This window comes from Dendropsophus ebraccatus, chromosome 10 (assembly GCF_027789765.1).
Source record: "Dendropsophus ebraccatus isolate aDenEbr1 chromosome 10, aDenEbr1.pat, whole genome shotgun sequence".
Lineage (NCBI taxonomy): Eukaryota > Metazoa > Chordata > Amphibia > Anura > Hylidae > Dendropsophus > Dendropsophus ebraccatus.
This window is the reverse complement of record NC_091463.1, coordinates 74,744,166-74,888,344: the sequence shown is the minus strand read 5'-3', so window position 1 is coordinate 74,888,344 and position 144,179 is coordinate 74,744,166. Positions and strand designations below refer to the sequence as shown.

General features: G+C 44.6%; 1 protein-coding gene and 1 long non-coding RNA gene across 2 annotated transcripts; one reads left to right on the top strand and one right to left on the bottom strand.

Moving 5' to 3' along the window:
* Positions 1 to 999: 999 nt before the first annotated feature.
* LOC138802644 (uncharacterized) lies at positions 1,000 to 47,284 on the bottom strand. Its single transcript, XR_011364795.1, has 3 exons — positions 47,214 to 47,284; positions 2,269 to 2,454; positions 1,000 to 1,125 (listed from the first exon to the last, which is right to left on the bottom strand). It is a non-coding gene; the product is annotated as an uncharacterized lncRNA (long non-coding RNA).
* A 35,021-nt stretch (positions 47,285 to 82,305) lies between these two features.
* On the top strand, positions 82,306 to 136,634 carry TMEM91 (transmembrane protein 91). The gene is made up of 4 exons (XM_069986717.1): positions 82,306 to 82,364; positions 122,556 to 123,214; positions 133,198 to 133,341; positions 136,082 to 136,634. The coding sequence occupies exons 2-4, from the start codon at positions 122,822 to 122,824 to the stop codon at positions 136,238 to 136,240; spliced, it is 696 nt and encodes a 231-aa protein (XP_069842818.1). The 5' UTR covers positions 82,306 to 82,364; positions 122,556 to 122,821; the 3' UTR covers positions 136,241 to 136,634.
* The last annotated feature ends 7,545 nt before the right edge of the window (positions 136,635 to 144,179 follow it).

Genomic DNA, 144,179 nt, shown 5'->3' with positions numbered 1-144,179 from the left:
CCCGTTTAACCCCTTATGTACTGCAGTGTGTAAGTGTAGTTGTCTTCAGCTTATTAACCCTTTTTCGTGTTGCAGCATGTAAGAGAAAACTGGGTCACTTACACACTTACACATATATAGTATAGTGTGTAGGGGAGGGGGGCCCCATATAGTTTTTTGCTATGGGGCCCCATGAATCCCAGCTACGCCCCTGCTAAGAGGATTATATGTGCTTCAATACAGTATTTGTGTGACGCTACTGTGGCAGTAATACAGATGCGGCATTGTAGTGTTTCCCCACCGGAGACGCCCCAACATCACCTAAGATTGGCTACGAAGCCGTAATGTAAGGTGTATTGGAGCAACACAATAGTTTGGTCTGATTTTGGCGATCAGGACATAGAATTAAATACAAATGGGCTAAGGTGAACATGATACACTATCTTATTAACCTCTCCTTTGGTGCATAAGCTGGATACCAGGATAGGTTGAAGATCTTCCCAAACGTGAATATATCAGGTAATATACTTGTTAGACTGTACGGGCAACCTTTAGGTGGTCAGACATGGTAAGCCATATTACTGTTTTAAGTGGGTACCATGTAATGCCTTATTTCCCCTGTGGTGGCGCTGCAGAGCAGTTGAAAAATTATTACCAGTTTCTCTGCATGTTAGAGCCGATCTCTGGGGATTCTAGCAGCCTATAGTTCTATTATATTCTGGGAAACCCTTAAACAAAAGGAGACAAGATGATAAATGCCCTCAACCCCTTTAAATATTGCATTGTGTAAGGTTTAACCTCAGCTAATGCAACATTGATATCATCACTTCCCTAAACATGGTCTGTAAAGAAAGAACAAAATGATGAGCGTTCTATTTCTGACATCTTCATTAGTCCCAAGATCCTGATTCTGGCTACAAAGATATAGCTGAGAATTAGGATATATTATACAAGGTTTAGTGAGATGGATAAAATAAACAGTATAAATAGCTCCCGGTCGTCAGTCTTCCATTATGATTTTATTGCGGGTGTATTGCAGAAGCAGATGCATAGAAATGCTGCGAGTAACATGATGAGAAAGCTTGATCCCAGATCTCCAATAGGATAGATGTGGCACAATGTCTGCCTTTCTGGTCTAGTTTTTTCCTATATAACATAAAGTATGGATAACATTAATAAACCTACTCCATAGATCCATAAATTATAAAGTTCTAGCTGCCTGAAGACACCACTAGGGGGAGCTTAGAAGCATTCTGTATACTGTTTCAACATTGACCTTTAGTATAAAACAGTATACATTAACATCGCAAGCTCCCTCTAGTGGCAACTCCTGGCAGCTGAAATGTTTATTCTGATAACAGTGTATCTAGAAGTGGCTACCAGATTGTACTTCTGCATTCTGCTTCTGCAATTGTACTTTATAGTAAAATTGCTCAGTGTAAAGTATTAATAAGTCTACTCACTTCACTTTTGTCAGGTAGCCAGATACCGATATACCTAATAATGATCTGTTTAGTTTGTTAAAGGGGTTGGCCACTTTACAGTAAAATTGTTCAGTGTACAGTACTAACTCATAGAGCTAAAATCAGACTCCCCGCCTCAAGGCTGTGCTGTCCTGCTCTGTGGTCAGCCTGTCCATAAGATGGCCGACATAGAGGAGCATGTGGCCATGCCCCACCCCCAGTGTCCTCCATAGGCATATACTGGTTCAGTGGTGGACTCTGGGGAAGAGGCATGGTCACATGCTTCTCCATGTCAGCCATCTTATGGACAGAATCACCACAGAGCAGGACAGCCCAGCCTGGAGGAGAGGAGTCTGATTTTAGCTCTATGAGGTACACAGGCAGCTGCTGACAGTATATAAAGTGAGTACACTTACTTATACTGTATACTGAACAGTTTTACTGTAAAGTGGCCAACCCCTTTAAAAAACTGACAGATCATTATTAGGTATATCGGTATCTGGCTACCTGACAAAAGCCCATGACAGCATGGCAGACCCTCATAGCCGGTCATCTCTTTGGCCTCAGAAAGATCTACAATTCTGCAATCTGGGATGCCGGCTCAGAGGCAACAACAAACAGATCTTGGCCACTTTTGTACATAGGGTATAGACACACTCATTGCCTTGTTAGATCCTCAGCACAGCAATATGGCAGCCACCATCAGTTCTACATCTTAAGGAAACGATAAGCAAGCCTTATGGTCTGTGTTAAACGTATTTGCTAGCTTCAGCCCATCTATGATGAAAAGATGATTGAAGCTCGGGACATAAAACACGGAACCTACTTCAGTTGGGGAGTATGGAATTCTTCCAGACTTTGTGTCATCTAGAGGTGTCGGACATGAGATGCTGTTCTCCTATAATGCTCTTCTGGCAGATGAAATGGCTCCTGGAATATGATCTTCAAAGGCAGCCATTTGAGATCAGTCAATTCTTCTTTGACGATTGAATGCACTGAGCGAATTGAAGAGCTATATTTAGATCCAAGAAGAGAGATGGAGCGGTAGACATTAGGTGCGATAAAGGGGGTAACAGATAAGCATGACAATAATCCTATTACTACAATGTGACCGAGGTGTATACTAACCTCTTAATAGACGCCGTGCACACCATATTTCTATGATGGGAGAGCCAATAAAAGTAAACCTTGAAATGAGCAGATTTCTTTGTGACAATAACTTATATATTGAAAGGTATTCGGATCTCCAAAGGCTACTCTGCCATATAGGAAAACCCTAAGATTCTTATTAGAACATGGGGGAGGGGAGCTTCACGTTATGACGCACAATAAACAAGGGAAAGAGCCTAATATATTCCCAGGAGAATATATTGCTAAAAGTAGCCCTGTAATGTCCCCGTATTAGCATTAGAAGAATGTGACATATTTACAGCATTTAATGATCTAATATATCATACTGTAGTCATACAGGGAAGCATTATAAAAAATACCGGAGCAATGTAACATAATATAATCAGCATTGGATTTACCCATAAGCACGATAAATATTTGAGCGGCCATGATAGAAAAGAGCTGAAGATGCTGCTTTAGCCCAGATGGTGCTCACCTTCCCCAGAGTTACCTGGTGCTTCCATTCTGGAGATCTCACCATAGGGCTGCAGTATGGCAGGGGCAGAGGGTTAGTATCTGGGCAGGTACCTGAGCTGAGCAGCAAGAGACAAGTGACGAGTACAGTTAGTTCCTGTATAAGTCCTTGTCTGGCTCCTGAAAACCATTTCTAGGGTACTGAATACGTAGTTGTGGATCTCTGGAACAGCAGGGAACAAGGGGATGGAGAGATTGCCTTAACTCTGGGCAAAAACTCTTTTTTTAAGATCACTTTAAAGAAAATTTATCAGCTGCAATTCACGTTCCAAACTTTTGACATTTAGATGACTTTTACTACAAGGGGCACATGTTACCTTTCATATATTTGTCTGTGCTTCCAGAATGTGTAAAAATGCTTTTCTTCTCTGGTAAAAGGAGTCAAAGAGGTGTTCCCAAGCTCCTAAAAAGCTGCATGCTTCAATGCCTCCTCTATTCCTCCTTCATGGCTTCATTGACATGGAAGCTGAGTCTCAAGCAGGGTCAGGTATGGGAGGGGGGAGTAAGGAGGTGTTACAGTCTGCTGCACTTCAGGAGTAGAGATGATCGAACAGGGCAGAGGTTGAGGTTCCTACGAACCTGCACCATCAGCATTTGACTCCCGCTGCCTTCAGGTTCCGTGGGGAAGGTGGAGACAGGCTGAGTACCACCTGGAGAAGAGGGATACAGCCTATTACCTAGGCTGTATCCCTGTTTTCCAGGCAGTACTCGGGCTGTCTCCACCTTCCCTACAGAACGGAAAGGAACCTCGGCCCTGTTCGATCATCTCTATTCTGGAGCTCGAGAACGCCTCTTTGACTCTTTGTACTATAGAACAAAAGCATTTTTCTAAGCTATGGAAGCACAGACAGATATATGAAAGGTATCATGTTCCACCTTGTAGTAAAAGTCATCTAAGGGGGTCAGCAGCTTGGAACATGAATTGCAGCTGACAAAATCACTTTAAGGAAAAATGTAAATATAAATACACTAAACATTGAGCATTCCTAGTATATGTTTTATATTATCATGTTCATAAGGTGAGAAGAGCTGTAGATGTAATGGGCCTCATGCATATTACAGAGAAAGTTGGCCAAACTCACTGATTTGGGCAGGATCAACAGACTGGGGAAAAGAAGGGAAGATCATCTGTGTGTATGTGGGAGCTGGGACAACAGCTGTTGAAGGTGGATGGAGGACATCCAGGAGGAACAAGGGAAAGGCTCCAGAGAGCAGTAGATGTCATAAAGGGCATTCATACCAAGTAGTGGTTTTCTTTCTAGAAGGGAGATCTTTGCCAATAAAAAATATACCAATAATAGGTTGGATGCGACTAAGTGTGATAAACCCTTAAAGAAGAATTGGCCGCCTACTATGTAATTGTCCCAGCGAGCCCCATGCTGTCATGTTATTACAGTCACCTAATGGAGTCTTAGCTGCAGTTGTTTGTGTATTATTAAAAGGTAGCCATGTGGAGAGATGTGTTCCCGATAGTTTACAACCAATCCACTCAAAGGAATCTGAACAGTTTTGGAGCTATACAGCCTCCCAGCGACCATCACATTCGACAAGATGGCTCAGGAATGGCTGAAAGGAATGGACTCCAGCACTATTTCCAAGTCCCTCTTATTTCACGGTGAATGCTCTTTAATATCCGCCTATCTTCTGGTTTAAGGCTAAACACTGATATTTATGACTTTCTCTGCCGGTTTTGTTGAGAGCTGCAATACGTCTACAATTAAAGAACAAAACTTAACAAGACTCTAGGGTGACAGCCAACTGCGGTGATCGAGAAGGCAGGAGACACGGGAGGCCAATCCACCATTATCTAACCAAATTTACATATTTCAGCTAAAGACGTTACAGACTAATTATACTATACTCAAAGACTGGCAATGATGTGTGATTAACATTAACTCCAGCCCTCCCAATTAACATTTAAAAGGTTCCAAGAAGCTGAGATATGGGGTGTTGTTCGGTCGGGGTGTCTCTGTGACATGATCGGTGACAGGGATGGCTTTCTTCTCTTGAAAGTAAATGCCTCGTGAGAAGAATACAAGAAAAGGGGAAATTGTAGTAGAAAATGCCTTAAAGTATATTAGTTACTATATATATTGGTGGTTATAGTGTGGTAACCCAGGGGCTGAAGGTGTTATGGCAGGAGCTAGATGTTGCAGTAGCGATGCTGCACTTGTCAAGGGGCTTGGTGGGGTAGTTAGCTCTCACTGGGACCCAACACATGCCCATTTAGGTTTTCCTATTACCCTCTCATGCGGTGCACTGAAAGACTTAAGCCCAAGGAGTCAGAGAAAGTTGCAGAACAGATAAGTTTTATTAATTAAATCTCTTAAAGGTATATTACAGGCAATACAAAGACCGCGTTCACAAGGTGTGGTTTAGTTTGAGAGATTGGTTTGTCAGTTGTTACCTTTTGTGGTACTTGAAATCACTGCTTTAGCAGGTATACTGCTTTTTAGAGGTTCTTGGCTTTCAAAGAATAACCCGTACTCACTGTCTGAAGAAAGTCCTTCAATGCCAAGTGGCACATCTAGTAGCACGAGTCCCAGAAGGAGCACTGGGGAAACCAGCCGTCGGTGTTAGCCGCAGGACTTTGCAGCAGGGCATGCTGGCAAAAAGAGCAAGCTTTTCCAACCACTGTATGCTGACTAAAGCTCAATGTGGATTGCAAGGCTTGGAACTTTCTTCACTAACTCTCTGAACTGAACACAAGGTGCAAATTTACCTCTTCTCCCTGACGTACGCCTGCCATATCACCCGCTCACCCAATGGGTGGGCAGGGAGTGCAGCAAGGTGGGGAGGAGGTGGGCATCCTCCCACACCTCATTTATCATGATTTACGCCTGCATAGTGGAAATCTACACCAGTCTTCATAAATCTCCCCCATCGCCTTCTCCACCTTAACTTATAAACTTTGGGGCTGCCATAAGCTAATATAAAAGTCCATCTTCTGCTGTGAGGACAGAGTGGGGAAAAATGCACTTAACGGGTACTGTCACAGTTAAAGTAGCAGTGCCTATTTAAGGCTAGTCTTAAATTTTTCAGCATTTTTGGCATTGCTTTTTGTAGTATTTTAGCATTTTTTATGAAGCCTGATGTTACTTTGATGTCTATAGTCTTACGGGGCTCCTCTTTTTGCTCCATCTGCCATACCATAAAACCAACCCTGGCCACATATGGCTATAATCTGGTTTTGATATTATCTGAAGGATATCTGATGGGTAATCTGATGCCAATCAGACCATAAAGTCAACTTTAATAGTGACAAGTCAAAGTGGTAATGATGGCCATTGTCTAGCCATAAAGTGCTTTGCCAGCAGTTGACTATGACCTAGACATACGGCTATGACCTGGCATTCAGTGTCCAGACTGTGTTCACAAAATCAGCTTATCATTTTTCCTTGTTTGCCAACAAAAGCTCTTGACGGTTCCTCCAGAGGGGCTGTCGGGCCGAATACCTCTGATGTCATTAAACAAAAGAACTATTTAACGGGATTTTCTTGCAGAGCTGGATAATTGCCTTTCACAGCAGACAATGGTAATCTAGCAGCCGCTTCACTGTGAACTACTGGAACATCCGTTTTGCTGCTTCCCTCTGAGAGTCTTCGCCGGCTATAAATATAGTGTGAGCTCTGGCAGACGGCAGCTCATGAATCCACTTCCATGTGTTAGAAGTGACCTTAAATTAATGGAATGATACGGGAATAAGGGATTTATATTCCGCTTCACAGATATTCTGGGTCAGATTTGTTCGTGATACATTAATAACAGTGGCCGGGATCACTCCCTGCCCCTGTTTATCTACGCTCAGCACATTTTTTTATCCATTTCTTTTGCTTTGGGAATTTGGGAATTAATGGGCAGATTATTTTTTTCGTACGCTTTGCTTGGATTGGTATGAAATATCTAGATATCTAGTATCTAGTATCTCTAGATATGTTGGTGCCCACAATGGGTACCCCTTGATCTTGTCAATGTCCAGGAATTTATGAGTGTTTGATAACCTCTGTTTTTCTGATATTGAGCTCTAAATTCCTTCATGTAAAAATTATTTCTGCTTGAAGCCACCTCTAGGGGGAGCTCTTTTCTTCGGGAATTGCACAGTTCCCAGTGAATGCCTCCTAGTGGCAGTATGAGCAATGGTATTATTTAACTTGTTTGAAAGTGATGACAGGTCCCCTTTAAAGAAGAAGTCTGGGGAAATAAAAAAATATATTAATTACAGGCAGGGGATGGTGAAAGATAATAAAGAACCCATACTTACCGTTCTTCTTGCCCTCATAGTGCCGCGTCCCGCTCCCCCTGCTGACATTCTCCATCTCTCCCTCCTGCTGCGTCACGACTCGGCTGATGAATGCCCCGCTAAACCAGTCAGTGACTGGAACCGGACACCTTATTTACACTTATCCTGATTTCTACATGGACTCCTGGCTTTGGCTCTAAAATTTGCACAAAAACTCACATGTGTGACTGACATGAGGCGGTGACAGTACTTATTGTCCAGTGCAACAATTTTTCATAAAACCAGTTCTCAGTGTGACCCTAGGCAGATCTCATTACAATTTGTTCCCAATCTACTGGTGTTACCCATATATCGTATTCTGGTGTTACCATAATGACAGAACCTCCTGCTATTTACATTTACTGTGTACCTTCCTGCTATTAACATTTAAATGGCTTTAGGACTGCAGAGCACTGCAGCGTAACCATCCCCAGGCGACGGCCCATGCCAAGTTCTAAGTCACTGCCTTGTCATGTGTAGAATCCAAGAATTCAAACTGAAAGCACCACACATCGTGTAATGTACACCCCTAGCTTAACTGACATATATTAGGGGACGAGGTAAACAACATGCATTGCCACATCTCATACAGGTCCATTGTGTGCTCGGCATTGCCAGGTTCTGAGACTCATAGCTTATTTTTTCACCCATAGACTTGTGTGAGAGCAAGCTGTAATTTTTAATGGTGCCATTTAGGGTAGATGTTATTTTTGGGAAACTTCATTTGAACAACATACAGAGTTGCTTTAAGCACTGACAGAGTAATCGCACCATCCTTGGGTCATCTCACCTTTCTGTGGGTGGCAGTACCAATAGTCCGGGTGGGTCACAACTCCACTCCAGAACACCATGATAAGTACCCAAGGGACCCCCTCACAGCCCAGCAGGTCACCAACCACAGGGGAAAGGGTATAACCAGCCTTCCTAAAATAAAAGCAGGTGTGCCACCATACGTGTGTGCCCAACCGGCACTGGCGTCACAACAACCTAACATCTGGCTGAGCTATATCCCGATCAACCACTACTTTAGTGGAGTCACACAGCACCATCTAGCAAGTGACCGGTCGAGCCTCACACTAGGGCCGGTTGAGCCTCACACCAAGAGGCTACCATTGCCTTTCTGCCTCGTTGCTACCATCACTATTGACCTGGGTTACCACCAGGATTGGAGTTATCCTAGCTGTATAACATAGCCGACAGCTGCTGTATATGGAGTGGCTCCTAAGCTTCCTTTAAACAGAAAAAAGGTACCTGTATATTGGAAAATTGCATATTCCCAAAAATTTATATTGACAATGCTTTCCTATCCTTTATATTGCTGAGCCTGGTGGAACCATGAGGGGTCGCAGTACCATTTTTTCTGCTAAATTTATCTTCCTTGGCAACTATAATTGGGAGTTAGGGATTATTTCTTCTATACGTGGTTTGTTCCATCTAACGTATGGATTTGTCGCTCTCAGTGGTGTCTGTTGCAGAAGTCACACTACACTTCTTGCATCTGCCGTAGTGTTGCCATCTTTTCTAGTACGGTACCAGTTGCTGGTTCTCTTTTCCTATCTCTATGAGGCACTGTGGGGGAATGTATAAAACCTATGGCCCTTTCATAGCCAGTAACATATTAATCCTGATTATGAATGCGGTATAAAGCTGGGTTCACACTATGTATATTTGAGGCTGTATTTGTGAGGCTGTATAGCAACCAAAACCAGGAGTGGATTGAAAACACAGAAAGGCTATGTTCACATAATGTTGTAATTGAGTGGATGGCCGTCATTTAATGGCAAATTTTTGCTGTTATTTTAAAACAACGGCTGTTATATTGAAATAATGGCAGTTATTTACCGTTATATGACGGCCATCCACTCAATTTCAACATTGTGTGAACAGAGCCTTTCTGTGTTTTCAATCCACTCCTGGTTTTGGTTGCTATGAGGACCTGACTTGAGGACCAAATACTGCCTGAAGTATACAGTGTGTGAACCCAGCTTAACAATGGATTAAAATGGCGCCTAGACGTGCACCCCGTGTGACCTCCTGAAAGTATTTCAAATTAATTCACCTTATTCCGTCTCATCATTAAGAGACAGGATCTTCCCTTCCTCAGACGCTATAAATGTCTTCATTAATATCAGATACGCAGATACTTCAGTTTCCCGGGAATTGACGGCTAAATTTCTTTTTAAAAGAACTTTTTGAAGAACGATGTGATGTGAATAATTTGATGCCTTGAATAGATCCAAATTACCAGTCGTGTTAGAAAAGTGTGCGAAATAAAGGGTACCTGTCACCAAGAAAGAGCCTTTTAGATTATGGCATCGGTATAATGCCCTTGCAAAACGGAACTGATGGGCGCAAAATTGTCCGCAAGGGTCTAATTTGGGTAACACAGCGACTGAATCATCTTGTAGTCTCTAAGGTGTTACAGGACACAGATCATCCCATGAATAAATGGGTCTCTATGAATGTCTGTAGTTATCCAAATCCTAAAAGCCAAGCCTCATCCGCCTCTCTAATAGCAGAATAAAGGAAAGCATTGGGGAATGATAGTGTTTTGAACATACCTGCTGATGCCTCCACTGCTCTCTCAGCACACCAGCTGGAAAGGGGGGAGGCGTCTGGACTGTCTGACAGGCATGCTGTTCAGCCTGTCAGAGTACAGAGACGACGGTCCAATCAGAGCCTCCCTGCTCTGATTTAAACAGGTGGAGGCTTCCATGCCTCGCCCGTGATCAAGTCTTTTGGCTGGCTCGTGCGTTTATTGTGTGCTCCTTTCTGTGTTTGACCTCTTCATCTATATTGTGGACTTGCCTTTTGGATTCTGATTTGGATTTGACGTGACCTCCTGGTTCTGACTCGGCTTGTTTGGTTTGTTCTTTGTTTTCCCTGGACTGCTTTCTCTGTTTGACTTCTGGCTTGGACTTGTGGTACTTCTGGATTGTGATTCTGTGTATGACGTGACTTCCTGGTTTGACCTGGCTTGTTGGTATTTGTTTTATCTTTCTCCTTTGTCTAGCCTTAACGGTTAGGTCTGCTGGGACTTGTAGTTCTCCTGTTGTTGTTGTTGCCCTTGCTTCCTCCAGACTTGTAACTGTTTCATCTCCCCTCCTTCACTTAGCCAGTGTAGGGAACGCCGCCCAGTTGGGGACTGCTGTTTAGGGCAGGTCGTCCAAGCAGGTAGGGATAGGGGTCTGGGTTCAGAATAGGGCTCACTCTTCCCTGCCCCGGACGTGACAGATAGCTAACATATCTAGAACTTTTTTATGCACTTTTCAAGATGCTTTTTTAGGATTAGAGGGAATTGATCACAATGGGGGGGATTTATGAAGACGCCGGTCTTATATTAGGCCACGCCCCCTTTCCCTTTCAGGATTCACTAAGAGGCGCACATACTAAATCTACACCTGCTTTTAGATTTGGATCATGATTTACGCCTGCAGGCATGCGCCTCCTCCCTGCCTTGTGTATATACATATAGGTGTAGAATAAAACAAAGAGCATAAGAAACAAAAATTCTCCTCTGGTGTGCAATTAATATTATACAACATTGCTGTAATTCTAATGAGCCAGGAACCTCTGCCATTATCACAACTGGGTGTGGGTAGCCACTCAAGATTTCCTGAGATGACCGAGCAGACATCAATGGAGTACTTCAGCGTAACTGCACTTTGTTCCACTGCAGTCAAACCTCTTTGTACTGGAACGTCCTGACTTGATAAGGAGGGATAGTCACCCCAGGCGTAGGTGAAGGTTTTTCCCTGCATTGGTAGTTACCCCACCTTTGGCTTTTGGCACTGCATAAAAGCTTTAGTAGTACTGTGGAAGAAGACTTGATCTGACATAGAGTGCCTGATAGTGGACCTGTCCTCAAGCCAGGCCCTGGAATAAGCTTCAGCAGGAACAGGTGTTTTACACACTCTCTCTGACATAAGAACTGACTATAACTCCTACCTACAGACCTTCAGGGAGCTTTATAAGAGTGGACAGGACCAATCTCCCATTGGTGAGGAACTTTCTGGAATAGCAGTATGGCATACATAACATAGCTTAAGAGCAAAGTTTACCCTTTACACTTCCTTTAGCTGTACAACGTACATAGAAAACAGTAAGACACCTAGTGACTGGCAGTAAAGTGCAAACCTTCAGCCCAGAGCATACACATACATGGTACCTGATGATAGGTGTACTCAAACAGTAGGGTCACACTCTCTCTGGGACACAACACTTGTTGTTAAGGTAAATTTGCCTCTAGTAAGGATCAGTTAAACACAGCGATCGGCCGATGACAACGATCCTCAGCTGATCTGTGACAGGTTTGGACCTATAATCGTAGGGCGCCGACCGTGCATCGCTACATGTAATAGCAATGCTGACGATTTGCTGACTGTGTACATTACCCATCCATGCTGCAGGACTCTTGAGGTCCGCTTCTCCCCTGGTCCTGCAGCTTCAGAGGGGCCTGTCTGAGCTGACAGGCCGCTAAGCCAATTAATGGCCAGGACTGCCATAGCTAGTGATTGGCTAAGCGGCCTGTCAGCTGAGACAGGCCGCTCTGAAGCTGCAGTGTGCAAGACCAAGGGAGAAGCACAGAATAAGAGCAGCCCTGCAGCATGGATAGGTAATGTATACAATTTAAGCAAGGGCTGCAAGGGCATCGGTAACAATGTCCATGCAGCACTTATTAAACGATTATTGGGCCGTGTAATAGGCCCAGTAAACGAGCGTTGATCTAGCAGATCGGCTCTCGTTTACAGTTATTATCGGGCCCACATCGGCCCGTGTAATACCACCCTAACACAGGGAACAGGACAAATTACGGGAAGTGGGGGCAGGGCTTAGCATGTGCTATGTGCAGAAGAGAGAGAGCCTGAAAAATCCTTTTAAAAAAATTATATATATATATGTATATATATATATATATGTGTGTGTGTGTGTGTGTGAAAGCTGTGTGCCTCAGGCTTTATATTCATCTACAAAAAGCTAAAACTTTTATGTCAAAATTCAGTTCAATATCAGGAAGCAGTCCTGGAACACCTTGTATCCAGGCACTGATACCAGGGATCAAGTGCAGGACAAACAAATCTGTTTCATCTCCTGACACAACAAAGCTTCTATATCAACCTGGAGACGGGATCTGGTGGTAGCTGGGATTAATTGTCTTGAACCTTGAACCCTGAGTCCTGCTAGTTAGGGCCTAGGGACTTGTTAAAAGAAAAATTCTGTTTTTGTGTTTTCTTAATGAATATCTGATATTGATAAAAAATAGAGTTAAATCCATTGATGTCAGTATCACAGCGGCCCTTTCAGATGTAGAGACCCAGCAGTGTCTTGTAACTCAGTCCGCTCATCCCTTCTGGATGCTATATATAATTCATACAAATATAATTCATCATTTTTGCAAAGCATGATGACTTGGACAATATCCATTTGGTTCCTGGCAAACCATGAATCCATGATCTGAAAAATGCTCATTTAAATTTTCATTAAAGAGCAGAGATCTAACATCAAATTCCTGGTATCGTTAGTACACCAGGAAAGAGAATGGAGAATTAGGATCGTTTTTATGCTGTTTTGTGTTTTTCTATATTTCTGTATTTCAACAATAAGTTTGTGTGACCCCCAAATTTAAACAGTATTCCCCATTTGTGGTGACCCAGGGATTATTTGTGCAGTGGCGAGAGCTCCAGAGGGGAGTATAGGGATAATAGACTTGTCACTGTGACAGAGGTGACTCTGCTGGTTCTCAAGGTCATCACAATGTAGGGAGGGAGTGGGGGGTTGCTAGATAGTAGTTGTTTTCTCCCCCAGGGCACATATACGGTATGTACAAAACCAGGAAAGTTAGTGTCCTTGATGTTGGAAGTACAATAAAGGAAAAAACTTAACAATCCTTATACTGGATGAGCTTGGCAAACAATTATCCTCATTGACTGGGAGTAAAGTGTCTTAAGATAATCCAGTATGCAAAAGAACACTGCAGAGACACCATCACATGTCACGACGTCAGTGAACTAGCCAGATCTTCCTCCAGGAAGGAACAACCAAGCCAAGGAATGTCTCCAATCAAGGAAACCAAAAGCAAGATATCCATCCACAGACAGCTGTTTCGGGGTATTTGCCTCTCATCAGTGTGGAGTAGTATTCTGACTAGTGGGAGCAGTGCCAATAAGTGCATGCAAAAACACAGCAGAGACACCATCACGTGTCTCGACATCAGTGTATTCTAGAACATTGCCCCCTGGGAAATGAAATATGCAAAAGAACACTGCAGAGACACCATCACGTCTCGACGTCAGTGAACTAGCCAGACCTTCCGATAACCATTTTGCCAAAATGCATCAGCATATATGTGGAGACTTCAGAAAGGTAATCTTCTCTGAATGGGTATATAGTAACATGAAGGTACTCACAATAGTCTTGTACTAAATGTGTGATATGATAGTCAAGACTAGTCTAGTCCTAGGCCTAGACTAAGCCCTTTAGGTCCTAGACATGCAATGAGGACCATGCATACTTTATGTCAAAATCTTTGGGAATCTCCAGTATTTGCTTAGATAGGACTAGTTGCAGGACTCTCAGTAGAGCAGCCCCACATGATAAGGGTGCGGAGGCCAGGGTGATAACACTTAGCTAAAAGAAAGAGATGAGACCAGACTCTACTCACATTTCCTCACTCTACCACTAAGCCAAATTGGTCTAAACTTTTAAACTTGCAGCCTTGTGACAAATTGGTGTGGCCTGAAGTGTCTGTGCCCTAGGCCTGAGATGCTCCTCCGTCCCTCCTCCCCGCCCTCTTCCCCATTAGGAATGCCCCTGGGCAGGATTTCTCCTAATTATCACTTGTCTGAACACTGCACAGTTGTTGGATTGTTAAGTCACATGTGCAGTGTTTAGACAAGTGATAAATAGGAGGAATCCTGCCCAGGGGCATTCCTAATGATGAGGAGAGACGGAGGAGGTCCTAATGAACAGACACTCTAGGCCACACCAATTTGACACAGGGCTGCAAGATTAAAAGTTGATTTTTAGGACAATAACTGCATCACCTGCCGAACGGACCCCAGGACTTATGGATTAAAAGCAGAAATCCAAAGGTACAAGTGGTTTGGGGGGGGGGGGGGGGGGGTTGCTTTAAGCTTCTGTTTACTCTGCGGTAAGTACAACCACTCACCTATTTATAAAACAGGGACAGATGAATGGTTAAATTAGTCTGTTGTAGTAAATACTTAGGACCCTGCTACATGCAATCATCGTGTAATGGAGGATATGCGGCCAACGCCTGATTGCAGCAAAGGGCCACACATACTATCCAGCAATTGTTCGTGCAACCCTCCCTGTATGATTATTAGGCTGTATAATAGGCTGTATAAATTATTGCTGATCTACGAGATCTGCAGTGGCTCCAGCTGTGTAATAGAGCCCGTACTCATGACTCATTTTTCCTCATTCCTCCTGGAAATGTTCGGATAAAGTGACATCTGGCTGTCAGCATTCCACCTGTCATAGGGCTGTGTCCCTAAGCTGCCTGACAATGTACTGTCATCACGGACAATACTTCACTGTCTTCACTTCACTGATTCCTATTGACAAGCGGAATGATAATACCAAGTTGTCAATTAGGCCTGGGGTGCACAGAGCCTCTCTGTAGCACTGCTGATTGATTGTGTCATGTAATAGCTGTAGTCCATAAGACTGCATGCACCTCCGCGCACCGCTTTCTAGCTCCATAGGTAAAATTAATTAGTTGAGTTACAAAAAGTCTTCATGTAGGTCAGGTTTTCTACATTACCAGAAGGGATAACAGAGGACCGGCACCACAGTTCTGGGAAAAAGATGCTCCAGAATTGTTATCTCCCAGGTTATTCAAGGATTTACTATAACAGATATGTCAGGAGCGGAAACAGGTCCCGTTTAAATCCAAATAAGCTGCAGTTTCCATTGTTTTGACCACTTCATCTAGTAATCGTTCATGCAGCTCCGGACACATAATCATCGAGCCGTGTAAGACTGTGGAAGCGAGCGCTGATCTACAGTCCTATGCCAAGTTCAAACTACATAGTTTTTCAATTACTGACGGGCGTTGTTGCAGATTGCATCACCAGCTGCTATTTATTGAAAAAATACATTGCATTGTTTCCTATGGAATCCATGGAATCCATGCGGCCGCACAGAAAACTTCATTGAATAGCAGCCACACAAAACTGACAGTGCAGACAATGTAAAGCCCGGCTGGACTTCACATTGTCTGCAATGGTTGATGGGAATGCCGGCACATGGTGTGAACTTAGCCTTAATGTGTCAGCTGTAATTGATGTTTCAAACTGCTGAGACTGTTAGATAGCTGTTAGGTCAAGGTGACACATGGTATCTTTTGTGTATCTGTCTGTGCTTCCAGAATGTAGAAACATGCTTTTATTGTATAGTACAAAGTGCTGTGAGCTGTAACATCTCTTTACACCCCTTTTATACCTTATCCTGCTTGGGACTCAGCTTCCAGGTGACAGTCAAGTGGGAGGGGGGAAGCATTCTAGCTTGCAGCTATTCAGGAGCTCCAGGAAGCCTCTTTGAATCTTTGTGACATAGAATAAAAGCATTTTTCTACATTCTGGAAGCACAGGTGGATGTATGAAAAGTATAATGTGCCCCCTTGACCTAATGGCATCTAACAGTATCAGCAGTTTAGAACTTGAATTACAGCTAACAGATTTGCTCTAAAATGGGATTAACTGGTGTCAGAAAGTTATACAGATTGTAAAAGAAAAATCTCAAGTCTTATAGTACTTATCAGGTGCTGCATATCCTTCAGGAAGTGTTGTATTATTTCCAATCTGACACAGTGCTCTCTGCTGCCACCTCTGTCTATGTCAGGAACTGTCCAGAGCAGTAGCATATCCCAACAGAAAACCTCTACTGCTCTGGACAGTTCCTGACATAGACAGAGGTGGCAGCAGAGAGAACTGAGTCAGGCTGCAAAGAATACACCACTTCGTGTAGAACATACGGCAGCTAATAAGTACTGGAAGGCTTAAAGGGAATTTGTCACCGGGGCAGAACCCATCTTACCTCTGGTTAAAGGATCATATACTTACCCCCTCCTGCTGATCTTCCCCTGATGATGGTCCTGTATCAGAGAAATCGACGCCCACTTGTCTGCGCATTCAATATTCTGCGGCAGTGGTGGGCCAGAGCTTGGGAAAAGTCCAACACAAGAGTCAGATTTAAGAAAATGCTTTGTGTTCTTCAAGCTTCGTCATTCCTTTATTCTACAAACAGAGACTCCCAGTTGTCTTCATGATCTTAAATGTAATGTCTTTGCCCATCAGTATCTGAGTACCAGACACACCACCTTTTTGATAACTTCACATGTGGCAGAAATGCTGCAGACTTAAAGGAGTATTCCACTCAAATTAAACTTTTAATATGTTGCTGCCCTGGCAGAAAACATAACAAGCATGCAATGTCTCAGAACACTTGTGCCATTGCTGTTATGTATGTATGAAGGTCGGCACTGAAGGGATAAGTATTGTTGGGTATTCTGGGGATGTTAAAGTGTCTTCTGTATTTCGACCACTAGGGGCCTCACTGTATTTCCCTCTTAGGTAAAAGCACAGCTGAAGGTAATAGTGTAATAGTTTAATAATGTACTTTTCTGGGCTCATGGTTTTTCTTTTGTCTGCTACCAGTTGAGAGTTGGCTAGCTGGCCTATCCCTGTCTAGGTTACCTCACAGAAGTCCCTCCTCTCTATAGCAGCCTATCAGAGGCCAGTCTCACTGTCTCCTCATATCCTCTCCACCTATAGGAAAGCTTCCTATAGCTTATATGTAATAGGGGAGCAGGCCATTTGAGTGATTTCTTTTTCTAGTCAATAGTCTACTCATTACAAGCACAATGTGATCACAGCTGAAAAACTTTCCAAGGCCTGGCCCACCAGCCAAAGCCCCATGCTGGGCACCACACAGATTCAGGGGGTGCATTTAGACCCTGATTTTGCCAGTATGCTCTTCTTCGAGTATTCTTGCGTGCTAGCCATGTTGGGCTAGTAAACCCACGGTGCTGAGAGCTATCCTAAACTTTCTCTCTTCTGCAGCATTCATCAGGAACTTCAGTCAGTAGTTTTGAAAGAGTAACTGAAGCTGACATACTGAGCTACAACTTATTAAAACCCAAAAGGGAACCCCAACGGCTAGCTCACCCTTAAGTAGGGCCTGTGTTCCTGGATCATGTCACTCAGTGCCCTTAACTAGCATTTGGCAGATCAGTCATGGCCATGCATACAGGTACTTCTCTTTATGTTCATCGGCATCGACGCCAAAGTGGTTAGAGCCCCTTACAGCTGAGTGCTTTAATGTTTGGATAGGTCCCCCTTAAGGTAGCCGGCCTGGTCCATAAGTCAAGTCAAATCTTATCATTTACTACCACTAAAGATACTTTGCTAAAACTTCCAAAACTTCAGATTCTTCTAAAACTCTATACCTGCTAAAGCAGCGATTCTAGTATATTCAATATTATCAGGGATATTGCCAGCCAGTTCTCAAGCTATTGTGATGTTTTTGCACTTTATGCACAAGGACTCTATTTAACATGTACTGCACATTTAAGAAAAACTTCAGTTTAATTATCCTGGACTCTGTGGTTCCTCTGCACCACACCAATACACCACAAGGACTACAACTACACCTACACCTTTAACAGGCATTTGTTGGGAATCAGGGTGGGCATATACCACTCTAAGCCCCATGACAAGTGCTGCAGCGGTACCACGACACCTTCCCTTGCAAGTAACATCTAGCACCCCTGGTTCCCCACAAACAGGCTTACCTCTCCGCACTACCCAAGCGTTCTCCTATGTCATCTTCGGGCCCTGGCTGAATGATCCCGCCTGTCTTGTCTCGGCAGTGACAGACTGCTCAGCCAATCATTGACGAGTCAGGACAGCCTCACAGCCAGTGATTGGCTGAGCGGGCCGTCACTGCCAAGATGTCTCTGTCTTGAAAGTGGAGGTGCAATTGTTCAGCCAGGACCTGAAGATGACAAAGGAGGGCCCCAAAAAGTTTCATTTTAGTGGAATTCCCCTTTAACCTGCAGATAAGTGAATCATGGCAGCAGGATAGTGAGTGATAGTTGTAAAGTCAGATTTTCAAATCTGCAGCTCATTGACTCGGTACCATTGTTAAAATAGCAGTGATCTCTCTTCCTTTACTAAGATCTTGTGTGACATTTCTGTGGTTCCAATCCCTTTAACCCTTTTCCTCCTGTATAACCCTATACCCTGTCCTCCCTGCCCCCGGGTCCAGTCAGTGACTCTCTTTGCTGTAGTTACAGAGTCTCATTAATCAGACTGCGATCCCAGCTGTGCCTTATGCAATTAGCTTTGTGGAAATGTTACACGTCCCTGCGGATCGTGGGCGGCATTTTTTATAATGGTATATTTTCAGGAAAGTGGGGGTCCAGCCTCATTAGTGAGGGAACTTTATGTTCACATTGTTACAGGGCAGCCTGGATTAGATACACAGTGTGACTTCCCTCTCCATAATCCTAATTAACCAAGAACAGAAGAGTTTATTTCTAGAAGTTTGGATCCGTCTAACTTGTTACACACTATATCTATCTAGCTGTCTATCTCTTGTAGGTAACTACTGTGTATATGTAATATCTTGGTACTCCATCTTCCTGCTGCAGAAGAATATAGTTTGTCGTGTAGCGGTAGATTCACCTGTTAGTATAATCCGGTCTGGAAACTGTAAATCTAAAGGTGTAACATACTGTGTCCCTTAAAACTACTTAACATGTGCTCCCAATGATGTATAAGACTCAGTGCTGCCACCTCTGTTGGATACTCTCATATATATATACACTCACCGGCCACTTTATTAGGTACACCATGCTAGTAACGGGTTGGACCCCCTTTTGCCTTCAGAACTGCCTCAATTCTTCGTGGCATAGATACAACAAGGTGCTGGAAGCATTCCTCAGAGATTTTGGTCCATGTTGACATGATGACATCACACAGTTGCCGCAGATTTGTCGACTACACATCGATGATGCGAATCTCCCGTTCCACCACATCCCAAAGATGCTCTATTGGATTGAGATCTGGTGACTGTGGAGGCCATTTGACTACAGTGAACTCATTGTCATGTTCAAGCAGAAATCGAGACTCATCAGACCAGGCAACGTTTTTCCAATCTTCTACTGTCCAATTTTGATGAGCTTGTGCAAATTTTAGCCTGTTTCCTGTTCTTAGCCGAAAGGAGTGGCACCCGGTGTGGTCTTCTGCTGCTGTAGCCCATCTGCCTCAAAGTTCGACGTACTGTGCGTTCAGAGATGCTCTTCTGCCTACCTTGGTTGTAACGGTTGGCTATTTGAGTCACTGTTGCCTTTCTATCAGCTCGAACCAGTCTGCCCATTCTCCTCTGACCTCTAGCATCAACAAGGCATTTCCGCCCACAGAACTGCCGCTCACTGGATGTTTTTTCTTTTTCGGACCATTCTCTGTAAACCCTAGAGATGGTTGTGCGTGAAAATCCCAGTAGATCAGCAGTTTCTGAAATACTCAGACCAGCCCTTCTGGCACCAACAACCATGCCACGTTCAAAGGCACATGCCTAAATGCACTGAGTTGCCGCCATGTGATTGGCTGATTAGAAATTAAGTGGTAACGTGCAGTTGGACAGGTGTACCTAATAAAGTGGCCGGTGAATGTATATATATATATATATATATATATATATATATATATATATATATATATATAAAGTAGGTCACATGATCCACATCCCCCACAGGTTGCTAAAAGTCTCTAGAAAGTTCTATGGAAGGAGTCAAAAAGTCCAACTCTCACCCCAGAGGGTTCGGACAGACCAGATAGTCCTGGCTAGTTCAGAGATGGAGAAGGAAGTGTGGTCAGTGTAGTTTAAGCCTGGTTCAGGCCAGTGCAGAAGCTCCCGTGGGCTTGTCTCTTCTGACACAGTGGGGGACGTAGAATGGTGTGAACATGACATTCTTCTCCATGCATGGCACCACCCTGGGCTATTCCCGCATGTGCGGACCCCTATTGACAAAGTTTGCTGAGATCACCAGGAAGGTGCTTGGGTCCAGGTAAAGGCCTCAAGCTATCGCAATATACTATAAACTCTTATTTAGAGTTCTGTGACTTCTAGCTGGCTCCACACTACATCTGCACATGGGATCATATACATAGATTTTTATAACTTAGGGGGTTTCTTCTCCTTTTGGGAGCCACAATGATGGATCACTGTTATTGGGCAGCCTCCATCATGATGGCATAGAATCAAATGCTTTAACTTCTCTTCACATTTATCCCCCATCCATAAAGTCATGGTTAATGGAGACTGATGTAGATGAAATTGACTGGTGACCTTAATAAGCATAGAACACCCTAGGGAGAACAGGACTACTGAAACCTGAGGAAAGGATTTTTTAGCTAAAAGTTATAAAAACTCCTGTGTTATGCTCCATCACCTCAGACCCTGTTCTAGTGGAATAGTTTTACCAAGACTACTCCATTATTATTATACTGCACCCCATGCACAGGAAATGGACATGTGCACAAGTGTCACATCTGGAAGCAGAATGACTCTTATGCTTAAAGGGGAAATCAGGCAAAAAAGAAACAAAAACATTTTTAAATTTTTTTCATGTCAACTGGTACTAGGTATATATATATATATATATATATATATATATATATATATATATATATATTTTATAAAAAATATATATATATATATTTGTAAGTTATTTTTATTGTAAAATCTCAACCCTTCTAGTACTCGTCAGCTGCTGTATGTCCTGCAGGAAGTGTAGTGTATTGTCAGGGTCGTTTCTATGACCGGGCGCGCTGGGCCACCACATGGGGAGCCAACAGCTAGGGAGTGCCTGCCCGGGTCCGACAGCACTCAGACTCACAGCATCATCCCCCCACGCCAGGCCCCTGCTCCAGCCCCCAGTTCCAGGCCCCCGCTCCAGCGCCAGCAGCAGCCCCCCCTCCTCGGCGCCGCCACATCAGCCTCTCCTGTTATCTCTTCAGCAGAGGGATCCCCCAGTAGGCACAGTGATGATGTCATCGCACCTGATGGGGGATCCCTCTGGTTGCTGACAGGCTGGAGGAGAGAAGAGGTCAGAAGAGAGGAAATCCCACTCCATGCCAGGATAAGGTGAGTATAATTTTTTTTTAATGTGTTGGGGCAATGCAGGAGGATATTATTACTATGGGGGCAATGCAGGGGGACAATATTACTATGGGGACACACCACAGGGGGACATTATTACTATAGGGGCACACCATAGGGGGGCATTATTACTATAGGGGCAATGCAGGGGGGCATTATTACTATGGGGGCACACAACAGGGGACATTAAAGGGAACCAATCACTTAAAAAACGGCTATAATGCTATGGGAATGTGCTGTAGCAGCACACAGCACACTTCCCAAACATGCTTCTACACCCCCTGTCCCTGGAGTGTATAGCTCAAAAACTTACTGTATAAACTTGGTGCCCTGTATGTAAATTGCCCCCAAGTAGTCACGGTGGGCGGTGAGCTGCGGCAAGTAGTCACGGTCCCTGGGCGTTCCGGAGTGGTAATCACGCCCCTCTGGGCGTGATTAGCCTGCATAATTGTGGCGACGTCACCCAGAGGCATGCTGTCCCTAACGTCAGCACGCCTACATTCTTTCTGTGCCACTCATGCGCAGTACAGCGGGTTCAGTCTGCGACGTACTGCACAGGAGCAAAATAGCCTCAAACTCATTGCCGGACCTCCAGCAATGAGTATGAGGCTTTCTGCACCTGCGCAGTACGGCGCGGACCGGACCCGCTGTACTGCGCATGAGCGGCACAGAAAGAATGTAGGCGTGCTGACTTTAGGGACAGCATGCCTCTGGGTGACGTTGCCCCAATTATGGAGGTTAATCACGCCCAGAGGGGCGTGATTACCACTCCGGAACGCCCAGGAACCGTGACTACTTGCCGCAAATCACCGCCCACCGTGACTACATTTACATACAGGGCGCCAAGTTTATAAAGTAAGTTTTCAGGCTGTACACTCCAGGGACGGGGGGTGTAGAAGCATATTTGGGAAGTGTGCTGGGCGCTGCTACAGCATATTCCCATAGCGTTATAGTCGTTTTTTAAGTGCCTGGTTCCCTTTAATACTAAGAGGGAAGTGCAGTGGGACATTATTACTATGGGGGAACGCCACAAGGGAAAATTAATACTAAGGGGGTAGTGCAGGGGGACATTATTACTATGGGGGCAATGCAGAGGACATTATTACTATATGAGGACACAGAGGACATTATTACTATATGGGGGCACAGCAGAGAGTATTATTACTATATGAGGGCACAGCAGGGAGTATTATTACTATATGGGATCACAGCAGGGGGTATTATTAGTATATGAGGGCACAGCAGGGGATATTATTACAATATGGGGCACAGCAGGGGGCATTATTACTATATGAGGGCACAGAGGACATTATTACTATATAGGGGTACAGCATGGGGGGTATTATTACTATATAGGGGAAAAGCAGGGGGTATTATTTCTATATAGGGGCACAGCAGGGGTTGTTATTATTACTGTATGTAGGCACATCAGGGGGCAATATTATATGAGGGCACAACAAGGGGCATTATTACTATATGGGGGCACAGCAGGGGGCATTATTACTATATGGGGACACAGCAGGGGGCATTATAACTATATGGGGGCCTACATACCTAATGACTTTAGTGCACCAAACAGCGCAATTACTACTGTTTGGGAGCCTATGGGAGGGGAAAAGGGAAGGAAGTTGCTGGGAATAGTGCAGAGCCTAAGATGTTTGTCTGGCAGGTTCTGATGAGTAAAATTGTAGCTGCAAGAAGTCGTCACGGTGGTCTGGGCCAGATTGAGAGGAAAAGGAAAATTTGGTCTTACACCCACAAAGGGCCAGCAGCCCAAACAAGGTGATAACTGATAAGGAGTATAAATATATTTATAATCCCCAACCCACGGTGGCGACGTTCTATGCGCTGCCTAAGGTGCATAAGAACGTCACACCGATTAGGGGTCGTCCTATAGTTTCCGGTAATGACTGTCTGACTCAGGGAGCTAGTGTCTATGTCGACAAGGTCCTCATGCAGTTTGTCACCTCTCTCCCTTCCTACTTACGTGACACAAAAGACACAGTCACTAAAATCACTAATCTTTCCGTTTCTGATACCACTTTTCTTGCAAGCTTGGATGTTGAATCCCTTTATACTAATATACGGCACCATTTAGGTTTAGAGGCGGTATCACATTTCTTAAACACCAGAAGTCGACACTTGACAACACATAACACTTTTGTTTTGTCACTTTTGGAATTTGTGTTAACACATAATTATTTCTTATTTGAAGACACTTATTATTTTCAAATCAAAGGGACCGCCATGGGAAGTACTTGTGCACCTACTTATGCAAATTTGTTTTTGGGGTGGTGGGAGTTTTTTCACGTATTTAATGAGGATTTGAGTTTTTTCACAAGTCACATACTTTTTTGGGGTCGTTTTATTGATGATGTTTTGATTTTGTGGGAGGGAGAGCGTGACCTGTTTGAGGCCTTTGTTGACATACTCAATCATAATGATCTGGGTATGCATTTTACCCATGAGATACATAAACACTCCATAAATTTTCTTGACATTACTATCAGTATAGACGAAAATCTCACGATTCAGACAGATATTTACCGTAAACCTACAGCGACTAATAATTTATTACACTGGACAAGTTGGCACCCTATTCCACTTAAAAGTGGGATCCCTACAGGCCAATATCTTCGTGCCAAGCGTAATTGCTCCAATGAACAAGATTTCCAACGAGAATGCAAAAATCTATACTCCCGTTTTACTACTCGTGGTTATCCCAAAAAGTCCCTTAAAAAAGCATACCATAGAGCGTGCTCGAGTGATCGCACGATCCTGCTGGCCAATTTGACCAGTGGTCAAGGGATGAGAAGGGAAACTAAGAAAGAAATTAGATGTATTGGCACATATGATGCGGATGCGGTGGAGGTTAAAAGGGTTCTTGAAAGGCATTGGAGAATCCTGACCTCGGATGAAGATGTTAGAGACGTAGTGGGGCAAAGGCCTAATATTACATATCGACGCGGTAAGAATCTTAGGGACTTACTTGTGCACAGTCATCTGTCAAGTGAACGCATCGTGAGGAATCCCTCCATAGTTGGTTCTTTTCCTTGTGGACATTGCACTTTTTGCCAGTATATGCCCAAGACAGTTGATTTTGTGAATCCAGTAGATGGCAGGATATATACTATTAGACAGTTCATTAACTGTAGCTCTAGAGGTGTAATATATGCAATTGAATGTGCTTGTAAAAAACTCTACATTGGGAAGACCATCCAGGAGCTGAGAAGACGGCTGTCTAAGCATCTCAGCTCCATTCGCACCACTCAGGATACACCATTGTCTAGACACATTCATGCGTTTCATAATGGTGATTATAATCATCTTAGGATGTGGGGCATATGTCAGTTGACACTGGGGCCCCGTAAGGGTAACTTAGACAAACAGCTTCTCCGTGAAGAAGCGAGATGGATTTTTCGTCTTTCGAGCCTGAGCCCAAAAGGTCTTAATGAAGGTTTCTCTTATGCCGCATTTTTATGATTCTAATAGCATTGATTTGTTTATATTTATTCACTGGAGTGAGTTTTTGTTTCTGTTTCTCTGGCATTTATTTGTTTATTAGTTTGCTTTAAGTAATGTATATGTGTGTCTGATCCCTATTATATATACTAATTGTGAGGAGGTTCATTCTAATTTTTATTAGTGTATATTTATTTTTGTGACATGGCACCCTATTGACTATAAGTCACTGCTTATTACTATGTCTGCCATAATTTGTTATCTCTATAATGTTAAGTAAATGTATATGAATTGTGAGTCTGTCAGTGTGTGTGATTTTTTTCTGTGGCTTGGCATTATATTGATTATTAGTTATTGTTTATTATCATGTTTGCCAGAATTTGTTATTCTATAAGCACTTGGTGTATTAATTGAATATGTATTTTTTATTAGATTTATTGGTTCCTAACGGCAGGTTGTAGTCCGTGCGCATGCGCGAGTTTCCAATGTATCTTGAGCTAGTAAGCTGATCTTATAAGTCCGCGCGCATGCGCGAGTTTTATTGGACATCGAGCTTCTGAGCTCTGTCTTCTGCGCATGCGTGGACTTTCGCTTCATTCAGTTGTGGAGTTGGTCCTAATGCGCAGGCGCGAGTGACGTGGACGGCCCGGTCATGCATTCTGCGTCCGTGGCCCTGTTAGATGACGTCCTTATCGAGCGGGTGAGCGTCATTGGATGTAAGTATGGACCTGCTGTATTGGCTGACTTATATTTGCCCTATGACTCTTAGCAGCATTTACTATGGGCGGACTTTGATGATGTAGCACGTGACGGTGAACGCAGGTGAGTGGTACCTGTGCGTGTCAATCATTATGAAGGGGAGTCCCCTTTACCACGACTATCATACGCCTTTATTGATAGGTGCTTTTATTACTCCTCCTTGTTTGGGTCATTGACACATTAGGGTATATAAGATCCTATGATGCTAGGGACACCGCCACTAGCCCTACACCTGAAGACGCTCCGTTTAGGAGTGAAACTAGTTGTGGAGGCGGTGATCAGATTTTAAGTGCTACTAACACAGTCACATTGTTCTTGTTGGACTGCAGCTAACACAGACATTAACTAGTACCACCGGTAGTGGACTTATATACATATAGTTGTTGACTGTGGAGTAGTGTTTTTAATTCACATTCTCACTTGTATTTTCTCATTATATTATTTAATAAAAGTTACGTTTTATTAGTTAGTCGGGGTTATCCCGGTTTGTTTGGGCTGCTGGCCCTTTGTGGGTGTAAGACCAAGTTTGGAATAGCCGGGTATCCCCGATTTGTTAAGGCACTAATTTAGTTTTGAGTTGTTTGAAAAGGAAAATGACATCTCAAAGCAAAGAAGACGTCACCTGTGAGCCACTGAATGATGTTTTTGTATTCAGTAGAACATTATTAGGTAGGGGTGCAGCACTGCTTTATGCCACAATACACACTGCTTCTTCCTAGTAACCCAAATCTTGATAAAAGCCCCCCTTCCTTTCCCGGGGCTGAACTGAGTGAGGTTGCTTTTATCAAAATTCACTGTGTTGCCTAAAAGATCTAGAAACTGCCCTGTGTATTGTTTCCAATCTGTCACAGACTGAGGTGGCAGCATAGAGCTCTGTGTCCGACTAGAAGGAATATACCACTGCTGCAGGGCATGCAACAGCTAATAAGTACTGGTAGACTTGAGAGTTTTAAATAGAAATAAATTACAAATTTGTATAACTTTCTGTTGATTTTAATATATATATATATATATATATATATATATATATATATATATGTATGTGTGTGTTCATATTCGCCGGAGTACCCATTTAACATTGATTACTGGGATATGTAGTTCCACTTAGCTTAGGCATGCATTATACTGATATCTCTTTTTTTTTTTTTTTATTAACTTCCCTTCTGCATCGTTCTTTTTCTTCCCTTTTATTTTTTTTTCCGGGGATAATTCCCGTGCGGGTGGAAGAATTGTTAAGATAACATTAGAGGTCTTCACCTCCAGGCTGAACCTGCTAATGACTGTGCCGCATCTCTCCCCAATACAATTAATGTCACAGGAGGTGAAGGTAGGAAGAGCACAGATCATCTCATATTGCTTCAAAACAGGAGCCTGCAATATTCGCAATATATAGACATAATACCGTGCAACTGATCTGTATGTAACTAGGTTATCTACCAATTTTACAGCTTGCTGCAGAGCACCCTGTGTCACAGTCTGTGCCCTTTCCTGAATGCAATACTAGATTCTATGAGCTACAATGTATAGTTCATATTTGTACTGCTAGTAAGACAATACAAAGCACGTCCAGAGTCAGGAGTCCATACTTTCTGCTTAAAGGGGTACTCCGGCAAAAATATTTTTCTTTCAAATCAACTGGTGTCAGAAAGTTATATAGATTTGTAATTTACTTTTATTTAAAAATCTCAAGTCTTTCCATAATTATCAGCTGCTGTATGTCCTGCTGAAAATGTTGTTTTCTTTCCAGTCTGACACAGTGCTCTCTGCTGACATCTCTGGCCAGGAACTGTCCAGAGCAGCAGCAAATCCCCATAGAAATCTCTCCTGCTCTGAAAAGTTCCTGTCTCTGACAGAGAGGTCAGCAGAGAGCACTGTGGAAAGAAAAGAACATTTTCTGCAGGACATACAGCAGCTGATAAGTATGGGAAGACTTCAGATTTTTTAATAGGAGTAAATTACAAATCTATATAACTTTCTGACACCAGTTGATTTGAAAGAAAAAGATTTTTTCTAGATAACTCCTTTAAGCTCCATTTACTTCAATTAAAGTGTTTCAAACCCGACTCAATCTGGAGGCAAGAGTGGGGCATGGTGGCCATGTTTTTGTAGCGCTGGATAACCACTTTAACCAAAGTGATTTCTTACAGGTTTTACAGGTATGCGCGGACCGAAGTAATAAGGCCTTGGTCTGCATTGCTTTCTAGCCTCTGAATAAGCCTTTGAATTTACTGACAGCAAGCCAAAAGCTCTTAAAAATGCTAAACTATAAAAACTATATATAAAAAAAAACAATAATGAATAAGCTTTGTTTGAAACAGGACAGACATTTAATCATTGCAGAGTCATAAAACATGTGCTGCCACAATCTGGCTGTATAAGGGCTGTGAATGGGGCACAGAACGTTTCCTCCATTAGATGCCGCCTCACTGCTTTATGGTCAATAAGGAAGTGCAAGTTACTTCAGCCATGCAATCAAAGGAGTCCCAATAACCTCCAGCTGCTGGGAAATCTACCAAGCAATAAAGCTGTTCTAGTCACATATGGAAATCTTTATACTGGGGTCCATTGATTTGACCATTGGGGGCAGTATTATAGTAACAGGGTTTTACTGCTGTAGAATGTTTTCTTTAGTGTCTCGGTGGCCCATTCACTACATGGGACACCGCTGCAGTCAGTGGTTGGCTGAGGGTGCCTTCATTGTTATCACGAGTCTGTCATGGAAGTATTGGGACCAGTGGGAGAGCAGATGACATCACCTCCCAAGTCATCCTCCTCCTGTCCCTTCATCGTCATACCTGTACCCCCTTCAGCATCCTCTTGTCCCTTCATCTGTATTTAAAAAAAAAAAAAAAAAAAAAAGCTATACTTACCTCACCAATATTGTTCCTCCAGTCCCCGAGGGACTCCTCTCCCTGCTCTGCATGAGTGACATCACTCACTCTGGAAGGGGGTGGGGTTTCCCGCGGCGGGGGGCACAGCTTCTTGGGACATACCCGGGACATGGTTTTGCCGGGGCTGTCTACTCAGATTCAGGACAGTCCTGGCAGAACCAGGACTGTTGGCAACTATGTACAGGTCACCCCCATTATGCAATGAACAGAGACCAACTTTGTAGTGTAGGTCCTGTCCCCTTTTCCCTGTCAGAATTCCCTAAGAGGCGCAAGCTGGGCACCCAAAACTGCGCCCGGCGTACCAAATCTATGCCAGTTTTTGTGTGTTTGCAACTTCAGCCATAACAACGTGCTCCTGCCTAGTGTGAATGGTGTTCTGGGAGAGCTGACCAAATTTGTCTTTTTTTCTGTGTACCAAATCTACACCTGTTTCCAGCAGGTGTAAATTTGGATCATGATTTACACCTGCAAGCGAGGCCATGCCTCCTCCCCGTCTTGCTGCGCCCATCAAGCGGGTGTACGCCAGGGAGAAGGGCTGAATCTGGGCCTTCTCCCTGGCATACGCCCCTGCCTGACCTTTCATAAATATCCCCCTATATTATCTCAGAATAAATAGGGTATATAACAATGATGTTTCTGAGGTGGCCAGTACATAACATAATATAATTATGAATGACTATAAACTGGAACGGGGTTAAGTTGAAGGGTAACTGAAGATGATCTGCAATCCTTATGATATATTTTACTTAATTACTGGGATTGGTTATATCATCTTAATCAAGGAAACTATTGAACCCTGCCATGGCCTTCTCATGAGGGGGGCTTTACAATAGATATATAAAATCCATACATTGAATGACTGCACTCAGTGGTTATAAATAGATCATTGATTTGCTGCGGTGACACCATCTACATTCAGGTTCAGATCTCCCAGAGAAGTAGAAGATATTGCTTGTACTGTGCCCCCGTGTTATATTAGCTGGAATGAACTGCATTATTATCAGGAGGAATCCTCATTTTATACTGCGTGTACAGAGTGCAGAACTAACACAGAAAGTTAATTAGTGACAATGTCAAACTAAAATCACTCGACTTTCTCATCCTCTGGGGAATCTGGAACCGACCGAGACCCCAGAAAGCTAGAACCAGCAGCCAGGAGGAATGATGAGAGCCTGGAGAAGAGAACAAAGGGCCAAGAGACATAAAGAGAATGAAAGATTGAAGAGAATGAAAGATAAAATCTCAATGAAAAAGCTGAACGGGGCCTTGATTGAAGACGAATACTAGAAATAATGAGGAAATACAGTAATTGGGGCGAGACCTAAGAGAATAGTTAACAATAAGCGGCCTAGGTAGAGACAACCAGTGGCCTATGAACCCTTGTGGAAATCGTCTTCCAGTATGTCCTGCAATAAGAACTGGAAGCTAGAAGCACATGCTGGGATTGGTAGTTAATGAAGGACATGGCTAACGCACCATAGAGGAGAAGTCAGCATAGGCAGTGATAACTTAAACCTGAAAATAAAATCACCATACTTATTACAGGATTAGAATTTTGTTTCTTTAGGGTACAAACACACACGGCTTATACGCTGCGTATTTACTGCTGCGATACGCAGCAGATACGCAGCAGATTAGATCTAAATAACTGAACACAGTATCAAATCTGCTGCGTATCTGCTGCGTATCTGCTGCGTATCTGCTGTGTGTGTTTGGGAATCTGTCACTAGGTTTATGGTTCCTTAAATGAGGGCAGCATAAACTAATGACAGAAATGCTGTGTGGTACTTGTATTACTTACATCATTCTGTTCAGCTGTTCTCCTAATATGCAGGAGAATAGGATTCTTGCCACACCCATCCCACCATCCACCAGCTGCTGATTGACAGGTGACTGCCTATGCCTATAAATAACTTCCAATCAGCAGCTGGTGTTTTTTTACCTCTCATAAATATCCAGGACTACTGGGCTCATGCACATAATAGAGAGGACTACTTATTGTTTGTGTTATTTAGAAGGATATCTCTGAATCGGCTGCACAAAACAATGTAAGTAATACATCAGTAAAGTCAAAGATCTGGTACTGAAATTGGCTGTAAATAGTTGGGAAAAAGGTGCCCTAAAGGGACGTGCAGAACTGAAGAAAGGACATGTTCTACGTCCCCATGTTCTGACTGGTTGTCTTCCAATGGATTTCCAGACGGTTGGGTTTGAGACCTAACTATGTGGAGGGAGGAAGATTATATGCTTTTCTCTCTTCTTCACTCTAAGCTATACACCCTCTAAGAGAAGCAAGGCTAACCCAGGGCTAGCGCCTTTCACCTTACCGAAAATTCTACAGGTTATTTTATGGATCAGTGCAACTAAATAGACCCCCTTGCTCATAGCCCACAGTAAAAGGGCATAAACATACAAAAACAGTAATAGAGGAAACAGTACCATCATAGAATTCCAGTAGCAATCATATAATAAAATCACTCTAATGCACATTTAAAGGAAAATTCCAGGGTTAGACTTTTTTTTTCAGGAGCCACTGTGACCAAATGTTTGGTGGAAGCCACCTCCTCCCCGGCTCTTTTGAAAATAATGTCCGACCCTGAACTTCTACTTTAAGAAATTTATTTTAATTATATTATAATAAATTATAATTTATTATAACAAGCGCATGAAATATAAATAAAATATCTGCAGTCAAGCATATTGAAAAATATCTAATACATTGTCATAGTACCACAATAATAATCCAAAAGAATGTGAAATTTGAGTCGACACTTAAGGGGCCCGTACACATGGGATAGCATTCAGCTGACAGCTATCTCCCCTGATCCCTTCATACACATCTAGGCCAAGACTTCTTGTGTTGTGAATGGAGACAGGAGGGGTGAGCTGCTGTCAGATTCCTCTGGTGGCGGCTTATCGCTCTCCAAGAACTAACTAAATCCAACATGCACACATCATCTGTTGGGGATAGCAGGAGGCCCTGTACAAATTAAACAGTCTCAATAAAACTGGCAGGTTCGGATGACATTTCTCTAAAGTATGGGTGCTACATTAAAGGAAACCTGTCACCACTTCCATGCTGCCTGAACCAGAAGTCTTCAAGGCAGTGTCCACTTCTACCTACACCAGGACTACCTTGAACGATATGGGAGGGAAAAGGGTAAACGGCACAGGAGAGGGGTGAGCGACACGGGGGGAGGCAGAGGGGTGAACGGCACGGAGGGAGATAGAGGGGTGAGCGACACAGGAGGGAGAGGGACAAACAACAGTAAGTATGCAAAAAGGGCAATGGCACACCAAAAATGAAAATTAATATGAAAATCTTTATTTAAACAAACTATGAAGCATGAAGGAAAAACACTTGGAAAAAGTTAAAAACACTTAAAAACAGAACAAGAGACCTTGATTGTAATCATGTGCTCAGGGCCAATAGTGGAGAACCATATACTCCAAGTAACTGTCTCAAACCCCATCCAATAACATAATGCTAGTCCCAAATCACAAATAGGATCCTGCTCTGAAATGAAATGATTCGTATATAGCAAAAAGTGCAAGTGCATGAGAAATAGATGGAACATTCACATACATGGGAAAGAAACCCTTGGCAAACAAAGGAAAAACAAACAAACAAACATGCAGCACCTAGATGGAATAGAACACAGGAGACCTAGGAAAAATATGTGGTGAAGGGCAGGAGGGGGGGGGGGAAGAGGCAAGTTTCTAAGTGTTCTGTTTTTAAGTGTTTTTAACTTTTTCCAAGTGTTTTTCCTTCATGCTTCAAAGTTTGTTTAAATAAAGATTTTCATATTCATTTTCATTTTTGGTGTGCCATCGCCCTTTTTGCATACTTACTGTTGTTTGTCTCTAGTGTTCTGTTTGGTATGCGGGCTTCTGTGCACCCGTTCTCTAATTTGTACTTATATATGTTATGACATTTAGAGCAGTGCACCTCCAGCTTTTCTGCTTGACAGGAGGGAGAGGGGTGAACGGCACAGGAGAGGGGTGAGCGACACGGGGGGGGGGGGAAGGGGTGAACGGCACAGGAGAGGGGTGAGCGACACGGGGGGGGGGGAGGGGTGAATCGCACAGGAGAGGGGTGAGTGGCACGGAGGGAGATAGAGAGGCGAGCGACACGGGAGGGAGAGGGGTGAACGGCACAGGAGAGGGGTGAGCGACATGGAGGGAGATAGAGGGGCGAGAGAAACGGGAGGGAGAGGGGTGAACGGCACAGGAGAGGGGTGAGCGACATGGAAGGGAGAGGGGTGAACGGCACAGGAGAGGGGTAAGCGGCACGGAGGGAGACAGAGGGGTGAGCGACACAGGAGGGAGAGGGGTAAGTGGCACAGGAGAGGGGTGAGCGGCACGGGACAATCACGCAGAGGGAGGGGGTGAGTGGCGTTGGGTATTGGTAGACGGCCTTACGTATGAGGGGTGGCTTACTTTCGGGTTTGGGGAGCCTTACTTTGGGCTACTTGGTAGATTAGTTGAGGTGTCTTATTTAATTAGGATGCCTTATTTTTGGGGAAACACGGTAGCATGAAAGTGCTACAAAGATGCAGAAGTGATATTGCAGTATGGACGCAAACATAAAAATTTTTTTAATTCCATTACTGCTAGGGATGGTCCGAACCGAGTTCGTACGGAGTTCGTACGAACCCGAACCATCCGCAATGATTCCCGCTGTCTGCCCTCTCCGTGCAGCGGGCAGATCCAGCGGGAGGAACACCTGGAAAACTGGGATACAGCCATAGCCATAGGCTGTATCCCAGTTTTCCAGGCGGTCCTCCCGCTGTGTCCGCCCGCTGCACGGAGCGGGTAGACAGCGGTAATCCGATGCCAAGCGTTCGGGTTCAGCCGAACCCGAACGTCGGCGGGTTCGGACCATCCCTAATTACTGCTATATTTAAAATACTTAGAAGATTATAAGTATAGCCTATAAAGCTGCAATATCAGACCTGACCCCAACACAGAAAAAGCAGAAAGTTAGAAAGCAGCTATGTTTCCCTAATCCTTTACAATCCCTCTAATCCTTGAGTTGTCCTCAAGATGTTATAAATTCTTTCCAGCTGTTTCCTAGTAATATCTGGTTCTAGGAAAACCGGAAGACAACACCACAGTGTTACTAAAGAAAAGAGAAAGCTAAATAAAACACAATGAAAAAAAAAACATTGCCTTTTTCTAGTAAAAAAAAAAAACACTGTGGCCAAATTTTTGGTGGAAGTCAATAGACAAATCTAAAAACGCTGTACCTACAATGTACACATGTTTGTGAAGGCAGACTAAATTGATAACCTGGACTGGACTGAATGAAACACCAGCATGGGCCTAGTATTATTGTGTATATAGTGTGTGGTTTTTTTTGTATATATATGTTTAGGGGCGGTGGTGCAAAGCATATTTCTATATGAAAATTTGCAAACACCCAAGGTAGGGCCCAATATTGCGCCACATACCATATAGCAACAGTTCCTTATAAACTAATACAGTTACAGTTTAATATGCAAGACTTAATTCTACATTGGAAGGAAAGAAGAGAATAGAACTGATTGAGAGGGAGGAGGAGATGACAATGGGGAGAGAAGGGTGAAGAATGAAAGATCCATTTACACTGAGATACCAGCAAGACTCCGGTCAGAGATATATAGCAGAAAATAAAAAAAAGTAGCTGAAGATAAAGGATCCAATTAGTGAGATGGAGGCGACTTCTCTATCTCCCACATACAGTAACATAAGCTGAATACTGTCCCTCTCTAATACTCTCCTTATGGAGTTATTGTTTAATGCCCCCTCCAACCTAACCCCCCAACTATACCCTCACATCCATGTCTATTCATTTCCCATTTTTTTTTTATTTTTCATCTCAGCTTGTTATCCCCTATGTATAACAAGGTGACTGGTGGGGATCTGACCGTTGGGACCTGAGAATGGAATCAGTGCTCTGTCCCACTGCAGCCACTGATTTGTTGATTTGTCAGGAAGCCGGGAGCTGGAGAAGCAGGAGGAAGCGCGAGCAGGTAATGTATTATTAGTCCAGCAGCTGCAACTTTAAAGTGACTCTGTACCCACAATCTGTCCCGCCCAAACTGCTTGTACCTTCGGATAGCTGCTTTTCATCCAAGATCTGTCCTGGGGTCCATTCAGCAGGTGATGCAGTTATTGTTCTAAAAAAAACAACTTGCAGAGCTGTGTCAAATTGGAGTGGCCTAGAGTCTCTGTGCCCTAAGCCTGCACCGCCCCTCCGTCCCTCATTCCCACCCTCCTTATCATTAGGAATGCCCCTGGACAGGATTTCTCCTAATCATCACTTGTCTGAACACTGCACATGGGCCTTAACGATCCAGCATGTGTGTTTAAACAAATAATGATTAGGAGAAATCCAGCTTGGGGGCGTTCCTAATGATGAGGAGGGTGGGGAGGAGGGCGGGAGAGGCGGTGCAGTCCTAGGGTACAGACACACCAGGCCACGCCAATCTGACACAGGGCTGTAATTTAAAAATGAGTTTTTTTAGGATAATAACTGCATCACCTGCCAAACGGACCCCAGGACTGATCTGGGTTAAAAGCAGCTATCCAACAGTTCAAGTGGTTTGGGGGAAGCAGATTGTGGGTACAGAGTCGCCTATGGCTATGGCTGTATCCCAGTTTTCCAGGTGGTCCTCAGGCTGTATCCACCCTCTCTACGGAGCTGGCAGACAGTGGGAATTAGAAGACGAGAGTTCAGGTTCATGCAAACCCGAACCATGGCCGGTTCGCTCATCTCTAATTCTCGCAGCGGAATGAAAAAATATATATGACACTACAGAGTATTGCAGCAGATTTCCCTGTGGAACTCGCAGCATTAAATCCGCTGTGATACTGTTTGTGTAAAGGCACCCCTAAGGTGAAGCTGCCATCAGTTTCCCAAACTACAGGCAGTATGCAACACTGATATGTTAGGTGTGTACAATAATACTGTATGTCATTCACTTTGCCGCAGCTTTTTAGGATACTCACAGTTCTGAAAGTGATAAGTGTCAATCAGAGCCTGTGGAAAGGGAAGAAGCTGCCAGGGGACCCCCCTCTCCCCCCCATGATTTGGAGACATGTTCTCGGTGGATTTTATATTGCTAGATTACGTGTGATAGGATGCTGATCCTGGGATTTATTCTGGTTGCCATTTAGGAGTCGCAAAGGAATTTTTCTCCCTGTGATGCAGGAATTGGCATTTGCCTCATGACAGCACAATAGGGTTTCTGTAGATGAAATTGACGGACTCTTGTCTTTTTTATACCTTATTAAATATGTTACTATGTGTTACTACTTTAAAACTCTACAGCATTTAAAAAAAAATCATATACTATTCTGTACCTGAAAAAAGAGACCATCTTCAGTGCAGAAATTAAAGGGTGTAAGTATTGACACCTCACATGAGTCCTCCAGCACTACCTTCAGATTGCTAGGTGACAATCTTAGTTAAAAAGATCTAAACGTATTCAGGGTTGTCACCCATTGCCTCCAGGATCTGTTGCTAGGGAACAGACTGATCAGATTTAGGTTCTGTATTTTTTGTTCAAAAGGAATGGTGCCTGCTAATGTCTGAACTCAATGTTGTTGCAGTAGTTGTGGACCCTAAAAGTACACAAAAATGAAGGAAAGACAAACTATGAGGCAAACTTAGTGTGGATATACACAGTACACTACACAACCATTTTGTCAGGAATGTGCAGTAGCCTGGTGTGAACTGGGCCTGTTTTTACTTTTGTGTGACACACCCGCTTGCTTCTCAGCTTCCTGGCAATGCAGGAGTTAAATTGATCACTGCTAGACTTGATTAATCAGCTGAGTAAGTCTTTTGACTGACTGGTTTCTCCACCTGTCTGGAACCTGGAAGATCAGAGTGCCGGTCCAATGGGGATCCGGACTGGGCTCTTGGTCATCATAAAAGAAAGCTAAGCCAGTCTCCCAGCGCTGGCTATTAGGTTTCATACCCTGGTCCCAGCTCCCCCTGTCTATTCCTGTGATAGCCGTCCTAACACCCTCTGCTTGCTCGACTTCGTTACCTGACCTCTTGCTTGACTTTTTGACCATCCGATTGTTACCTGATTTTGTACAACGCTGCCCGTTTGGTTCTGACCTTGCTTGTTTGACTATGTGATATTGTGTTTGTTTGTCTGTCTTGTTCTGTGTGCACGTATTCAGTACAGGGAACGTCTTTGTGGTTGTCCGCGGCTGCCTAGGGCCGATTGTGGCAAGTAGGTAGGGACAGTTGGTGGGTTCGGTATTAGGGCTCACTGTCGCGTTTTGTCCCTGCCTCCCCATCCCTGACACATTTTTTCTCCTTTCTTACAGTTTGACCACTGATGTATAGGAGGCATATCCTCTACGGACATTAATAAGCTATTGTAGATGGCTACAGAGGTCCATGATTTGGTGGTCCAGTGGTTGAATCTTTACACATTTGGCAACTAAAGGTTGAGGAAACTGGCATTGTAAGTCAGAGATAGGTTGGGAAGGCAACTAAGGAGCCAGAAAATGTCAATGGAACGGCTTCTCAACATCTATCACCCTCTGGAACAGCAGTCCCAAGATTACAAATGGCACCCCCGAAGCAGATTAAAACCCCAAAGACAGCAGACATGCAATAGACAATATGTTCAGTGACCTTCGATTTAATCAATGTCTGATTAAAACCTCGAAGATACATAAAAGGAAGATCCCAGCTAGCATTCGGAGGACTTCTAAAACACCCACAAGAAGACCTAGACTAACAAGTACAAGAATCCACATCCATCAATTAGAAGATCTTATCCAACAACTAGAAGAACTTGGAGAACCTATCCGAATTCTGCTTATTAGTGTTTATTGTACCGAAAAACAAGATGGCTGCAGAGTAAGGAGCGTGCTTGGATATTAGTTCTTGACTAGCGTTACCTACAGTAAAGGACCAGTAATGGTGACTCCAGAACATACTAAGGAACATGGAGCTCTAGAAATTCTCCATATGTGCTTAACCATGAGAGATAGAGAGTGATAGGATGTATGTTACATTTATCGGTGGTACTTTATTAAGATTTTATAGAAAAGACAGTGATCACAGGATTATCAGGTCATCATTATTACTATTATTATGTAGACTGTATAGAAACCCCTGACTGACCCCAAATCCCTTGATTAAAGTGTCCTCTTAAGATCATAACATGCAATAGGAATAGACAAGTGTAATGTTCATGTCTAAAGTAGCAAAACTTGACCTTTCCAGATATAATGGAGTGTGTTAGGTTTCTAGTAGAAGAGAACTAAGACATAAAGTATATTGTATATAGACAAAGAAGTGATGAGGATTCTTGACATTTACTTAGCAGGGGGTGGGTTTGTATTGCAAGACTAATGTATCAAGCTATCTTACTTGATTTCTTTGCATTGAATGATAATATATATATATATATATATATATATATATATATATATATATATCAACTAAACAAAGGCTATAGGAGACAGGATAAAAATTAAAAATGACAACATCATGTAGTGATACCAGCACATCCTGATTTATTACATTACACAGTATGTATGACATCCAGGAGTGAATACAATTCTAGTCATAAGGTGAATTCTAGTGAACGTAGATCAGTAAATAGTGAACATTTATTTATAATTCTTTCCTGGTTATATTTCAGGTGAAGATATATTTTTTTAAATTAAATGCTTGATATCGAGTATATTTCGCTGATAATCCCCTATGTAAATAAGCCTTTATGGTAGCTATCCAAAAACAGTAAAGTGGTAAAAATAATCAAGAACAATACAAACTCTCTCTTTATACATAGAGTTATAGAAGACTGTCCACAGTGATCTACTAAAGCTGTTATGGAATCTGTTGGTGGAGATCTGTATGGGGGAAAATTCCTTAGAGGACCCCAATGTATGGACCCCTATCAGAAAACTGACGGTAGAGAAGAATTACATACTTCGCTACTGTCATCTGTTCACTCACCCCATAATCAGGACAATCACCACCTGTAGACATAGTACTAAAGCTTCTATTACACAAGCCAACAGCGAGCTGGTGAGTGCGAGGGGGCCACGGGGAGCTGCGGCAGGGGCTCCCCAGCCAATCTTTAGATTGTCCAGGGCAGCCCATAGATAGCGGTTGTCTGCTACCGCCGCTCCTGTTGCATGGGGCGACGGCAGCAGATCATTGCTATCCTAGTCGTAAGTCTTTAAACATGTTGAAAGACATTGAAAGACAACGATCAGCCGACATCGTGCATATGACCAATAATCGCCCAAATACGGCCGTTTAGCGTAATAGGGCCTTAAGACTATGTTAGAGGGGAAGAAGCTATTTATTCTGTGCTGCAGGAGTGAAGGGTGGATGATTGGGTTTTCTGATCAGTTCTTGTACCATCCACCCGAATGAGATTTTCGAGGATCCCACCAAGCCCTCCATTCATAAAACTATTGCTTCATCTATGTTACATAAGGAATAAGTTATTGGAGAATCTATTCATAATTATATGCTGGGGTCAGCAGAGTACCAAAATTTGATAAAACATACTCGTTGTGGCAAAAAAAAAGTTTGACATGCCACAGAGTTTTGGCAAAAAGTTTAAAGGGGAACTCCAGGTAGAGGTTAAAAAAAATTAAACTTCTGCAGAAGCATATAGCATTACTTACCTATCTATTCCAGTTTTAAAACTACCAAAAATCCATTTTTTTTTTTTTTTTTTGGGGGGGGGGGGTTGTTCTGTTTTGTGTTTCTGTACTTCCTGGTTGAGCAGTTGTACACAGTACTACAGGTTCCAGAATGCAATGCTTTCCCTCAGCTGTTTATCACAGTCCTCCACCCTGCACATTCCCCACCCAAATCTGTTGCAGAGCATCTAGGCTGTGTTCACACATTGCAGTTTCATTGTGTTATTGAATTATTTGCAGTACTTTATCATTTCATTGTGGTCCCACCCACACAGCACACTGTATTCTCTACCTGTAACACCACACAGCACGCTGTATTCTCTACCTGTAACACCACACAGCACTGTATTCTCTACCTGTAACACCACACAGCACGCTGTATTTTCTACCTGTAACACCACACAGCACACTGTATTCTCTACCTGTAACACCACACAGCACACTGTATTATCTACCTGTAACACCACACAGCACTGTATTCTCTACCTGTAACATCACACAGCACTGTATTCTCTACCTGTAACATCACACAGCATGCTGTATTCTCTACCTGTAACACCACGCACCACACTGTATTCTCTACCTGTAACACCACACAGCACACTGTATTCTCTACCTGTAACACCACACAGCACGCTGTATTCTCTACCTGTAACACCACACAGCATACTGTATTCTCTACCTGTAACACCACACAGCACGCTGTATTCTCTACCTGTAACACCACACAGCGCTGTATTCTCTACCTGTAACACCACACAGCACACTATATTCTCTACCTGTAACACCACACAGCACACTGTATTCTCTACCTGTAACACCACACAGCACACTGTATTCTCTATCTGTAACACCACACAGCACACTGTATTCTCTACCTGTAACACTACACAGCACACTGTATTCTCTACCTGTAACACCACACAGCACAGTATTCTCTACCTGTAACACCACACAGCACGCTGTATTCTCTACCTGTAACACCACACAGCACGCTGTATTCTGTACCTGTAACACCACACAGCACACTGTATTCTCTACCTGTAACACCACACAGCAAACTGTATTCTCTACCTGTAACACCACACAGCACAGTATTCTCTACCTGTAACACCACACAGCACGCTGTATTCTCTACCTGTAACACCACACAGCGCTGTATTCTCTACCTGTAACACTACACGGCACTGTATTCTCTACCTGTAACACCACGCAGCACACTGTATTCTCTCCCTGTAACACCACACAGCACTGTATTCTCTACCTGTAACACCACACAGCACGCTGTATTCTCTACCTGTAACACCACACAGCACACTGTTACTACCTGTAACACCGCACAGCACGCTGTATTCTCTACCTGTAACACCACACTACACACTGTATTCTCTAACTATAACACCACACAGCACGCTGTATTCTCTACCTGTAACACCACACAGCGCTGTATTCTCTACCTGTAACACCACACAGCACACTATATTCTCTACCTGTAACACCACACAGCACACTGTATTCTCTACCTGTAACACCACACAGCACACTGTATTCTCTATCTGTAACACCACACAGCACACTGTATTCTCTACCTGTAACACTACACAGCACACTGTATTCTCTACCTGTAACACCACACAGCACAGTATTCTCTACCTGTAACACCACACAGCACGCTGTATTCTCTACCTGTAACACCACACAGCACGCTGTATTCTGTACCTGTAACACCACACAGCACACTGTATTCTCTACCTGTAACACCACACAGCAAACTGTATTCTCTACCTGTAACACCACACAGCACAGTATTCTCTACCTGTAACACCACACAGCACGCTGTATTCTCTACCTGTAACACCACACAGCGCTGTATTCTCTACCTGTAACACTACACGGCACTGTATTCTCTACCTGTAACACCACGCAGCACACTGTATTCTCTCCCTGTAACACCACACAGCACTGTATTCTCTACCTGTAACACCACACAGCACGCTGTATTCTCTACCTGTAACACCACACAGCACACTGTTACTACCTGTAACACCGCACAGCACGCTGTATTCTCTACCTGTAACACCACACTACACACTGTATTCTCTAACTATAACACCACACAGCACACTGTATTCTCTAACTATAACACCACACAGCACACTGTATTCTCTACCTGTAACACCACACAGCACACTGTATTCTCTACCTGTAACACTACACAGCACTGTATTCTCTACCTGTAACACCACTAAGCTCTGTATTCTCTACCTGTATCACCACACAGCACACTGTATTCTCTACCTGTAACACTACACGGCACTGTATTCTCTACCTGTAACACCACACAGCACTCTGTATTCTCTACCTATAACACCACAGAGCACACTGTATTCTCTACCTGTAACACCACACAGCACCCTGTATTCTCTACCTGTAACACCACACAGCACACTGTATTCTCTACCTGTAACACCACACAGCACCCTGTATTCTCTACCTGTAACACCACACAGCACGCTGTATTCTCTACCTGTAATGCTGATATTGGAATAAAGTAAAGAACATTTAGAATTTTTTTCTTTTCATTTCCACACACATATTAAGATTAAGCATCTTTTATCTTTGAAGTTGAGCCTCATTTACTCGTGTTACTGCATCATTTTTGTGAATACACTGCAGTACTGCAATGACACTCCAACATGTGTGCACACGTCTGCACAATCAGAGAAATCAGTGCTGCACCTGCTTCTGGCTGGTCAGAGATGGTGATTGGGGGATCCAGCCAAGCCTCCTGGGAGATCACGCCCTGCCCCCTGTCTGCATCATCAGCCTGATCTCAGCAAACACACACAATGTGAGACAGAGGCATGGGATATTTGTCTCCTAAGGTGGGAGAGCAGTGGGAACAGGAGACAATGTGAATTGGCACAGGGGCCATTATTCTTCACTTCCTGGATTTCTATCAGCTACCAGTGTGGCAGAACCGTACAGGTATGGTAATACATTATATAGAGTCATCTATATAACTTTTAATAGAAAACAAGTTTTCCTTATCCGGAGTTCCCCTTTAATCAGTCAGGGTCTGAGTGTTCAGGAGAATCACCAAGGAGAAATCAGTGAAATTACTCCCGACTGTGTTATATGACCTGGACGGCCGCAAAACACGTTGTCTATGGGACCGTCCAGGTCTGATGGACACAAAGCAGGGAGAAGAATGCATGGCAGCGTGAATTTCCTAAAGGGGTAGTTCACCCCAAAATGTTTTCTTTCATATCAACTGGTACCAGAAAGTGCCAGAGACTTGTAATTTACTTTAACTATTTTTTGTATTAAAAAATCTTGTCTTACAGTACTTATCATCTGCTGTATGTCCTGCAGAAATTAGCACTTCTTTGTTTATTACGGAGCCCTCTCTGCTCTATTCCCACCACCCGCATAGTAAAATCCCATAGTGTTAACCTGTGTTTTTCACATATGTTTTGAATGCATTTTTAAACACCTAAAAAATGTTCCGTATAATGGCATCCTAACAAGGAGATCAAGATCTTGTAAACCTTTTTGAGCAGCAATTTCACTGAACCTAATAATACGTTTTTTCCGGGTGCATCCGAGACCTCATAGAGAATGCAGATTGAACAGAAGCTTTTGCTACAGCTTTGATTTTGGCCAGAAAAATAATTCTTGGAGCTGGATATGAATAAATTATCATCTGTAGAAGGTTAGATCATCCTTATGAAAACATGCGAGTAAACGAAATAAAAGATTTTGTACTTTTTGGAATTGTGGTTGGACTGGAAATACGTGAGAAGTATCAATTTGTAATATTTATCACTAGTGATTTTATATTATATTTTTATATTTGCAAAGTGGTTAAGAAAATGTGCAAAATTCATGTAAAATAATGTATTCAAAATACATCACAAGGCCTGTTCACATTACGAAAAACAGGCGGAAATTCCAAGACGAACCCCCACCCGTGGACTACGCTCAGAATCTCGCCTTTGCTTTCCGCACCTCTCCACTCAAGGAATTCACATGTCAATGTCAACGGAGAGGCATGGAAAGCAGAGGCGCACAAGGCATCCCATTGAAACAGCTAGATGGGAATCCGAGCAGAGTCCGCGGGTGGGGATTCCGCTCAGTATTTTTGCCTGTTTTCCGTAGTGTGAACGGGCACTTAGGTACTCCTCCTCGTGACATCTCATGGCTGGCTTACATTTCCACAGATTTCTAGTCCATTTTCAAGTAGAGTGGCTGACCCCAAGTAATCTGGCACATGACTCTAATGCTCAGCCACTCAACTGCATTAGCTGCCCAAAAACCACGGGCAAGAACACACAGCTGACATATGAGAAGCCAATGGCCGTACAATTTTTTTAACAAAGTTATGCAGCCAATGGCTATTGCCTTTTGGCTACATCATGCTGGCTGCATCCTAAATGTCCCCATACAACCTACACTTTTGTCAGCCGTACCTGCCGCTCACAGCATAACGCCGGGTTCAGACGCTGTATGAACATCGTCTGTTGTCTGACATGTCAAACAACGGCCGATGTCTCGGATTTTCACACGGACATTACTTCATCTTAATTGGAATGTGGGCACATTTGGGTGTGCCCACACTCCAATTAGCCCTAGAGCACAATGTAACGTACGACCGTAATTTACATCTTGTGCGTCCGGGTTCAATAAATAGCAGCCGCACAAAATATACCAATCAATTATTTTGTGTGGCCGCAGAGAACCCCGGCCGTAGTGTATACACTATGGCCGTGGTTCCGTAGGCGGCAACTTGCAACATCGGGCGTTGTTTATTGTAAAAGTACGTAGTGTGAACTTGGTCTAAAGTTGTATGGGGCTCTCCCAATCAACCACTAACAGATGATGTCAGTGAGGATAGGGCATGATGGAAAATCTGAGTGAGATAAGCTGCAGCCAGTGCGGCCAAACGTTCCTGTTTATGGGCAGGATGGTGTTGGACAGCAGATATTGAAGAGGTATGACCGCTTTAACACTAAATATGGTACCCATACACCAACACTAAAGTTGGCTGAACCTGCCAGTGGGTTCGGACGACTCTTTTAGGCTAAGGCTACATAGTATTTCCTGATCGCAACATTGTGTTGCATGACTTCATTACTCATTTAAAGGAGAAGTCCGGCCAAAATTAATTCTTGATATGTTGTTACTTATGAAATGTTATACAAATTTCTAATGTACATTAATTATGGGAAATGCACATATAGGGCTATTTACCTTAATTTAGTAGATCAGGAAGTGTTAGAATTCTCTCAGATCCAGTGACGTCACAACGAAAGGTGTAATTCCTATGGAGTGTCCAGCAGGGGGCGCTCTCTATATAGAAGTCTATGGGACTTTATTGTTTCTATGGATTTCTATGTAATGTAATTGTAGTGTACAGTATGCTTTATTGAATGAATACATCTGTGGAATACTTTGGGGAGCAAGTGTCCTTGCTCCCCAAAGTATTGCATAAATGTATTCATTCAATACATTAGGATATCACAGTAAGCCCGCCGATCCGCCGCCCGCCGATCCGCCGCATTCCCGCCGCACTCCCGCCGATCCGGGCCATTTACACTGAACTACAGCTCCCATCATCTGCTTATAGTATAACAGGTGATGGGAGCTGTAGCTTGGTAATGGATATCACTTGCCTGCGATGCCACTGCTTATGCCGCCGGGCGCAGGGGGGAGCCGCTCAGTACATAGGAGCGCTCCCCCCTCCTCCTCCTTCCGGGAACCTTCCCCCTATAGCACTGCTGACTCCCTGCCTGGCCGCCGCTCTCCCCCCATACATACCGGCTCCCGATGCATCAGCGCGGACACCAGGAAGCTGTAGTGGGAGCTGTAGTTCAGTGTATATGGTCCAGATCGGCGGGAGTTCGGCGGGAATGCGGCAGGAATGTGGCGGATCAGCGTGCGGCGGGAATGCGGCATGCGGCGGATCAGCGTGCGGCGGGAATGCGGCGGATCAGCGGGCTTACTGTGATATCCTAATGTATTGAATGAATACATTTATGCAATACTTTGGGGAGCAAGGACACTTGCTCCCCAAAGTATTCCATAGATGTATTCATTCAATAAAGCACACTGTACACTACATTACATTACATTACATAGAAATCCATAGAAACAATAAAGTCCCATAGACTTCTATATAGAGAGCGCCCCCTGCTGGACTTTCCATAGGAATTACACCTTTCGTCGTGACGTCACTGGATCTGAGAGAATTCTAACACTTCCTGATCTACTAAATTAAGGGAAATAGCCCTATAAGTGCATTTCCCATAATTAATGTACATTAGAAATTTGTATAACTTTTCATAAGTAACAACATATCAAAAATTAATTTTGGCCGGACTTCTCCTTTAAGTGAATAGGGTCATAATAATAATAATAATAATAATTTCTTTACATATATAGCACCAACTTATTAGGCTGAAAGAGAGATCACTCTATCTACTAATGTTACAAAACATACCAGTGGTGTAAATCATCACTTTACCATCTTATGTTGCGTTTACACGAAACGATAATTGGTCCGATCGTACGATTAACGATGTCGGAGTAACGATTTTTTTTCATAACGATCAGCGTTTAGACGGTACGATATATCGTACGGAAAATCGTTTTGCGATCACTTAAGCCTATCTCACACATTGGTTAAATCGGCGAACGACTGTTCACACGGAACTTTCTGCGATTTTTTTGCGAACGACGATTTGATAACATGTTGAAAGATCAAAATGAACGATTTCTCGTTTGTCGTTTGATCGTTTGCTGCATTTACACGTACGATTATCGTTCGAATTCGATCGTTATCGCGCAAATTCGCACGATAATCATTACGTGTAAACACAACTTTAAAATCTGCTCTATTATGTGGTTGGGTGGATTAGGTGTCAGGGCCAGGTGTGAATGTGACCTCTCTATAAGCACAGCTGCACCGCTGGCTTGTTCTCCGCCCGTATCCTGTCACTGCTGAGCATTGTGCCTATAATTAATACCAAACACTAGAGAGGTTAATTAGGAGGAGGATGATGATGATGATGATTATAATGATGATGATGGAGATAATTGAGCTAAGGATTTACTTTGAATTTCAAGGATTGATTCAACATCAGCTAGAAGATACCAGCTACTGCAAACGACTTGTATCTTGTGTGGTAACATGGTGTGATCTCAATGTGGCTTAAATGGTCACTGTCAACAAACTTCCCTATATGTGATAGCTCAATTGATTCCTAACTTATTAGTAAATTACTTAATTTACCAAAAATAACTTCTTATACCAGAAAAAAAGCCCCAGAGTCTTGGCCACTAACTGTTGTCCACTGTCTATTGTTAGGGCAATTCTGTCTAGCAGCAGAGAGGCCAAGATGGCACATAGTAAGTGGGGGTAGGACTAAAGGCCCTATTGCACAAAGCGATTATCGGCCGTTACGGCCAATAATCATTTAGTGTAGTAGAAGACAATGATCAGTCGACATGCACGGTGTCAATTGATCATTGTCTTTCAACAGGCTGAAATGCTATCAGCCTGGCAACAATCGGACGGTCGGCGCCAGATTCCACTCTGGAGAGGTGGAATCTGATTGGTTGCTAGGGGCAACAAAAACAATTCTACTTTACACCAGTTTGATACATCTCCCTCTATGTCTCTATAAAACATATTCTAGCATTTGAGAGGGTTTTTTTTTTAAAGTTCTCCTGTCTTGGCACAGCACCACATCATCCTCACTTCCCCATGGAGATAATGGCCAATTATGTTGTTGGATGCAATGAAGCATTGCCCCATCTTCAGTGGACAGCTATTGTATGTGTATGACTAGGTATGTAGTGCCTCACCTGGGAACCTAGACAACTGCAAGAAGTCCCCTTAGAGTCTGGCCACACCAGGCCCTCATCTGCTAAAGCCTATGGGGGAGATTTATCAAACATTGTGTAAAGTGAAACTGGCTCAGTTGCCCCTAGCAACCAATCAGATTCCACCTTTCATTCCTTACAGACACTTTGAAAAAATGAAAGGTGGAATCTAATTGGTTGCTAGGGGCAACTGAGCCAGTTTCACTTTACACCATGTTTGATAAATCTCCCCCTATGTGTCTCTGTGCGTCTTTAAGTGGCCACATCTACCAGCAGTAGACTATGGTGTCACCAATAGAATACACAATACTCACAGTCCTCATGGTGGCTACCCCCTACCTCCTTATACCCAGGCAAATGTTGACATGTTAAGCAGATATAACAGTCTATAATATCTCATCTCTATAGTAGTTCTCTGTACCAGTTCACCTGCCATTAGCTACTTGCGAATCTCGTCTAGTACCCAGAACTGTGCATTATCACCACGCTATACAGTGTGTGATCAATCAATGTGTTCTTGGCTATAGCTATAGCTTGGTTCCAGGCCAGCCCAGGGCAACTCAGTCCACAGTCACGGTTTAGACGTCTTAACACACACAGCCTAATACATGCTCAAGGCAGTCCTTAAACTGCCCCATAAGGGCTACAGCACCCCTCCTTCTGATGCAAGGTCACAGTGGCAAAAGTGATAGGTCGCCTTCCATTTGTCCCAGATTTTAGCCCTAAGGCAGACAGCGAATTGACCTGGTTGACCGTCTCTCTTGGATTTGGTTATAGATCTCTCTTCTGAATTCTTTCTTTGCTGCAAAATCGCAGTTAATACAGCCACACGCTCTCTCATGTATGCTTCTTTTCTTTTTACAGTCTGCTGATTTTTTCCCCATCCTCTTGGAGTACCTTCCCTTGTTATATGTCAGGACTGAGGATGAAATACTGTGCCACAGTAATGTTTCACATTCATCTCAAGGGGACAGACTCTGTCTATTGTCGTCTATGTCCATGAGGCTTGCTGTAAAGCATCTCAATAAATGCTGTTAAGAACAGTTAAGGAAATATGGCAGCCTCCATGACGAAGAACAAAAAGTAAAATAAAAAACTTACAGTCAGAAAGTAGAAGCAGAAGAACAACTTTTTAATCAGCAAAAGAAAATTTAGGTAATACAAGTCCTTTAAGATTATATGCCATACTTTGGGACCATTATAGAGCAGTAGCTTTAGGAGTGAGTATTGGTAGCTGCAGGGAAGAGAGGGCCAAGGAGACCCAATGGCTTTGCCTAGTCAGTGGTAAGAGATGATGGACTCTCTTCACTTTCCATAATTGCTGACATAGTGAAATGAGCTGCCCAATAGTCTGAGGGACTCCGTACTGAATAATTACAACATGAGCTTTTACCGGATTTGCACATTAATAAGGAAAAAGACATTAAAGAGATTCTGCTGCCTCCAAACCCCCCTAAACTACACTAATAAGTAAAAAAAAAAAAATTCAAACGTCGCTGATTCTGAATCTATCATCTTTATTTATCCTTGTTTTTGCACCTCCCTGCTTTAAGCCTAGAAACCAAGCATGTTGATGCATAAAGACGAGGACTAAACTCAGCAATATAATGAAGAGGACTACTAAGATTCCAGCCTTTGCAGGCTCACAGCAAGGGTATGCAAGTGATTCGGAAGCTCAAACGAGCGCCTTTAAATTACACCCAAGCTATTCAACCATCAAAGACCGCCAAACCAATCAGCTGACTGCAGCAAAAGGGAAGAGGAAAAATAATAGCATGTCTGTAGCAAATCAATAAAGTCCTGTAGCGGTCTATTTTTTACTACGGATGAACTTCAGGGTCATGCTGGTGGCCTTGTGTTGTTACGTATTTCTAAAAGGATGCTTCAGATCAGATTTTCATCTTTCTAATAGATTCCACTGAGACCGTTCATTACTCTTTCGCCACCATCTACCATGCATGTTATGTCTAGGCCATTTCCAGTATTTTCTCAATTAGAATTGTTACCCATCCATCTCCAGTCCATTACATATCATAAATCCTGGCTGAAATCTGAATCTCAATCATAACAATAGAGTATAGTCCATTTTGTGTTATTTGTCCCAATGCTTTACGATGACAAGGCTACCATTCACATGGAAATCTTCAAGCATACATACATCTTGCTTCTGATTTCTTCCCGTTCCTCTATAGTCCTACTTGTTCTTTGGGTTTCTTTGACTTTTATCTCCATTGCTTAATCCCTCTATTGTCTATATAATAAGTGTGTCTCGTAACCTCCGTGGTCGTACCTTCTCCGGGGATTCACCATCTTTCTCGCCCTTTACGTTGCCATGCACAATGTCCTTTACCAATGTATGTGGAAGCACCCCCTCCTGTTCTCTCATATGTTCCAGTTTTGTCTCCACATTTAATTCCTTTATCTTTCCTCTTGCATACCGTATATCTTCTCTCTCTTCCTCTCAACATCCTTTCCCTCTCTTCTTTCCAATCTCCTTTTCCACCCACTAATACTGTCGTTTTCTACACTGTTAATTCTCCTCCTCATTATATCTCTTTTACCCCTCGCCATCCCCCCTCCCTCGCTCTGTCCCTTCCTCTCTCGCTCTCTGACTGATATATTGTTCCATTAAAGCTTTCACAACCTTTTAAGAAAATAAAATCAGCAGAGAGAGACGAGGGCTGAATGGAAAAGAACATGAAAAGATTTTGGATAGCAAAGAAGGCTTAGGACGTAGGGTAGAACAGCCAAGTGTCACATAGAAGGAAAATATATATATATCTTTCACTCTCCTACCAGCAATATCCATCGCTTACCGGAATAAATCATTCTATAAGTCCAAAACCTCTAGGAGGAAATGTCCTCTAGGAGTATTTAAGAGAAACCTCTAAGAACAGCGCCTTCCTCTACACCTGCTGCATAGGGAGAAGCAGATGAAGATGTTGTCACACTTTTAATGAAGTGCTCTTAATTAACATGTAATTGACACTTATTTCATTAGCAGGTTTCTTCCAGAGGAGCACGAGGTCATATCGCGGAATAGCGGAGGCGAGCGTAGTAATGTAATCAGTACAGGAATCGAAAGAAAAGGCAATCAATGCATTACATCAGTGTATGTTGGGTTAGTAGCATAGTCTTTGGGATGGTATGGGCTGAAATCACCACTTGGCTTTTATGGTTGAGGTCCATAGGTTCCCCTATTATATAACCCACAACAGGGGTAACAAAACTCCCTTCCTTTGCCTTGTATGTTAGGGTCTTGTAACGCCTGGAGTAGTGGATCCACTGGACCGTCACCAGCGATGGCACTAACCTCACCAGGGAGCGGAGTCTAAGGGGCCGCTGGTTTTCACCAGAGCCCGCCGCAAGGCGGGATGGACTTGCTGCGGCAGGCGACCTCCAGGTCGCTACCCCTGGCTTGGTTGCTAGTGACGGCAGGCGAGGCGTGGCAGGAGCAGTAGGCAGGAGATGGTGCTGGCAGAGGTCTGTAGGCGTAACCGCAGGTGACAGGCTGAACACAGGAGCAATAGTGTAACAGAGGAGCAGGAACCAGGAACGAGGACTAGGGACCAGGTAGCGGACAGGAATCAGAAACAAGGACTAGGGACCAGGTAGCGGACAGGAATCAGGAACAAGGACTAGGGACCAGGTAGCGGACAGGAATCAGGAACAACAGGGAGCTGGGCCAAAAGCTATGGAAGCATGTAGAGGCTCCAACACCTGGAAGGGGGCAGGGCTGGAACTTATAGGGGAGTGATTGACATACAGGCCAATTAGGAGCGCACTGCCCCTTTAAATCTGAGACAGCCGTAGGAGGCGGGGACGCGCGCGCCGGCCGGCACAGCGACGTGCAGGAGCGCGGTGAGGTGAGGCGCCCCCCGGGGCCGAAGCAACAGCAGCGCCGGGTCCCTGCATATGGACACCGGCTGCTGCAGAAGTGGGAGAGAGGGTGCGGCGGCGGTCCGGAGCATGGGACGCCGCCGTGGCCCTAACAGGTCTCCACTGCGGATATATATATATATATCCCCGGTGGTTGCCTGTGTCAGCTTAGCCAATGGTGTTAATGGTGTGACGCCAGAGCTAACTGCTTGTTTTGTGTGGCTGGCTTCCTTAATGGTTGGTAACCTTCTGGGTTGTTGCGGGTCCCTTGGGCTTTAGTCACGATAATCCTGAGTGGCAACTGACCCACCCGGACTGTCGGTACCGCCACCCATTGAAAGGGGAAAAATAACCTAAGGTGTGCGGTTGTGTGTATAGGTGCCGGTGCATACAGAATATGAGTCCCTGTAGTATAAAAATATAACAGTTTTACTGTCAGGTTCTTCAATATACCAATACACATTTCACAGAATAGATAAATCTTCACACAGACTTTAGTGATTGACCTTTGTGCTTGAGGAAGTGATTGAGAAAGAGTAAGGCCAGAGGAGCCCCAATCCAGTGTAGCAATGTACTCTGCCGGAACCTGAAGATATCTTTATAGTGAATAGTTACTTGTACTTGTGAATAGACTTAGTCTGACCACCTTCTGCCCCCGGGTATCGTCGAACCAGTAGGGTAGTACAAGCCCCAGCCATGGTTATCTGGGTGGAGCCAGGTGTCTGAGGTGTCCCACTAACCTGCACTGCGCGATAGTATACCTAGACCTTCTTTACGGTAACTTTGTCCCATCGAGGCTAGTTCCTCTTGTTACAGGATACTGCCCTGCTCCTTTTTGATGTGTTCCTGGCGTGGGTTAGGGTTTTCCTTGGTGACCTCTCTCCTAAAGTGCTTAGCACTGCATACTGAACGTAGTGGTAGTAGCAATAGAACTGTTGGTCTGTAACTGCATCTATACACTTACTTGCGTAACTAGACTCAACTGACTTCATCCCACACAGAGCTAGCTAACTTCTCCTACAGAGGGGGGGGGGGGGGTAAATGTGTAAAAAGCAGGGATAGGCAGAAAGAGAGAAATCTAGCCCCCCATCTCCTCCCTCCTCAGGACAGTTAACCCCTTCAGACCACTTAGTACCCCTGTCCGCCCTAGTAGCAAGGCCCTGTCATGCAGGCCTCCCCTCAGGGTGCTTCCCATCCCCAGTCCGGCCTTACTGGAGCTGTGGTAACCCTAAGCTGTCCTAGAAGACCCTTAACTTATAGCGTCTCACAGGGAGAAAGGCTGGTACTGGACTCTTCTCCACCCCACTCTGCACTACACTTTTGGACTTCCTCTTAGTAAAGAAGCTGTATGGAAGAAAAGTCCTCCCTTCTTCTGGAAGGTTCCTGGTTATGTGCATTGGTTCGCCCTCCATTGCTCTAAGCCATTCCAATAACAGTATCATAAATAGCCATTGGACTTCAGCCATTCCAATAACAGAATCAGAAACAGTATAAATTAACATATAGATCCAATGCACATCTGTAAAAAAAAAAAAAGGCATTAATTTATTAATTAGATAAGATCCAACCACAGGTCCTGCAGCTATCCCAGTGGGACACTGCACTTGTACGGTGTCGGACTGGCCCATCAGGGGACCTGAGAATCCTTTAGTGGGCCCTCATCATTAGAACCTGCACACACACTGACTGACATGTTGTTTCTCACTGGTTCTTCATGGGTGGGCCCCAGGATCATTTCCTCTGGTGGGCCCCAGATCCGACACTACACTTATATGCTAAAAAAACACCTTGGAAAGTAGCTGGGGTATTTAATTGCCATATGGGGACTATGTGACCTTGTTTAAAAGAATATTGTGGTTGCATTCATTTTTACCTTGATTAATTCCTGCCATTTTTTTTACTTTTTAAAAAAAGATGGACTTCGTAAATATTGTTTTGCTCAGGTCCATTACAGACCTGAATTGTTGTTTTAGTAGATGACATGCCGCAGTGGTAGAGATTTAGTTGTATTTGGGTCAGTACAGGAATAGAGTGAGCGGCGGGATGGCAGGAAGGTGTAGTGATAGCAGAAGGTATGGTGATAAATGTGCCGGAGCTGTAGAATAAAACTCTAGGGGAAGTGATTGAGTGGGTACATGTAGGTCATCTTCCTCTCATGTCTGTATATTTAACATCAGTTTGATTCCCGCATTTTATATTTAGACTGAGAACATTTGGAGCCCAGGAGTCCCCGAGTCGCCTCTGACAGATTGTGATGAGTGACACAATGTGTTAGCAGTGGGATTTTAATCCATTTTTCCAGCACAGGAGTCAGCTGCGTGCTCCATTGTATTTTTTTTGTTTTCCTGTATGTGTCTTAAAACATGGCCTGTCACAGCAGAGCTCACATGAACAATGGTCATGTGGCAGCCCGGGATGTGTGTTTTGTCAGCCGCTGGCTGGGGTCCAGTCCTCGATGAGAACTGGGAGTTTATCCAGCAGGTGCTGAACACTTACAAATGATTCAGAGCAGCCAGGCAGGGAGTGCGGCGCATAGAGAATCATACGAGGGGAGAATATGTGATATAAACGCAGACGGACTGGACGTAATGGACCGAGGGAGAGGAGGAGGAAGAGTGTTGGGGGAGGGGGGGGGGTACCTGAAGCACGCCACGAGATCTTGTGGCTCTGTGGTTGTTCTGGAGCCATAAGTCCTAGTATGGCTGCCATAGACATATCAATGCCAATCAGCGCTTACTTAACTGTTGTATCACTACACGGCACAACATGTCCTGTCAGTCACAGACAGCCAATTTATGGCTCCCATGCTGTTGAAGAACGAAAAGGCCAAGTGTGTTGTCAACATATAGCTGGGAGTGAGCGTTCTTAATGCTGCATTAATTTAACATTAAAAGAAACCTGCCATATTGAACACACGATCCAAGCTGCAGGCAGCTTGTAATACAGCTGGGTTTGCTGAACAGAAATATATAATTTTTTTTCAACAGAACTTGTAGTTTATTAATATAAATATCAGCTTTTTGGGGGGTTTAGGAGTCCAGTAGGCAGCTCTTTATAAATATGTATACAGAAATAACTGTCAGTCAGTGATTAGAACCGCCTACTGGACTCCTAAGCCCACAAAGAGCAGGAAATAAGTGTTTAAATGACAATGTTCTACTAAATCTTTTCCAACAAAACAGTCTGCTCATCTCCTCCTGCTCTATAACACAATGCTAGCAGATGAGATGGAACGACAGGCTCCCTAAGCAGTACCTATTTGCTGTGTACATAATATGGCAGTACACACAGTAGCTTTAGGACTATAGCTGATCCCTGGGTACCTTGCTAGTGACCATAACACTCTTCAGTCAATGTCTTTATTCAACACTCCTTTCATAGAATTTTTTAGAGGTTGCTCTGGAAAAACATGTGGGAAGGTCATGTGACCTACTTCTCCTACACTTAAAGAGTCACTGTCATTAAAAGTAACTTTTAACATGTCATCAGGCATATCAAAACTTATTGATCGCAGCAGGTCCACTGTGATCAAGAGATATAGCCAAGTAGAGAGCAGCAGCATCCACTCCCAGGCTCTATCTCCCGATCTCCTACTTCGGACAATGTAAGTCTATGAGGCTACATTGTGGTAATTAGCGAGTAGCCAGGGAGTGGATCGCTGGGTTGCCGCCTTCTATTCCCAGCTATATCTCCTGATCACATTGGGTCTCAACAGTGAGACCCGCTGTGATCAATAACTTTTGACATGCCTGATGACAGGTCAAAAGTTATTTTTATCAACAGGTGCTCTTTAAAGAGTATCCACCAAAGGTGGCAGCACAGAGAGCATTAACCATTATACAAGTATATACCTCATCGTATGCACATATTAAAGGGGTTGTCAAGGGAAAATCTTTTTCTTTCATATCAACTGATATCGGAAAGTTATACAGATTTATAATTTACTTCTATAAAAAAAATCTCATGTCTTCCCATGCTTATTAGCTGCTGTATGTCCTGCAGGAAATGTTGTTTTCTTTTCAGTCTGACACCATGCTCTCTGCTGACATCTCTGGCCAAGACAGGAACTGTCCAGAGAAGGAGAGGTTTTCTATGGGGATTCATAGAAAACCGAGACAGAGTTCCTGTCTCGGCCAGAGATGTCAGCAGAGAGCAAAGTCAGAGTGAAAATAAAACACCACTACCTGCAGGACATACAGCAGCTAATAAGTATGGGAAGACTTGAGATTTTTTAATAGAAGTAAATTACAAATCTGTATAACTTTATTATATCAGTTGATTTGAAAGAAAAAGATTTTTGCTGGACAATCCCTTTAAGCAGTACAAAGAAATATAATACATGTTACACATATAGACCCATGGTCCCCATACCCCATGGCATAGGTGTATCTCTCGCCACATGACAACCTAGTACTGGGTACTGGGATACTGTAACACCTTGACACAATATTTGATGGTAATAGGGTATGTAAAATGTGAGTTTACAGCAGAGATTTAGCAATATCCTCCAAATGTCCATTTTTCCATGGATTGCCCTTAAACAGGACATTTAAGCGACATATACCAATGTAATGTACCAAAAATAGTCGTTCTAGTGTTGGTAGGTATGGATTTATCTTGACGCTGTAGGAGTTGCAATAGATTCCTCTACTCTAATAGAAAAATGATGACTTCACTCCCGACTATGAATTATTGATACCCCCAACATTACTGGAGCCTCTAAAGGTAAAACAAATCAATATGGCATTTCGGACACGGGGAACATTTTGCAGTACATTGTATAAATCTGAGATCGTTCATCATGATCGGGGATGTCAGCAGTATTGAAGGAGTGATTTGTCTTAATCGATCACTGATATAGTAACCTATACACAGTGACAGCTCCCTGACAGACTGTAATATGTCTTTATAAGAGACCAACCTGTGACTCACCCTGCAGTACTAAGTTATTGGTAAAGTGTGGGTGGGGGATGACTTTATTAAAGCAGATGGGGGCATTGTGTTGTATTACAAATCTAGATTACCCAACTATAATCTTATTGCTAGCCAAAGCTAATAGGGGAGATTTATCAAACATGGTGTAAAGTAAAACTACCTCAGTTGCCCCTAGCAACCAATCAGATTCCACCTTTCATTTTCCAAAGAGTCTGTGAGGAATGAAAGGTAGAATCTGATTGGTTGCTAGGGGCAACTGAGGTAGTTTCACTTTACACCATGTTTGATAAATCTCCCCCATAATGTATATACATGATTTGGATAACACTGAGGTTGTACTGGCAATGTATGCACATACGGTGGTAAAGGGGAAAAACTTTTTTGGGACATAACTTTCAACCAATACTTTCCTATGTGAGTACAAAACATTTTCAAGTGCTCTACCCCCTAATCTAGAGCAGAGAGTGGCTCCCAATCTGGAGGGCCTAGCGTGTCAGTGCATAACATTAATACTCTACAGGATTTGCATAATGTATTATCTTCCTTGGAGGGAGAGCCAGGGAAATTAAAGGGGTATTTCAGAGAATAAATTGTTGTCAAATCACCTGGTGTCAGAAAGGTATACAAGTTTGTATTTGATTTCCATAAAAAAAAAAATCCAATACTTATCAGCTGCTGTATGTCCTGCAGGAAGGGGTGTATTGTGTTCAGTCTGATACAGTGCTCTCTGCCGCCACCTCTGTCTATGACAGGAACTGTCCAGAGCAAAAGGGGTTTTCTAGGGGTTTATAGGGATTGGACAGTTCCTGACACAGACAGAAGAGGCAGCAGAGAGCATCGTGTCAGACTGGAAATACACACATTTCTGCAGGACGTACAGTAGCTGTTTACAACTTTCTGACTCCAGTTGATTGATATTTTATTTTCCTCCGGAGTACCCCTTTAAACACTTGAAAGGTCCCAACCCCACAGATTACAACTGATCAGTGGGGAATAGGAAAGGTAATGTATAGTATGTTCATATCACAAAAGGAGTTTCTACCTTTACATCTATAGTCGCTAGTCACCTGCATAATTAAAATAGTAACAAAAACAATGCACCTTCTTATCTTAGGCTATGTTCACATAGTCTCTAAAAAGATCATCCCAGCTGGTACTGCAGTTGAGTTCTGATGCGCGCTCCCATATCAGAACTCTCCATAGCACACTGTGAAGCGTACGGCTGGAGCCGTTCGCTCCACAGTGTGCACTGACATAGGTTTCTGCGGCCGCTACTCACTGAATAGCGGCCACAGAAAACTGACATGTCAGTCGTTTGCGGCGTTGCGAGGGATCCCGGCCGGAGCACATACTATGCGTATACACTCCGGCAGCGATCCCATAGACAGAAAGGTAACGTGTAACGGACGTGGTTTTACGAAAATATGCGTTGTGTGAACATAGTCTTAAGAAACAACAGCAATTGCATCTTGATCAACATTTCACCTAGACTTCACTTTGCTATATATAGCCATAGCCTTAAAGGGTTGCTTTCAATCATGTTTTGTAAACTTGCCAAGATCACACAGGGACATATATGGTGTAATAGGCAGTTAGTAGAAAAGGAATTTTTTTTTTTTGCTGTTATGTTGTTTTGTTTGCAACCTTTAATAAAATTGACCGCGAGTGGCTTCAAAACAGTGTTCCCGCTGTGACGCCTGATTCATGATGTTGCTGCAGACGCAATGTCCTTTAACCCTGGTAAAGGCAATCTTGCTGCATAACAAATATCACACAATCCAAACTTAGCAAATCACATAGCAATCTCTTGGCCTCAATTGCCTTATTGAATTTGTCAGTTTAGAACAAATCCTCACAATTCTTAATAGTAAGAGCTGCTTGGTACTTACTGGCCACCTATTACTGGGTTGCAACATTGCTTAAGGTCCCCAGACACTTTTAATAATTGACGATCGAATCATCATCTATATGCGGAGGGTAAGCCACAGCCTGAGAGCGCCATCATGTCTGACCATTATCACCACGGACATCATCTGGTCATTCGCAAGCGGGAGGTTTGGCCAACAAAAGTATATGGTGTATGGAGAACTTTAAAGCCAATGTACCATTTTGAGTAGTGAATTTATTTATTTATTTTTTTACTACCTCTCAGTACCAACACAGGGATCCCAGTGGCGTGGTCCATTTTTCAAAAGCCACAAGGTTCCTGCAATTGGCGCTGGTTTCTTCATATCCACCGGCCCACTCTATGCACTAGAGGCAGGCCCGGTGCCCCAAGTGTAATGATATCCCCTCCTCTCTGTGACGCGCCTTCATTACAATCAGGTCTGGCCATGTCACCAAGTGGAGGGGATATCATTGCACCAGGAGAGCCGGGCCTGCCTCCAGTGCATAGAGCGGGCCTGTGCACTTGCCAATCACACGCTTTGAAAAATGGACCGCGTCACCGGGGTCTCCGCGCTGATGATGACCAGTAGTGCAATAAAAGTTCACTACTTGAAATGGTACATTCTCTTTAAAGTGATTGCCAGGATTTGCCATCACTTAATCATAGTCCAGTTGCCAAGAACCCCATATTGATGTTTCCCAGGGGGCAATGCATCTAGGATTTCACTATATTGAGTGCTTTAACCAGAAGCCGACAGTGTCTTCTCTGGCTGTCCTCCCTGAGATCAATGATCTGTTTGACATAAGAAAAAATAAACCAAGATATTCCAGCCTGACACTCTTCTGGTCTCCATTGGATAAATAGGTCAAAGCTCGATCTGAACACAGTCTAAGGGCCCTATTCCACCGGACGATTATCGTTAGCATAATCGTTAACGATTAACGATCTCAAACGACCACTATTGCGAAAGACCTGAAAACGTTCACTCATTTCCATGGAACGATAATCGTTACTTATGATCGTAATTGCGATCGTTTCTTCTTCCGTATTTCTTCGCTATTGCGTTCGTATCTATTGCGAACGACCGAACGATGTCTTATTCAATGCGAACGATTTGCGAACGTTTTGCGAACGAGCAACGATAAAAATAGGTCCAGGTCTTATAAAGCGATCAACGATTTCTCGTTCGGTCGTTAATCGTTACTGCATTTCAACCGAACGATTATCGTTTAGATTCGAACGATTTAACGATAATCTGAACGATAATCGTCCGGTGGAATAGGGCCCTTACACTATTGACCTGCTATACCCTCTCCAATCTCCAGCAGTAGATGACCACTCTAAAATGCAGGTCATGCACTTGGAAAGGACACAGTGTGTTATGGTACCAAATGAACACATGGCGCACTACTCCCACCGCGAAATGTTGCTGTGGAAACAGGAGTTTAGGGATTTCTATACGAAGCTGCCAGGTCCTGTCTACACGAGTGCAGGGAAGCCCGGCTTGTCTTAAGAACGTACGGTCATTGGTTTCTATCCCAGCTTTCCCAGTCCCAGGAGAAGTCTCAGAATGTGTCATCACTGAGCCCTAAACCAAAGCAGCACTTGACCTTAATGTTTCCCTATAGCAAAAAGTTGAACAATAACAGAGAGTATGGACAACTTTTTCCATCATAAGGAAACGTTGAGCTTATGCACAAGTCACACACAAAATAATCTCTCTCTCTATATATATCATGGTTAAAAACAAATAAATATGATAAAGCTCATGCAACAAAATAAAATCTTCAAGCAGCCTTTTCATATGTATGAGCCGGCATATCAATAAATTATAATCAGATCACCATTTGCTGTGCAATCATTTTGGCCGTCACCAGAGCCATGACCTAATTCTCTGAACAGAATACTTCCATGGCTTATAGGGAACACATTTTTTTCTAAAATCAGTAACATTATAGCACTAATAACACCCGCACAGAAGAGCTAACTCATGTTGTCTATTCTCATGATTGTCTATGAATTACAAAGAAATAAGATAGAGGGCGCACATAGGAGTGGGCAAATGCTATACTGTAGGTATATTATTTACAGGAGTTATATATTGGTGTTTTATTGTTGTTATGTTGCTTCATGCTACATGTAATCTTATGTATGGAGTGCATACTGCAATATTAACTGCTAGCACTGGATTATATGTTATATAGAGAGCTGCTATCAGAAAGTGAGGCAGTATGTAGCTTAGGCCACATTGAAAGCAGAGGTGCCCTGTTACTGAGGGGAGAAATAAGTAGGAATAGATTTGGAGAAATTGACAATGAAAGGAAGAAGGGGAAGACTTACCAGAGCCTGTTGTAAGTGATGCAACTGAAGATAGAGGTGATGTTGACAAAATAGTCACAGCGGTAGATTCCAACTCACCCCTTGTTACTGTAACTGAGGAGACAATGACTAATGGTACTTTTACACGGAGCGATAATTCGCCCGATCGCACGATTAACGATTTTGAATGAACAATGTTTTTTTTATAACGATCAGCGTTTAGACGGAACGATACATCGTATGGAAAATTCGCTATGTGATCATTTTGCGATCGTTTAAGCCTATCTCACACATAGGTGAAATCGTTGAAAGACTGTTTACACGGAACGATCTGCGAATTTTTCGCGAACGATCAACAATGATTTGAGAACATGTTGAAAGATCAAAATGAACGATTTTTTGCTGGTCGTTTGATCGTTCGCTTTGTTTACACGTACGATTATCGTTCGAATTTGACCGTTATCATGCAAAAACAAACGATCAATCGTTCCGTGTAAAAGGACCAATAGGCAGGTAACAATTTGAGGTGAGAGGACTGCAGTGTGAGTAATGGTCCTTTTACACGGGTGACGATTGATCGTTCGTTTTTGCATGATAACGGTCGAATTCAAACGATAATCGTATGTGTAAACGCAGCGAATGATCAAACGACCAGCAAAAAATCGTTCATTTTGATCTTTCAACATGTTCTCAAATCATCGTTGATCGTTCGCAAAAAATTCGCAGATCGTTCCGTGTAAACATTCTTTCAGCGATTTCACCTATGTGTGAGATAGGCTTAAACGATCGCAAAACGATCGCATAGCGAACTTTCCGTACGATGTATCGGTCCGTCTAAACGCTGATCGTTATAAAAAAAATCGTTCATTCAAAATCGTTAATCGTGCGATCGGGCGAATTATCGCTCCGTGTAAAAGTACCATTAGGGCCCTATTTCACCGGACGATTATCGTTGGCATAATCGTTACCGATTAACGATCTCAAACGACCGCTATTGCGAAAGACCTGAAAACGTTCACTCATTTCCATGGAACAATAATCGTTACTTATGATCGTAATTGCGATCGTTTTTCTTCGCTATTTATTCGCTATTGCGTTTGTATCTATTGCGAATGACCGAACGATGTCTTATTCAATGCAAACCATTTGCGAACGTTTTGCGAACGAGCAACAATAAAAATAGGTCCAGGTCTTATAAAGCGATCAATGATTTCTCGTTCGGTCGTTAATCGTTAACTGCATTTCAACCGAACGATTATCGTTTAGATTCGAACGATTTAACGATAATCTGAACGATAATCGTCCGGTGAAATAGGGCACTAATGCCCCTATTCCACGGGTCATTTAGAGGAGCAAACGAGCGCTCTCAGCGCTCGTTTGCTCCTCGTTTCCCGCTCGCTGCCGCCGCTATTCAACGTGGCTGCAGCGAGCGGGTGAGTGCGGGAGGGGCGGCGGGGAGCTGCGGGGGGGCTGCCCGGGGGATCGCTGATCGTCCGGGCAGCCTATAGGATACAGCAGCGTCTACTGCCGATGCTCCTATTCAACGGAGCGACGGCAGCAGTTTGCTGCTATATCAGTCGCTTGTTTTTCAACATGTTGAAAAACAAGCGACTGCAACGATCAGCCGACATGAACGATGTCGGCTGATCGTTGCACTCTATTCCACCGGACGATTATCGTCCGTAGCGGCCGATATCGGCCGAATACGAACGATAATCGTTCCGTGGAATAGGGCCTTAAAGAGTCACTGTCGTATTTTTTTTTTTTGCAGAAATCAATAGTCCAGGCGATTTTAAGAAACTTTGTAATTGGGTTTATTAGCCAAATCTGCCTCTATCTGCATGTAAAAAGCCTTTTCCCAGGTCCCCCCCTCCTTCCTCTTTTTCATCCACTCTGAAAAATCTGAAAATTGTGACTTGTTGCAGGAGACGTACCCTGTCTGCTCTAGGGAGAGGGGAGGGGGGAGGAGGAAGGAGGGAGTTAGCCGGCAGCAGAAAGCAGATAACAGAGGATTACAGGCACGGAGCTGGGTGACAGCTGTAATCTGAGCTCAGACAGGTCACTGGTGACTGTCACAGGAGATATCCCGTGAGGGATTTGTACATTAACTCTTTGTTGTCCTGTTTTGGTCTTTTCTTTAGCTCTCTCCATAGGAGAACAATGAAGACAGGGGGGAGAGCTTCAAACTGCTTTTTCATGATAAAAATGCATTTTTCGGATAATAAACCCAATTACAAAGTTTCTTAAAATCGCCTGGACTATTGATTTCTGCAAAAAAAAAATTCACGACAGTGACACTTTAAGACATAAGAACATGATTGTGTTATAATGATGGTGATAATGAACATGATGGTGTCAAGCCGTAGGCGAAGTGTGTGTGCACACAAAACGGTCCCTCGCTTTGTGCACTTTTGTTTGTCCTCCCTCACCTGTGTGCTGATTGGCACGAATATCATGTGTTTTGTACTTCAATAAAACTGTAAGAGAAGACGGGGTAAGTGCCGCTTTTCTACTTTTTCTTGTATTTGAAGAATTTTATCTCTTTATATGCTGAGCACCGTTGGCCGCGTGTCTCTACACATTACTCCGGCTTCCATATAAGTGAATGATTGGGAATTTTGTTGCTGCATAGTGTGTAGGTGGAGCTAGTCTTTGCATTTTCTTTGGTGGAGGATTGTGTCATATGTTGCTATCTTGTGTATGCATGTTGTGTATATGCCAGTGCTGGACAGCCCATCTGGCAATTAGGGAAAATGCCAGATGGGCAGGTGTACTAAGTGAGCCAGTTTATAAAAACCCCTTAATGGCTAGCCTTTCCCCAGCACAACACCCTCTCTGCACTTCACTACAAAGTAAGTAATTGGTTAAAGAGAGATGTATAGTTTAGACAGCATCATGCAGAAAAGGAGACAGCCGTCAGATTGGAGTCCTGTATCTATCCCCATACTCTTCATCTTCATCCCAGCAGGTCCCACCTCCCTGTGGATGCTGCAGGTCTGACCTTGGAGGAAAAGAAGACTTCTTATCAGTACTGGTGCAGACAGGGGTGACAATCAGAAGAGTAATTTAGTTCAAAAACCCAAGGGCTTAATGCAAAAGAGGGAGGGAGGGGTTAACAAAGAGGCGAGGCTTAGCAGGAATACAGGCAGAGCTTAGTGGTGGACAAGAATCTTAGGTGCTAGGGTCCTGCCAGCCCCTGCTTACCAATTATAAGATTCATCAGTCAACAACAACCAAAGCAGGTGAGAATGTACGCGTTTCATCCTGCTGACTGATATGTGTAGAGATAGATGTATAGTCAATAGTATATGTCCATTGTATTTTAAATATTTAAATATTTCTAGAATACCAGCCCTTTCTTCTGTGTGCCTTGCTTAGTCTGACCTCTCCCCAGATAAACATGTGTTGGTCTGTTGCTGTTGACACTACTGTTTGTTATGCAGATACTACTGTCTTGTTTTTACTTGTTTAGAGTATGGCACCCTTTGCAAGCAAGGTCCTGGACTGTAAATATGTGACCACTTAGTGGTGTGCTGGACAGAACAGGACTCCCTATGAGTAACTAGTGAGCTAGACTAGGGGCCATGTGTAGCATTCCAATGGACCCACATCAGAATCCAATTTTCAAGGACTCTTGAAATACCTCTTACATGCACTGAATCAACAGTCTCTGATCGGGAGAGGTTACAGATCATGCAGCTCATGTATGACTGGACAATGGTTCATATTGGAACCATAATGCTTGGGAACAACTAAACTTTCCTATAAAAACCTTAATTTATCTTCTTTCTAGAATAATTGTTGCTGTATGCCCTACATCCTTCTTTTCTCGCAGAGTCTTTTTTATCTTCTGAAGTCCTTCCCTTCCTGGCTTCATATATACGCATAATATTCCGGTCCATGCCCTTCTTCCAGATCTGTCATCAAGGTTAACAGAAAAGTCATCTCAGCTCACTTTTTACATCTCGTTGCTCTATATGAATGCTAAAAATGTATCTTTATTCTATGGTGTAAGAAAGAAGGATCTCAATGTTATACAATTCGCTATTATAACTGGTGGAACCACAATATAATGGATATACTAGTTTTTGGAAAATGTTTTTTTTTTCGTGCTGCAGTAAAAAAAAAATATGCATAAATATGGTGACTATTGAAGTCAACGGATTGCAGACAAGGGGTTGTATAACACAAAGCTTTTTATGTCCATTAAAGTAGGACTAAACTAGGATGTAAATGTGGCTGCAGAATAATTGTGATGGTGCACCCATTATTGGCCCTTGTTACAATGACATTTCAGCCTATTAGTAACAAGCCCCCAGGAATACCATTCACGCTGATATGTCTGTATCTACGCAACGTGTATTTTTATACCAATAGATAAACACATTCCTACCTGGTAAGTCTATATTTCGTACGGTAATCAGGACACTGAGCGTTCCACATAGAGCCGCCCAATACATTCCCCGACCCCCCCCCCCCCCCCCCCTGATAATTATTTCTCGTCTGGCCTATGCTGAAGGCCGGTGCTGCCTGACCTTGTTTAATAGGCAATTAGAAACATTTGGAGCTAAATTAATTTCACTGTAGTGTTCCTCCCGGCTACTGCTTCATTGTCGGGTAAATAAAGCTTCATATATCTTCATGTCATTAACCAGCCAATTCCATTATGGAACACTAAAGGACAGGGATGGGGAACCTGCAGGCCTCCAGCTGTTACAAAACTACAATTCTCATCATGCCACACAGCCAAGGCTTCATGGGAATTGTAGTTTTGGAGTAGCTGGAATGCAAAAGATGCCGCACCCCTGATGAAGGGTGTAGAGGTGGCCACTGAACCCAGGACCTGGCCTAAAGGGGTCAAAAGGCCTCTATGGTTGCTGGGTCTCTGTGGGTTGTATTAGATGACCAGATCAATTTAGTAAACGCGCGCCCATCTGCTAGATTGGTGCTCATTTACTAAGCCTTTTACAAGGCTTGACCATTGTGCAGCAAGGGCTGCACAGATATTGGTAATGATATCCATGCAGCCCTTGCTGCACGATGGTCAAGTCTTTGCTTTAAAAGTGTGATAATAAAGTATATACGTTACCTCTCCTCGCTCCTTGGTGTCTTCCTGTCTTCTCCGCGCTCCCCGCAGCCTTTGATGGAACTTCAGAGCCGGTCTGTAAACCCCCTAGTACACGGGGCAATTCTGAGGAGCTGTCAGGTCAACGTTTGCTTGCTCCTTATTCTCGCTCACTGCCGGCACTATTACATGCGTTGGGGGGCTGTGGGGAGCTGCAGGGGGGCTGCCCGGGTGATTGCTAGATCGTTCAGGCAGCCCATAGAAGATAGCAGCGGTCTGCTGCCGCCCCTCCTATTACACGGGGCGACGGCTTCAGAGACCACTCTGAAGTTGCATAGGTAGCTGCAAGGAGCGTGGAGAAGACAGAAAGACACCGGGAAGCATGGAGAGGTAACGTATATACTTTATTATTTTCAGTTATCAGTTATCAGTCATCAGCCAAACATCACTATTACATATACTAATGCACGTTCAATGACTTTAGGTCAGGACCTAAACACCGTCAGCCGATAATTATTGTCATTGGCTTATCGTTGTCTTTATTACACAGAAAGATGATCAGCCTGATTCGGCCGATTATCGCTCTGTGTAATAGGGCCCTTACAGACATCGAATTGGGGCCCAGGAGTTTCATGTTGCGCCACAAGTTTTTCAAGATGTTATATCTTTTGAGTAATGGGTATTCTAGAGAAATATGACAGCAGCGGCACACATGCTCCATCACATTACCATATGCAATGCAGCAACAAGAAAAATGAGGCCGGGTTCCTTGTCATCATACAGTACAGACCTACCTAAGGTGACATAAAGTTGACAAATTGAATACATGGCTGAATGACCCAGATGTAGACTTGTGACCTGTTCTTCATATCTCAATGTATCCTTTTCACCTAAAACACTACTGATCCAGCATCCAGACTCTTGACGTAATGTTTGAAATATCAATGGTAACAACCAAACTAAAGGTAGAATAATACCGGCCATTCATTGTCTAGTTTCTACAGTATCCACATTCAACCATCTAAAACGCACAAGATGTGAATAAAGTCCTACTAAGGAAAGAAGCGCGCTTGATAATGAAAACAGGCGCTCAAGGTAACATAGGTCTAAATGACCGAATAGATCTGAGTATGTTTCTCTAAGATTCATGTTTACGTAGTGGAAACTATAAAGTTTTAACAAATGATTTGTTTTTTAACCCACTGTAACGCCCTGTTCCTACACGTCACACAAGTAGGTGTATATACCGGTGACGTCTCTGTAAGACTGTTTGCTGATTTTCTGCTTCTTACACCAGAGCACACTTCCAAAATATAGAAAAAAATGGAAGTAGACCAGGCAGGAGAACCAATGGAGTATAATTTCGATGCAGGGCGAGTAGACGCCAACACCTTCTTCACGAAATGTGAAGATAGAGAACCTATTCAAGTGATAAGCACAAAAAACCTTGAACAACGTATTCACATTCTTGCCGAAAAGGCACTGCGTTTGTTCTGGACTATACATTCTTTAACGCAATACGCTGAATGTGAACGTGTACCACTAGGACTCAGACATTATAAATCGCAAATCGCAATCAGAACTACGTAAAAGGCTCAAAGATACACAATTTCATGACTTCAAACTGAAGTTAACGGACAAACTGACAAAATTACAAGAAGAAATAAAAAATATGAAAAAAGATAAGTTCTTACGCGATAAAATTGATTACATGGAAGGAAAAGCATTCACAAAACCAGAAAAACAATGGAACAAAAATTACAATAAGAAAAAGCGTCTACCAGTACAAAGGAAGAAAGTCCACCACAAAAAAGCAAGCGATTTTTGGACTACAGAATCAGAAACATCTTCTGAAGAGGATAAGTGTGAACAACAGCTAATAAAGGGTATCCAAACAACTTATCAGAATCCAGGGAGAGATGACAAAAATGAGGGAACCTCAAGACCTATACAGAGAGAAAAAGAAAGAAAACAAGAGTTGAGCACCCCTTTAGAGCTAAGACAAGACGAGGAAGAGGAAAAAAGAGGAAGGATCGAGGGAGCAAAACGCAAAAGTGTGACCTGGCGCAAGTAGATATGCTGCAGAGATCCATGAGATAGGCACTCGTTTACTTCCGGCTGCTACAGCCGGAAGTAAACGAGTGCCGAGCCGGGGAATGCGCCATCTTGGAGCGGTCCCCGGCCGGCTTCAGAAACGGAGATCGCTCCTTCGGGACAACGTCCCGGAGGAAAGATCTCCCCACTAGACACCAGGGATGACGCTGCAAACGGTAATCGGATGCAGCTGTCAACTTTGACAGCTGCATCCGATTACTGTATTAGCGGGCACAGCGATTGGACCGTGCCCGCTAATACCTGCGGTCCCGGGCTACAAGCGGCATCCGGGACCGCCATGGTTCAGAGCGCAGCCGCCGCGCGGCCTCGCTCTGAACGTCCTTACCGACCGCAGAGCGTAAATATACGCCCGCAGTCGTTAAGGGGTTAAACAAAATGATCAAATAATATGCAAAAAAGCAGATAAGGGGGGAAATCTCGTAATAATGTGGAAAAAGGACTACTTGGCAGAGGCACAACGCCAGTTGGGGGATTCCCGTACATATGGTAAATTACAAACAAACCCTACTAAAAAGACACAACAAAAATTACAAACACTACTAAGGACATATGTAGAAAAAGGCACACTGTCACAGAAACAAGCAGAGAAATTGATTCCAGATTTTCCAAAAGACCCATGTTGGTACCATGTCCCCAAAATCCACAAGACACTACATTCACCCCCAGGACGCCCTATAGTGTCCGCCATAGGATCCCTTACCGAACCACTCTCGAAATATCTAGAGTGGCTTTTGAAACCCTTATTAAACAGTATACCCTGATTAGTTAGAGATACAAATGATTTTCTAAAAATAATCTCAGAAGAAGAATGGCAAGAGGGGGCCATGTTGGGTACTATTGATGTAGAAAGTCTGTATACAAGAATACCACATAAAGAAAGGGTGGAAGCTATAAGAACTTTATTGCAACAGACAGATAAAAGAAAACATTTTGTGGATTTTGTATGTGATGCACTACACTTTATAACAATAATATATAACTATATAATAAATAAATATATATATATATAAATATATAATAAATAAATATATAATATATAATAATAAATAACAATTTCCAGTTTAATGGGCAGTGGTACGTGCAGTGCGAGGGTACAGCGATGGGCACGCCCGTCGCTTGTACCCTCGCAAATTAATACTGTATCTGGCACTGTTGGAAAAACAGATGATTTTTACAACAAAAAATCCATGTTTCCAGCTTGCGGTGTTACCGTCGTTTTGTAAACGATGTGTTTATTATTTGGCTAGGGACCCCAGAAGAATTTGAAGACTTCATAAAGTATCTAAATACCAATGATTTCAATATGACCTTTACCCACAATTTAAAAAAAGATAAAATAGAATTCTTAAACGTTTTAGTAGAAATCAAAAACTTCATACATTACTTGTCCGGGTGCAGGTCTTCCTCTCCCGATCCCGCGAGCCGCAGCAGCTTTGGAGCGGGGCTGTCTGAACTGACAGACCGCTCAGCCAATCACTGGTCAGTTCAGACAGCCCCGCTCCGAAGCTGATGCTGCCGCGCGGGACCGGGAGAAGAAGACCTGCGGTCCGGACAGGTAATGTATGGTTCTGCTGAAATCGTCGGTCGCCGCCGTGCACCGCTATTCAACCGTAGCGATGCGCTGGTGGCTAACGACGATTTTAGGTCTGAACCTAAATGAACGATCAGCTGATGACACGATCATCAGCTGATTGTTCTCACTATTCCACGGAGCGTAAATTGGCCGAATGGGGCCGATTCGGCCGATTATCGCTCCTTTGGGATAGGCCCCTAAGTCTAGCAGGATGTCCAGTCAAGTTCATTGTCCCATTTTCACAGTTTAGAGAACATGGAAGAATTTTTCCTATGTATACACAAAGGGGGACATTTATCAAAGTTACGGCCAGGGCATACACCAAGGAGAAGACGCAGATTCACCCCTTCTCCCTGGTGGGAGGAGTGGCAAGGCTGGGAGGAGGCATGGCCTTCTCCCGCAACTCTTTTATCAGGAGCAGATGTAGAATTCTGTGCCGAAGGGGGCGAATTCACTTTGGCGGGGTAGTTGGGGGCAGGGACTAATTTAAGACCGGTGTACGAGTACACCGCTCTTGAAAAATCCCCCCAAAAGTTTCCGGGGTAGAAAAGAAGGTCATTTCTATGCCAAGTTGATTTGCACAAAAATGTGTGGCTTTTGGAATAAGTGAAAAAGTGGAAGGAGTGTGGCATGAAAGGGGCATGGTCACCGCAGCCCGCCACTATTATTTACACCAGTAATCCATAGCCTAAATCTACGAGATTTCCCTGTCCACCCTGGGGTAAGTCTGCACAGGATCAGATTTATGATGGCATCTCTTCATAAAACTGAGATAGTAAGCGGCAGCTCCAGTCTTACTTTATTATCCCCATAGTTCTTAGCAATACTTGACTACCTACTCAATACCTCTAGTGATGGCTATTTCCCTAAGGATCAGGTGGTTGAATTCTAACATTTTTAATCGCCTACTTCTACTCTCCCCACATCATTTGTCAGGTTGGGAGGCCACATACATGTTCACCAGTTGACTAGTTCCACCAAATTTAGGTGGTTTAGCCAATAATAACATAATTATTTTAGTCAACTTTAGTATGATTCACTGCAATACCCATACCATGGTTTATGCTAAATATTCCCTTTACAGGGTGGTTTTGCAGCTTGCTCACACCATACCAGAGGCCAGCTTCCCTTGCTCTATAATATGATCTCTATTTTCCATACTCTCAAGCCCTCTCCTCCAGAACACTATGATTTATGGATTATGATAACAACCCTCCCAGCTGTTCAATCCTGTTGACGGCCATTATTACCAGCCTGAGACCCTATCAGGTTATTAATCAATTCTCCTGCGGTCTGATCCTATTCTTATAGGATAAATATGTCACTTATCTCCACAATGAGCCATAAGCTGCCAAGCTCCTTCACAACAAACCTCTCATCCTTTGGTACTTGTGTTTCCCCATCTGTCTTCTCTCACTCGCTGGCGTTCTACACCTTCTGTAATTAAACTTTTCCCTTGAAAAATATTCTTCCCTTTCCTAGCAGTAGGGTTCTAGTCTTAATATCTAGACAAAGGCAAGAGCTCTCTGAAATGACACCATTATTTTTCTCTATTTCCATAAGCAGCAGTAAACCCTCAAGGGCCCGTTATAGGTATGCAGCAAGCCGGTCATTTATAATACTTGTCATAAATGCAAATTGCAGCAAAAAATAAAAGTATAATACCCTGGCCATTTGCAAAAGGAATAACATGCTCGCTACGGGGGAACGGAGACCTACACAATCATAAAGGAGTCTAAATTCTGCAAGGAAGGTATTCTAAAGACCTAGCGTACGGCAAGGCTAAGTAGGAACTAAGGATCCTCTGGGACGTCCCGGAGGATTTACATAGCAACGGACCTTTAAGGTAGTTTACTTGCTGGATCCCCAGAATTTGTGGGGTAATAAAAACAACAAATAAGTGGATTATAGGATCAATGTTATGATATATGCTAATCTAATGAATTTTATGCACTAGCACTTTGGCATTGTAATATAGCATTTTTTAGCATTATTTATTGTGTATTGCACTTTATCCATCAGAAAGACAACATGTGTTGTGGGTCAGGGATTGCAGCAAACAGTATGAGTCAATAAATTAAGAACCACCTCCCGGATAGCCACCGTTCTTTTTAATGTTAGGTTTTCTCTCTTTTTGTGAATAGTTTCAAAAATGTGTACTCAATAAAGATTAAATTTTCTTGCTACGTAAATTCAGCATTTTTCTTTTCTGGATAAAACTCCCAGAATAATTCTGCAAATCTATTACATGAAACCCAGAGGAACATATGCATGAGCATGATCATGGATACCGATTAGCGCCATCTCTAACTGAAGGCCTAAAAGAGGACGGCAATGCCGGAAGAACTTAAAGCGACTCTGTACCCACAATCTGACCTCCCCAAACCACCTGTACCTTCGGATAGCTGCTTTTAATCCAAGATCTGTGCTGGGGTCCGTTCGGCAGGTGATGCAGTTTTTGTCCTAAAAAACAACTTTTAAACTTGCAGCCCTGTGCTAAACAGCTGGGGCTTAGACTATCTGTGCCCTGACTTTGCACCACCCCTCTGTCCCTCCTCCCCACCCTCCTCCTCATTAGTAATGCCACTGGTAGGATATTTCATATTCCTCTGCAATGAACACTGCACAGGTGCCTTAACGATCCAGCCCATGTGCCGTGTTGACACAGGTGATGAATAGGAGACAATCTGCCTGGAGCATTCCTAATGATAAGGAGGGCGGGGAGGAGGGACAGAGAGGTTGTGCCAGCCTAATGCATACACAATCTAAGCCCCGGGCGTTGGGCATGGGCTGCCAGTTTAAAAGTTGTTTTTTAAGACAATAACTGCATCACCTGCCAAACGGACCCCAGGACAGATCTTGGATTAAAAGCAGCTATCCAAAGGTACAAGCAGTTTGAGGAGGTCAGATTGTGGGTACAGAGTTGCTTTAAGCAATTTCTCCAACCCTGGTCTTGAAAAAGGTTTGTATAAGCAAGTAGAACTTTATCCTCACAGCGTTGACTGAAACAATAGTGAAGCATCACATGACTCTGGAAAGAGTCACATAGAGGCAGCATACTGGAATTTGCATATAGTGTTCTTCTGGCAGACGCTTCTGGGATTCTGAACTTGACTTAGGACTTGGAAAACTCTGGAATACTTAGAAAAACTACAGCTGGATAGTCTGACCAGAAGGAGCTGAGTAGACATGTGCACTGGCCAGGCCCAGAGCCATCCACATTTGTTTAGGTCCACCCTGACCAGATGACCTTACTCCCATAGATAGGACAGATAGACACTGCTACAGTTTGGTGACCAAATGGATCAGGGAAGAACACCATTGTTCCTATCTGATCCATTTGTGGGGTGGGACAGCTTCTAAGCACAAGCCTCATTTTGGTTTTCTACTTTCTTTTTTGCACTTGCACTTTGGCACTTTGATCTTGCTGCTACATGATGATATATTTTGCATTTATCTTAATACATTTAAGCATTTAACTCAACTGAAACCAGAAAGTTGTACAGATTTGTAAATTACTTCTATTTAAAAATCTCTTGTCTCTCAGTACTTATCAGCTGCTGCGTGTCCTGCAGGAAGTTGTGTTTTCTTTCTAGTCTGACACAGTGCACTCTGCTGCCACCACTGTCTTTGACAGGAGAGGTTTTCTATGGGGATTTGCTACTCATCTGGACAGTTCCTGTCATAGCCAGAAGTGGCAGCAGAGCGCACTGTGTCAGACTGGAAAGAACACACTACTTCCTGTAGGACATATAGAAGCTGATAAGTACTGGAAGTACTGGCTTGAGATTTTAAATAGAAATAATTTATAAATCTATATAACTTTATGGTCCTGTTTTACGTTTTTGATGCATCAATTTTACCTTAAAGGGGTTATCCAGTGCTACAAAAATATGGCCACTTTTCCCCCTACTGTTGTCTCCAGTTCAGGTGCGGTTTGCAGTTAAGCTCCATTTACTTCAATGGAACTGAGTTTCAAAACCCACCCAATCTGGAGACAACAGTAGGGGGAAAGTGGCCATGTTTTTGTAGCGCTGGATAACCCCTTTAATACATAGAACTATTTCATGCACTTTATTTGTGCGGTTGTTAGAACCCCCCCCCCCCCTCCCCCCTTGAATATTTTCATGGCAAGTGAGGCGTTATATGTTTTTAATTTGGATTTCCCCTTTGAGTATTTGTTTAATAAATTAATTTTTGGGATTTAGGGTATGTTCGCACTGAGTAAATCAGGCAGAATTCCGTGGCGGGGAGCTCTGCCTGCCTCAGTTTATCAATGGGATGGCTCACGCGCCTTTTCGCTCAAAGAATTTTGCCAAAGAATTCCGCCTATTTTACTCCCTTATTGTGAGGTGCAGCCCATTATTTCCAACTTAGTTGTTGTTTTTCTATAACGTTTAGATTTTTGAGTTATTATTTTGTGTGGTGCCAGCCCAGGTCTTCTATCCTTAAAGGGGTTATCCAGCGCTACAAAAACATGGCCACTTTCCCCCTCTCTTGTCTCCAGATTGGGTGGGGTTTCAAACTCAGTTCCATTGAAGTAAATGGAGCTTAATTTCAAACCGCACCTGAACTGGAGACAAGAAAGGGAGAAAAGTGGCCATGTTTTTGTAGCGCTGGATAACCCCTTTAACTTTCACAGTAGTTAATGGAGAGAGCTATGCGCATGCATGGCTATTCTTCTCCTGACAGTCCACCCGCTCGTGGCCGCAACAGCCGAGAGGATCCCCCATCCACTGAATAGAATTAATTGAGAAATGTATTGTAGTGTATTGAATCTGTGAGTTTCCTCAGGAGCCCGGCAGTGCGGTAAGCTTTACTCAGGCGCTTTGGTAATAGTATAGATGTTTACAAGGATGTTGTGATTGTTCCTCATTTTAATTACAGGCTGCCTAATTACAACGTTCTGACAGTACGGGCTGAGCTAAGAAATAGGTAATAGCGTGTACGGCGGGATTGAGGAGCGTCACTGAACCGCTTCTACATTTGTCACAGCTCTGCAGTCTGCACCTGTTTTACAACACATTTTATTTGTGTACCTTTTTCCTTCTTGCTAAATCCATTATCCGTTCAGCAGGACTTCATTCGATTGAACGTAGTAACTATTTATTTAACAGTCTGATGCTCTATACCGGAATGGAATTATCCATGTATGAGAGATTTGCATTTCTCGCCTCGCACCTCTCATCGTAAGTCACTGCTGCTCGATTTGTACATCACATTTCTCCTACTGGTGTCTTTTTATTGCTTTTGATCTCGCAGGGTAGTGTAAAAACTACAAAGAGCTTATCGGACACAAATTGATTCAATATGAAGACATTAGAAAAAGGGCAGCAGTTTAATTTGACAACAAAGGGCTCAACGTCACTAGCGCTTAAGGTGAACCTATCACTTATCAAATATGGTACTTTTGTTTAAGGGATAAGGGGCTGCACCCTCACTTTTTAGAAGCCCCCTGTTATCTTTACCAAGGATAAAACAGTATGGAGGGTGGAAATGCAGTTAATAGTAGAGGGGGTGTGAAGCTGCAGTTAACAGGTGGGTGGAGCTGCAGTTAACAGTAGGAGGTGGAGCTGCAGTTAATAGTAGTGGGGTGAAAGTGCAGTTAACAGTAGGGGGTATGAAGCTGCAGTTAACAGGTGGGTAAAGCTGCAGTTAACGGTAGGAGGTGAGCTGCAGTTAAAAGTAGGGAGATGCTGCAGTCAAAAGTTTGGTGGGTCTGCAGTTAATAGTAGCGGGGTGAAGCTGCAGTTAACAGTAGGGGGTGTGGAGCTGCAGTTAACAGGTGGGGGGTTGGAACTGCAGTTAACAGTAGGAGATGGAGCTGCAGTTAACATGTGGGGGATGGAACTGCAGTTAACAGTAGGAGATGGGGCTGCAATTAATAGTAGGAGGTGGAGCTGCAGTTAACAGGTGGGTGGAGCTGTAGTACCAATAGGAGGTGAAGCTGCAGTTAACAGTAGGGGGGTGGGGCTTCTCAGTGTATGTCAGACTTCAGGCTGTGAGAGGGGAGGAGGAGCAGGAGTAATTAGACCTCTACTTCACTCTTATATCATACCAGCAATATACAACCCACCTGTCTTCCAAATGAGTCAAACAGGTGGAAGACATAGAATATCGTGGATCTTTCTGCAGATCATCATGAGCCAGCAACTCTAGTTAATACAGGTCTATCACATTTATTTGGAATACAAGTTTCTTTCTTGTATGTATAGTAAAGAGTGGTAACCATGACAGCATATCTTCTAGGCAACATTTAAAGGGACTGTCCAATTTAGAAAATTTATTCATATAATGTACTAGGGAATGCTGAGTTAATAGAGCGCATCCCCTGATCTTTATCTCTCGAACTGCACTTTGGCACACCTCACCACTCCTTCCTCCCGTTCTGTGTAATCGTTCTGTGTAATAAAGACAATGATTAGCCGAAGAATTGATCATCAGCTGATCATTGTCTTTTAACATGTTTAAAAATCCGCATCTGCCGACCATGCATCACTACATGTACTAACAATGCATGGTCAATGGCTGATGTCAGCGTAAAGAAAAAAATAAAGATTATACTTACCTGTCCAGGCTCCCCTGGTGTCCTTCTGCTTTGTTCCTGTGTTTCCCACTAACCACAGCCTCCTAAACTGTCTCTAAAGTGACAGACCTCTCAGCCAATCACTGGCCTTTGCGCTGTCCTGTCACGGCTAGTGATTGGCTGAGCAGTCTGTCACTTCAGAGACAGGATTACAAGTCCCAGAGGCAGCTGCGGTGATCAGGGAACACAGGAACAAGGATGGAGGACATCGGTGGACAGGTAAGTACATGTCTTTATTACCAATGTCTGTACAGCCCTGCGGCACAGTTATCGAGCCATGTATAGGTGCTCGCTTGCAGTTCGGGGTCGGCCCTTACCAACAAGTTTCCCCACGGTGACTGCTTTCTTTTTCCTCTATACTGCAGATAAATTAAAGGGTATATATGATTGGCCGCCATAGTTGTTGTATATGCGCTGGCTCCCCACCGCCACCTCCACATTATTCATGCTGAATTCTCTACACGCAGTGTGATGGAGATCTGGCGTTGTTTGATGATTCTCTGTGTTTGTTGCATTTCTTACTGTTTTATCTCCATGCGTGGCGTGCCAACTATTTATCCACGCTGTGCAGAGCCCAGAACACAGTGTACAAAACTTTACCAAGGAACATTCAAAAAACAGATTTAATCTCTTTTCTCTTTCAGGTCTGTTTTCCAAATCCTGCTTTTCCCATATGTCCATTTTTCTCATCCATATTCTCATCTCATTCCCTCTTTTAGAAATTTTCAATATGTCGTTCAAAAACATCAAAACAATCAATTTGTGTCACTTTCTTTAAAGGGAACCCGTCATCATTTTGGTGCTTCCCGAACACAAGTCACCAGGATGGTCCTCACTACAGATGAGCGAACCTGGAGCGTGCTCGAGTCGATCCGAACCCGAACTTTCGGCATTTGATTAGCGGTGGCTGCTGAAGTTGGATAAAGCCCTAAGGCTATGTGGAAAACATGGGTATAGTCATTGGCTGTGTCCATGTTTTCCAGGCAACCTTAGAGCTTTATCCAACTTCAGCAGCCACCACTAATCAAATGACGATCGTTCGGGTTCGGATGGACTTGAACCCGAACCTGGTTCGCTCATCTCTAGTCCTCACGGTTCCTCCTTGCCCCACCAGCCCTGATTGATAGATTTCTCCCTGTTTTTTGACAATTTGGGGAGATCTATGAATGAAGGATGGTCAGACAGACAGAAGCTGCAGCGACCACAGAATTAGAGAAGCAGGAGATTGTATTATTGTTATTCATCCTTATAACATTGACCTAATATAGGCCATCAATAATAGATTGTGGGGGGTCTGCAGCCTCTGTAGTGTTTACCAGTGCAGTATTGTCCTGTCCAAGTGAACGGGGTAGAATGGAGCACCTTGCACTACGTTGTATTGCACTTTGTAATTGCATCACATCAGTTTCCAGTAGTAATAGAGGTCATTGAAGTAATGGAAAGTGCAATACAACCTGATCATGTGTTTTCCCCCTAAAGGCCATAGTACGCGACCCAAGATTTGGTAAAAAGAGCACCAATCTGCTAGATCGGAGCCCACTTACTGAGCCTATTTACACAGCTCTATGTCCGTGCAGCTGGCCGGATTCATTTTTTGACAGGTTCAAATAAGCAAATGCTCGCTCATCGGCTGATCACTGGCCTTAATACTCAGGGCGAGATCTGCTTCATTAAGCAAATAATCGCTTTGTATAATAGGACCTTCAAGAGGTACTCCAGCCATGAAAAACTTTTTATATAATGTTGCCCTTCCATAGAACATAATAAAAATGCTATTCTTACCTCACCACACCCCTGAACGACCCCACCGCCATTTCCGAGACAGACTCGTCTCGGTAGTGACAGCCCACTGAGCCAATCACTGACTGAGACAGGACAGTGCTGCGGCCAGTGATTGGCTGAGCGGGCTGTCACTGCCAAGAAGTGTCAGAAGTCTGGGAAGTAGCAGCGGGAAAGTTTAGTTGGGGACCTGAAGATGCCGCAGGAAAAGTAGTGAGGTAAAAATGTGGTAATCAGGGTCGATCTTGCAAGGGCAGGTATTGGTGTACAGCTAAGCACTTGTCTAAGTGGTATATGCTCTCACTGGATCCCAAACACTCGCTTTTAGGGTTGTATGTGTAGTGCGGATAGACCACAGAGTCCAGAGTAACTTAACCACTTAAATCCTTTACTGAACAGTTCTTAAAGTGACAGTACTTTAAGAAAAAGTTTGAGTACAGCAGCTGGTACTTGAATATGATTACCACTTGGGATAGTTGAGGATAGTTTTGGATAGAAGGATAGGATTGACTTGTAAGGGCCATATTACATGGCCCAATATTCTAGATAATCGAGCGCCAATCTGCTAGATTGGCGCTCACTTATTGAGCCTAATACACAACTCAATAACCTTCAATGTGCTATAAAGGAATAGCCCAATGCTTTTGTGGCCATAAATGAATACTATGGGTCTCAAATAGAATACAGGGACAGCTTAGGAACATTTACCAAAAATACCTTGGTGCCAACTGACAAAATACAGTTACCTAGCAGCGCTAGTTACCGCTTTAAACAGCTGAAGTGAGGGGATCCTCTTGGGAATCGGCCCCCTACTGGTCTAATATTGATGTGCATGGGCCATGACTCTCGATAACCCCTAAATGTACATGCTTCCCATTAAGAACTGTTTAAGGCTGTGTACTGTATTAAGGTCCCCCGGGGGAAAAATTAACCTCCATTGACCATATGGGCAGCCTATGGTTGGAGGAGGCCAATGGCACCCCAATCATGCAAATAATAAGCTGCCTCAAGTGGTTGGTAAGGGGCATGTTATTTAACCCTTTATTGCCCTGAGCTCATATTATTCTTAGTCTGTTCCTGAAATAATGTGTATCTTGGGTACCAAGAGTGCTTCTCCTGCTCCTGGGCTATTGCCAAATTTTTCACCGACCAAGCAAGACCTTTCCTTCTTATCTTAGTGATATCTCCATTGTAGCCTCTCTGTAATAAGCGTGTCCTGTGTGTCCTTCTTATCTTTCTCCTTCACTCCTTCCTCCGCAGTATCACGTTCCCCCTTGTTTCTCTTCCCTCCGTCTCATTATTATCTCTCAGCCGCCTCGTCTTTTCGTACAAATAAACATAAATTGAAGGTTCGGTAATGCCCTTTATAAATGTCCTTGAACTTTGGCTGCCATGGCAACGGTACGCTTCCATTAGAAGCCACCAACCCTAGTTCCTTATCCCCCCCCCAACCTCCCCCTTATGTTACCAGACTCACATTTATATATAGCACAGAACATCCAAATGTGACCAGCTCACCACGCACTAAGTGATCGCTTATATGATCATTTTAGATTCAGTAGATGAAATTCCTGCGTTACCCATAAGTGATTGCTAATTTAGCTCTGCTACATCTATGCGGTACGAGGATCGGTGATTGCATGGAGGGGTGCTAACTAGAAGGACACCCCCAGAAAATGATGATGATTTAGATTGCACATTCACCAGCCTCTATTAGCCATAGTCTTGTCAGGCAGAATCATATGTACATTGTACTCCAGCCTATTATCCCACACGTTTCAGCTTCTCTGCACTTGATTCCAGCGTAATGCTAACCCAAAATATAATGCACTTTAAGTAGAAGGGGTCGGATTTCAATATAGGAAAGCAAACAGTTTGCAAACATTACATCTTCCAGCCATAAATCCTGAGAGTTAAAGTGCCATAGATGGAGGCTGCAGGGGGCAGATGCTTAGGAGAAGCCAACATTAACACCAGCCCGGTGCTGATTTTACACCTCTATAGATGCCGCATCCTCCACACACCACACGTACAGCATAGCTGAGTCTCCAGGGTAGCCGGCCGGGGATAATGTGTGTTATCGGGAATGTTCACAAGCCATTGCCTATTGTATGCGTCCAGAGATAATGTATCCTGATTATAAAGGAGGAAAGGGGGGGGGGGGTGACTGTCCAGCTCAGTCCAGGAGGAATACGTCAGACTACTACATGCACTTACATCCTCCAATATGTCACCATTTAGAGAAGGAAATAGCTAAAATATAGCAGTTTTCACCCTGACCACTGAACTCACACAATAGGCTAATGCTTTCTGTCACTTTTCAGAGGGTGCTGTGTACATTAGCGTGGGGTCAGCAGTCAGCAGGGCAGGATTACGGTGAACGGTAACACTTCTGTTATACCATGGGGTCACACTATAGGTAAGGGTGATGGTGCTTCTCTTCCTCCCCCTTACTGCAGTGACCAGTAACAATAAAACTACTATAATTTTGTATTGCACAGGCAAATGCTGTAAAGCAAATCTGTAAGTCAAGATAAACAATATAAAATATATGCAGGAAGAAAACCTTAGATTGTACCACTCTTTCCAGGTAAGCAGTCCCTGAGCTAGTGGGGTGAGGCTTGTTTCTATAATGTCTCCCATACACTTTATACACACAAGAGAGGGGTCCTGTTCTATGTTTCCATGCATATCCTAAGAACTAGCAGCAGGATGAAGGACATTAAAAAGCAGCAGTAATCAGTGGAAGCTTTGGTCTAATCTAATATTTACAGTTGTCTATTTGCAGTCTCTTTGTATCTTTCTACCTGTACTCTCTGAACACACTTCTTCTCTCCCCTCCCTCCTCACCATCTCTATAGCATGCAATCTTATCTCTCAGTGAGCCACCACATAGACAAAACAAAGCTTTTTTTTAGAGTGAATGAAAGTTTAATGGAGGAGAAGCCTGATAAGAGGAAGAAGAAGCAGAAGAAAGCACTTTTCTTTAATAAGTTGCTTATATTCACTTGTACTATTGATTTATGCAAAGTTTGTTGATGCAATGGTGGCCATTTAACAGATTAAAACATACTTCATTATATATCATGAACTGGTGCAAATAAAGAGATATCTTCTCTTTAACCTCATCCCTACTGATGGGTCCTCCACTCATAAAGTATACCTGTCATCAGGAATCTTCACCCTTTTGGGGTGCAGTCACTCCTGCCTTCAGGAGATCGGGTAACTGTGGATACGACAGAGAAAGAGTTTACTGTAGAACAGCCACAGCTAACAGGTACATTCTGAGCCTCCTTTCCTGCTCCCGGCTTTTTGTCTCGCTCTGTCAGTTGCTAGAGACAGAATTCTCCCAACAACAAGCAGTGGGCAGCAGATTGAAGAGAAATACATATTGGCCAAATTTAAAGCTGTTTTTGTGGAATAAGAAGTCATTTTGGTATATTAAGTGATATATCAAAATGTTAGGTATCACATAGGTTAAAGAGAAGACAGAACAGTAACCGCTTTTCACTTCTTTATCTCTCCTTTGCTTTTGTTTATCCTGCATATAATAAAATCAGATGGGATTGGGACACAAATGTAAGGTTTTCTCCTTCCTTCCAACATTGCTAGGACCAGTTTTACTATCAGTATGGATCACTGATAGCATTTCGTTCCTGCCATGTCACACAGGATGACCAGATATCTGATCATCATTATACAATTCTAATACACTATAGCAAACATAGGTACCACATTTTCCAATGAGACCTGAGCACTGAACGTGATACGATTCTATTAAACTGCATACACGGAACATTGCGCTCCCCAATATGACCTGTAGAACAATATATCTCTCTTTACGATCTGACTACTGAACATTATCAGACCACAAAGGATATTACACCATCAAAGTGTCGCCATGACCTATGGCCTCTGTGATGGGAATGGATTTTCTTGAATGAAACCATATTACATGCTGTATTTCACAGACGTGTAAACCCTGGGGTGCAAAGGTGAGTGACAGGGGGGCCGGCTAACGGTTGTACCCCTGCACAAATAATATGGCGGTACTATGAATTACACCTTCTGGCCCTCTAGTATAGATTTTACATTGTGACCCAGGAGCTTCACATCAGGCCTCTATGTAGAGAGTAAGATACAGAAGGACGGTAATATTTAGACACATAGCCAAATTCTTTGTTTTTTTGAATCACCCCCAAGCCAGCAGCTCTGCCATCCCAGTGCTTTCCACATTGAATTAGATTTACAAGCTTGAACGCCAAGATCGCAAATATCACATGAAGCCATCTCAGATACGTGACATTTCAATATGCGGAATATCATTGTACCCCATGAGTGTCAATGAATCTCTGAACAAAAGAGCAGCTGAGATTGCTGGAGTGTCATTTCCTTATATACGTCCTGTAGTTATATGTCGATGGCTTCGCAGGAGGGACCGTGGGAGCATTACCACTAAATGATGTTAAGCAAGGACACTTAGTAAATGTTGCACATCTGTCTAGAGGGGGAATACGGTGCTTGATGTGGATTACAACGGATTAAATAGAGGGGATTTGGATGTGCAAGATTAACCCTTTCATGGATGGGAGAAGCTTTCCTATCCCTCCCGTTAGCCTTTATGCATTTATATTATTACTATGGTGATGATGATTATTATAATGTTCAGACCCCTGAAGATGATATTGATCATTTGTCTCCAGTTTGAGTCTCCAGACTCATGATCAATAAGATGTAATTGTCTCTACTGCTCAGCAGGGGTTAAAACATTCGCTGTAATGGCTTTCTGAGGCGTTTAATATGTAGTGTACAGTATAATAGCCCGGGTCTCTTTATGTATGCTGCTTGTTTGTCACCAGTCATATGGCAATGTGGCATTGAATGGGTTACAGCAGCACAAGCACAGCATCCTCTGCTCCCTCCCTTCTTTCCTAGCAGAGAATCAGAAGCAGCCGGAGCGGAGAACAGAGCACACTGCCACTCTGTGCATCCAGGTATGTGATCTATACCCCCCTGCACAGTGGAGAGGGTATCTGGGGTCTGTGGGTATGCAGAGAATGGTGTCACCCTATACGAGACTGGCAACGGGGTCTTCACGTGTATCCAGAATAATTCTTTACCTCTTCACTTCTTGACCCTCTTACTCCTCTATTTGGTATTTAACTCATATCTTACGCCTGTACCTGTCCATGAATTTCTTCATCACTAACTTAGGATGTATAGATTAGATTCTACACCAGAACTTATGTTTGTGCATTTCTAAACTTGATCCCTAGATCCCATACTTCTAGTCCTGATCTTGCATTTTCTCCAAGTATATCTTACTCTTGTGTTCTGTCCTAAGGATCTTATATCTTACATTAAGTTTTCCAGTCCGATTCCATGTGTACGTAGCTTTGCGGAACCTCAGAACAGGTGGTTCCAAAAAATATCCAATTCGGGAAACTCACTTAATGGATCCCAATCTTGACATCTACAGTGTGCCTGCCTACCATGTAACCCGGTATTACTGTAATTCCTATTTGTACGGATCTCCCAATCTTTATTTCTTGCCTCTTCTGTTCCATTGTTCTTACTTTCCATACTTCTCCAATGGATAACTGGATCTCTCACATCAACATCTCACCATTCCATGTCATACCTCTTGTGAATGAAGACCAATCAGTCATGGTAGTAGTTTAATCTCATGTCCAAGGTCACAAGGGGTTATTGGTAAAACGTGAATAATGAATGGTGGTCCATCCATGTTACTACTTCTTCTTTACCCTCATGTGTATCTATATCTACAATAATTATGTTCATTTCTCTAGTGCTCGAGTAATTTAATGTATATATATATATATATATATATATATATATATATATATATATATATATATATATACCATTTTGGAGGTGTTTTTTTTACTTTTTCTGACTAAGATCTCAATATTACTTTTTATACTAAGGAATAACATATTGGTTAATGACTCGTAAGGAGATGGGATGAATAGTTGCCGATTCTGGATGATGAAAAAGAGCTTAAATATAGTCCAGATAGGCAAGTATTATTCACATAAAACAAAAACTTCTTCTTACCCCCTTTTTATTATCCTATATCCCAGAAGAGTCATGTATTTTAGGGCCACACGTTCTAATACTGCCTCATATTGTATCGTCATATATCTATCAGTCTTAAGACCTGGACTGGTTGAACTCTAAGTGATTTGTGTTCTTCACTATTGTATTATATGGCATTAATCTCATTTCCCACTCACTAAGTAAATTTCCTCAGCTAATTTTCCATTTAGCGTGTCTCCAGAGCCTCCTTCTTTACCATTACTCACCACCTTAGCTTTTGTTTGCCTCCTTAACCCCTTCCCTGTTCCCGACTCCTCGCCCACCCTACTCATCACCATCTTATGTCTACTTACAACTTCTTTGCCTAAGAATACTATCTTAATCCACCTTCTCTATGTGTCTCTCAACCCTCTTACCCACCGCTGGCGCTTTTATTTGTATTCCCACCAATGCGTCAGTAGATCAATCCATTCTTACCCAGTGTCTTTCTTCACTGAGTACCCCCCACCCCCACCCCCACCCAAGGTTGTCCTCTCAGATCTCATTTAGTTGAGTGTCCTCACCTCAGAGTGTCCCCTATGCGTGTCTTCACACTTCTCCTTAACTAACGGTGTCCTTTCCATCCTCCATACATTACACTTTGCAGTCTTATCCCATTCAATGTCTCCTATTGTCTACTCTCTTCTCCCAACCAAGGATCTCACCTCTCAGACCCCCATCCCTCACCTAACCTATAATAAATATCTTCTCCAGCTTCTCCATACAATTGTTCTAGCTTATACCAAGACTGGAAACATAGTACTGGGTATAATTTAGGATTACCAGACAGGATTGAGAATATATGACTGAGCATATACATATGGAATAATCGTGGACTGCAGAGCTAGCAATCTGCTCTGTATTCAAGCATAGGAAACACATCATGTTCCTGGTATTAGAAATCTCCTGGTGACATGGCGCTACCATCTGCTGATACATCTGTCCCCTTTCCATAACACCTGTCACCATTCACTCAGGTGTGACATCGCAGCAAGGAACAAATGCTCGGATAGTCTTATAACAGGGTGTCAGTTGTCACTTTACCTCCCCGCTTCTCGTTCTGCCTCTTACAAATATCAGATTATACATGCTTTATTTGCTCTCTCTGATCGGCCTTCTTCTCTGCACATCAGTCTACCTGCCCACAGTATCAGTGACAGTCTTGATGATGGACCTGATGAAATCATCAGCATCATAAAATATTTTACTTACTCACTTAAAGGGTTTGCCCACTTTTTGAATAATCTTTTTGTTACTAGGGTCCTTCAAAAGGAAGCTGATCATAGGTCCTGCTCCTGTGATCCCCAGCGATCAGCTCTAACTTGCAGGGGAAACAACAAGTGTTTTATTTTCCTGCAGTGCCCCCACAGGGGAGATAAAGCATCGCATGGTATGCACTAAAAAGAGAGGGTTATCCACGTAATTCATAGAGAAGCTGCGGCTTCCAGTCCAGAGATATAACACTCTTTATAGCTCTGCACCCTGAACATAGGATCCACTAAATTAAATGAGAATGCAGTAATAGGGTATATGACAATGGGGTTTGTAAACCAGAAAATTCCTTTAAAGGGGTACTCCAGTGAAAAATCTTTTTTAAATCAACCGGTGTCAGAAAGTTATACAGATTTGTAAATGACTTCTGTTTAAAAATCTCAAGTGATCTGTTGAATGTCCTGCAGGAAAAGGTGTATTCTTTTCAGTCTGGACAGGAACTGTCTAGAGCAGTAGCAAATCACCATAGAAAACCTCTACTGCTCTAGAAAGTTCCTATCACAGACAGAGGTGGCAGCAGTGAGCACAAATTCAGACTAGAAAAAAGCACCACTTTTTTTTATCGAGTACCCCTTTAAGCTGTGTACACACATTTTTGGATATTAAAAATGTATGGAAAATGGCTGTCTGTGCACACGTGTGACATTGCTATGGTGAAAAGTGTTTTCTTTTAAATCAACTAGTTTTAGAAAGTTATATAGATGTGTAATTTACTTCTATGTAAAAATCTTGTCGTCCCATACTTATCAGCTGCTGTATGTCCTGACGGAAATGTTGTTCTTTTTCTAGTCTGACACAGTGCTCTCTGCTGCCACCTCTGTCCGACACAGGAACTGTCCACAGAAGGAGAGGTTTTCTAAGGGGATTTGCTACTGCTCTGGACAGTTCCTGTCTCGGACAGAAATGGCAGCAGAGAGCATTGTGTCAGACTGGAAAGAATACCCCACATCCTGCAGGACATACAGCAGCTAATAAGTATGGGAAGACCTGAGATTTTTTTATTTGAAGAAAATTACAAATCTAAATAACTTTCTGAAACCAGTTGATTTGAAACAAAAAGATTTTTGCTGGATAATTCCTTTAAATGGAAACTACATACAAACCTGCTGATATGTACCTGTAGCAGCCGAGCTGCTGTTGCCGGCACTGGTCGTCTTATGTCCCTTTGTTTGTGTAGTTGAATCTGAAGCCAATATGTAAATCAGTCAGTTTGGTGCACTGGGGGTGTTCCTCGGCTTCTTAGTGCACTGTCCTGGCGGCCATACATCCCATCCCACTCTCTCCAAGAGAGACTTAGGGCCCTATTTCACAGGACGATTATCGTTCGCATAATCGTTAACGATAAACAATATCAAACAACCGTTATTGCGAACGACCTGAAATCCTTTACGATGATCATTACTTATGATCATTCTTGCAATTGTCTTGCTGTCGCTATTGCGTTCGTAGCTACTGTGAATGACCGAACGACATCGTATTCCATGTGAACGATTTGCGATCGAGCAACGATAAAAATAGGTCCAGGTCTTATTAAACAATCAATGATTTCTTGTTCGTCGTTTAACCTCTTAGGGACATACAGTACGTCATATGTCCGGAAGAGGTGTTCAGAGCGGGGCCGCGCGGCGCCCCCGCTCTGAACCGCCGCAATCCCTGGTGCCGCGTGTAGCCCGGGACCACGACCGTGGCTAATTAAGTAATCGGAGGCAGCTGTCAAAGTTGACAGCTGCATCCGATTATCGTATGCAGCCGTTCCCTGGTGTCTAGTGGCGGGGTCTATTACCTGCCAGGGTCTCCGCCAAAATGGCGCTGGGTAATCACCCGAACTATTAATTTATCACATTCCTGATCTAGCACGGTAAACGGCGTAAGCACAAAAAAATCCCAAAATGCAAAATTGCGCATTTTTGGTCGCATCAAATCCAGAAAAATTTTTATAAAAAGTGATCAAAAAGTCGTATATGCGCAATCAAGGGACCGATCAAAAGAACACATCATGGCGCAAAAAATGACACCTGACACAGCCCCATAGACCAAAGGATAAAAGTGCTATAAGCCTGGGAATGGAGCAATTTTAAGGAACATATATTTGTTATCAATGGTTTAAATTTTTTACCGGCCATCAGATACAAGAAAAGTTATACATGTTATATATCGTTTTAATTGTAACGACTTGAGGAACATGCATAACAAGTCAGTTTTACCCCAGGGCGAATGGCGTAATAACAAATACCCCCCAAATAAAAGAAATGTGTTTTTTTTGTTCATTTTCACCACACATTGAATTTTTTCCTGGTACTTTCCTGGTAAGTGTACTTTATGCAAAAATTCAGCCTGTCATTGCAAAGTACAATTAGTGACGCAAAAAATAAGGGCTCATGTGGGTTTCTAGGTGGAAAAATGCAAGTGTTATGGCCTTTTAAACACAAGAAGAAAAAAATGAAAACGCAAAAACGAAAATTGGCCCCGTCCTTAATGGGTTAATCGTTAACTGCTATTCAACAGAACGATTAGCGCTTCAATCTGAACAATTTAACGATTATCCGAACGATAATCGTCCCGTGGAATAGGGTCCTTGGGCCGATTCGGCCGATTATTGCTCCGTGGAATAGAGACAATGATCAGCCGATGATCATGTCATCGGCTGATCGTTTATTTAGGTGCAAACCTAAAATCATCGGGCACCCACCATGCATCACTACGTGGAATAGCGGTGCGCGGCACGCGACCGACGATTCCCCACACAGCATACTTTACCTAACCATGCTGCAGGGCTTCTCCTGCGCTCCTTCTTCCACCCAGCCCGCGTGCAGCAGTAGCTGTCTAAGCTGACAGACCGCTCAGCCAATCACTGGCCGAAGCTGCTTCAGCGCACGGGATCGGGAGGAAGAGGAGAGCAGGAGAAGCCCTGCAACATGTTTAGGTAATGTATAGTGTTCAACAAGGGCTGTAAGGACATCGGTAACAAAGTCCCTGCAGCCCTCGCTAAACAATTATCGGGCTGTGTAATAGGCCCAGTAAACAAGCGCCGATCTAGCAGATCGGCGCCCGTTTACATTATTGATCGGGCCCCCATCGGCCTTTGAAATAAGATCCTTGTACATAGAGGAATAAGCTTTTCCTGTCTCCTGGTTATAAGTCTGCCCAGTTCTAAGAGAGAGAGAGATCACTGCATTAGACTGCTATTCAAACCCCAGGAAAAGCTGAGTGACAGCCCCTGTGGGAGCTGTAATAAAATATTGTTTGTCGTCTTTCCCAAAGCAGATCTATAACTCCGGAAAGAGACGGAATTGAATGTCTAACATCTTGACAGCTCAGAGATTCATACGCTTGGAATTTAGGAGGAAATGATGTTTAATTGCTGTTTCATTGATATTGGAAGGTGGAGGGGAGGATTTCTATATAGTGAGCTTTCTTTCTGTCAGCAGACACTGATTGTTTGATGACAGAGTACAAGCTGCCACAGGTGGCTGCCTGCATTCTGCTGAAAGGTTTATAAGAACATAAAAGTAAAACCTATAGCTAAAGGCATATACACAGTAAAGAAAAAAAAGAGACCAAAATAACACGGTAAAAGGTTAGATCACAGGTGTCAAACTCAGGCCCTCCAGCTGTTGCAAAACTACAACTCCCATCATGCCTGGACAGCCAAAGCTTTCGCTTTGGCTGTGCAGGCATGATGGGAGTTGTAGTTTTGAAACAGCTGGAGGGCCTGAGTTTGACAACCCCTGCGCTAGATTATCAGATTTTCTGGATTATTAGACGTCAGGTTAAATTATTTATGGATTCAACCAATTTGTAATTGCTATTTATGTTATTCTCTAGTGGCTTCGCTTTGATTCCTATCTTTACACAGCTAAAGCGATGAAAGCCATTTACCCTGCCACTATTCTGAATGCGATTTCACTGTCTTACCTTGCCTGGAGGATGATCCAGACGACGTACATCCAGAGATTACAGGAGGAGAGTTGGGTTTTAAAACACCTCTCTGTGGAAAATAATACATCTGTAAAACTGCAGGGTTTGATGCTTTATCATTAGAGAATGCGAAGAAGAAAAGGAGACGGGAATCCCCATTATATCCTTACAGGAGCCACCAGTTTTCTTTACAGTGATTGGCGCAATACGCTTTTGTTGTAGATTCATTATAGAGGATGCTGATGTAGTAGTTGTATCTGGTGACTTAAAGTGTCACTGTCGTTATAACTTTCAAAATCTAAATCAACAGTAGATGTGATATAAAGCAAGTTTGCAATATACATTCATTATTTTTATTTTTTTATTTTTTTGTTATCCTTCTGTAAAACAAAGCTGTACTTACCAGAAATCCAGGCCCAGTCTCCTGAAGGAAGATTTTTTGACTTGTGCTGGTTGTTAAAAACAGACGGAATTCCAGCCAGTACAGAGAGTCACGGCTCAATGTGTCCATCAATCACATGACTGCCTTCACATGACTGCCGCTCAGATGGCCTGGGAAGAACAGGACTTCCTGTTTTCTGACTGTTTCCTGTTTTTTGAGGGATTCCATATGATGGAATAATAGGCAATTCAGGATATAATATACAGCTAGGAGCCAGACAGTCTCTGAAGCAATGTAGACATTTTATGAATTCACATTTACTTCTCAGATTAAAACAAAGGACATTTAGAGTGAACCTATCACCTCTCCTGCCCGTTTTTTTTATTTTAAATACATGCAATGCCTATAATATAACAGTTCTGGATCACCTACTCTTATAGCTCTGTGATGTGCCATTCCTCTCAATGACTTAATAACCAACTGGGTGTTACCAATTGGGGGGTGTCCCTACACTGTCTGGCACTATCCAATCAGAGCTGACTTTGCCAGACTGAGTAAGGGTCCTAATAATAGGCCCAATCAATAATGTTAAAGAGCGCCAATTGGCACTCAATTACTGAGCCTATTACACGGCTCGATTATCGTTTAGCAAGGGCTGCACAGACATCGTTAGCGATGTCCGTGCAACCTTTGCCATAAACTGTTCATACATTACCTCTCCACGCTCCCAGTCTTCTCCTGCCCTCTGCATGGTTCCCAGTGTCGCGGCTGCAGCTTCAGAGCAGCATGTCTAAGCTAAGTGGCCAAGACCACCACGGCCAGTGATTGGTTAAGAGGCCTGTCAGCTCAGAGACCACTTTGAAGTGAGCAGAAAGCAAGAGAAGACCTCGAGCATGGAGAGGTAATGTATAAACGGTTTATTAAATCATCAGCCTTTGGCCACACTTTGCTATTACATATAGTGATGTGTGGTCTGCGGCCGATGGTTTTGGTGTGGGACCAAGAGACATATCAGCCTAAGATCGTTGTCATTGGCTGATCATTGTTAATGATGATCGAACATCTCGAACCTGCCGCATTTGACTCCTGATGCTGATTCCTGATGCTGATTCCTGATGGTAGGCTGAATCCCGGAATTCCAGGCGGTCCCTGGGCTGTCTCCTCCTTCCCTATGGACCAGGAAGGCATCAGGAATCAAATGCGGCAGGTTTGTGAATGTTCGAGTTCGATCGAACCTACGATTTTCCGATGTTTGATCATCCCTAATCATTGTCTCTTTTACACAGAGGGATAATTGGCCTGATTTGTCCGATTATCTCTCCGTGTAATAGGGCCCTTAGGACATGACCTGAACTGATCACATCCAGATGTTTATTTATTCATACATTTCTAGACAGACCAACCAATGGATCCGCTATTTGTTGGCAGCCCACAGATTGCTTTGCTAAAAAGTCTTATTACTGTGACATGGGGTGACATAGATCTCCATGCTTGCATTGAGAACATAAGCAGGATGTATCCTCCCAATGCCATTTTCCATGCACATCACTCCTATAACTATAAGGCGATGTCCACACATTGTTTTATTTGACGGCTGTCATTTATTTACAAAAATAAAGCCCGTCATTTTATAACATTTTGACGGTGTATGAACATAGCCGAACCATGTATAACGCACTTGTCCTAGCAAAGGAATCAAAATGCAGACTCTCTAATCGCCTGCTCTGGGATGGGGGTGTGGATCAGCACCAGGAACGGTTATTACTGATCCTTACCCTGGGCCCCTCTCTTGTATATAGACGTATTGTATATCTTTATTTGTATTAATGCATAGAGCATGAAGCCTTTTAATGTATTCATTATTCCTCTACATCTTCCCTAATGCCGGGGGCGCACTATGCAGATGAGAGGAATAAAAACCCAGGGCCACCAGCTCTATGGGAGACTGAAGTAAAAGGGGACAAATAATGGAAAACCACTGAGCTGCCGTTCCATGTGCACGGACTGCTAATATTTCTATGTTTCTTAACACCTAAGAAAGTGAAATAGAAATTGTTACTATGTAATGTATTCTCATTGCTTCTACCGAGCCAACAGAGTACAGCAACATTAGCATTCAGTATCATGCATAGAAAAGAGAGGACCCCATGGCAAAGGCCACAACGGGTCCCCATTGTGGTGTCACAGTTTTGTCACTCTAAGAAGAGAAGGAGGTCCTCCCCTCCACACGCTTTGTATCACCTCTTCTTTGCAACAATGCACAGTTGTCACCATTAGGGATGGTCCGAACCGAGTTCGGTTCGGGTTCGTAAGAACCCGAACCCTCGGTAATGATTCCCGCTGTCTGCCCGCTCTGTGCAGCAGGCGGATCCAGCGGGAGGACCGCCTGGAAAACTGGGATACAACCATATCCATAGCCTGTATCCCAGTTTCCCAGGCGTTCCTCTCACTGTATCCGCCCGCTCCACGGAGTGGGCAGACAGCGGGAATCTGATGCTGAGCGTTCGGGTTCATACGGCAGGTTTGGACCATCCCTAGTCACCATCTTAAAGCATATGGGATTGGGGCCAAGCATGGCTGAGCCCCCTCTCTCCAAGGGCCCCATGCTCCTATGAGATATAGAGCCACTTGGGTTCCATCGGGCTTTAGGATCTAAGTGGGACTGTAATCGCTGCATTTCCTAAAGGGGTTGGCCAATTTATAGTAAAATTGTTTTGTGTATAGTATAAGTAAGTGTATTAACATTATTTACTGACAGCAGCTCCCTGTGTACCTCATAGAGCTAAGACCAGACTCCCCTTCTCCAGGCTGTACTGCCCTGCTCTGTGGTGAGACTGTCCATAAAATGGCCACCATGGAGGAGCATGCGACCATGCCCAGATTCCAGTGTCCTCTATAGACATATAAAGGCTAAGTGGTGGACACTGGGGGGCGGGGCATGGTCACATGCTCCTCCATGTCAGCCATCTTATGGACAGACTCACCACAGAGCAGGACAGCACAGCCTGGAGGAGTGGAGTCTGATATTAGCACAGGGAGTTGATGTCAGTATATACAGTGAGTACACTTACTAACACTGTACACTGAGACATTTACTATAAAGTGGCCATGTATTTTCAATAACTGTTGGTCAACGAACAGCCAGACTGCTCTTTTGACGACTTATCTCTCCCAAAGAAATAGAGTCAGGCAGCAGAAATCCAGCACACCCAACCCGTCATAATGGGTGGGTAGAAATTCTAGAGGCCCTCATATATCTTATACTCTCAGCCACAATAGCTATATTTAGTATAAGGTGTATGGGCACCTTTAAAAGTTGACATCCCAAGAAATCATTGGGATAATTGCCTGAGCTGGTCACTTTGGTTTTGATGACTGTGGACATGATCAGAGCAATAATCCAACCAATCATTAGATCCAATGAAGCCCATAATTGTGCAGATGTAAATATTGATTGGATTAGGAATTGTTCTCACGTTCAGGTTTTTAATGTAGTTTCTGAAGGCAAAGCCAGGAAAGGATCATAAGTGGAGGGCAAGTATAAAGGAAGGACTGCGACCTCCTTTTTCTAATTGCATATCTGGCTTTGGCTTCAAAAACTGCATTAAAAAACCTCTACATTATCAGCCAGATCCGAATGTAATTTAAGGTCCATTAATTCCAGTCTTTTTATAGTGGTTGGAGCTTTGTTTTTCTAAAAAGGAGCCCCAATTCCCTGTATAGGCATAAACTATACAAAAAGAGATTTATTTATTTTTTTAGAATAGAAGATGACAGTGAGAATGCCAATGCTGGGAAACCAAAAATGTGTTGAAACAGGGAACTACAATGTTAGCCCTTGTAATCAAAGGCAATAATAATGTCTAAAAATTTTAGTCCTTCGTTGCCAAGAACTATATATACTATGTATATTTTATGTTTTCAAAATAGCTGGAGAAGAAAGGCGGCATGCTCTCTACTGCCACCTATTGAAAGTGGCCTCCTTTCATGTACAGTAGATGTTTGATCCTTGAAGAACCTTGAAACATGACCAGAGATTATTGGCCAAGCCAGAAAAAAGAGTTACCTATCTATAGACAGTTGTTTCATGGTTCTTGTCCCTCATTAGTACAGGCACTCGCTGGCTAGCCTATGGCTTAGGAGGTAGTGCGTCTCCATGAGGAGTCCACCAAACTGGTGTTTGGAGATTTATAGGCCCTGCAATGTTCCATCGGAAAAAAAAACATGTAATGTTGCTCTTCTGCAGAAGGATCTTGTTCTCTATTGTCGTCTATTGGAGGTAGCATCTCCTCAAGTCAAAGCTTGACCCTCAAAGAGTACTGAAACATGGACAGGGTTTATATACCAAGCCAGAACCCTGACACAGCTAACTATGGAAGGGAAACTATTGCTTCTGGAGGAGATTCTGGTCTGGCTAATGTCAATGTTTCTAGAGATGTAGTGTCTATTTTTAAGCGAGTGCGCTCGGTTAAGCACAGTGCTTGAGTTTAATGCTCGACCGAGAACCTTGTGGTGCTTAGGTCACCTTGGAAATTCAGAATGCCCGAGAACAAATTTGCCATTGGAAATTCCTGTAGGACACAGTAGAACTCCCACAGTATTCCAGCAATTGCCAGCATGCCGCCAGAGTTTTAATGCCTCTTGCAGAAACCTATTAAATTTTAAAGGTTACTTTAAGGTGAACCAGGCATTCTCCTTTCTGCTGAGCAAGAGGCAGCTGGTGAAATGCCCGAGTCTCCCATTGATTTCAATGGGGTTCGTTACTTAAGTCATGCACTCAAGCATTGAAAAATGTCCAACTCGTGTAAAGAGCACTTGTGCATTTTGGTGGTCGCTCAACACTAGTTGAGAGGCTGCAGAAAGCCTCATATAGCAGAAAGCCACCATATAGATGAAGCCACATGAGCCACAGCCAATGACTAGGTGAGTTTGCCAGCCATTGGCTGCCACATTTGGTTCACAAGTGGACAGAAGCTCATGTATCTTCACTTTAATGGTCAAATAAATGGGTGAGATCCATATGCCCTCAGATGGTACAGACATAGGTGTACCATTTTGGGCAACACCTTTGAATAGGTGGATAAAACTTACATTTTAATGATCTTTCCATAAAAATTAGTTTTTTTTTTCAACTCAGCAAAAGCTTCAGTATAGAATTTGACAGCTGGTGATAAAATGCAGTGTTCAGAGCCCTCCGAGCTTTTCTTCTTGCTTAACCAATTCATCTCAAGGGAGCTAAACAACAACCAGTGACAGCTATTGAAGCTCCCCATGTAACAGATGTGAGGAACCTAAAATCCAATTGAGAAGCTTTGTTCTTTTTTTTCTCATCCTAAGCGCTGCCGTTTTGCTCAGGTGGCATGTGAAGCCTAAAACGCAAATATCACAAACGGGGGCGGATATTGAGTGCAAAGGGACCCTGTGAAAAAAATTATATGGGTTCCTTTTGTCATTGTACAAGAAATCCAGGCCGTACACAGCATGTATCAGACATATGGACCACAAATATCATACAGACTACGTACAAAGAACACACATCAGACAAAAACAGCTTACATAAAAGACACAGACAAGGACAGCGCGCACAACAGACACACACTAGACAAAAATGGCACACACTGGACAAGAACAGCTTACATAAAAGACACAGACAATGACAGCACACACTAGACAAGATAGCTGCTGGAGGGACAGCACTCCAGGAGTCGGTGGTGCTCCAGGCAATAATATCCAAGAAAATGTAGAGAACACTTGGCACTCACCAATATGTTATGCTCTTTATACATCAGTATACATCAGGTTACCATAAGGAAGCAAGGACACGCTTGGCCTAAACGCATCCTTACTGTAATCTGATGCATACTGCACAATAAAGAGCCTAACATATTGGTGAGTGCCGAGTCTTCTCTACATTTTCCTACACACTAGACAGGAACAGCACACACAAGACAAGTGTACCACACATATATCTCACCACCTATCCTGTAGCATGCTGTTCTCATAAATTTGTGTACAAAAACCTTTCCATCAGTTTCTAGTGCTCTTTCCTATTAGAAAAAAATGAATCCTGATGGTTTATATGTCTGAAATGGAGACTTTTAACCATGACAGATGCCACACAGACTGCACGGGTTATATAGGTTGTACGTCTGCCCCTCAGGGAGGTGCATGCCATAGAGACAGACCATGTGGCTCCTGCTGGGTACTTGGAGAGGGGTGGCCTAATACTGGTTGGTCCAATTCTTCTTGCCATTAGTAAGAAATTGTGGTGGACTACTACAGGGACTTGTAATGTCAGCAAATAAAGAGAGAGGGGTATTAAAAGGACCTTGAAAGCAAGAGGAAATAAACACCAGACGTTACCCTCTGCTACCACATAATAACCAAATAAAACTGCAGCAATTTGCTGTAAAAATGTATAAGGTTTATCAATGCAATAGAAAACAGAAAAGAAAAAAAAAACACTGTGTCAACTCAATCTAACCTTAACATCCTAAAGAAATGACATTGTAATTGTAGGATAATTGTTACACTAATAACAGTAAGAATAGTGATTACTATGCATTGACAGTATTCACCGTATGTAACTGAATGAGATTTTATAAATAGTAGGATATGATAGAATACCCCCGAGTATTATCTAATATCTAATTATTCTCTGTTCTGCACTGTTAGGCTTCATGCACATGGCAAAAAATGCCTGTGAGCTTGGGGTCTATGGTTTGTGGATTTATTTTAGTTCCTATCCTATTCTGTTCTTTATAATATGTTTGTAAGTGACATGGGAGAAGGTTTGGTGAGTAAGGTTAGTGACATAGGAGAAGGTTTGGTGAGTAAGGTTAGTGACATAGGAGAAGGTTTGGTAGGTAAGGATAGTGACATAGGAGAAGGTTTGGTAGGTAAGGATAGTGACATAGGAGAAGGTTTGGTAGGTAAGGATAGTGACATAGGAGAAGATTTGTGAGGTAAGGATAGTGAAATAGGAGAAGGTTTGGTGGGTACGGATAGTGACATAGGAATGTTTGGTGGGTATGGATAGTGACATAGGAGAAGGTTTGGTAGGTAACGCTATTAACATAGGAGAAGGTTTGGTAGGTAAGTATAGTGACATAGGAGAAGGGTTGGTAAATAAGGATAGTGACATAGGAGAAGGTTTGGTAGGTAAGTATAGTGACATAGGAGAAGGTTTGGTGGGTACGGATAGTGACATAGGAATGTTTGGTGGGTACGGATAGTGACATAGGAGAAGGTTTGGTAGGTAAGGATAGTGACATAGGATAAGGTTTGGTAGGTAACGATATTAACATAGAAGGTTTGGTAGGTAAGGATAGTGACATAGGAGAAGGTTTGGTAGGTAAGGATAGTAACATAGGAGAAGGTTTGGTAGGTAACGATATTAACATAGGCGAAGGTTGGGTAGGTAAGGATAGTGACATAGGAGAAGGTTTGGTAGGTAAGGATAGTGACATAGGAGAAGGTTTGGTAGGTAAGGTTAGTGACATAGGAGAAGGTTTGGTAGGTAAGGTTAGTGACATAGGAGAAGGTTTGGTAGGTAAGAATAGTGATATAGGAGAAGGTTTGGTAGGTAAGGTTAGTGACATAGGAGAAGGTTTGGTAGGTAAGGATAGTGATATAGGAGAAGGTTTGGTAGGTAAGGTTAGTGACATAGGAGAAGGTTTGGTGGGTACGGATAGTGACATATGAGAAGGTTTGGTAGGTAAGGTTAGTGACATAGGAGAAGGTTTGGTAGGTAAGGATAGTGACATAGGATAAGGTTTGGTAGGTAAGGTTAGTGACATAGGAGACGGTTTGGTGGGTAAGGATAGTGACATAGGAGGAGGTTTAATAGGTAAGTATAGTGATATAGGAGAAGGTTTGGTAGGTAAGGATAGTGACAGAGGAGAAGGTTTGGTAGGTAAGGTTAGTGACATAGGAGAAGGTTTGGTAGGTAAGGATAGTGACATAGGAGAAGGTTTGCTAGGTAAGGTTAGTGACATAGGAGACGGTTTGGTAGGTAAGGATAGTGACATAGGAGACGGTTTGGTAGGTAAGGATAGTGACATAGGAGAAGGTTTGGTGGGTAAGGTTAGTGACATAGGAGACGGTTTGGTAGGTAAGGATAGTGACATAGGAGAAGGTTTGGTAGGTAAGGATAGTGATATAGGAGAAGGTTTGGTAGGTAAGGATAGTGACATAGGATAAGGTTTGGTAGGTAAGGTTAGTGACATAGGAGACGGTTTGGTAGGTAAGAATAGTGACATAGGAGGAGGTTTAATAGGTAAGTATAGTGATATAGGAGAAGGTTTGGTAGGTAAGGATAGTGACATAGGAGACGGTTTGGTAGGTAGGGATAGTGACATACAGTAGGAGAAGGTTTAATAGGTAAGTATAGTGACATAGGAGAAGGTTTGGTAGGTAAGGATAGTGACATAGGAGAAGGTTTGGTGGGTAAGGTTAGTGACATAGGAGAAGGTTTGGTAGGTAAGGATAGTGACATAGGATAAGGTTTGGTAGGTAAGGTTAGTGACATAGGAGACGGTTTGGTAGGTAAGAATAGTGACATAGGAGGAGGTTTAATAGGTAAGTATAGCGATATAGGAGAAGGTTTGGTAGGTAAGGATAGTGACATAGGAGACGGTTTGGTAGGTAGGGATAGTGACATACAGTAGGAGAAGGTTTAATAGGTAAGTATAGTGACATAGGAGAAGGTTTGGTAGGTAAGGATATTAACATAAAAGAAGGTTTGATAGGTAAGGATAGTGACATAGGAGAAGGTTTGGTAGGTAAGGATAGTGACATAGAAGGTTTGGTAGGTAAGGTTAGTGACATAGGAGATGACACAAAAGTGTGCAATAGAGGTGTCAGTAATATGGAAAATAATTTAGCTTTACTAGAAAAGTGGTCAAACCAATGGAAACTGCAGTTTAATGTTTCCAAATGTATAATAATGCACTTGGGGAGAAGGAATCCTCTATCCGAGTATCATATCGGCAGTTCTGTGTTGGCAAAGACTTCAGAAGAGAAGGATTTAAGAGTAGCGATGTCAGATTCCAACATCCATTACTGTAATGCGGCTAAACAGCATACAGAGCATGTGTCCCACCATCTTTCTTCTCTCTGTACTTGTTTGTAAGCCTGTACAAGCATTTGCTAGGAAAATAGTAACACCCCCCCCCCCCCCCCCCCCCGCCAAGCTACACCCAAAGCAGCCCTCCAGATCCAAGAGCACATGTACCAGACAATTGTCATGGCCGCGGCGGCGTCCCGTGCTCCGGGACGCCGCCGCAACCGCCATCCAGGTCAGGCAGCCGCCGGGGTCCTGGTGCAGGGACCCGGCGCTGCTGTGTGTTCGGCCCCTGGGGGCGCCTCACCTCGTCCCGCTCCTCCTTCCGTCTGTGCCGGCCGGCGCGCGCGTCCCCGCCTCCTAGGGCGCGCGCGCGCCGGCTGTCTCAGATTTAAAGGGCCAGTCCGCCCCTAATTGGTAGTTGCACACAATCACTCCCTATAAATCCCAGCATGCCCTGTCCCCTGTGTTGGAGCCTCTACATGCTTCCCATAGCGTTTGGCCCAGCTCCCTGTTGTTCCTGTTACCTGTCCGCTACCTGGTCCCTAGTCCTTGTTCCTGATTCCTGTCCGCTACCCAGTCCCTACTCCTAGTCCCTGGTTCCTGCTTCCCGTCTCTCTGCTGTTCCTGTGTCCAGCCTGTCACCTGCGGTACGCTTACACGCCACTGTCAGTACCTGCTCCTGTCACGCCTCGCCTGCCGTCACCAGCAACCAAGCCAGGGGTAGCGACCTGGGGGTCGCCTGCCGCAGCAAGTCCATCCCGCCTTGCGGCGGGCTCTGGTGAAAACCAGCGGCCCCTTAGACTCCGCTCCCTGGTGAGGTTTGTGCCATCGCTGGTGCCGGTCCAGTGGATCCACTACTCCGGGCGTTACAGTAGGCTCCAACCATGGATCCCGGCGAGGTGCCTGATCTCCGTGACGTCGCCAGAGTGGTCGCTCAACAGGCTCAACAGATCCAGCAGCAGTCGCAGCAAATCCAGCAATTGACTGCCGCCCTACAGCAGCATACTACAGGCCAGCGCACACCACCACCTGCAACCACCTCGGGACTTCGATTGGCCCTCCCGAATAAATATGGAGGTGATCCCAAGTTGTGCAGGGGATTCCTGACTCAATGCACAATGCATATTGAACTGTTAAGTAGTCAGTTTCCCAGCGAGCGCTCTAAAGTGGCCTTTATCATCAGCCTATTGGAGGGTAGAGCTCTGGCCTGGGCCACGCCACTGTGGGACCGTGATGATCCTGTTGCTGCCAATCTCCGGGCCTTCCTGGCCGAGTTTCGCTCCGTCTTTGAGGAACCTGCCCGTGCCACCTCAGCCGAGACTGCTCTTCTCAACCTATCACAAGGGAGCTCCTCTGTCGGTGACTACGCCATCCAGTTCCGCACCCTGGCAGCTGAATTGGACTGGAATGAGGCCGCCCTAATAGCCACCTTCAAGAAGGGTCTCTCCAGCCGAGTGAAAGACGTACTCTCCGCCCGCGATCTTCCTCCTTCTCTAAACGATCTTATCCTACTGGCTACCAGAGTCGACAACCGGTTTTCCGAGAGAGAGGAGGAGGTTCGGCAGGAACGACGACTGAGCCTGCCCCGTCGCCTTCCTCGGCTGGCACCGGTGTTCCAGAGTCCCGTTGCTCCCATACTGCAGTCGCCTCCAGAAGTCCCCATGCAGGTTGAACGAGCCCGCCTGACTGCTGATGAGAGAGCCCGCCGCATGGAGCTGAATCTCTGTCTCTATTGCGGTGGTGCAGATCATTACCGGCAGAGATGTCCCCAACGTCCTCAGCGTCCGGGAAACGCTCGCACCTAGGTCCGGTGGGAGAGGCCTCCCTAGGTGTGAATGCCACCTCTCCAAGGTTGACTATACCCGTCTCCATCCAGACACCTACAGGGCAAGTTTTCCAGACTTCTGCCCTCATCGACTCTGGCTCTGCTGGCAGTTTCATCTCTGCTTCTTTGGTCCAAAGATGGCGGCTACCCGTGATCCAGCTAGCCCAACCCCGGTCTATCTCTTCGGTTACGGGGGAGATTCTTACCGAAACTGTGCACTGCCAGACGGCACCCCTAGCCCTCCGGGTGGGCGCCTTACATCAGGAGAGGATCTCCTTCTATGTCTTGAGCCATTCCTCCTCTAACATCCTGCTGGGCCTTCCTTGGCTGCAATTTCATGCCCCTAAGCTGGACTGGAGAACTGGGGAGGTTCTCAGCTGGGGCCAGGACTGTCATAACCGGTGTCTGAGATCTCCTCAACCCAAGTGCTCTACGAGGTCTCCTGCTAATGACAAGCCTCTAGCCGGTCTACCAGAGGACTACCAAGATTTCGGTGATGTTTTCTCGGCCAAGGAGGCGGACTCTCTACCACCTCATCGGGTCTATGATTGCCCTATAGACCTTCTTCCCGGGGCATCTCCTCCACGTGGTCGGGTATACCCTCTCTCTGTGCCCGAGACTGAAGCCATGTCCTCCTACATCCGGGAGCACTTACAAAAGGGCTTCATTCGTAAATCCACGTCTCCCGCTGGCGCAGGATTCTTCTTTGTCCAGAAGAAGGACGGTTCCCTTCGCCCATGCATAGACTACCGGGGCTTGAATAAGGTGACTGTTAAAAACCGCTATCCTCTTCCACTTATTCCTGAACTATTCGACCGTCTTCGTGGAGCTAAGATCTTCTCCAAGCTGGATCTCAGGGGAGCGTATAACTTGATCCGTATTCGTAAAGGAGACGAATGGAAGACCGCTTTCAACACCAGAGATGGGCACTACGAATACCTGGTCATGCCATTCGGCCTATGTAATGCTCCAGCGGTCTTCCAGGAATTCGTGAACGACATCTTCCGAGACCTCCTCTATGTCTGCGTCATTGTCTATTTGGACGACATTTTGGTCTTCTCCCCGGATCAGCAGACTCATGTGGCACAAGTGCGTCAGGTCCTCCGAAGACTACGGGCCAACCATTTATACGCCAAGCTTGAAAAGTGTGTTTTCCATCAGCGCAGTCTTCCATTTCTTGGCTATATCGTCTCCGACCAGGGTCTACAAATGGACCCGGCCAAGCTCTCAGCTGTCCTCCAATGGCCACGCCCTGTGGGACTTAGAGCAATCCAGCGTTTCCTTGGATTCGCCAACTATTATCGGCAATTCATCCCTCACTTTTCTACCCTGGTCGCACCCATCGTGGCTCTCACTAAAAAGAAGGCGGACCCCAGACGTTGGCCTCCTGAGGCCGAACAAGCCTTCAATAGCCTCAAGTCTGCCTTTGCCTCTGCTCCTGCCCTAGTCCGCCCGGATGTCTCCAGGCCGTTTTCTCTCGAGGTCGATGCTTCTTCTGTGGGCGCAGGAGCCGTTCTCTCGCAAAGGGACACAGCAGGCAAGACCAGAACCTGCGGGTTCTTTTCTAGGACTTTCTCCCCTGCCGAGAGGAACTATACTATTGGGGACCGTGAACTCCTGGCCATTAAGTTGGCACTGGAGGAGTGGCGTCATCTACTAGAGGGGGCTAAACACCCCGTTAACATCTACACGGACCACAAGAACCTCCTCTACCTCCAGTCGGCTCAACGCCTCAATCCCCGGCAGGCCAGGTGGTCTCTCTTCTTCTCTCGGTTTAACTTTACCATCCATTTTCGTCCAGCCGAGAGGAACCTAAAGGCCGATGCATTATCCCGAGCATCCGATGTCATGGGGCAAGAGGAATCTCCTCGTCACATAATACCTCCCGACCGCCTAGTACCAGTTGCTACTTCTGCTCTGCAGAGACTGCCCCCCGGGAAGACTTATGTGCGCCCCGCGCTCCGTAGACGCATCTTGAAGTGGGGGCATTCCTCTTTGGTGGCCGGGCATCCAGGAACTCAAAAGACTGGGCAATTGATCACCCGTCACTACTGGTGGCCCAATCTCCTCCAGGATGTCAAGGATTTTGTGGCTTCCTGTGCAGTCTGTGCCAGGAATAAGTCTCCCCGTCAAAGACCTGCCGGCCTACTTTTGCCCTTGCCAGTCCCGGACCATCCCTGGCACCACATTGGGATGGATTTCATCACCGACCTACCACCATCTGCGGGCAATACTGTTATTTGGGTGGTGACGGACCGCTTCTCTAAAATGGCTCACTTCGTGGCTCTTCCTGGCCTACCCTCTGCTCCTCGTCTGGCTCAGTTGTTCTTCCGACACATCTTCCGCCTGCATGGACTTCCTCTTCACATTGTGTCCGACCGAGGCTCTCAATTTGTCTCTAAGTTTTGGCGTGCCCTCTGCTCGCAGCTCCAAGTAAAGCTGGACTTCTCATCAGCCTACCATCCCCAGTCTAACGGGCAAGTGGAGAGAGTCAATCAGATCCTGGGTAACTACCTACGGCATTTTGTGTCCAGCCGCCAAGACAACTGGTCCGACCTCCTTCCATGGGCGGAATTCTCCTATAACCATCTGGACTCGAGTTCCACAGGCAAGTCTCCTTTCTATGTGGTCTACGGGCATCATCCTCGTCCTCCTCTGCCTCTCTCTCCATCCTCTGGGGTCCCAGCCGTGGAGGAGCTGTTATCTGACCTGCAGTCGATCTGGGAACAAACTCGACAGTCCTTACTCAAAGCCTCAGAACGCATGAAGGACCAGGCTGATAAGAAGAGGAGACCTGCCACGAATTTTCGTCCAGGTGACAAAGTCTGGCTCTCGGCCAAATATGTTCGACTCAAGATTCCCAGCTACAAGTTGGGTCCCCGATTCCTTGGTCCTTTTTCGGTGCTGAAACGCATAAACCCTGTCACCTACAAACTCCGCCTGCCCCCTACTATGCGGATTCCGAACACCTTCCATGTCTCCCTCTTGAAGCCTGTGGTCCTCAACCGGTTCTCCGATCAGTCTCCGTTCTCTGTTCCACAAGCCGTCTCAGACGACGTCTACGTTGTTAAAGATATTCTGGCCATGAAAACTGTCAGAGGGAGACGTTTCTTCCTGGTGGACTGGAGAGGATTTGGTCCGGAGGAGAGGTCCTGGGAACCCGAGGCTAACATCCTGGATAAAGATCTCATCAAGGGGTTCCTGCAGGCAAGAAAGAGGGGGAGGCCAAAGGGGGGGGGTACTGTCATGGCCGCGGCGGCGTCCCGTGCTCCGGGACGCCGCCGCAACCGCCATCCAGGTCAGGCAGCCGCCGGGGTCCTGGTGCAGGGACCCGGCGCTGCTGTGTGTTCGGCCCCTGGGGGCGCCTCACCTCGTCCCGCTCCTCCTTCCGTCTGTGCCGGCCGGCGCGCGCGTCCCCGCCTCCTAGGGCGCGCGCGCGCCGGCTGTCTCAGATTTAAAGGGCCAGTCCGCCCCTAATTGGTAGTTGCACACAATCACTCCCTATAAATCCCAGCATGCCCTGTCCCCTGTGTTGGAGCCTCTACATGCTTCCCATAGCGTTTGGCCCAGCTCCCTGTTGTTCCTGTTACCTGTCCGCTACCTGGTCCCTAGTCCTTGTTCCTGATTCCTGTCCGCTACCCAGTCCCTACTCCTAGTCCCTGGTTCCTGCTTCCCGTCTCTCTGCTGTTCCTGTGTCCAGCCTGTCACCTGCGGTACGCTTACACGCCACTGTCAGTACCTGCTCCTGTCACGCCTCGCCTGCCGTCACCAGCAACCAAGCCAGGGGTAGCGACCTGGGGGTCGCCTGCCGCAGCAAGTCCATCCCGCCTTGCGGCGGGCTCTGGTGAAAACCAGCGGCCCCTTAGACTCCGCTCCCTGGTGAGGTTTGTGCCATCGCTGGTGCCGGTCCAGTGGATCCACTACTCCGGGCGTTACAACAATGCCTATGTGGTTTAATCTATGTTTCTCTGATGAGTAGCATGTCCTTGTGTCAGGGTGATATATAACAGCTGCACTCGACTGCCGGACAAGTTTTGCTCCGGCCGCCATCAACAATAGCATGATGCAGGCTTCCTGTTCTCTTGATCACTCATTTCACTTCCTCAGTCATTTCTAGTATAGCTGGTTGACAAAGGTCATTCGACCGAAAACATTCACATTTGGGTATACTAATTGATTTAATACATGACTGTGAATGTATTATAATTTCCTTGAAAGACATAACCTCTGTATATGAAAAACAAAAACAAAGAGATTGCATAATAAGCAAAACTTTTCCGGGAGTCGAGTGCGGTTGTTATATACAATCTTGTTGGATCACTGATCAACCGGCACCAACTAATACAACAGAGTGCTCGGACATAGTCTAGTACAGTCTACTTGTGTCGGAGTGATGCTTTGGACTCTGCGCATCATACCAGGGATTTCTCCACCCTGGCAATGGATAAAGACAGGGGCATAGCTAGGATTCACGGGGCCCCATAGCAAAAATTTTAAGGGGCCCCCTTCCCTACACACGACACAAAGCACTGTGCATATATATATATATATATATATATATATATATATATATATATATATACACACTGTCATGGCCGCGGCGGCGTCCCGTGCTCCGGGACGCCGCCGCAACCGCCATCCAGGTCAGGCAGCCGCCGGGGTCCTGGTGCAGGGACCCGGCGCTGCTGTGTGTTCGGCCCCTGGGGGCGCCTCACCTCGTCCCGCTCCTCCTTCCGTCTGTGCCGGCCGGCGCGCGCGTCCCCGCCTCCTAGGGCGCGCGCGCGCCGGCTGTCTCAGATTTAAAGGGCCAGTCCGCCCCTAATTGGTAGTTGCACACAATCACTCCCTATAAATCCCAGCATGCCCTGTCCCCTGTGTTGGAGCCTCTACATGCTTCCCATAGCGTTTGGCCCAGCTCCCTGTTGTTCCTGTTACCTGTCCGCTACCTGGTCCCTAGTCCTTGTTCCTGATTCCTGTCCGCTACCCAGTCCCTACTCCTAGTCCCTGGTTCCTGCTTCCCGTCTCTCTGCTGTTCCTGTGTCCAGCCTGTCACCTGCGGTACGCTTACACGCCACTGTCAGTACCTGCTCCTGTCACGCCTCGCCTGCCGTCACCAGCAACCAAGCCAGGGGTAGCGACCTGGGGGTCGCCTGCCGCAGCAAGTCCATCCCGCCTTGCGGCGGGCTCTGGTGAAAACCAGCGGCCCCTTAGACTCCGCTCCCTGGTGAGGTTTGTGCCATCGCTGGTGCCGGTCCAGTGGATCCACTACTCCGGGCGTTACAGTAGGCTCCAACCATGGATCCCGGCGAGGTGCCTGATCTCCGTGACGTCGCCAGAGTGGTCGCTCAACAGGCTCAACAGATCCAGCAGCAGTCGCAGCAAATCCAGCAATTGACTGCCGCCCTACAGCAGCATACTACAGGCCAGCGCCCACCACCACCTGCAACCACCTCGGGACTTCGATTGGCCCTCCCGAATAAATATGGAGGTGATCCCAAGTTGTGCAGGGGATTCCTGACTCAATGCACAATGCATATTGAATTGTTAAGTAGTCAGTTTCCCACCGAGCGCTCTAAAGTGGCCTTTATCATCAGCCTATTGGAGGGTAGAGCTCTGGCCTGGGCCACGCCACTGTGGGACCGTGATGATCCTGTTGCTGCCAATCTCCGGGCCTTCCTGGCCGAGTTTCGCTCCGTCTTTGAGGAACCTGCCCGTGCCACCTCAGCCGAGACTGCTCTTCTTAACCTATCACAAGGGAGCTCCTCTGTCGGTGACTACGCCATCCAGTTCCGCACCCTGGCAGCTGAATTGGACTGGAATGAGGCCGCCCTAATAGCCACCTTCAAGAAGGGTCTCTCCAGCCGAGTGAAAGACGTACTCTCCGCCCGCGATCTTCCTCCTTCTCTAAACGATCTTATCCTACTGGCTACCAGAGTCGACAACCGGTTTTCCGAGAGAGAGGAGGAGGTTCGGCAGGAACGACGACTGAGCCTGCCCCGTCGCCTTCCTCGGCTGGCACCGGTGTTCCAGAGTCCCGTTGCTCCCATACTGCAGTCGCCTCCAGAAGTCCCTATGCAGGTGGAACGAGCTCGCCTGACTGCTGATGAGAGAGCCCGCCGCATGGAGCTGAATCTCTGTCTCTATTGCGGTGGTGCAGATCATTACCGGCAGAGATGTCCCCAACGTCCTCAGCGTCCGGGAAACGCTCGCACCTAGGTCCGGTGGGAGAGGCCTCCCTAGGTGTGAATGCCACCTCTCCAAGGTTGACTATACCCGTCTCCATCCAGACACCTACAGGGCAAGTTTTCCAGACTTCTGCCCTCATCGACTCTGGCTCTGCTGGCAGTTTCATCTCTGCTTCTTTGGTCCAAAGATGGCGGCTACCCGTGATCCAGCTAGCCCAACCCCGGTCTATCTCTTCGGTTACGGGGGAGATTCTTACCGAAACTGTGCACTGCCAGACGGCACCCCTAGCCCTCCGGGTGGGCGCCTTACATCAGGAGAGGATCTCCTTCTATGTCTTGAGCCATTCCTCCTCTAACATCCTGCTGGGCCTTCCTTGGCTGCAATTTCATGCCCCTAAGCTGGACTGGAGAACTGGGGAGGTTCTCAGCTGGGGCCAGGACTGTCATAACCGGTGTCTGAGATCTCCTCAACCCAAGTGCTCTACGAGGTCTCCTGCTAATGACAAGCCTCTAGCCGGTCTACCAGAGGACTACCAAGATTTCGGTGATGTTTTCTCGGCCAAGGAGGCGGACTCTCTACCACCTCATCGGGTCTATGATTGCCCTATAGACCTTCTTCCCGGGGCATCTCCTCCACGTGGTCGGGTATACCCTCTCTCTGTGCCCGAGACTGAAGCCATGTCCTCCTACATCCGGGAGCACTTACAAAAGGGCTTCATTCGTAAATCCACGTCTCCCGCTGGCGCAGGATTCTTCTTTGTCCAGAAGAAGGACGGTTCCCTTCGCCCATGCATAGACTACCGGGGCTTGAATAAGGTGACTGTTAAAAACCGCTATCCTCTTCCACTTATTCCTGAACTATTCGACCGTCTTCGTGGAGCTAAGATCTTCTCCAAGCTGGATCTCAGGGGAGCGTATAACTTGATCCGTATTCGTAAAGGAGACGAATGGAAGACCGCTTTCAACACCAGAGATGGGCACTACGAATACCTGGTCATGCCATTCGGCCTATGTAATGCTCCAGCGGTCTTCCAGGAATTCGTGAACGACATCTTCCGAGACCTCCTCTATGTCTGCGTCATTGTCTATTTGGACGACATTTTGGTCTTCTCCCCGGATCAGCAGACTCATGTGGCACAAGTGCGTCAGGTCCTCCGAAGACTACGGGCCAACCATCTATACGCCAAGCTTGAGAAGTGTGTTTTCCATCAGCGCAGTCTTCCATTTCTTGGCTATATCGTCTCCGACCAGGGTCTACAAATGGACCCGGCCAAGCTCTCAGCTGTCCTCCAATGGCCACGCCCTGTGGGACTTAGAGCAATCCAGCGTTTCCTTGGATTCGCCAACTATTATCGGCAATTCATCCCTCACTTTTCTACCCTGGTCGCACCCATCGTGGCTCTCACTAAAAAGAAGGCGGACCCCAGACGTTGGCCTCCTGAGGCCGAACAAGCCTTCAATAGCCTCAAGTCTGCCTTTGCCTCTGCTCCTGCCCTAGTCCGCCCGGATGTCTCCAGGCCGTTTTCTCTCGAGGTCGATGCTTCTTCTGTGGGCGCAGGAGCCGTTCTCTCGCAAAGGGACACGGCAGGCAAGACCAGAACCTGCGGGTTCTTTTCTAGGACTTTCTCCCCTGCCGAGAGGAACTATACTATTGGGGACCGTGAACTCCTGGCCATTAAGTTGGCACTGGAGGAGTGGCGTCATCTACTAGAGGGGGCTAAACACCCCGTTAACATCTACACGGACCACAAGAACCTCCTCTACCTCCAGTCGGCTCAACGCCTCAATCCCCGGCAGGCCAGGTGGTCTCTCTTCTTCTCTCGGTTTAACTTTACCATCCATTTTCGTCCAGCCGAGAGGAACCTAAAGGCCGATGCATTATCCCGAGCATCCGATGTCATGGGGCATGAGGAATCTCCTCGTCACATAATACCTCCCGACCGCCTAGTACCAGTTGCTACTTCTGCTCTGCAGAGACTGCCCCCCGGGAAGACTTATGTGCGCCCCGCGCTCCGTAGACGCATCTTGAAGTGGGGGCATTCCTCTTTGGTGGCCGGGCATCCAGGACTTCAAAAGACTGGGCAATTGATCACCCGTCACTACTGGTGGCCCAATCTCCTCCAGGATGTCAAGGATTTTGTGGCTTCCTGTGCAGTCTGTGCCAGGAATAAGTCTCCCCGTCAAAGACCTGCCGGCCTACTTTTGCCCTTGCCAGTCCCGGACCATCCCTGGCACCACATTGGGATGGATTTCATCACCGACCTACCACCATCTGCGGGCAATACTGTTATTTGGGTGGTGACGGACCGCTTCTCTAAAATGGCTCACTTCGTGGCTCTTCCCGGCCTACCCTCTGCTCCTCGTCTGGCTCAGTTGTTCTTCCGACACATCTTCCGCCTGCATGGACTTCCTCTTCACATTGTGTCCGACCGAGGCTCTCAATTTGTCTCTAAGTTTTGGCGTGCCCTCTGCTCGCAGCTCCAAGTAAAGCTGGACTTCTCATCAGCCTACCATCCCCAGTCTAACGGGCAAGTGGAGAGAGTCAATCAGATCCTGGGTAACTACCTACGGCATTTTGTGTCCAGCCGCCAAGACAACTGGTCCGACCTCCTTCCATGGGCGGAATTCTCCTATAACCATCTGGACTCGAGTTCCACAGGCAAGTCTCCTTTCTATGTGGTCTACGGGCATCATCCTCGTCCTCCTCTGCCTCTCTCTCCATCCTCTGGGGTCCCAGCCGTGGAGGAGCTGTTATCTGACCTGCAGTCGATCTGGGAACAAACTCGACAGTCCTTACTCAAAGCCTCAGAACGCATGAAGGACCAGGCTGATAAGAAGAGGAGACCTGCCACGAATTTTCGTCCAGGTGACAAGGTCTGGCTCTCGGCCAAATATGTTCGACTCAAGATTCCCAGCTACAAGTTGGGTCCCCGATTCCTTGGTCCTTTTTCGGTGCTGAAACGCATAAACCCTGTCACCTACAAACTCCGCCTGCCCCCTACTATGCGGATTCCGAACACCTTCCATGTCTCCTTCTTGAAGCCTGTGGTCCTCAACCGGTTCTCCGATCAGTCTCCGTTCTCTGTTCCACAAGCCGTCTCAGACGACGTCTACGTTGTTAAAGATATTCTGGCCATGAAAACTGTCAGAGGGAGACGTTTCTTCCTGGTGGACTGGAGAGGATTTGGTCCGGAGGAGAGGTCCTGGGAACCCGAGGCTAACATCCTGGATAAAGATCTCATCAAGGGGTTCCTGCAGGCAAGAAAGAGGGGGAGGCCAAAGGGGGGGGGTACTGTCATGGCCGCGGCGGCGTCCCGTGCTCCGGGACGCCGCCGCAACCGCCATCCAGGTCAGGCAGCCGCCGGGGTCCTGGTGCAGGGACCCGGCGCTGCTGTGTGTTCGGCCCCTGGGGGCGCCTCACCTCGTCCCGCTCCTCCTTCCGTCTGTGCCGGCCGGCGCGCGCGTCCCCGCCTCCTTGGGCGCGCGCGCGCCGGCTGTCTCAGATTTAAAGGGCCAGTCCGCCCCTAATTGGTAGTTGCACACAATCACTCCCTATAAATCCCAGCATGCCCTGTCCCCTGTGTTGGAGCCTCTACATGCTTCCCATAGCGTTTGGCCCAGCTCCCTGTTGTTCCTGTTACCTGTCCGCTACCTGGTCCCTAGTCCTTGTTCCTGATTCCTGTCCGCTACCCAGTCCCTACTCCTAGTCCCTGGTTCCTGCTTCCCATCTCTCTGCTGTTCCTGTGTCCAGCCTGTCACCTGCGGTACGCTTACACGCCACTGTCAGTACCTGCTCCTGTCACGCCTCGCCTGCCGTCACCAGCAACCAAGCCAGGGGTAGCGACCTGGGGGTCGCCTGCCGCAGCAAGTCCATCCCGCCTTGCGGCGGGCTCTGGTGAAAACCAGCGGCCCCTTAGACTCCGCTCCCTGGTGAGGTTTGTGCCATCGCTGGTGCCGGTCCAGTGGATCCACTACTCCGGGCGTTACACACACACAGTATATGCTCTGTGATGTGGGCAAAAAATAGGTGCAGGAGCGGACTACCTTTTGCTTAACCCCTTATGTACTGCAGTGTGTAAGTGACTTCCGCACATTTTCCTACTTGATTGTGACACCAGGAGAACAGAGGTCAGAGGTTATCAGAGGAGATCTCTTTATTTTCTGCTTGTTGCCACTTATTTTGTGTTGCAGCACGTAAGTAAATATTGGGTCACTTACACACTGCAGTACAGAAGGGGTTAAGCAGAAGGACACACGCTCTTACCTTTTCCCTTGGGCCCCTCTCCTGCACGGGCCCCATAGCAACTGCCTACCCTGCCTCTATGGTAGCTATGCCACTGGATAAAAATTAGGCAAAGGTGAAAGGGAAGTAAAGGGGCATGTGTCCACCTCAGTACATTTAGTATTATGGAAGCCTATTGTAAAAACAATAGGGGGCACTCTAATAAATATAAAAGTTGTGTATCTAAGGATGTCAGAATTATTTGAATGAGTTTAAATAGGAAATATGTTTATCTTTTGTTCTATATTACATTACCCATAGCTTACCAACATCCCCTGACAATAAGAACGGATAACTAGAAATTTATTAGGTTTAGATCGCAATGATCAGCTGATCCCCTAAATGGAAAAAAAAATACAGCTAGGGGAATGCAAAACAATGCAGAGCCTTCTGTAAATCAGCATGGTTCTGCAATTCAGTATCATGGAAAAGCATGAATGCATGAGTCTTTTTTCCCTGTTTTAGTGCTATATTTATACATGAATGTTGATTATATGCCGGAGGAAATACACACCGAGCAGCTGTAACAATGAAACCAGAAAGGTGATGCAAATCACAATGATTATCTTCTGACATGGCGCCTGTCAAGAAGTGGGATATACTGTACATTGTAGAAAAGTCAGCCAAACCCACCATTGTGGCAGGACTAGCCTCCCGCCTCCTGACAGATGAAGTGCTCAATTTTTTTTTGTTCTCAGGTAGATAAGCCAAGGTGTCTGGAAGCAGCTTATCTACCTGTCCCTTTAGAATGCATGAACATTTGGATGAGACCAGCGTTCATGTGTATGGGGAGAACAGAAGAGATAGGTGTTGGCTGAATGACAACTATTAAAGTTGTACGGTCACTTTGTTAACATTGCCTTAGGCAGAAAGTCACCAGTCTGTTCTTAAAGATGTGTTGAATGCAGGAAAAATGGGAAAGACACAACAATCACTGAGCTCAAGGAGATCAGCAAAAAAATTTATGGAGTGCTCATTCAAAAGGGGTCTATGGAACCTCAGCTGCGGCGTAGCTACCATAGAGGCAGGGTAGGAAGCTGCTATGGGGTCCATGCAGGAGGGGGGCCTGGTGATGCACAGGGAAGATAAGAGTCACCTGTGTCCTTCTGCTTAACTCCTCATGTACTGCAGTGTATAGGTGACCCAGTGTTCACTAACATGCTGCAACATAAAAAAAAAGGGTTAATATGCAGAGGAGAAGGAGATTTTAGTTTTTGGCCACATCACCAAGCCTATATATATATATATATATATATATATATATATATATGCAGCACTTTGTGTTGTGTGTAGGGGCGGAGGGGGGGGGGGTTGCTATGGGGCCCCATGAATCCTAGCTACGCCCCTGAACCTCAGTCACTAGTCTCACACCACAGGAATAGCCAGATATCCCTCCAGGGAAGGAAAACCTGTTGCTAGGGGGTGCCTCCTAGTGGGGAGGTCACCAAACCACCTTGATATGTAGCCCCTCAAATCTCACTCAGTTGCAAGTATTAGGAGACAAGTAGGGAAATACCAGGGTGGCCCCTTTTACGTCAAAGTCTAAGTTGTGAGTATTGTGACATGACTGGAGAAATGCCAAAGCCAGGCATCCATCCACAGGTTATTGTGCCTCATCAGTGTGGAGCAGGATTTTGGCTAACGGGAGTAATGAATAGTAGACCACCAAGACACAACTCTCACTGAGCTCAGGGAGATCAGCAAAAAATTCTTGTTATGTCTCAATACTCGCAACAGATTTTGACGCAAGGGGCCACCCTTGTATTTCCCTACTTGTGTCCTAATACTTGCAACTGAGTTCGTCTTAAGGGGCTATGTATCAGGGTAGTTTGGTCATCTCCCCACTGGGAGGCACCCCTTGGCAACGGGTTTACTTCCCAGGAGGAATATCTGGCTGTTCCCATGTACTGAGACTTGTGACTGAGGCTCCATAAGCCCCTTTTTTAAAATGGGCAAGAGTAAGGATCTGAGCAACTTTAATAAAAGCCAAATTGTGACTAGTTGACTGGGAAAGCTTCTCCAATACAGCAGGACCTGCACAGTGTTCCTCGTAAGTACCTACCAAAAGTGCTCCAAGGGAGGATAAATGGTGAACAGGCACCAGGGTCATTGGTTCCCAAGGATCATTGATGTGAAAGGCTAGCTTTTCCGATCTGATGTTGTAGAGGAGCTACTGGAGCACAAACTGTGGAAAAATTTACTGCTGGCTATAACAGAACCAGCCGGGCATAACAGCTTGCTGTGTAATAGGCCTGTGTAGGAGAACGGTCAGATACCCATGCTGTCCCCTAGCCACTATCTGCTGTGCCCTATCCACTGCCAAAAGAGCAGACCTGTCTAATGTTCCTTTAAACAAATTTCAATTAAGTCTGGTTGGTTGGTGAGCTCTATGGGATGCACTATGGGATGGAGAAAAGTCAGTGTGATACCTAGCAGAATGTTCTGATGGGAAAGGAAGGGTCTAGGCATCATGCAGATGTTACTGTAGTACCCACCACCTACTTAAGCATTGTTACAGACCAAGTTCCCACTTCACAGCAATGAAATTTCCTAATGGCAGCCGCCTATTTCAGCAGCAATATTCCGGCACATTGCAAAAATGAATCAGGATCTCAACCTGATGAAGCATCTGTGGCATGTGCTAGAAAATAAGTCCAATCCATACCTTACAGAACTTAAAGGGGAACTGGAACTTATTCCAGTATCAGAAAGTTGTATGTAAATAAAAGTATCACCCGAAGTTGTTGTTCCAAGCGTGCTTTTGCTTAACTCAGCCTTACAGGAGGTTATGTAGCTCTTCCATTTTCAGTGTGGTGTTGTCTCAGCAGCTCCCTGAACAGGTCAAAGTTACTTTGATAACATGAGCTGAACTTTAAACAATATTAGGCAGGTGATTTTAATGTTGAGGCTGTATAATTGATGGAGATATATTTTACATAAAAGTGGCTACTCTCTACACGTACCGTATCGTTGCCTATTTCTCGCACAAAACTCGCATCAAACTCGCATGAAAGTAGCTGCTTTTTTTGGTGTTGAACTCGCCTTAGAAAATCATCTGAAAATCGAAACTCGCATGTAAAAATCCCACCAAACACGCAGTGAGAATAAACATACATTGGCTTGATAGCAATCAGTATCACTGTGGATTTACGTGCGAGAAACTCCCAGCGATAAATACACAGAGATACGGCACGTGTGAGGCACCCTTAAGGGAAATAATCACGCTAAAAACGCTGTTACAGCTCTAAATACGTCCCTATATGCCCCTGACTGCTGGCAAAATTTCCCACCAACCATGACTACTTAGGAGCTCCGGACCGCCCACATGACTAAATAGTTTTTTGGGACATAAGTAACGCTCACATCGATTACTTAGATTTCCCCAAACAGTGCATATAAGGATGTAGTTGTAACAGCGTTTATAGTGTGATTGGTTCCCTTTAAACCAACTGCAGGCACTAAATGACTTGAAATGTTTGGCTGGTGACTCTGCAAGGGGAATACATAAAGTGAAAACAAATGTAAAATGTAGAAAACTGAATGAGAAGAAATTTTATAGCTATAAAATCTATGGAGGAGATTTATCAAACATGGTGTAAAGTGAAACTGGCTCAGTTGCCCCTAGCAACCAATCAGATTCCACTTTTCATTCCTCACAGACGCTTTGGAAAATGAGAGGTGGAATCTGATTGGTTGCTAGGGGCAACTGAGCCAGTTTTACTTTACACTATGTTTGAGAAATCTCCCCCTTAGTTTCTAAAAAAAATTGTCAGGTCATCAAGAGGGCTGGCCCGGTCTAGAAGTGTTTATTTAGGGCACATATGATCTAAATCTGTACAGGAGCAGAGACACCAGTCTATTGCAGAACTCCCGGCACCTGTACGGCAGCAAGCAGTACACTGTGCGGGGGAGGCCAGTGCTGCCCCCTTAAGGGCATTATAATCTGCCACCTGAGGTGAGAAATTCATCCTGCCTCATGGCAGATGCAGCCCTGACAAGACTGGATGGGTTGTCCACCAGGGTGGTGCTCCAACTCTCTGAACACTCAACTGTAGTCTTACGTGATCAGAAGATGCCTATGGGCTTCTCTCCCAATGAACCATATTCCTTGATTGTGGTTTTAAAACAAGCCCCATTGACACTGAGTGTAGTGATCATTTCCGGAGACATTTTACCTCCAATCTATGGATTTGTGGGGGTCCCAGCAGTCAGACCCCATCATTTAACCTGTTATCCCCTATCCTGTGGATAAAAGATAACAAGTTAAAGCAGGAATACCCCTTTAAGTCTCTCTGGTCATTAAGGCAGTGACCCACTTTAAGTACAAAGTAAAACACCTCCGCTGATTGGTGTAGGTGCAATAAGGCACTTGCACTGATCTTCCCCTCATATAGATATGGGCCAGCAGAGCAATAAGGCACTTGGGAGATGGGTTATCACATGCAATAATAGGTTTTGCCATGTAATGGGATTGTTATTGATTGTCCAGTGGTGGGAGCGTAATAATGAGACATTGCAGAAATGTAGATGTGAGGCACTGCGGTCCCGCTCACATCTGTATTCCTGAGCGGAGAAACTCAACTAATGGATTATCTGTAATGAAGCAGAAAGCCGAGAGGTCAGCTCTCTATACATCCTCCGCGCCTCCCTGCCTTCATCGTTCACAAATCCCCCGCAGATGCGCGGTTAAGAATAGTAACAATAAATTGGATTTTTTTTTTTTGCTACATGAAGCAGCTGCAGCCGGCGAAGGAATATAGGATAAAATGAGGCTTATACTCCAAAGACAGACGAGTTCCCAGCCATAGGACTAAGTTCACGTTATCCGAAAACTCTGACAAAAGAGCCATTTGCTCAGATTACCACAAAATGAGGCATTAAAAGAGACTTATATATATCTATCCCGCTGACTGCGCAGCCTTTCTGCTGCGGACCGGAGCCGGGAACTCGAGGCTTTGTCTTCCTTGCTGAGATCAATCTATATTGATTTTCTTATGTTATAGAGCACACCGGGGCTTATCCTATTAAGGTCTGTTAGGTGCCGCTATAGGTTATGCAGGATTCCAATAATGTAGGACAGCAGTGTATTATGGTAGAATAATGCCTAGGATAATGATGTATATACCGGTTATGGTAAGTACGCTATAGACGAGTTTCGTATTCCCCATAAACCTAACATATGAAATCCAAGATGATGTATAATGGCTCCAATGGAACCCTATAAAAGCACCATTTCACAATATAATCCATATCTTGTCCTCATCTGATAGATATAATAGATCCTATACATCATCACACATGGCAGTACCCAAAGTGACCCCCTTTTCTGGGCAGCAGTAATGTATCCAAGTCCAAAAGCTTCCAGCTGTCCCTCCGGCAGACTGTGCATTAGGAAATCCATCCCCAGTGCAGCTGATATATGGAAAAGAATTCGTTCCTAGGTGTGAATATTTCATAGATTCCTGTAAGGTTAATGACAGAGAGCAGACGGAGTGACCTATATACCTCACACATCAGGGACACACAGTGCTGTATCGACAGGTTATCTATATTAATGGGATCCCCCCCCAGGGTTTCTTCCTGGCTGTCTACATAGATTTTTTCACTTCACTGGAACTCATGTTTCATTCTGCACATGTGGGGTTTATCTGGAACAAGATAGAACAAGAAGGAATGTGTTGCTAAAGGGGCCATTAGAGTGTAAGCTCTGTGGGGAACTGTCTCGAAGCCTGTATGGGTAGAGCAATCCCCCTTCTTTACCTTCTCAGGGAGCAATAAAGCAGAAACCTTTTATCTTTTATACAACACGCCAATGCACAGGACTTACGCAGTGGCATATGGCATTGCTGTGGTTCAGTATTAGGGTGAGTATAAAGCTGTAGGTACTCTGTATGGGGCTCTGGTGCCACACTGTATTATAGTATACATCCATAATACAGTATACAATGGACCAGTTTCTTTTCACAACCCCTTTGTGGAGATGGTATAACAATTACATTGAAACCATCCTTGCCTGCCAACATGGAACACTCTACTTATATATTTACGCGTTCCTAGTGCTGTCCGCAACTGTGCATTCTTAGTGTTCCACAATTCACAGACCGATACATTATAGACAGTGACCCGTTCCGCAATCACGTGTCCGCACTAGGATGAGTCCTAGCGGCAAGGATCACAGCGTATTTAGGGATCTGGCAAAATTGTGGATGTGCGAATAGGCAAATAGAAACCTAAAGGGCCTAAATTTGTCTGTTCTTATGGATCTGAAATTACGGATAAATTTTGCGTACGTGTGAATGAGACCTTGGACTGAGCACTTCAATGCCATCATCTTTGGGATCATATATGCAAGCCCTCACCGTTCAGCGGTTCTCACACCCAAAGAACAGTTGCAGTTGTAACAATGGTGGCTTGCATCTCTGTGCAGCAAAGTCTCGGTGGTACACTACTCAACCTCATTAACCAAGGGTTCAGTGTATCAGTCCCAATACCAGGCCCCAGCACCAAGGGCACACTATTACACGCTCTCTCAGATGACCCTGCTTTAGGACCAACACAGCCCAGTCCCTGAGCCACCCAGTGCCACTCACTCAGGTGCATTTGATGTCAGTTGGCAGTGGTCTGGCTCTCCCTCTAGGAGCCCTCTGGCTCTGGCCATCTCGCTGCTGCCCTCTTTTAACACCTGGTAGGCATCATCACCACCTCAGTCTCCCCTTTTCCACCAATGAGAACTGGATGACACACCTAACTCCATGGCCGAAAGAGTAGTCAAAACATTTCCTATAAGGCCCACATGGTTAACACAAACCTAACAATATGGCATCAAACTAGGCTTTTGGCAAAGCAGGTGTCAGGGACAAGCTGGGCCAGGGCAGGGGACATAAGCAGGTACTCTCACACCATTCACTCTCCTTTCTCTTACATTTGGTTTATTTAAAAGGGGTTATCCAGTGCTACAAAAACATGGCCACTTTCCCCCTACTGTTGTCTCCAGTTTGGGTGGAGTTTTGAAACTCATTTCCGTTGAAGTAAATGGAGCTTAATTGCAAACTGCACCTGAACTGGAGAAAACAGTAGGGGGAAAAGTGGCCATGTTTTTGTAGCGCTGGATAACCCCTTTAATAAATATAAAGCACAGGGGTCAGTGTTGGGTCCACTTCTTTTTAATATTTTTATTAATGATCTTGTAGAGGGGCTACAGAGTAGAATCTCCATTTTTGCAGATGATACTAAACTGGGTAAAGTAATCAGTACAGAGGAGGATAATATCATATTACAGAGGGATTTGGAGAAGCTAGAGGCTTGGATGGAGAAATGGCAAATGAAGTTTAATGTGGATAAATGTAAGGTTATGCATTTGGGCCATAGAAATAATAAGTACAGTTATGTGCTAAATAATAAAACACTGGGTGAAACTACTTCCGAAAAGGGGGTATTGGTGGACAGTAAACTCAACTTTAGTGATCAGTGCCAGGCAGCAGCTGCCAAGGCTAATAAAATAATGGGGTGCATCAAAAGAGGTATAGATGCTAAAGATGAGAACATAGTTTTGCCTCTTTATAAATCACTGGTCAGACCACATATGGAATACTGTGTACAGTTTTGGGCACCGGTATATAAGAAGGACATAGGTGAACTGGAGCGGGTGCAGAGGAGGGCAACAAAGGTCATTAAGGGAATGGGTGGGTTACAGTACCAAGACAGGTTATCAAGCTTGGGGTTATTTACGCTAGAAAAAAGACGATCTGATCACAATGTACAAATATATGAATGGACAGTACAGAGATCTTTGTAGTGGTCTTTTTACTCCTAGGTCTGTAACAATGACAAGGGGGCATCCTCTACGTCTAGAGGAAAGAAGATTCCATCATCAGCATCGACGCGGGTTCTTTACTGTACGAGCGGTAAGACTGTGGAACTCTCTGCCACATGAGGTTGTCATGGCCGATTCATTAAATAAGTTCAAGGGAGGCCTTGATACTTTTCTTGAACAATATAATATTACAAGTTATGGGCATTAGATTTCTGGTGATACGTTGTTCCGAGGATTGTTCTGGTTGCCATTGCAGTCGGGGGGGGGGGGGGGAGGGGGGGGAGTTTCTCCATGTGGTGGGGCGGTTTTTTCTGCCCCATGGGGTTTTTCGCCTTCCTGGATCAACACAGTAGGATTCTCCTAGGTTGAACCTGATGGACTCTTGTCTTTTTTCAACCTTATTTACTATGTTACTATGTTACTATGCTATAGCAGTCATGCAGTATGTAATGATTCTTTGTAATATTCTTTTTGGGTTGGATTTGCTGTGGAAAATTCCACAGCCAATTCCATGAACAATCTGCAGAGCAATCCAGAAGACACATGAGGATATTGGTGTGAATGGTGTTTGGTGGATACTTATCTTACCAATCACCTGCCGAGATGAGCGAACCGGGATCCGAACCCGAACGTTCGGCATTTGATTAGCTGGGGCTGCAGAACTTGGATAAAGCTCTAAGGTTGTCTGGAAAACATGGATACAGCCAATGACTATATCCATGTTTTCCACATAGCCTTAGGGCTTTATCCAAGTTCAGCAGCCACCGCTAATCAAATGCCGAACGATCGGGTTCGGATCGACTCGAGCATGCTCGAGGTTCGCTCATCTCTACTGCCGATCCTATACCACAATTGCCTGGTTTACTGCACATCTCTGTTTACCTGGCTTCACCGATGACGTGATTGCTTCTGTATTTGTCTACAGCGGCCATATGTCCATACACCATGTCATCACTGAAGCCTGGTAAATAAAAAATAAAAAAAGTCTGGCATGAGACCAGGGAAGCATCAGCACCGAACGGCAGAGGATTACTAAGCTGACTATACTGCTTTTTGTATTTTGTAAAGTGAATTTAGCATTGGTAACCCGCAGAGAAATACACAACTATATAATTTATTTAGGATTATTCCTTCCCTATTGAATAAAAAGGAGAAACCCCACAAGAAATATGTGACCAATATATGACAAAAATTGAAATGCTGCAGATCTGTACCGCAGCTTCATTTCATTGGAACAAAAATAATCATAGTGCGGATGAGATATGTAAAATCCTGTATTTTACCTGTCCAAATCTGCATTTAATATCCATATGGACATAGCCTGAATGTACAGGAGTCAGGTGAGTGGAGCGCTGAGAATATTTGGGGGCACAAGGAGGGCATTTTGACCCCATTCCCCTTGAGTACGCCCCTGGCAGTATGTGAGCTGATGTAGCTATAAAGCTATTACTAACCCACTGGGTGACTTCGCCTTTAATAAATTCATCAATCCATCCCCTCGCCATCTCATCCATCAGTATTCCCACTATACTGTATATAGTACTCCCTATGGATGGTGGGCCTCAACAACCTACACGGTAAAGATGGATAAGAGACCACCAGCTCCTTTTGTACTAAAAAGCTCTTCTCATAATAACCTCCATTATACTTTCCAGACTAGCACACTGCCAAGGTAGGAAATCTCTGGACCTCTATGAGTCACACAGAGAGGACCCGGTGAAATTTCCGGCCTACGCAGATAAGACTTGGGTGGTTTTAAATATCTAATGTGCCCGATGAGGAGACGTGCCAAGCAATAAATGCTACTGACACAACAAAGAGAATATAAAGTGAGCCTGTGAATGCTGAATTATACTGCATGTCACAGTATTAGAGATGGGGGCAGTGGCGGCCTGCGCACCCCGGCATCCCCCCTCCTGCATGGCGCTGTCATGTTCCAGCAGTGAGATAGATGTTATATGCCCACTTGCAGTTCCACGCACTGAGGGAGCGAGGCAGCCAGGGCTTCCATCACTCAGACAGCTGCCTTAAAAGCCTATTAATATTTTATTACATGGTTTGCTTGCTCTTTATGCTCCCCTGCTCTGCCTGTGACTGACACATTATCATGTACGCTCACTCCCTTAACAGGGGCTGCCCTGGGGAAACTTACAAATTCTAGAATTGATTTGTTTTCTGCTCTAGAACCTGGAATATTTGTGCTTCTTATAGAAATAGTATACGAAATGTAGCTCTGCATTAAAGAGGGCACCTAGAATTGGAAAAACATGGCTTCTTTCCTCCTTAAACAGTGCCACAACTGGACCATGGTTGTGTCTGGTATTGCAGTTTAGTTTGACTGAAGTGAATGGAGCCCGGATGAAATAGCACACACAACCCGTATACTAGTCTGGTGCTGTTTCTGGAAGTAAATGGGTGCTTCTCATTCTAATTCTTCTAGCTGACCCTTATGCCCTGCCCATTTATATAGACTTACACAGCTGGAGACAGATTCAGGGCATGCACACCTACTATATAGCAAACCCTCCGTCCCTACTATATAGCAAACATCCTAGGCTCTGCATGTTTCTATGATGTGCCTACCTTTTCCCATCTATAGCAAGTATAGTAGGGTTGGCAGGTTAGTGAGTTGGGGAGAGGGGTAGGTTGGTTGTGAAAAAGTAGGTAGGTGTTCCATTAGGTGCAGTACCCCCCATTAAGGACGTAGTTCGATTTAGTAGGAAGACAGGTGTCCCAAGTAGGTAACATCCCCATTAAGTAGGTCTTCCCTGAATGGAGTTTTACCCATTAGCAAGATGCCCCAAAGGTGGTTTTCTCTACCAGCAGTAGAGGTAATTTTCCCCATAAGCTAGGCCTCCCAGTTGCTGGTTTCCCCAATTATCCAGGTCCCCTGTGTAGGTATTTACCCATTAGCCAGGTCTCCTGTAATTCTGCCACTAGCTGGGTACCCCTACAGTAGTTTCACCATCTTAACCAGGTGCCGCCTTAGGTAATTTCTTCCATTAGTCGGGTCCCCCTTGTAGGTGTCCCCCCTAGACCCCTCCGCAGCCAGGTTCCCTGTCAAAGATGAATAAAAACAAATGAACACACACATAACCTTCACCAACCTTCAAACACTGATAAATCCAGTCATATACTCACACTATATTGCAGTACGTCATCTGCCAACATGGTCAGATTTCTAGTGTTAGGTATATCTATAAATACTAAAGTACACGGTAATACCCTAGTAACAGGAATATGAAATGCAGTAACGGAGCTCTGTAGGATAAACCCAAGTAATAATCTCACATGGATCCCTCCTTGGATCCTCTAGCGCTTCAGGGAGAGAGGACAGACGCCACATATGGTAACATATGGACGAAGGCGATTTCCATCTCACTGTCTACTAAATATAACTGTTCTGTTTCTGGCTATAAAATAATGCGGCCAAGCTGGAGTACATACAGAACAAGCACATATACAGTATATACTATGTGTATATCCCTATATTTGTGGGCTGTGTAACATCATGTTCAAGGCAGGTAGACAATGCAGGCAGTTAGGTAGAACACACAGTGTAAAGTAGGCAAGGATGCAAAGGGTAGGGAGCAGGGAGGCAAGGAGCGGGGGTAGGAGGGCAAGTTGGGACAGTAGGGGGCAAGTAGGGACAGTAGGGAGGCAAGTAGGGACAGTAGGGAGGCAAGTAGGGACAGTAGGGGGGCAAGTAGGGACAGTAGGGGAGCAAGTAGGGACAGTAGGGGGGCAAGTAGGGACAGTAGGGAGGCAAGTAGGTGTAAACAGGTAGTAGAGGGGCTGAGAGCAAGAAGTAGGAATGTGAGGGCAGGCAGTAAGAAAGCAGGGACACAAGGGCAGACAGTAGGAAGGCAGGGAGGTGATGGACAGGCAGTCAGTGGTCAGTAGTCAGTGATGTGAGGACAGGCAGTAAACGGGAGAAAGGGAGGTAAGGGCAGGCATTACGGGTGAAGGGAGATGAAGGATGGAAGTACAGAGCCAGGGAGGTCAAGGCATGCAGTAGGGAAACAAGGCTGTGAAGGAAGGCAATAAGGAAGCAAGGAGGTGAAGGAAGGCAGTGGAGTGGCAGAGACGTGGAGGACCGGCTGTACTCAGGAGGGAGTTAGGCAGTAGGGAGGAAGGGAGTTGAAGCCAGGCAGTAGGTAGGTAGGCAGGTAGTGGAAGAAAGGCAGCAGAGATTCAGAGAGGTGAGTGGGACGGAAGAGACAGAGAGGGACAGGACAGTTAGATCTACAACTTTAAAATGAGCATTAGGAGTGATGCCTGTGGCACATTTGGCCTGTGGCAAAATTCTAAATTTATTCAAAATTATGCTTTTTGTCTACAGGAAATATTGTCTCTTCTTTTGGGAACAGAAAAGATGCAACAATGAACGATTCCTACATTATCTTCACATCACTTCCCATCTGCTGCATATAAAGAATCAGATCCTTACAGATGAAAAATCATGAAGAATTTCTAACACTTATGAGATAACTAAAGAAAAGGCAGAACATAGGAGCAGAGGCCAGAAAAGGCCAAGTACAAAGCTTTGCTTATTGGACAATGGCTTCTCCCAGAATCCTCTGGAGGCTACAGTAACACTAAAGAGTAATGGAGTGTCTGCATGAATTACAGCACCCCCTACTGGATAGGTCAATGGGGACAGGAATGCTCACTCCTCTTCTCTCAAAAGATGGTGGAGGTGAAGGATTCATCTGGAAATGTCTACCACACCGTACACAGCAAGGCGGAGAACTACCCCAACAGTTTCTGGATCCAGGGAGCCTCCGCAGGACTGTGGATTCTGGGGGTGGGAAGGTTTCAGACGTCTCTTTTTGGAGGTCAACAGATCCCCACATCTGGAGAGGAAAAGACTATTCAGAGACTACATTCGTAGACACTCAGGGGAGCCCAGATATTTGCAAGAAGTTACTGTTCACCCCAGAGAAAGACATTCATACTGTGTCTTGTGATGTGCGGGATGATGACGTGTTGGATATGGAGGTATGTACACAATTCTGCCAATAAATTATGGTGCTTGAAGACTCCATTAGGTTTTCCACCACTGATTTCTGATGACGTGCAGCATGATAATGGAAACCCAATGGGCCCCTTAAAGTCAATGAGGTCTATCTACTGGAAAGCAGATCTGCCATAGCTGTCATTGCTCCATAGCTTCTCAACTTTTTATAAATCTCCATGTACTATTATCATTATCTTTGTTGCCAAGGAAGTAGCTATAAGAGATGTAGAAGTAGAAGTTGCACCCGGGTTATGATAGTTGAGTAACCTAAAGAGCTATCTAGTTTATAAGACATAAGTATCATACATGACATGTTATAGGTGAGACCCCCATTACAGATTTGTTATTGGGGTAAATGATCTTCAATTTCTGCCTCTGTTTGTTTCTATATCAGTTTGTGTGGTAGTGTTGTGCTCAGCATGGCGGTATTGTTTGCATTGTGGTATGGCATTGTGTCTGACAGGCAGCACTTGCACGCTTGGCTGCCCTACAATTGTCAGGTCATTTACAGGCTGATTCCAAGGGAGCCGAGGACAGGACGGAGAAGACACAGACGGGGGGGGGGGGGGGGGGAGGGAGGTGGCCAGGATGCGTTTTCTTCATCTTAACCATCTTTTTACATTTTCACATATTTGGAGGTCGGCGCAGTTTAGTATTTTGCAGAGACACTGCCTATATATGAAGGCTGCAGTGTATCCTCGCGTTTAACGCTTTCCGTGTGATTTATGTCTTGGAGTCGCAGAAATTTAATTATAGGCAAATTTACATATTCTCGGATAATTCCTGCTACAAAGAGAAGCCAGCCAGACAGTATGAAGCACTAATACAGTTCTTCTTTTTCCAAAAAGGAATTTGTGTGTATGAGGCTCCGACCCCATAGGCAGAATATAATATAACACATTCATAAACCAAACATATGTGCAATAGAGGCCCCCAGCTCAGGTTTGCTCCAGTTCATAGTTACAGTAGGTTTAAGAACCATTTTCAGGTAGACTTATGAAGTATGTGTGTGAGATGTAAAAACCCTGCTTACAAAAAGGGCAGTGCCCCAATGCCCACACAGCAAAAGTGATCCCATTGAAGAGGTTGTCTATGGATCACATTTTTTTAAATGTATGGTTTGGGTAGTAAAAAATATATATATTTTTTTTTAAAGTCATACTTACCTACCCTGAACCACACAGCTGCCATTCTGGTGTCTCCAGCCCCCCAATCTTAACCCCTTTTTCCGGGTTCCAGTGATGCGTCATCCCCACAAGAACTGCCAATTTAGCCAGGCTTTGAGGCAGGACACTACTGTGGCTAGTGATTGGCTGATCAGGGCATTTCCTGCAGAACAACACATCACAGAACCAGAAAGAGCAGTGATGAGCAGGAACTGGGGGCTGCAGAGGGCTTGGGGGACATTAGTATCCCTTCTTTATTATTTGTACACTATCTTTAGCCATGAAAAAGGTTTTACCCACAGAAAATCCAGTTATCTCAGGACCCTCAATTACAGCACAATCTTATTGTCCTCATAAACAATTATGGCAGAGTGTCCTAATACACAATGCCAGCAGAATGCCCCCCCCCCCCATAAACAATGACAACAGAATACCCCCATAAACAATGAAAACAGAGTAGCACCATGAATAATGGAAACACTGCCCTATAAATAAAGCCAGCAGAGTGCTCCAGTAAACAATAAAAACAGAGTGCAAATAGAGTGTGCTCTACAAATAGTGGTATCGCTGTCCCTAAGCTAGTGGGTGAAGCCTTCCTTCTACGATGACTCCCATCGGCTGCAGACACACACACACAAAAGAATCCTGCTCTTCTTTATATGTGTAGCACACACTCAAGAGCAGCAGTGCAGAGGACATTATAGAGCAGTACTCAGCAGTAAGATATGAATTAGGTGCCAATAACAGATGAGCACCTGCTCACATGCTCCTCCTCTCTGCCTTTCATATATGACTTTGACACAAAGAAGAAATGTTTCATGCATAACTAATAGCACTGTGTTGGGGGCTGAATTATAATACAGCAGTATAGATGGCATGGGCGTGGGAAAAGGGGGTTACTCCTGTGTGGTGTCTGCAAGGTGCAGTGTGAACTGAAAGAAGACAAACAGCAGAAGAGAGTCATGAGGATCATGGGAGGGTTACACCGCCAAAGTGGGGCTCTTGAAGTAAGCAGGCAGTAAACAGCTGATAATGAAGATGACTTTGATAGGGAGGTAAGTTTACATTCAAGAGGCAGCACTGTGTAAATAGTAAGAACACTAGTGTTTTCACAAGGGACAGCTTCCCAGAATTTTATGGGTGGTATGAGATGAGAAGGAAGCCTTGATTTACCTGTAGTGTTTGAGAAGGAAGCCTTGATTTACCTGTAGTGTTTCGCACTACAGGGAACCTATATCAGCTCAGGATCTATCTAGTCTCTGGGGTTCTCAGTTTTTTTTACAAAAAGAAGTCCAGCTTGTACTCTCCTTGTAGACTCATGTCTATACACTGATATAATTTTCTTGTCCTTGTTTATTATGTTCTTGACTCCAGCTCTCATGCGGGTCTATTTATGGATGTTTTGTCGCAGGTAATTTTGGGTGAATTATTCCAGGGTGCCTGGTTTGCCTGGGATCCCTTAATAGAGTAAAACGTTATATAGATAGGAGCCTTGACTGGTAATTTGTATTTGAGTCCAGAATAATAGCGCCTTCTTCTAAATTGTAAGGTATAGTGAGAATCTGCCCAGGTGGACAGGCAATTGTTTGAGGTTGTCCGATGGACTTGACCAGTCTGGGTACATGGACGGTCATACAGGAGAATTCAGGAAATCTTTACAGTTTAACATTTTTGCAAGTATTTATTATTGAAGCTGAAAGACAGAACAGAAGCAAACATGTTCTAAGTACATAACAAGGTATTCAAATTACTGTTTCATGTACATTTAAAGGGGTTGTCAACATTTATAATCTTGATGGCCTGAATTCACAGTTGTAGGGAAATATTTTCCAGGGAAATACAAGGACAGTAATCCAAGAATGCTACAAGACAATGGCCCAAAGCCCACAAGACAAGACAATGACCCAACACATGTAAATCAGCTAAAGGATGGTTGAAAAAGAAAGAATGGTCCAAAATCTGCAGATTATTACATTCAATGGTTTACCTACAATATTACCCCCTGCACTGTGGATTTTTTCTTATTGTGCTCAACATGAGACATGAACCATACAACTATCTGGTTGTTATTAGTACAGTTACATGGTTTTAGGTATTATTGCAAATTAGATCACAATGAGACCACCGTTTATTAGGACTCAATTCTAAAGGGCTCAATACTTTTATTGCAACAAATCCCTGCTGCCTATTACTTTTCATTGGAGGCAATCATAGGAGTTTGCAGGCAATCATAGGAGTTTGCATTGCTGGAATAACAGTGGCCCCCAGGATCCTTCTGGATCCATGTCTACATTGGCTACCACACTTTTCCGTGCTGAGTCCACCTGTAGACACTTGAGGCATATCCTGCGCCTGTCTCCCTTTCCCATACTGAATAAACATGAGCACTTCACCATGCTGAGTATGCATGTATATGTGATCAGGGGAATTATGTGTATGAGTAACTAATGACTGGTTGATTAAAGGCAAATGACCATAAGTTCCATAATAAGTAACAATAATTGCCACTTTCAGTCTCCATTTACTGTAGGGAGAACAGCTCTAGAGCACAAACTGCTGCTCTTCCAAAATACAATGCGGAGAGTCAACATTCATGGGCGTATTACATTGCTGCAGGGATGTGGTTTTCTCATCAAATTCAAAGGAGGACTGTAATATATCAAGCAAACAAGTCCCTGGGTTATTGACATGTTATGCCGGCCTATCACATTATCACACACGGCAGGGCCTCGCCTGTTTCAAAGTGAATTTCGTAGTATGTTTCTTAATAAATGGGCCGCTTTTAACTTTGTTAGAGTAAATTCAATATCTTAAAAGATGTGCTGAGGAGTTATGTACACAGCTTGCCTCGGGCTTCGGGATTGATCATCCACTGCTGTATACTAGGTAGCTGAGATTATTAACAACCTATATTCAGAGTTTATGAAGTTCTTGACAAATGTAATAAAATAATTGACACTGTGCCCAAAGGGGTATTCCCATCTGAGCTTGTTATCCCCCATACATAGGATAGAGGATAACATGCCTCCACTCCATTCATTCTCTGTGGGGCCACCGAAAACTATTGGGTACTGAACTCAGAAGCATTTGGTGGCCCCATAGAGAATGTAGAACTTCATTTATTGCGGGGCGATTACATCCCTGTTTTTGGGATCAGTGGGAGTCCTGGCAGTTCGGACCCCCGGATGGAATCCCAGATCATATACTATAGGGGAGATTTATCCAACATGGTGTAAAGTGAAACTGGCTCAGTTGCCCCTAGCAACCAATCAGATTCCACCTTTCATTTTCCAAAGAGTCTGTGAGGAATGAAAGGTGGAATCTGATTGGTTGCTAGGGGCCACTGAGTCAGTTTCACTTTACACCATGTTTGATAAATATCTCCCTATGTGTATACGCTCTGGCCAGGATTCCATTAATTGTCATACAACATATGTTTTGTATAAATCACGGGCGTTGTTGCAAATTGCAACAACGTCCGTGATTTATGCAAAACATGCGTTGTGTGAACATAGCCATATACTGTATTATTATTATTAGTCCTGTTTAATTGTCAGCCAAACATTTATTCGTCTATACGTTATCTCTCCTATGCTCCTGATACACATGTGTATATCCTGTGCATATCCTATCATCACATATTCTATAAGAGGAGGGGGGGGGGGTAGTGGCTGTAGCCAGACAGCTATGGTGGCTTATTGCTCCCACAACAATGGAGTTGGAAGGGTAAAATCCTACATGCCCAACTTTTCTCTTCACCAATATCATATGTTGGGGGAGAATCGTAAGGCCACCATACACCTTATGGGGCACTAATACACTAGAGCAGTGCTTCTCAATTCCAGTCCTTAGGCCTCACCAACAGGTCATGTTTTGAGCATATCCCATGCAAAGGACACCTGTGCTAATACCTGATGCACTGAGTATAATTATATCACCTGTGAAATACTAAGGAAATCCTCAAAACATAACCTGTTGGTGAGGCCTGAGGACCGTAATTGAGAAGCACTGCACAAGCGTTATGCAGACAGCCCTACCCGCACAGTTATCTAGCCCTGTAATAAGCTTCATAACCGAGTGACAATCCAGCAAAATGGCACTCATTTACCGCACGTCGAATAAGACCATTAGACTGTCAGAGGACATGCCAACGGTGGTTGGATCCCTTAAATCAGACTTCTCTTATTCACAAGATGTTTTTTGTTGGATGTGAACCAAGTGATTTACTTACCATTGGAACTAAGCTTGTCCCCCTATGAGGGCAGCAAAACCCTTTGTGACAACCTATGGCCACATGAACAGTCACACCCACCAAACCACGTGCCACCTAGAGATGGTTTCCTGGTACATTATAGAGTGTTCTTAGTCAGCAGTAAGCAACCAATAGATGGTCTATTCAGCCACTCCTACAGTATATCAGACCATAGAGATGCAGCTGAGCTATGAGGTGCTGTATGGTGCAAGAGCCATAGAAACAGTATAAAGAATCCAAGATCTAATACTAGATTACCATCTTGTTGATCCTCCAAACAAACAATATTAAATTATAGCGGCTGATGTCAAATCACTGCCAGGCTAGCCGTACATTTCATACCTTATCGGGCATCAGATGCCAGAATAAAACCCGTGACATGGTATTTTAATTCAACCACTTACTCAGGAATGAAACTAATGAAATGAATCAATCATTCAATTTACGGTGAGAGGGCTGCAGTTAGCTGCCGCAGCTGTCGTGTATTGTAGTGTATAGATGCCGCCACAGGAGGGGAAAGCCTCGGCTGTTTTTAAAGCTGTACAATGCCAGCCGGGGACAAGCAAACCATAGAGGTGGTCTCGTGTTCTGTACATGGCGCGTGGTATATTAACAATAGACGAGACGAAGGATCACAACGTCACGGCATTCTCCCAAGAAAGATGAGAGAAAGTCACTGATGCCGGGTCCTCCGTCTCCAATATGGGGGAATTTGTTGGTTTATTGCCCTAGACCTCCAGGGATTTAACCATTAACCCTTTCACTACTGTAAACCACCAGAAGTCCAATTCTTATTTCTGTACGTGATTAAAATCGACCGCACACATTACGAGGCATGCATCACTCTGTCACGCTGAGTGTTGACCAATTTTACATTTTTTTACAGTAACTTCTAACATGGACCACCATAGATATCACCAATAACCTTTTCACTACCCTAGATCAGTGGTTTCCAACCTGCGGTAAACGTGCCACAGTAGGTACAGTACATGCTTGAGGGGGTACATACTGTGTTAAAAAAACAAACACTTAATTGCTTTCATCACTGGAACATTGCCAGCATTCAGCAATACCCCAAAGTGCCAATCCACAGAGCTGCTACTGCCAAGGCCACCGTCCACCTTCCCTATCAGCATTGCCAGCCTCTGCCTACACACACCGAGCCTGTCCTCCTCCAGCACCTTTAACCAGCAATCTGTATGGAGTCCTGAGTTTCCAGGCTACAAGGGGTATGACTGGCTACAGTGGGCTTAGCTAGCTACAGGGGACATACCTAGCTACAGGGGGGCATGGGCTGGCTACGGGCTCAATTGGCTACATGACACACACCCGGCTACAGGGTACATATCTGGCGACAGAGAGCATGTCTGGCAACAATCAGCATACCTGGCTACAGGGGCCATACCTGACTATAGAGGGCATACCTGGTTATAGGGGCTATACCTGGCTACATGGGGCATATCTAGCTACTGAGAGCATTGTGTCCGGTTGCAGGGAGGCATTGTCTGGTTACAGGACAGCATATCTGGCTACAGAAAATATATATATCTGGCCATAGGATGCATTATTACTGAGGAGGTGGGAATTATTACTGGCTATAGGTGGCTTTATTACTGGAACATACAGGGCAGTCCCATTCTTACAGGAGAATATGATGTGGAAAGGCACCACTGACAGAGTGGTCTTATTTAGCCAATGTTTATTATATTTAGCCAACTGATCGCTTCCTTGGTTGGAACATCTTATCACTTGGGGGTACTTGGCTTGAAGAGGTTGAGAAATACTGTTATAGACCACCACCGTTATTAACCAGAGTTATTCATCTCTTGACCACCCTAGACTACCAGAGATGTCTCTGATAACTCCAAAAGAGAAACAGATTGCTGATCTCAGGGAGACCAGCCAAACAATAACGCTGCCGGCTGCTAGTGAAAGCGCTCAATGCAGTGAAATCCTAGGTGCATTGTCCCTGGGAAACATAAATATGCAAAACAAGAGCCCACAAAGCCTCATTGAAGAGTCTCAAAACACATGACTAGCCAGAATATCCCTCCGCTAGGTGTTGCTCCCACCTAGCCAGAATCCTGCTCCACACTGATGAGGGGCAACACCCCGAAACAGATGTATGTGAATGGATACCTGGCTTTGGTTTTTCCCTTGTCATTACATTGACTCATAGGGCCACTTACTATGGTGGTTTTGGTGGTTTCCGTACAGGAGCCACCCCTTGGCTGGGTTCTTCACGGAGGGATATCTGGCTAGTCCTGTGTTTCAAGACTCTTCAATGAGGCTCCATGGGCTCTTCTGTTGCATACTCCGTTAACTCCAGGGGAGGGACCATTAATCTATTCACTACCACTAGCAATATCTCCAGTAACCCATTCACTACACGAGACGACTAGGGTTGTTTTTGTAAACACTTTACCCCTAGGGGGAAACACTATTCTTGGCACACAAAATAATAGTGTTAAAATGGATGACTGATGACCTGCCAACTTTACTGATGTTTAGTGATCGTACCTTTTGAAAAAGTGGTAAACCAAAATAGGGGTTGCCGCCCAAAAAATATGGGGTATCTGGAATGACTCCCCCCACACAGTAAATTGCGCTGTCCCCTTAAAGGAATAGCTGCAAAGCAGACAGAGGTTCATGGACTAGAGCTCATGGGGTAGGCTGAAGCATCTGAAGGTACCTGGTCCTCAACTGCTTGGGGAGTCCGGTGGCACAGTCCTTTTTTCAAAGTGCTCAGCCCCGTGATGTTCTTGTGCACTGGCCCAGCTCTAAGCACTGAAGGCTGGCCCGGCGCCCCCAGTATAGCGATATATCACCTCTCTTTGGTGACGCGGCCCTGTTGATTCTGAGAGGAGGGGATATCGTCACATTGGGGGGGGGGGCCACCTCCAGTGCATAGAGCCGAGCCTGTGCACAGGAACAAAACTTCGACAAGCCAGTAAGCAGGCAGTGTTTGGAAAAATGGTTCGCGTCACTGGGATCCCCGTGCTGGCGCCGACCAGGTAATTTTAAAAAGAAAATTTAGATGCAATGGGACTCGTCTGGATGTCCCACTCAGTGAATCAGTGGCTTCGGCGGGGCAGCACGCTGATTGGCTGAGCGGGACAAGCAGACACCGGGAACCCCCGAAGCAAGCCGGAGCGCGGAGCAGGTAAATGTATGCTCCGGACGGTGGGGGGTTAACTTACATACATGCAGCGGGATGTCAATCCTGCTGCGAGTATGTATTCTCATTGGGATGAACATGTACTGGATCCGCAGTAAATTTCGCTGTGAATCTGCAGCATGAAATCCGCTGCGGATTCGGTGTGTGAAGGCACCCTTAAAAAAAACGCTTCATCCCCTTAGCCCAACAGAGTTATCTCTAATAGGGTATATGTGGGTAATTTCTGCTTTAAATTCAGAGTGGATTCCGCTTGGAATGAAATTCCCTGAAAAAAATTGACATCTCAGTTCTTGATGTATTTCTGCTGCAAATCTCCAAGTTCCATGGCGAGTAAGCGCCCTTCCTGGCTCAGCTCTGCTTCATTTCAGCCTGGAGCAGAAAGAGGATTTCAAAGCAGATTTTCAGCAAGTAAAATTTTCCTTGTCATTTCCTTCTGTGTGTGCACAAGGCCATAATACCGTATATGATTTTACACTGCGGATTATATTGTTGCAGATTTTTATGCTGCGTTCAGCTATTTTATTTGTGTTGACTTACACAGCATAAAATCTGCAGAAGAAACAGTATATGTGAACATACCTCTAACAACTCCTTTAACACTCTCCATTGAAATTAAAGGGGTACTTCAGCAAAAAAAAAAATCAGATTAACTGGTGTCAGAAAGATTTGTAATTTATTTCTATTTAAAAGTCTCCAGCCTTCCAGTACTTATCAGTTGCTGTATGTCCTGCAGGAAATGGTGGATTCTTTCAGTGCTCTCTGCTGCCACCTCTGTCCATGTCAGGAACTGCCCAGAGCAGTTGCAAATCCCCATAGAAAACCTCTCCTTCTCTCCAGACTGGAAAGAATACACCACCTTCTGCATGACATACAGCAGCTGATAAGTACTGGAAGACTAGAGATTTTTAAATAGAAGTAAACTACAAATCTCTGGCACTTTCTGGTGCCAGTTTGAAAGCAAAAAAAAATCTTTGGAGTACCCCTTTAACCCTAAAACCTCTCAGTATCATGCAGTTGTATTATTTGGGCATTGACTGGCAGTACAGCAGATTTTATAGGGAATTGTTTCCATAGATTGCCTTGTAGACTGGAGGAAGCTAGACGATTTGCAATTGAAATGAAAGGTATTAAGAAATTAAGGTCATTTATACACTAGTACAATCAATATATTTGGGTAAAATTGTGCAAATTAGTAAATTCCATAGAACTTTTGTTTATTTTTGTCTCTTTTACATTTTTTTCCTCATTTTTGAACATCAACCACAGAATAAGAATTGTCCTATTTTTCCCATAATGTTTATTACCTGCATTAGTGCATCCACCATGCGTGTATGTGAGTATTGCTGAGTGTCACCTCTGTCTTCACAGAACGATTCATCCAGTGACAGTGACACAGATAGTGAGAGTCACTTCTCGCTGCTCCTGCCCCAAGATTACCTGGGACTGGCTGTATTCTCCATGCTGTGCTGTTTCTGGCCCCTAGGTATTGCTGCTTTCTTCCTGTCACAAAAGGTGAGAACTAATGACATTGCTTTCCAGCGCTGTCTGCTCCGGAGGATATAGAGTAAAAGAAAGACAGAAAAAAAGTTGAAGGTGAAGAAAAGAATGGCTCACTGGTTTCCTAAGCTTGTGCAGAACTGGTATGGTGGCACAACCAAATCTTTTTCTTTCAAATCAACTGGTTTCAGAAAGTTATATATATTTGTAATTTACTTCTATTTAAAAATCTTGTCTTCCCATACTTATCAGCTGCTGTATGTCCTGCCAGAAATGTTTTCTTTTCAGTCTGACACAGTGCTCTCTGCTGCCACCTCTGTCCATGTCAGGAACTGCCCAGAGCAATAGGAAATCCCCATAGAAAACCTCTCCTGCTCTGGACAGTTCCTGTCTTGGACAGAGGTGGCAGCAGAGAGCACTGTGTCAGACTGGAAAGAAAACAACATTTTCTGCAGGACATTTAGCAGCTGATAAGTACTGGAAGACTTGAGATTTTTAAATAGAAGTAAATTGAAAATCTATAAAACTTTCTGACACCAGTTGATTTGAAAGAAAAAGATTTTAGCTGGAGTTCCCCTTTGATGTTTGGTAACACTTCAGTATTTAAATAAAAGGGAGTCCCCATGTATATATAATAGTTTTTTTCAATAATGAAATGAAAGAGGCGTTCAACTCCTTTACAAGATGCAGACTGTGCAAATCAGTAGTAGCACAGCAGCAGCACAACAGCTTCTAAATGTATGGTTTTTATACTTTTAGCCCTTACAAGGGCTTTTGGGGTCCCTCCCTACCTAATTTTACCTAAAACCTTACTCTCCCTGCTTTACAGACTGTCCCTCTCTAGCTCCAACCACCAAGTGACACGAATCTGAAATCACTATTCTTATATTTAGGAGGTGACATAGTTTAGCCAGTCAATCACAGTTACAGTCACATTCCTGCCTATTTCTAGTGCCTGTCCCTCCCCCCTGCATGTTTATTTGCTGGGGAAAAAAACGCAAATCGGCACTTTCCGCCGAGTACGCCAGGGGGCGGAAAGTGGGCGGAACGGAGGGCGCAGACTCAGAGTCCGCGCGATTTATCATCCGTTCCGCCCAAATGTACGCCGAAAACCTAGTCCAGTCCTCAGCTGGCGTAGGTTTTCGGCGGTGCGCAACGGCGCGCACGGGATTTATGTAGAGGTAGTCCGCCTCTACATAAATCTCCGTAGCGCCGGAGCTGCGGGGGCATTTTTACGTCCGGCGTAAAAAACGCCGGACTTAATAAATGCCTCCCATAATGTTGAAATTGAGTGTATGGCCGTCATTTAATGGCAAATATTTGCTGTTATTTTAAAACAACGGCTGTTATATTGAAATAATGGCCGTTATTTACTGTTATATGGCGGCCATCCACTCAATTTCAACATTGTGTGGACAGAGCCTTTCTGTGTTTTCAATCCACTCCTGGTTTTGGTTGCAATATGAGGACCACAATACTGACTGAAATATACGTAGTGTGAACGCAGCCTAAAGGGGTTTTCCAGTTAAAACTTACATGTCCCCTTGCCAGAGGATAGGGGAAAAGTAAGACATCACAAGGGGTCCACCCTCTGTGCCCCCTGTGATCCCTAGATCGGCACCTGGCTACCTCAGCCAGGGGCCATTCTGTAGATCATGGGGGGGGGGGGGTCAAAATAGGAAATAGGACAATTAGCTTACACCTAAAACATAAGCTTTATTCTTTATGCATCTACAATGCCTCCATTGGTCCATTGGGGCCTTTTTTATATGCATGAAGAATAAAGGGTAGGCAGTCAACTCATTTTCTGATTTCCGGACTACAGCCGGCTGGTTGTGATGCTTCTCTGTCAAGGCCGAAGGCTGCATTTAAAATGTTCCTTCCACCTAGTAACTCAATTCATCCTGCACGCTCTGTACCAGGAGGTGGATGACTACATGTATTATGAATGTTACCCGCTCTACAGCCTGGGGGGATTCTGGGAGGCTATTTACATCGAAGTATGAAAATATAATGAGTGAAAATGGCCCTTAAAGCATAAGTTGATTTTAAGCCTTATTCTACAGGATACAACTAGACGTCATCTACAGTCATTGTTAAATTTTGCTGTAATTTACTCGGCCTGTTCTGTGCTGAATATGAGCTACATCATTTGTTGGGCTGACCATAGATAGTTGTTGGGCTGACCATCAATAGTTGTTGGGCTGACTATAGATAGTTGTTGGGCTGACCATAGATAGTTGTTGGGCTGACCATAGATAGTTGTTGTGCTGACCATAGATAGTTGTTGGGCTGACCATAGATAGTTGTTGGGCTGACCATCAATAGTTGTTGGGCTGACTATAGATAGTTGTTGGGCTGACCATAGATAGTTGTTGTGCTGATCATAGATAGTTGTTGTGCTAACCATAGATAGTTGTTGTGCCGACCATAGATAGTTGTCTGGCTGACCATAGATAGTTGTCTGGCTGACCATAGATAGTTGTTGTGCTGACCATAGATAGTTGTTGTGCTAACCATAGATAGTTGTTGTGCTGACCATAAATAGTTGTTGTGCTGACCATAGATAGTTGTCTGGCTGACCATAGATAGTTGTCTGGCTGACCATAGATAGTTGTCTGGCTGACCATAGATAGTTGTTGGGCTGACCCTAGACATCAGATAGTTGTTCACCCAACTTGACTCTTTTATAAGCATACCTGTGAATCTTTACAATTATTACTCTCTGCTAATAGAGATTTGTCTTCCTTTACAGACCAACAAGGCCTCGGCTCAAGGTGACTACCATGGGGCAAGTGTGGCTTCCAGACAAACTTTTCTACTGGCTGTTCTGTCCATCTTCCTTGGCATTTGCACTTATGTGGGTGCGGTGGTGGCCCTTATTGCATATCTGTCCAACAGAGCACCAACCTAGGAGATTAAAGATTATCCCTGCCCCATATAGGCCCGAGGTGTACCTTACCTAGGAATGGACCAGATATCTGCCCGTACTGGTAGAAGTGGATACCCATTGGGACTTGTACACAGATTCTTCCATGGACGCACTTTAGTCATTCACAGCCCGGCCAGATCATCCTTTGCGTTATATATATCTCTTGTACTTCTTATCCTGTCCTGTACGGGATCGCTTCATTCATGAGACCTGATGGTCTGGACATTGGCCCCCAATGGATGGACTCTACATAACATTTCGTACTTTTGCAATGATTATACGTTGGACAATTATTAATGACATGGCTGCCTGGCAATTTATTTGGTATTTCACTAAATCGAATGTGTACAGAAAAAAATGTTATTAAATTCATATCTTCCAGGAAACAGTGACTTCTTTATTTCTGCTGTGTAGCACCACACTTGTTCATAGGTTGTAGCTGGTATTGCAGTTCAGGTCTTTTCACTCATACAGATATGAACTGCAATGCTTGACACAGCTCACATACAAGGGTGCCACTGTTTTTCTGGAAAAAAAAGACTTTTCTTCTAATCCCAGACAACCCCTATCTATCACTGTAAAGAAATATAACCCTGTTGCTGCAACATTCAGTAAAGATATCCAGAAAGGCTATATGCCTTGTCTCAGTGAGTACTGGACCATGGAAAGGGCATACGATTCTCTTGTACTGACTGAAACACAACATTTTACAGTATATTGAACAATTTTTTTAGACGTGGCCTATTCCTCCATTATTACTACGGGATAATGACTGTGCCTGGCTTGACTGTCTGACATCTTGTTATACATGGTAGATTTAAAGGGGTTTTCTGGTTACAACATATTGATGGCCTACCTTCAGGGTAGGTCATCAATATCTGATCAGTAGCACCCCTTGCCCGAGCTGTGCTCTAGCCTATTCACAGTGATTGGAGCCATTAAATTGATAGGATAGGCCATCAAAATATTGCTATATCAGGGATCAGGTAAAACAATCAATCAGTCAATCAAATATATACATTGGACGGACACGACAGGAACATGTGTATATTAATCCATGGCAAAATGAACTTGAGCAATCAATGCCAGGTGGCTGACGCAAAGGCAAATTAAAGCAAAGGATGTATGGGTGCACATGACCATAACGTAATTTTACCATACATTATATCATTAGTCGGACCTGTATATGGCCAGACATGTAGGTGACCCTTCTATTTATTGAATTCAAATGTTTCAGCCGTATTCATTGCCAATATACAGCTATGCTATCTGCTCACACACATTGGTAGTAGTATGAATTGTTCTGAAGATCTTAGTGACTATAACCATGGGGCAGTCATGACTGAGCAGCTACATACAAGCATAATATCACCATGTATTACCAAGCTTTGGCTGGAGTGGTACAAAAAAGTGGACCCCAAAGAAGGGAAACACCCGGAATGAGGACTCATGTTTCACCATCTAGCAGTTTGATGGTTGAACTAGGGTTCAGCAGATGTCCAGAGAAAGCTACCTACAAGAATGTCTATAGTATCTACTGGGGATTATGATATTGGGCGATCTTTCAAGGATTCGGCTAGGCTCCATACTTCATTTCAGACCATGGTTGCTCTTTGTGGTAAGAGCTTGGGGAAGACCTTTCCTTTCCCCGCATGGCCGTGCCCCACTGTAGGAATAGACATCAATATAGACATGATGTGATAAGTTTGGAGGCACTTGAGTGACCAACACAGAGCTTGTCTTAAAGGGGAACTCCGGATACGAAAAACTTGTTTTCTATTAAAAGTACATTAAAAGTTATATAGATGTGTCTATACAATGTATTACCGTATCTGTGCAGTTCTGCCACACTGGTAGCTGATAGAAATCCAGGAAGTGAAAAAAATGGCCCCTGTGCCAATTCACATTGTCTCCTGCTCCTTCTGCTATGTGTGCTTCTTTGTGTGTTTGCTGATGATGCAGACAGGGGGCAGGGCGGGATCTCACAGGAGGCGCGGCTGGATAACCCAATCCCCTGACTGATTCACCATCTCTGGCCGAACAGAAGCAGCTGCTGCACTAATTTTACTGATTGTAATGGGTGGGGGCTGTGATGATCTCATGAGGGAAAGCATTGGATTCTGGGAAATGCCAAACCACGAAGAACAGAAACACAAAACAGAGCAAAAACCCCCCCAAACAAATGGATTTTTGGTAGTTTCAAAACTGGGATAGACAGGTAAGTAATGCGTTATGCTTCTGCAGAAGTTTCATTTTTTTATAACCTCTACCTGGAGTTCCCCTTTAACCTCATTGACCACCTTCTAGATGACCTGGCACTCCAACCTTCTTGCCCAGAATCAGTGTCTGACACATTATTTTTGGGTTGAATGGGCACAAATTCCTGGTTCCCCGCTGGTCTCCACATCTTCCGGGTTGCATGCCATCCTGACCCCACAGGATCTGCCCACTCATTGCCAGTTTCAGTGTTTAGAGCACAGAAGAAGATGTGACAGGGGAAGGACTTCTGCTATCTGTCACGGAGGGCAATAGTCCCCACCTTAGTATGAGCCCTGTCCCCACCTTAGTTTGGGCCCCTTATTTGCCTAGCCCACCACCCATGTGTACTGTACCAGGGAAATGCCGTGTAAACTGATATCTTGTAATACTCTAGATTGTTGTAAATGTTTAATCTTTTCTATTTCTTTATGTGTCCGTGTTCTTTGATCTCCCATAGATACATCTCATATAATGTATCCGATACATTCCGCTAATTAGCGAATCAATATTAATATTTAATGACTTTAATGGACTTGTTTATTCGCTTTAGATATCTGCATGATTACATTGCCATCGGAGCATCCAGCACAACGCGTCCTTCCTGCCTGTGTCCTAGCATGACACTTCCACGGTAATGAACTTGTATATAAACATCTTACTAACACTTTCCATTCTCCCTGTGCCCTTGGGTAGATATAATTAACAAGCTGTGGTTTATCCCTGATTATCTGGATGACAAAATGCTTACCCAGGATTAGTGCAGTGAGCGCAGAGCCATGGTGCACCCCTACCCTCCTCCTGTATATGACTCACAATACATGGCTGCTATCAGGGTTCATTACCAGCATTCATCCGCAGTTATCATGGAATTTGTGTTAACCCCTTAATGACCTGACTGTATTGGTCCCAAATATAGCTGCTGCCTGCGATTCATCCATAGCTCTTACTAAGTGATATGTAGACTCCGAAGGAATGACGTATAGGAGCTCCCTATTTATAAACTGCGAAGGGAATGATGTATAGGAGCTCCCTATTTATAAACTGCGAAGGGAATGATGTATAGGAGCTTCCTTTTATATAACTCTCTATAAACTCAATACATTCAGTATAAATTTTTATGTAGGGGGTCTCTTTTAATAGTCCAAAGGTTTCCCAGGCATGGTGGGAGTTGTAGTTTTGCAACAGCTGGAGGTCCCCATTCCTGCTTTAGGTGCACATTTGTCCTCTTTTAGACAAAGCAGAGAGTCCAAATACAGAGTCGCACCTAGTGTGGTGTCCCAGCAGAGGTATGCCACTAAGTCCTTATGCACCAGGGCCAAGTAACTCACTCAGGTTCTCACCAAAAGAGGATGAAGGGAAGTGTATTGTGTATTTTCCCCACTAGGTGTCGCTGTTGTATTTCTTATATATACTGTAGTATGCACAGCTGAAGGTCTCATGGGTTAACTGTCTTTGTCACATGTTGTGTTTTCGACCTATTATAGGTGAAGGCCTCTTTCCCTCTTCTTTCACCCTATGACCTCTCTTCTTTCTTCCACACACACAGCCCCACCAATCACACACTAGCTAAGGTAACCCTACAAAAAGGAGCTAATTCCTGGTTGGAGGGTCTTTTGTCAGTAGAGCTGGGGAGGGAATGAGACACCACAGAGCAAGAGAGATTTCTTCTAAGCTGTTAACTACCGCTAGCATGCAGTGCTAGACCCCTAGGAGGGAGTAACATCCTCTGAGAAGAACCTTGTCCACGCCAGGGAAAACTTCAGCAACACACAGGCAGGGCCGGGACAAGGAGTTTTGGTGCCCTAGGCAGAGAAGGCAAATGGCGCCCCCCCCCCCCCCACATTAGAATTGGTGCTCCCCGCACAGTATAATGCCCTGAATGTACCCCCAAACTGTATTAAGAGCCCCAATACATACAGTAGTTACCTTATAACACTATTTCCACCATACAGTGATTACATATTACATGAAAACTGCACTGAACAGAACAGAAAGATATCCGCAATGATACCATTCCATAATACCGCCACACCATGACCCCTATCACTACAACCCTATAACTGAGCAGTTACATCCAGTGACTCACATGGGCCGTCTTCTCCGATCTGTCACATTTTCTTTTTCCCTCCATCCAGCCTGGGCCACCTAGAAGTCGTCTTCTGGCTGTGAATCTTCTCTCCAGAATCTGTCAGAGAAACATTTTAGGCTCCAACACATACAGTAGTTAGCCCCCTCTGTACCCCTATATAGTAGTTACACTCCTCTGTGCCCCCATAGTTTTAAGGTGTCCCTGTGCCCCAGTATTGTAGTAAAGCCCCTCTGTGCAGCCCCAATATAGTATAGACTGCTGTGTGCTGCCCCCAGAAATATATAGACCCCCTGAGTGCTCCGCCATAAATATATAGATCTCCTGTGTGCTCCCCCAGAAGTATATAGACCCCCTGTGTGCTCCCCAGAAGTATATAGAACCCCTGTGTGCTCTCCCAGAGGTATATAGACCCCGTGTGCTCCCCCAGTTATATATATAAATCCCCTGTGTGCTGCCCCCAGTTATACATAGACCCCCTGTGTGCTCCTCCAGTTATATATAGACCCCTGTGTGCTCCTCCAGTTATATATAGACCCCTGTGTGCTCTTCCAGTTATATATAGACCCCTGTGTGCTCTTCCAGTTATATATAGACCCCTGTGTGCTCTTCCAGTTATATATAGACCCCTGTGTGCTCTTCCAGTTATATATAGACCCCTGTGTGCTCTTCCAGTTATATATAGACCCCTGTGTGCTCCCTAACCCTTCCCATATAACAGTAATTCTCCAAAACAGACAAAAAAAACCCACTTATACTCACCTGGGCCATGCGTCTTCTCTTCACTGCACTCTTGTGGCAGAGTTACCTGCGGTCACAAGAGCCCGCTCTCCCCATCGCATAACAGTGCACTAACACACCCCTGACCCTGCAGAGCATCACATAACAGTCCACCCACACACCCCTGACCCTGCAGAACATCTCATATCTATGCACCCACACACCCCTGACCTGCAGAACATCTCATATCTATGCACCTACACACCCCTGACCTGCAGAACATCTCACATCTATGCACCTACACACCCCTGACCTGCAGAACATCTCATATCTATGCACCCACACACCCCTGACCTGCAGAACATCTCATATCTATGCACCCACACACCCCTGACCTGCAGAACATCTCATATCTATGCACACCCCCCCCCTGCAGAACATCTCATATCTATGCGCACACACACACACACACCTGCAGATCATCTCATATCTATGCACACACACACCCCTGCAGAACATCTCATATCTATGCACCCACACACCCCTGACCTGCAGAACATCTCATATCTATGCACCCACACACCCCTGACCTGCAGAACATCTCATATCTATGCACCCACACACCCCTGACCTGCAGAACATCTCATATCTATGCACCCACACACCCCTGACCTGCAGAACATCTCACATCTATGCACCCACACACCCCTGACCTGCAGAACATCTCATATCTATGCACCCACACACCCCTGACCTGCAGAACATCTCACATCTATGCACCCACACACCCCTGACCTGCAGAACATCTCACATCTATGCACCCACACACCCCTGACCTGCAGAACATCTCATATCTATGCACCCACACACCCCTGACCTGCAGAACATCTCACATCTATGCACCCACACACCCCTGACCTGCAGAACATCTCATATCTATGCACCCCCCCCTGCAGAACATCTCATATTTATGCACCCACACACCCCTGCAGAACATCTCATATCTATGCACACCCCCCCCCCCCCTGCAGAACATCTCATATCTATGCACACACACACACACACACCCCTGCAGAACATCTCATATCTATGCACACCCTCCCCCTGCTGACCAGTGCCCTCAGTGTGGCTTACCTCCTGCTGATCTTATACACTGCCCTCACTGCCTCATAAACAGCCTAGGAAACTAGCTGCCTCATAGAGCCTAGCAAAGGAAGATAGCTCCTCCCACACTGGTCACATGGGCATGATGTCATCAAAGGTCCTTTACACCTCCTGGACACTCTATTCCTGCTGCTGTATGTAACAGTTACAGTGCAGGGCGGGCCGGCAGACAGGCAGGGGGGGCGAGCGGGGGACAGGATGGATGGGTAAATAAATTACTTACCCATCCAGATGGCGCCCCCTGACGTTTGGCGCCCTAGGCCATCGCCTACCCCTGCCTACTCTTTGTCCCGGCCCTGCACACAGGGCAATAAACCTGGAGTTAGGTACTGACCCCAGTAGGACAAAGCAGCGTGCAAGCCTACGTACTCTACTGTAACGCACAGCTATTCTGGGATATCTTGGAAAGTCTGCTCAACTCAGCTCAGGGAACTGGGACCTCGTACTACCTTAGCAGGATGGGTACTCCAACACTATAGGGCAAAAGAGGTCAGATCAAAAGTATCTATACATGGGTACAGAATACAGAATTCCACCTAATTTACTCAGTGTGAACATACCCTTACATTAAAGATTTTAAGTAAACTAAAGTTCACTTTATTGCACCTACACACCAGTTCACACTTAGGCTACTCAAACCTTGAGCGCAGTGCCCGCTTGTCCAGGGATGGGTTCCCACACCACTCCTGGCCACCGTGACAAGTGTCCAAGTGACCCTATACCCATGCAGCAGCCACAACACCGCATAGCTACCCTGGCATATGGCACTAGCATGGGTATCCATTTATCGAAAAAGAAGTAAAGTACATGCAGACATACTCAATATTATATATACAAATACAACGTGTAAGTGATGTTCTAAATCAGAGCACCAGTTATATGAAATGTCTGCTCCGCCGATGTTACACTGCAGCTCCTTCTGGCATTTATGTAGGAGACATCACTAGACTTGTCAGGCTGTGTAGAAGAAATGCCAGGGGTCACAGTCTCTGCGACGCCTCCTGTTCCCACACGTGTGAGAGTGCTGGGGTGATGATGGGTGAGCACTCGTAGTCTACCTGACACATCGTGCCTCACATTTACAGTTGTCAATTAACTAGTTCAGGCAGGAAAAAGTAAATGGGAAATGTTCTTCTCATGTCACACAAGAACGGTTATACCTCCAAAGTGTCCATCACACAACAAGCCTCAGCTCTTTGGTAACCTGAGTGGTAATAACCAGACAAGTGCTGATCTGGAGATCACCACCAACACCTCTCCTGCCTCCTGTATGTAAATGAATCTAGAGTGTAAGCCATTTGCTATGCACTGACCCATAATTCTCAGTATATAACTCGCTAATGTAACTCACAACTCTAACAGAGCGGAAAGCTACAGGCTGCAGCTGAGCAGAAAATACCTATAGGGATTGGGGGTTAGCACAGGTCTTTGCTGTTCTTCAGAGGTCCTCACATGGAGGTATCTACCAGGGTGCCAGGCAGGGGTGCCATGACCCTCTTAAGTGATCCTCAAAGGGGATGAAGGAGAGTCTTTTGTTCATTTTCCCCACTAGATGTCGCTGTATTTCTTGTATGTATACTGCATTACGCACAGCTAAAGGTTTCATGGGTTAACTATTTTGTGTCACCTGCTCTGTCTCCTCCAATCACAGGTGCGGGCTTGGTCCCTCACTTTTCTGCCTATCCTCCTCCT

Bases quoted from the DNA above. Each gene is read 5' to 3' on its own strand.
- TMEM91 (XM_069986717.1), top strand. From the start codon at position 122,822: ATGGAGTGTCTGCATGAATTACAGCACCCCCTACTGGATAGGTCAATG. The intron at 123,215-133,197 runs GTATGTACACAA...CTGTCTTCACAG, and splicing joins ATGACGTGTTGGATATGGAG to AACGATTCATCCAGTGACAG. The intron at 133,342-136,081 runs GTGAGAACTAAT...CTTCCTTTACAG, and splicing joins CTTTCTTCCTGTCACAAAAG to ACCAACAAGGCCTCGGCTCA.